The sequence below is a fragment of the Carassius gibelio genome, chromosome A6 (assembly GCF_023724105.1).
Source record: "Carassius gibelio isolate Cgi1373 ecotype wild population from Czech Republic chromosome A6, carGib1.2-hapl.c, whole genome shotgun sequence".
Lineage (NCBI taxonomy): Eukaryota > Metazoa > Chordata > Actinopteri > Cypriniformes > Cyprinidae > Carassius > Carassius gibelio.
Window position 1 is genome coordinate 17,383,469 of NC_068376.1, and position 144,179 is coordinate 17,527,647.

Consider the following 144,179-nt stretch of genomic DNA (forward strand, 5'->3'; position numbering starts at 1 on the left):
AGTTCATGAGTTAAAATGTAAATGAAGTGTTGCATACCAACGTGATCTCATGAGAATTTGTATGTTTTTTACGTAAGTGGTACTACAAAACACACTTACTTACATTTGCAGAGACCCTGAAATTTACAATACTGACATATTTACAGCATCTAAACGTATATATAATTATAAAAATTAATTGATACAAATATCTTAATGAGACAAAAGTTTTAGTTTTTTAGTCGTAATTTGCAGTTTTTAATTTTAATGTTCTTGTTAATACCAAATTAACTTTGTACAAATTATATACAATGTTAACAAATAATAACTAATCAAGTCAAGTCACCTTTATTTGTATAGCGCTTTATACAATACTGGTTGTGTCAAAGCAGCTTCACAGTGTCAAACAGGAAAATAGTTTGCCAATGATGTAAGAACACAACAACAAAGAGTCATTTTTCCAGCTAAAAGCAGTTCATTGATGATTTAGTGATGTCATCAACCAGTTCGGCTCTCGTCCAATGGTATCTGTGCAATCAGTCAAGTGTCCACAACTAATGAAGCCAAAGGCGACAGTGGCAAGGAAACAAAACTCCATCAGTGACATTAATGGAGAAAAACCCTTGGGAGAAATCAGGCTCAGTCGGGGGCCAGTTCTCATCTAATAACTTGGTCATTTTAAAAGTTGCAAGAACAATTGTCCAAATTGTACATTTCAGCATCATTTAAAAAGTACAGAAATGTACATTTTGTGCTTGTAACCAATACGTACTAATATCTATAAACATTGAAACCAGGCTGTACTTACAGATGGGGCTGTGGATAATATTAGCCACGGTTCGAATGGTTGTTTAGAAAAAAATGCATAGATGGACTGTGGTGTTTTCAAGCTGCTTTGTGTCACAATACTAATGTTAAATTATCCATTAAAACAGATACGCTCAAGTAAGAACCCCCACGCTTAACTTTGATGCCATTGCGCAGAATTAATGATGTAGACAAATGTGGCTGGGGTCTGTAAATGTCAATTGTTTCATTAAATGTAAATGTCTTTCTGTCATTGTCTGCCAATGTTAATGTGCAAAATGTTGCTGTGTTCCTGAATTTCAGGTATATGTTTAATATTCTAAAACAAAAATTAATAAATAAAAAAGAACCTAGGACAGTTATGTAATCTCTACTACTTGTTCAAAGTCTAAAACCAACACACACTCATATTAACAGACATACTGAGCTACCATTGTCTAGCGTACACGCAAGAGCTCATGCATGTAGACGTGTTGTTTTTAAAGAAAAGGCGAATTAAGAAGAAAACCCCTCCTCAAACCTCTTTTCCCACCCATAATGGCCGCCACACTGGCCCCAGTGCACATGCTAATGTGTGGAATGCAGCCATTTCCTCCTTCTCTAGAACGACAAAGAGAATCAATGGCGAAACAATCTTCCCCCCTCTCCTTAACCTTCAGACTTGTTCTTTCTAATGAAAAATGCCTCTCTAGATATTACTCATTCACCTTTATGGTGGAAAAGAAATTCTAATGTTTAAAGCCGAATTACATAATTAGAGAAGAAATTGGTAGTTCATATTAAAAGCCCACAATAGCTTTTCAATGGTGATTTGTTTCTGACTAAAAATATATGAATATAAGTATAAAAATATAAGTAAAAATGGCAAAACATTTTCATTTTATTGCTGCACCAACAGGAACTAAATAATAAAAAATAATAATATAGGATGTTGATATCTAAATGAAATGGGTGGATTTGCATATGTGAAGAATAGCATTACCTGCTTGTAACTGCCATGCAAATGAACTATTTTTACCATTATAAATAAAAAGTGTGTTTATGTATTTGCATACTGCCATAAAAAGAAACAGATCGGTGGATGTGATATGAATGGAGTCCAACTGTCTACTCAACAAGTGGAGGCTTGATTTTTACACACAGCTGCCGCTCACAAAATGCAGGGACTTTCTAACTTTCCAGTGTGTCTTCTCCAGAGCAGGTGCTGGTGTATTCAGCATACATCTCAAAAATATAGTTAGGATTGATTGTATATTAAATAATAATATACAATGTTCATTTGTGTTACACAGTTTTAATACAAACTTAATTTTGAAACAAAATAAATAAATGACAATAAACAAGTTAGAATGGGATTGAAATAGTACTAATAAACCAAATGTGTTTGAAATGTGTGTGTATATATATATATATATATCACGAAAAAAATCACATTATGTATACCAATCTCATACATTTTGATTAATTGAATCTTGCTGGTTTCACAGAAAAAAATTAACTTTTTAACTGATTAAATGTAATTGTTTTCACAATTAAACAACTGCAGGATTCATGGGCACAGTTTTAATCTATTTTATTAATAGAAAAAAATGTAGATGATAGTAAATTATGAATTTTATAAAAACAGTACAAAATAAACTATTTTGTAATAATAGTCTCTAGTCAAAACAATAGTCAAAACTAAATCTCTAAGAGCACACACACACACACACACACCCACTAATGTCTCTTGTCTTACTTTAATTCCTATAAGCTATATCTGTATTCAAACTGAACGCACCCAAATGCAATGTTCATAATTCAGGAAAACTTAGAATGAAATTTGCTAATTCACAACAGTAAACTAACTTAGTAGTTGTTAGTATTTTGCCACTCGCAGGGTGTGCGTTGTGGGAGACGGGGTCAGGCATGTGTGTTTGTGAATAGAGTGTTTGTGAAAAGTGTGTAAGGGAGGTGTATGGTATATGAGCAGATGGTAGACCTCTCCCCTGTAATGTCTGCTTCAGACAGAACAATACATCTCTCTTTACTGAGGCATGGTTAAGGGGTGAAAGAGGATTGCTCTCCATGGACAGCTGGTTGGCAGCATGCCTCAAATGCACATACACACACCTCCTCCCCATCACCCGCACACACACACACACACACACACACACTCAGCAATTAACTGGCACGGGCCACGGCTTAAATATTCACCAGCCCAAAGCAAACAAAAGACCTTCAGATCAGGTCTCTTATGGCTCATGATCTATATTTCTCTTATACATTTTCTGATTCGTTCTCCTGCTTGTCATATATTTTTAGCACATATACTTTAGCATAAAAATTCTCAAATAAAGCATTGGTGTCTCTCAGAAGAATAAATCACCCAAAAATGAAAAACTCACCCTCATGTTGCTCCAGACCTCTATTACTGTCTTCTTCAAAAGGAGAATCACAGCCTCAGTCACCATTCGCTTTCTTTACATATTTGTTTTTCATACATTGCAAGGGAATGGTGACTGAGGCTGCAGTCTGCCTAACATCTGTTGTGTTCCAAAGAAGAAAGTCATGCTTAAATCATTATGAGACTAAATAAATGACGAGTAAAAACTTCCTATATTGTTTATGCCTGATTTGCAAGTCTTTTTAAAAAAGAGAACTATACTTTTAAGACTTGCAAATAACTACAGAAAGTATCACATTAATAAAAGTACAAATTATCCATGATATTCTTAGTAGCCTATGTAAATCATGCATCATAAGTAGGCTTAATGAGCGCACTGGAACTTCAAAAGAAAGTGTAGTTAAAAAAACAACAAAGGTTACAGATCTCTGCGACTTTTACTGCATTCCTCTCATCGTTACAAACAAAAACGCCTTCAAGAAGCAGGACAAATGCGCGCGGGGCTGAGAGTGAATGCAGTTCCGCTTGTCTCCCCCTTCAGCAGCGCGCGCCGCTCGGAGGCGAGCGGTTCTTCCTTCGCTCCCCGAGAGGAGGCGGGGCGAGCGACAAGCGGAACTGTTTTTGATCCCCGAGGGACGCAGCCTTCACATTCCACGCATTCCAGAGGCCGTGAACAATCGGAGCTCGGTCATTTATTAGCAGAGCCCCTCCCGTCCTGAGCTCAGTCTGCTGGAGGAGCTCTCCAGACGCGCACGCAGCTCAAACACACGCATGGAAATAAAAGCCGTACTCAACGAATTTCCTTAAGGATTATATTGTTTACGAGATAATACAAGTACAGAAAGACGTCTACTACTTTAATTCGTTATGCGATTGTGACTTGGTGAGTTTTTAAAGCGTTTTAAAATAGCTGGTTGTTGTAAACTGCTCATTTTATGGCACATTGCAAAGTTTCTGCCAGTGGACGATGCTTGTATACAATATGCTTTAACGTTAATTTAATAGACTGTACGTGTAAGTTAAGATTTTATGCATTTCTTTGTGGGCTATATTCTGTAAATCCAACGTGTTTGACTTGTAGAAGACATGAATGGGTATGTTTTTGTGAAATCTATAACATCTGTGGTGCTACATTTAGGTTACACTACAATTTAAGAATAGAAACTAGCCAATTTATATAATACCCCCTTGTTTATAATGCTCCTTTTAGCATATTTAAATGTATTGCAGTCGTGGTAGTAAATCAAAGATGAGAAACTAGATAGGAATTTGTCTTTGTAGCAGGAAATCATTTTCGCAATTTTGGAAAATTATTGGATCCTTCCCAATTTTCGTTCCCTTTTAATTCTAATCAAGATTTATAAACTTAAGAGGAAGCCCTGTGCATGATGGGGGTTGTAGGCTGGTGCCAGTGGTATTTTGGGTAAACGTGGTGTTGCTATGGGTAAAGGCAGTCAGCCTAGAAGCATGTGGTGTGAGGCACCACTCACTGGTGTTTGCTGCTGTAGAGTTTTGCAATATGCAAAACAGATGAGCGATAGCAAAGATTAGCATTTTGAAATTGAGTTAATTATTATTATTATAATAATAATTATTTATTATTTTTTTTACATCAGGTTCACAGTCTAGTCCAAAAATCTCTCCTAACACGCTATTATTGATTGCTGCCTGCAAAACAAAGACTGAAATGAGAACGGCAGAGGATTCATCAGGCACGGTGCTACACCGACTGATTCAAGAGCAGCTTCGTTATGGGAACCCTACTGATCCTACTCTGTTGGCTATCCAGCAGCAGGCTCTGCGTGGAAGCAGCAGTGGTGGAGGTGCAGGAAGCACTCGTTCATCCCTGGAAAGCCTTACACAAGAGGAATCACTTTCTCCCCAGTTGACCACCCGGCAGGAGCCCCAGGGCCAAGAGCACCAGGGGGACTACCAGCATTCAGAGAGTGATGTCTGCCAAATGTATCAGCTCCACACAGAGGAGTTGCCTACTTATGAGGAAGCAAAGGCTCATTCACAGTACCTGGCCTACCAGAGAGGTCAAGTAGGGCTTCTGCACGGCAGCCTGGAGACCCCTGGAGTGGTTGGAGGAACCGAGCAGGAAGAGAGAATGTGGGGTGTGAAGCGGGAGCATGCTCGCTCGCTCAGCGAACACCTCATGCAGCTCTCGCTGGAGAGGAACTGTGCCCATGACAATATTCCCATGAGCTCATCGCATAGCTACCCCCAGCTCTCCAATAACCACTCTGGTCCCGTTGTGAACGAGAGGTCAATTCATGAGCAAGACCAACGCGGTCCACCTCCGGAGTACCCCTTCATGGTCAGATCCTCTGGATATATGCTTAGTCATTCACAGGAACATGGGCACTATTACAAAGAGCCTCCCCCTGCTTTCCACTCACAGCATCACTGGTACATTCAACTGGTATTTTACTAATTTATATTACATATAGGTACATTGAGGGTGCTTTGGCATACTAATGGTTTATATTTATCTCTATCAGGTTATTTCCAACCCAGCCGCAAGCGCCTTGCCATAGCGGCCTGCCCTCGTTGACCCCTGCTGGCCAGGATGTCATTGTTGGAGGATACAGCATCCCGGTGAACAACTGCCAAATGGAGCAGCTCATTAAAGAGAATGAGAGACTGAAAGGAGAAGTAGAGAGCTACAGCGAGAAGGCAGCAAGGCTTCAGAAGGTAAGAGAGGACACTTTGTTCCTTTTTAGAAACCTCCCAGAACTGTTATATTCTTGGTATGACCCCACATTTTGCCATGGATGCCAAAGAAGCAGGCGTGGCCTTTTGATTTTGATCTTAGAAATGACCTACAAGGGGTTTGGGTAAAAGAAATCATTGTGTACTGGTGTCTTCTAGCCACCACATTCTAAGGAGTTTAGCCCTCTCGCCGTGTAGGAATGCATGCAAGGGAAAGGATCACATGGATTTGTCTAATTTGTAAAGCACTCATTCCTAGTGACTGTGTTAAATTTCCCAGTAACTTAATAAGCATGTGAAACAACATTGAAATTACCCATACCTGCAATGCCAAGCATTTTTTGTAACGTGATAATGTCATCACTTAAATACCAGACTGTCATGCCAGGAGAGGGGGGGGGGGGGGGGTATTTTGTTTGTGCATTTGCTTTGCAAAGGTTTATTGGGCTTTGCATATGTTGTTCAGTCATTTCAGTTTAGATTCCACATAGTTATTGCAACTGTATTAAAAGAATACCATACCAGAACAGATCATGAAGATGAAGTCGCCTTCATACATAGTGATGAATTGAAAATCTGAAAACTCCAAAGGGGGAGGCCTCCCTGGGTTGTTCTGTGGCCCTCTTTGTTAAGATTCCAATGGGATGCCAATAGGAGCAGATGTCTTCGCTCATCTCAGTGTCCGCAAATGAAGAAGGAGCTTTGCATTGCCCACAGCTGACAGACTGGGCTCCAAAGAGCAACAACCAGACCACACAGCTGTGGATTACCTGGCTGAATGGCCCCTTTAACTTTTACTTTCACTCTTAAATAGAATCCCACATAGGACCCAGGGTACTGTTTAAGAATTTAACAACACATTAATCTCATATAAGTAGCTTTTAAGTAAAAATTTGAACTGTGATCTAAAGAAATCAGTGATATTTCTCATCTTAGTGTTCTAGAATGAGCTTAAACCTTTGATTCGTTAGTTTTGGAAAAATGTTTTCTTTCATGAGTCATTTTCTGCATCACAAATGGCATATAGGTGCATATATATATAGTACTGTTCTTACCTTCAACAAACATTTTTCCTGTGTTCCTCACGTTTGCTGCTGGCATCCTGCACTGTGGGGAGATGAATGTGCAGACACCTGGGACTCATAAGTGTTTTTTTCTGGAATATTGATGCGATTCCCAATCCCTGAAGAGCACTGTGAGGGTGATTCACTTGTGAGCAAGCACAATGAAGAGCTCAGCCAAGTGCATTCTTCCCTCTTTCCCTTTCTTTCCCGAAATGATTTTGTCTATATGTCATTCTTGTGCTCTGATCCTTGTCTCATTAAGTTTAGGTGTAAGAAACGCAGTGTAGTTGGCCCAAAAATGGAAATTATACTAACCCTTGTGTTTCAACTCTTTGTGACATTCATCCTTCCACAGAACGCAGAAGGAGATACTTCGCATAACACCCAAATTGTACTTTTCCCTACAGTGAAAGTGAATGGGAACCAGGAACTAATGAGTTCCTATGGGTTAAAGAGTAACAGTGGATATTAAAATGTCTTTCTCCTCTCGTTCAGCTCGAACAGGAGATTCAGAGGATATCGGAGGCTTATGAGACTCTTATGAAGGGATCTGCAAAGAGAGAAGCCCTTGAGAAAACCATGAGGAACAAGCTTGAGAGTGAGATCAAGCGACTTCATGACTTCAACAGAGATCTCAGGGGTAAGATGGTTCACATAGCGGAGTAATTGTCTTAAATATGAGCTACATGTTTAGGTATGAGGCTATAAATACTAATTGTTGACTCCCACATCAGACCGCCTGGAAACAGCCAACAAACAGAGAGCAGTCATGGAAGTTGAAGACAAGAGTCGGCATGCCTTCGCTAAACTGGTTGAGCAAAGTAAGAATTCCCCTTTGCATCTCTATAAATTATCTCTCTCCCAATGTGCGGTCAACCATGCAAGCAGCCCCAGCTGTTCCCACTGAGTTTTGTTTATGTTGTAGGCATAACTGTTCATTCCTCTAACAATAATGCAACCAAATTGGGCCATTAGGTTTCAACGAATAGCTGGTTGGGTACACACGGTATTCTTCATCTCAGATAGTTGCTTTTGGAATTCGACCACCAACCATCATTAACGCTCTGAGTAAATGAGACCTGGATTCCTGAAATATTTTCAGGTATTTTGGGATAAATGCATCCTCCTGGAATGCTCTCCAACAACCCCCACCATTATTTCAGCTTCTGAGGCCCTAAGCAACCCCTTGTGATGCCCCTATGCACTGGCTCTCCATTTTTGGTCATATTAGTGCTAAAGAATTCAAGGTGTGGTAGGATAAATTTGAATGAATGAATTTGTTTTGCTAATCCTAATAGGAATTGTTGTTGTTGTTCAGCATTTGATTTAACCCTTTTGGAATGTTTTTTTTTATTTCTGTTCCCTAAGGATAGAAGTGATCCTTCATATTTGTGCAATAAAATTAGTTTACCCCCAAGTCCAAAACAGAAGAGTTTTGTGCAAACAAAATTCTGGATATTTAAATGTTTAAAATCTCATTGTGAGCCAACACACAGTTCCACAGAAGCTCCAAGCCACGATTCAGCACCTCTGAAGACTTGTAACAATGTATAGGTTAACATTACGTTTTATGACCTTGGGGAACTATTTGGTTTACATGTTTACTGCCTGGCTCAGATGCATTCCAGAGATCCAGTTCGTTCAAAGGCGTGCCTGTGTGCGTAAGTGGATAAGAGGAAGTCTGCATTCCATCCAAAGGCATTTGTTTTGGGTTGTATAATCAGAGTAGGAGTGAAATGGAAGACTGATTGTGGTCTAATTTCTTTTCTAGCTCTTATGGGATTCAAAGTGTCCCAGAAATTAGTGAACTGGACTTTAGTATGTCCCTTTTCAGTGTGCCAAGTCATCTTCGAGCTTTTGAGGAATTCAGCATCCCAAATGGGAATTCAGTGAATTGCTTTTGTGATCTGGGAATTCTAAAGCATTCTGCGGTGTGGGTCAAAGGACACTCCAAAACTAGGCCACTCCCCTGCAAACCCAGACAGACATGTGTAAATCAAGCATGCCTCTTTTGTTCCAGACTCTTGTGGGAAGCTTATCCCCTGAGAATTTTTTAGAATGAGACTGCAGCCCAGAGAAAGCTCTGGACACACCCCAGCACGGTCATTCATTTTGTGGCTTGTGTAACAACTAAGCATGATGACAGAACAGAAAGCATTGCTTGTACCCTATGCAGTAAGTTGCAATGGTACATAGTTCTCACAATGTTTTTTCTCTTTCCCTCCATAGATGAAGATCAACTTCATGAGCGGGAACTTATGGAAAAAGAGTTGCAGCATCTGCGGGTCTCAGGAGAAGAATGGAAGAGGTGGCGAGAAGCCTTGGAGAAAGCCCTGATGTCCGCTCAGACCCGAAATAGGCAGCTGGAAGAAGAGTTACGCAGGAAAAGAGCTTATGTGGAGAAGGTGGAGAGAATGCAGAGCGCCCTTGCACAGTTGCAGGCGGCATGTGAGAAGAGGGAGGCACTGGAGTTACGACTACGGACCAGACTGGAGCAGGAACTCAAGAGCCTGAGAAGACAGCAGGTAAAAAACAGACGACATCGGTGCGCCCAACTGGTGAGAAAATGTTTTGGGCTTGACAAGTAAACCTTTTCTTTCTCTTTTAGTGGCAGTCTCAAGCCCAGCAAACGAGTCCTGGGTCCTACTCGGACCTTAACGTGTCATCGCTGCATCAGCAGCTGAGGGAGAGAGAGGAGCAGGTTCTGGCCCTGGAGGCTGACATAACCCGCTGGGAGCAAAAGTATCTTGAGGAGAGCACGATGCGTCAATTTGCCATGGATGCTGCTGCCACTGCTGCAGCTCAGAGGTGAGTGGAAACAGAAGTGATAGAAGTCTTTTCTAAAAGGACAGGAAATGGGAATTTGACATAGCGCTTGGATTCCCTTGTATAACTGTAATGCTCTTTTCAGGGATACAACAATCATCAACCATTCACCTCGCCATTCACCCAATAGCAGCTTCAATGAGGACCTGCTGTCCCCCAACCACAGGCATCAGGAGATGGAAAACCGGTATGTTCATGTTGAAAGTAATTCAAATTTTGTTTCCCATTGTGTCCATGTGCTGTATCTCAAAGTAGTTTGTTTTATCAGGATTCGGGTGCTTTATGCTCAACTTTTGGAGAAAGATGCCATTATAAAGGTCATGCAGCAGCGGTCACGGCGAGAGCAAGGCCGACCTGAGTCTAAAGGCCTACGACCCGCTCAATCTGTTCCCTCCATCAACACCGTTTCCACAGCTAGCACCACCAAAACCAAAGGTAGGCATAGTAGCCATAGCCAGTGGTTTCCAATCCTACCTCTGAAAAGACACCTTCCTGCAGAGTTTCTGCCTGGAAGTTTCTAGTAATCCTGAAATCCTTGCTTAGATGGTTCAAGTGTCATTAATAAGGGTTGTAGCTAAAATCTGCAGGACATTGATCCTCCATGTCTGTAAAATATCTGAACCAAAAATGACGTATTCTTTCAACTGAACAACTGGCAGCTTCTTTACTTAGCGTATGTGTAATGTCGCCAAGAAAGAATGTGCCAACTGAGTGCGGCGACTAGCCAGCATTCCCAAAATAGTCTACATCTTGTGAAACCGAATGAATAAAAATAGATCCTCCAGAAAAGTAAAACGAGTTCACAGGATGGCAAATGTTTGCGTGGTGGTTTGCCAATGTGGGAACGGTAATTAAACCGCTTCCTTTTCTGTCTGCATTTTTTAGGGAAGAGCCTCTCAGATGACCAGACGGCAGCCGCGTCGTTGCCCCATCCTCTCACCAAAACCCAGTGTCAAGACAGTAGCACCCAGTGTGAAGAACCTTCAGACGAGTCCAATCCTAAGACAGAACCTGCTCCAGAACCTTCCATTGCTCCCAGTTCTGGTGTGTAAACTTGTACATAAACCCATCTTCACTTGTGTGACTTACTATGTTTAGTTGGTATTTCTGGAGCAGTTTGACAAATTTTGTTGATTGAGATATGATATGGCAAATCTAATATGTAGTATCTGGTGACAAAGACGATGCTTAAATGGTTAGAACTTCTGTAATAGTGGTGCATACTTGCCCTTTTGAACCAGAGTGGTTAAAGAGTAACCCGAGCACCATGTCAAAGCAGTGATTGGGGAGTGAACATGGATAAAACAGTCTAAGTTTTGCAAAACCTTCTGCATTATTTGCTCTCCAGGCATTAGCCAACAAAGCTGAAGATCTTGTATTTCGTTACAGATTCCACTCCTCTCAACAAAACTCAGATCAGCAGCGCTGTTGAAAATGACATGGTGGAGATTCTCATATGAGATGAACAATGTTCAGCTTGATGCTGCCTGCTGGTCTTATGCAGAAAAGATTGTCTCCGTGGGGCTCCATCTGAGGACCAACCATATCAAGAGATGTGTTTGCTTTGAGAAGGAGCACACTATTGCAGCCGGTCAGTTTTGTAACAGACCGAGAGAAGAACTGATTTTGGGAGTAACCATAAACCGATCCTTGGTGAAGGAGAGCTGAGCTCTCTTGACAGTTCCTCTACTCTCATCCTGGACTGTGAGAACTATGGAACATGGACAGTTCTCTACACAGCTCCAAAAGGCTTAAGTGCTTATATACACATTGTATATGTTGATGTTCTTTTGTATTTATAAGTATTGCTGCTGACTGTGTGACAGAATGGAGAGATAGGAAGAAATATCCCACTGTTGTGAAACTTTTGTTTTTGCATTTGTTTTCCTTTAAGGAACAACCTAGTGCAGTGGTTTTTTTTTTTTTTTTTTTTTTTTTAAACCAACTAAGTATACCAACCCATGTATGACTATATCCCACATTCCATTGATAAATGCACAGACAAATATATCTCTAACTTTAAGTGCTCCATGTATAGTACATGTACCATCGCAACTGTTTCATTCTTAAATATCAAGAAAAAATAGTTTGGATTGTAGTTTGAAACAACACCGTTTGAACCTGGAGGCCTGGGATTAGACTATTTACCAGAATAGTTGGGTAAATACCTTCACTAGCACTCCCTTTGACTAAATTATCATTACAGTTGGCGTTCTTACTATAACTGACTGACAGCGGGCGATTCTGGCTCCCTGATTTAAGCAGAGGAATGGGAAGCTTCTTTTAGTGACACTTAGGGCAAATGTTACCCTTAGTGGGGACGGGGCTGATGTTTCAGATGCCATATTATTATTATTTTGCACCCAGAACAGCAACCATCATGCTTGCCACTCCTATGCAGACAAGCCGGAGCTAATCTTCCCACATTCCTCCGTGGCGGAATGTCCCTGCACAGAGGAAAAAGGCTATTTGCAGTCTGGACCTTTGGCCTTATTCAGAATGGCTAGCATTTAGACTACCATCCCTTTTTGGATCCATTTATTTCCATAGTGCTGCAGCAGCTGGTTCTATTGTAAGCATTCTATGCTAGTTTGATTATGTGACTCCGAGGTTCTCCAATGTGACTAGCCTTGATTTCTGAGACAGAGACTTTTCTGCCTGTTCTCAATCAAGACTACACTTGCGTTATGATGGGATAATGGTATAACTGTTACCGTGAAAACAAAGTCTTATCTATGTGGGTAATAAGTATCATACCATGTTAATTTAACCTTTCTCACTATCATTAAATGCTACTTTGATTTCCCTATTGGCTCTGATACAAAGCACTTGCTGGTCAGTGCCTTGTAGTGGAGTCATGCTTGTTTTGTTCATTACTTTGACTGTTTACAGAAAGGGCTGTTTAGAAACGAGATAATTTAATATATTTTGTATATTATTTTACTTTTTGGTATTTAGTAATGTGAACATGCCAAAGATTTGCATTACAACTAAATTATATAATAAAAGTATGAGTATTAGTAACGTGAAATGTAGATACGCAGTTGACCCATATTTGGATGTTGCTGTGAACTTCAAGAATGGGCAGTTGTTTTGTATGTCATTAACATTTCAGTAATTTGAATAAAACTTTTAATATATAAGTTTATAAAGACTGTGTGTCGGCTGGTTTGTGTCTTAACTGAAACTATAAATGCTTTTAGAGGGTGGTATGAGCGGTGTGTCCCCCTGAGATGTTTCACACTGCAAGTCTGTGCAAACTGCTCTTGCTCTGTTTCCCTTTGGCATGAATGACATCTTTCTTTCAGAGCACAAGGAAGCCTTATTCACAACAGCAAAACAATTCTGCCACCTGCTTCAGTGTTGGCAAGCAGTCTTCATGAAGAGAGGGAACTCTGCTCTCAAAGCCACAAAAAGAACATTCCTCCCATCAACTGTGCAAATGTTAAAATGGAAGGTGTGCAAAAATGTATAGTACAGACCAATAAATACATATAGTGTATAGTACACGCCAATAAATACTTAAAAGCACAGTGATTTGCCAAAAGCTGAGAATACAATTATTAAAGTAACCGGTACCGTTTTGTGGCTTTGCAAGACACTTCGCAACCAGTGGCCATATTGTCATTTTCAGCGGTTGCGTTGATTCTCTGCCATTCACAACTCCACTAAAATGGCATCAGATGTGCTCTTCAGAATTTCGGTGGAAGTAGTAGGTCATCTTTTACCTACTGTTTTGAATACTTTAAATTCGGTACTCTTTTCACCTACTGTTTTTCACCTACTTTAGGCCTATAGAAGGAGAAAAAAGGCATATTCTAATGCAGGGTAGGACATTTAACAACCTTAGGCAAATTAGAGCTAACCAGACAAGAGTCTCAACAGTTTGGAACCCTTTGCAAGCCAAATTGATTCAAAGCTACATAGATCAACATCAAAAGGAATTTGCCCCCTGGTAGAGTAAAACATGTTAATGCATTCCATTCCAAAGGTGGAAGAAGAGAGATGTCTGACATGTCAGATAAGAAGCAGAGATAAAATGCTGCTTTTCTTTTTAGCACCCAGAGGAAAATTCTATACAGATGTTGATATTTCACCAGCCAGCTTATTTAAAATGTACAGGTATGTGATTTTGATCAGGGTTTAAACTACAGTATCATATTTAAGGAACCCTGCTCTAGGGAGATTACTTGGGTCTTTTAAGGAACTTCTTAAGAGACAGGAGCTTCATGCAGAAGTCTTACTTTTCATATTTAATCTCATTGATGTCTAGGAGTAACAACCAGAGTGGGTTTGTGCAATGTGATAAAATGTGCCTGGTGGAGTTTCACTTTTCCTCCCTGCTTTGTTAGCAGCATTAATCCCTTAAGAACTTTGACTTCCAAACTCTTTTCAATTAGCTGCATTTTTTAAATGGTTTTCTGAAGAATGCAGACAATTGATCCATTGTATAGTAGCAGCCTTTTTGCTGTTGGTTCCAGCCTGCCAACTCATTCATGTTTCAGGATAAACTTCCTTGTAGTATTCATTAGTATGATGATCCTCACACACACACACCCTGAGCAAAATTATTACTCATGCATTAAAAGCTGTGGGACATAACAGTGTTAAATAAGTCCACCGAGAAAGGGACTGTGTGTGCTCTTCATTGGGTTTCTGTTTTCAGGATAAATATTTAGCCTCACATGCCTCCCTCAGTAGGTGTGAGTTGGCATTCCGTAAATGCTTCGCGAGATACCTGGCTGATGGGCTTACATGTGACGGATCAGTGTGACTTTTTTTTTTTTTTCAGCTGAAATAGTACAGACGCATAAAATGCTCCCGTTGGAATGTTTCCCTCCTCAGGGGGCTCCAGTACACTTCAGGGTCAACCAATAGCCTGGTGTGTTATCAGTCACCTCCTTCCACTAACAGAAACATCGCTGTTCATTGCTGGGCTTATAAATTGTTTTGATACCACTGTGCCATTACGTAACTTAAAGCAGTTCTTTTCTCAGTCTTGTTCATTTCTGGAATTCTGTCTAGGTGAGAGGTCAGATTGGTGGACTAAGAGTTTTAACATCTGTTAGTGTCCCACGCTGTTCTATGGGGAATGTCATTCTTGGCACTCGGCTTGTTTTAGCAGGCTTCCCAGGCTCCCCAAATGTGAGGTAAACCATCAGGAACGGTCCATTAAAGAAACCTCTGCAATTTGTAAATGTGAATGCCTTATTGAGGACATCTGCTGTTTCTTCTGTAATGCAATCCTACTGCTGTAGATGGTCTTCAGAGGTTGTCATAGCGAATTACGTAGTTTATGGCATCAGTCGATACCTAAAGAGATAGTTTGCCCAAAAATGAACATTCTGTGATTTTCTTACCCTCATGTCATTCCAAAACTGTATGACTTCCTTCAGTGGAACATAGATTTTAAGAGATGTCCCAACGTTCTTTAAAATATCTTTTGTGTCTCACAGAAGAATGAAATGCATAAAGGTTTTCTTATTGCATGATTAAGTATGATAAATGGTTCCCATCAATGTTTAGAATAGTTTTTCCAGTGATGCCTTCAATGATTCAGCAAATGAAAAGTACATTGTTAATATTGGCCTTTACAGATGTTCCAAAGATCTTACAACACATACCTAGGAAAACTATTCAATAAGTCAAATGTAGTGTTTTCCATCAGTTTCCATAGAGACTCCAAAACCTCAAGGAGTGTGGATGGAATAAATTTCTCTCACCGACTTTTCCCCCTTTCCTTTCCAAAGAAGGTTACAGACGTCTATTATGTGTCTTTTACAAGACGTAATATAAGTCTCTGGTGACCCCAGAACATGTCTGTGAAGTTTCAGCTTATAATACCCTACAGATAATTTATTATGGCATGCTGGAGCAGTTTTAAATATTTAGTTTTTTGGTTAGAATCTCTCTGATTGGTGAAATTCCTCTACAGCATCATGGGTAATGTAGTTTTTCACAGCACATTCTGCTCTTAAAGACTATTATATATATATATATATATATATATATATATATATATATAAACAGAGTTAAATTAATTTGAACAGACAGAGTCCAACAAAAGCATTTAGAATCAATGAACAATCTCAGAGCTCACAACACAAAATAGTTTTTATCTGCCTCGAAACCAATTAGTCACGTTTGACTAACCTGACAGCACAAAAGGGTGGGGTGTTACGGAGTTGGGTTAGTCTTTTCAGACAGATGCATCTAAACTGAGTGCTGAAGGTGGAGCAACAGGAAGTGGCAAAAATATCATCTTCGTTGTAGGGATCTTAATCTGACGCCCAGCTGTTTTGTTTTTTGTGTTTTATGCAATGTTCAGCTCATATGGCATAATCATATGAGTCTCAATAAGATGTAATAGGATGAGGTAAGTTTCCGTGCAATTAGTTGTGCTTATAGTTCTTTATATATAAGGTTTAACAGATGTAAGGGAAATTAATCATTATTCAAATTATGAAAATGTAAACCCAAAAACAATGAAATTGAAAATACATAAATACAAAATGCACTATCCACAGACAATTAAATCTAATTTTGTTTTCATTTAAAATGTGAGGTGTGGTGGACAGTCATGTCCACCACACCTCAAATTCTGCATTGTTTGTTAAAAGCAATGTGATGATAAATGACGTCGATGGCAACATTTTTGTAATAATTTCACTGTTAATCTTTTATGTACCATAAATGCACACCTTAAAAATATTTTCATATTGCATAATTTGATTAAAATTTAATGCTACACAATATACGTATTACTCAAGTGATGTTTATTAGTCTTTTTCACGCATTTTATCTTTTTCTTTTTTATCTAAAGCATGCTCTTTAATGACAAATAATATAAGGCGATTTTTATTGTAAAAAATCGTATTTTCTTGATCCCTGGCCTTATGTAAGATGGAATCAAGACCAGATGAGGCTAATTCTAATCTCTGTCACTGTGACTCTACTCTAAAGATAGTATAATTATGATCTGTTATTGTGCCTACAGTCTAGAGAACATCCAACGCCTTACATCAAGAGCTCCACAGGAAGGTCAGACATGCCTGATGGATGCCAGACTGATGAAGTGTTCAAATTACCTGGCAAAAGTCTCAAAGCTTCTATGTTGCAGCATTGCAAATATGAATTAGTCACTGCAAAGTATCCATCACCTGTATTTACGTACATGTCTGTGTGTTATGGAGTGGCTGGTGAAATAGTCATCGGTTTTCAAATGTTTTCATGTTTTTCAGAAACCTCTTTGGAATTCCATGCTTTCAATAAAACATGATTATTCACAGATATGCACTGATTTGCCCAGCATGTGATGATTTTTCCCAGTAACATCATACCGTGTTAACCCAGATAAGGTCCTTGCACTGCTATGTAATGCATGCCATAGACAGGAATGTTCACTATGCTGTTTCACAAGAGCTCAATCCCAGGCACACACTGACAGGTGAGGATGGATAGGGTGTCACTTATTTGGTAACACACATGCTCTCGCCTCATGTTTGAGGACGGCATAGAGAGAAAATGTGAAGAAATAGCTGTTTCTAAGTGTCCTCTCAGCTTAACATTTGATACATGCACATTAGAGGGCACATGCACATGTTGGCAGGAGATGGACAGATATTTATGTCTTGTTGAAAATTTCCCTCATATAAGCCCCGACAGAAGAATCTAGAATGCTCTGCTGGTGGAAAAGTTTCTTGAGTTTACACTGTTGTTTATGAGTTTTGGCTTTTCTTTTACATAACAATTACATTTTGGGGGTCTGAAAATGCAAACTTTTTAAGTTTGGCACTTTTTAAAAACATGTAATAAAAACACAAATTTAAGAAGAATGTATTCTATATGCACATATTTATATTATGTGTTCAGTCTATAGGTATGTGATTGTGAGCAGGCACGCATTTCTAAAATAAATAACTAACTTATACAAGTCCTATTTATTTGTATTTTTTTAATACTTGGTCACACATTCTTATGAAGCATGTTTTGCTTCTTACTGAAATAATGAGAGCAATGTGCAATCTTGATTTTTTGTTGCAGCTTCCAGAGTTATCTAGATCTCTGAACCAAAGAACATAGACTGAGATGGATGTGATATCCATTTTCTGATGTTGATTTTGAATACATTTTCAGAGTAAACAGATGAGGATGACAGATATAACAAATATAATTTTCCTTGACAGGGCATTTAAGGAGCCCTACTTAAGCTGCTTACTAAGATCAGACATACTCGGTTTTTGTCTCAGGGTTATGTATGTTTTAAACCTGTCACAAAAGAAATCATTTGACTCTTGCTTGTAGCATGTGTAATGCATAAACTAACTTCACCTTTGATAATAAAGCAAATGAAGTCATGAATGTTTCAGTAGTGACACAAGAATTTGTAACATTTAATTGTTCAGGATCTTAGTGGATTTTTATACACAGTCAAGTATTGCGCAAAAGACAGGCATTAAGCAAGTATCAACAATAGTAAAAGTAGGGCAAAAGAAAACATCTGGCATCCACCACCTCCCTTTTCAAGTAAAATCGCCTTTATTTCTATAGCTCTTTATACAATACTGGTTGTTGGAAACAGGAAAATAAATTGTCAATAATGCAAGAAGACAATAACATTCATCTTTTTCCAGCTAAAGTATTTTACTTGTCATGCTATTTTGCCTTTATTTATGTAAAGGTAACTTTATTCATGGGGGGATGTCCTTTCCCTGCAATACAGTTAGTTGTATGATAACTAAATGACAAGATAAAATTTTTTCTTTATTTATTTTAGATTAAGAGGAGATTCCATTGATACAAATATAGTGCCAACACACGCCTGAGCTTTTGCAAGAAGCACCTCACTTGACTGACAAAAATAGCATCGTTCTCATGCAGGAAAATAGTTTTGACTCATGAGAACACAGCAGTGTTGCCAAACATCCCGGGTATCCTGTGATGTAATTCCCCATATGTGAGCTAGTAACATGAAGCTAAAGCCATGGGATTGTTATCCATGCACTGAGACTTTCAGGTCTAAAGCAGTCTGTTATAACTCCTAAACCCTGTCCTGGGCAATTGCTTATGCATACTGTATTGCCTTTTTCTAAGGAGGATAAAATAACATGTCAGTACCATGAGGCATTGCTTCAGCCCCACACAAAGACAAACCCGATTCCAAAAAAGTTGGTACACTGTACAAATTGTGAATAAAAACAGAATGCAATGATGTGAAAGTTTCAAATCTTAATAATTTTATTCACAATACAACACGGATGACATATCAAATGTTTAAAATCAGAAAATGTATCATTTTAAGTTTAAGTTTTAAGTTGATTTTAAATTTCATGGCATCAACACATCTCAAAAAAGTTGGGACAAGGCCATGTTTACCACTGTGTGGCATCTTCTCTTCTTTTTATAAAAGTCTGCAAACGTCTGGGGACTGAGGAGATAAGTTGCTCAAGTTTAGCAATAGGAATGTTGTCCCATTCTTGTCTACAGGCTTCTAGTTTCTCAACTGTCTTAGGTCTTCTTTGTCACATCTTCCTCTTTATGATGCATCAAATGTTTTCTAAGGGTGAAAGATCTGGATTGCAGGCTGGCCATTTCAGTACCCGGATCCTTCTTCTACACAGCCATGATGTTGTAATTGACGCAGTATGTGGTCTGGCATTCTAATGTTGGAAAATGCAAGGTCTTCCCTGAAAGAGACGATGTCTGGATGGGAGCAGATGTTGTTCCAGAACTTGGATATACCTTTCAGCATTGATGGTGCCTTTTTCAGATGTGTAAGCTGCCCATGCCACACGCACTCATGCAACCCCATACCATCAGAGATGCAGACTTCTGAACTGAGCGCTGATAACAACTTGGGTTGTCTTTGTCCTCTTTAGTCCGCATGACATCCCAGTTTTCCAAAAGGAACTTCAAATTTTGGATCATCTGACCACAGAACAGTTTTCCACTTTGCCACAGTTCATTTTAAATGAGTCTTGGCCCAGAGAAAACGCCTGTGCTTCTGGATCATGTTCATGATCATGTTTTTTTACCTATAGAGTTTTAGCCAGCAACGGCGAATGGCACGGTGGATTGTGTTCACCGACAATGTTTTCTGGAGTATTCCTGAGGCCATGTTGTGATTTCCATTACAGTAGCATTCCTGTATGTGATGCAGTGCCGTCTTAGGACCCGAAGATCACTGGCATCTAGTATGGTTTTCCGGCCTTGACCCTCACTCACAGAGATTGTTCCAGATTCTCTGAATATTTGGATAATATTATGCACTAGATGATGATAACTTCAAACTCTTTGCAATTTTTCTCTGAGAAACTCCTTTCTGATATTGCTCCACTTTTTTTCGCCACAGCATTGGGGGAATTGGTGATCCTCTGCCCATCTTGACTTCTGAGAGACACTGCCACTCTGAGATGCTCTTTTTAAACCCAATGATGTTGCCAATTTACCTAATAAGTTGCAAATTGGTCCTCCAGCTGTTCCATATATGTACATTTAACTTTTCCGGCATCTTATTGCTACCTGTACCAACTTTTTTGGAATGTGTAGCTCTCATGAAATCCAAAATGAGCCAATATTTGGCATGACATTTCAAAATGTCTCACTTTCAACATTTGATATGTTATCTATATTATATTGTGAATAAAATATAAGTTTATGAGATTTATAAATTATTCCATTCCTTTTTTTACTCACAATTTGTAAAGTGTCCCAACTTTTTTGGAATCAGGTTTGTATATCAGCAAATTACAGCATGAGACGAGCATTGCTGCACAAAAGAAAGTAACTGTTAACAGTGACACATCTAAGCCTTCTGATTCAAATGTTTCAGATTTATTTTTACCTATGAATTTTCATTAGCAAAGGTATGTGTTGTTTCTAAGAAAAAAATAGAAAGACAATTTATTGATTTTAAAAGTCTGTTGTTGTGTTTCAGGCCCATGAACTTATCAGATAATAATATCCTGGCAGAAAAATTAAATTTCTCCATATCTGCTCCGTTGCAGTTTGAATACCGTATCCTGAAGTCTACTGAATGAAGACTATTCATATTAAGCAATTATATTTAAGCCATTCAGAAAATAGTATTTTTTAAAGAGTTCAACAGAACCCTCTTGATAGTTTAGACACACCATAACACCTTTTGTTGGAATACTTTAAGCCAAAATCAGATTTCATTAGAAACTAAATATCTGCTAGTCTTGTAAAATGCTTGGAAAATCAGTCCAATGTTGTTTAATCTATTTGTTTTGTGATATCCTTATGAGAGACATTGAATAATTTGAAGCAAAGCAAACAAAAGAGTAGCAGGTGCAGTGTGTGATGCTGTTTGTCAGTATTAACAAACAGCTTTGTTGCACCTTTCTTTTCAGGAATGAAATGAATTTAGAATGACTAACGTGGCTTTATTCAAAAAAATTGTTAGAATTTTTCTGGACTAGGGCCAGACAGGAAACCTGAAACATTTGTTTGTCTGCTCCAAAATTCCATCACAAATCAAAGTGAAATATTTTTGGAATTGCATTCCTGCTGTAGTGATGACACGCAAAACAATTAATTATATGGAGTAAGTCTAAAAAGTCTTTCAGTGAGTGTTTAGCATTTGTGTAATATATAAATATAGTATATAGATCTATGTAAAGTGCTGAGTAATATTTCATTATTCAGTTTAGATGTGCCATCTGGTGGACAGCATTATCCCTTAAGACGTGAGAGTAAAAATATGGGCCTAAAATAGTGCCTAAATTTAGTTACTCTGCTATATAATAGCATTATACCTCTGCAGTTAAAGTTATATGTGCCACTTGCATTTGATTTATAATACTTTGTGATGCCATTTATTTTAGAATGTTATGATACTTTGAAATGTTTGAGGCCCTATTGAATGTAATTCAGCAAGATTACTGTCTCTACCTGCTGGAGAACAGTGGTTCACAGTCTTTTATTTCCAGGGGCCCCCTGTTTTAACATTCTAGTTTTCAAACGACCCCTATTATTAATTTTATTTTATTTTTATTCGAAAATAAAATAATATTTTACGCTCTTTATAATTGTAGATATCATATTATCCAAATTATTTAGATTTTTTTTTGACTGCACAATAGCTTAGTGTAGTATAGTTGTTGCTGCCACCATCATGTTGTGTAAATGTGTTTTTATTGTGAAAGAAAAACTACTTTATTTGGCCTTCCAAAAGAGGATGAAATTCACTTCATCATGCCTAGAGCTGATCCATGCTGGTGGCTGAGGAGATACATCCACTTTGCACTGTGGATCGCCAGATCGGCCTTCACTGTGGACGAAGACGAAGACAAGACTAGAAATCAGTGGTTAAGATGTGTGCAATGCATTTAATGGAGAACTTTTTTTTATACGGCATGATGCAACATGTAAAAAGACAGTATAAGTCATTATAATTAGTAATTATATCCCCATTGGATGCAACAAATGCTCAGTTTGTAATGGGTTTTATTGGTTGGCATCATACTATGGTGAGGGGCATAACATTTCCGTCACAAGACTGAAGTATTCGGCCAGTCACAACCCACAGTACAGTATGTGGAAAATAATGTGTTTTTGAAAACTTAAACTGCATGAAAACATTTCATTACATTAAATACTCAAAATAATGTTATTTTTAGCAACATCATATGACCCCTTTCAAAAAGTTCCCAATTTTTCTTTAAGACAAACAGACAAAGTCAGACATAGACCTACTCATTTTATAAACTCGTGAAATTGTCTTTTAAGTTCACAATAACACTAGGCTAACAGATCACAGACTGATTCATTCAACATTATTGTTTTACTTCATTTATTAGTGTGCGGTGTTTTTGTGTGAACAGATAGGACCTACAAAAACATTCTGAGAGTCAGTCCAACCCAACTCTGGGCTGTTAGTTGGCAGGCACATGCAGAGGGAGGTGTTTTGGGGGTTCAAGCCCGTGCCTTTTTCCAAAATTTACTAAAAGTGCCCTTCTCTCAACACTTATCAACAATACTGTGTTCAAAAACAATAACGAATGTCTCAAAACTCAGAATATACCAGTTTACTTTTACTTATATATGTCAGTCTGAGAACTCAAAGCCATTGCATTGCTATAGATTATGTGTGTTTTAAGCTTATTGGACAATGTAAAGTAAATCGGTTGAAAACTAAAGAAAACTACGTAGCCAGTGTATGTTTTCTTTTAATTATTCATTTATTTATTTTTAAACAAACCCTGAAATTGTATACTAATGCATGCCGTTTAACGTTTGATGAAACTATCGTTGTTAGTTAAATGAAGCTCAAGTGCCACCAACAGGTCTATTATGTGAAGTGTAAGCAGTTCAAAACCGCTAAAGGCTAAAGGCAATGACTGCTATACAGCTCCAGCATTCATCTCTCCTATATATCTCAAAGGGACACATCTTCATATATGCTGACCATGCAGTTTCACTGGATTGGAGTTTTGTTTTACTCCTTCTTTTTTCATGTTATTTGAGATCCTAAAGTGAGCCCCATCTAACATGTACAAGAATGTGCTGTAAAAGGTGACAGGCACTTTAATTCTATTGCAAATACAGTTTACCATTATACAATAAATGTCAAGCATAAAAAATAGAGTTCAAAAGAATAAATAAATAAAAATAAAAGTGATTGGGACAGTTTTTGAATTTCAGATTTATTGCCATAAATAAAAAACATCAGCCCAACACAGGATAGATTTCTGTAATACTGAAGATGTTAACTACTCATTTGAGGAGGAATCAATGTTTTTAATGAAAGGATGTGTGACGTACAGTATTCTGTAAAATGAGCCCCCCAGAAAAGTTTGTCAAAATGTTTGTGGTTGATTAGGACTTGCAGAAATAAAAAGCTTGGTAATCACTGATTTAAAGCATACATAGCATATAAAAAGCTTCTCTTTTACAAGGTGAATCATTTTTTTTATTAGAAATTTCACGTCAACTTGTTTGATGCTTGACCCGCCCACCTATATGATGTCACACCAATGAGGGCATCCCATTTTAATTATGTGGTCTTACAGCTAGGGATTTATTTTCACTCATTATGAGAAAATAAATTCTGTTTAGTTAAACTGTCCCATTTGACCTTATATCCCAGTCACCCATAATTCACCCTATGTTTACATGAATAGCTATAATAGACATTTCCCAGGTAGTTATCAGAGTTGTTTTTTTGGGATTGATAGAAGTTTACAATACACATGCTACAGTGTTTGTTCTTGTCATGTTTTAAGACTTCTGTTTCTACCTGCCATATAATAATAATGTGTCAGGTGTTACCATAGAAATGAAAAGATAAAAAAAGATACAAACAGCGCTCAGATTTCCTCATAGGTTTACTTCTATACTGAACAGCCTCATTCTCTTTCAGCATTGTTAAAAGCCCAACACCACACTCAAGTATACACAAACACATTCACTTAATCTAATGTTGAATAATTTATTTATTTATTGTTGTACAAATGTAATGAATTGCATTATATTTTATTTAGTCGGTAGAATTAAAGGTGCATTCTGCATTGACTAATCTGCCATTATATGGTAAGCAGAAAGCTGTGATCATCAGCTTGTCAATTTGTGCAAGAGCACTACTTTGCTACCATTGCTCTTAATAAAAACATCATTGTACTTATACAAAGTCACTGTAGGACTGAGCTTGCTGTTTTCTAACATTAAATTGTTCACTTTCAAATCTGTGACATTTGAGATGATGTGCTGCAGCTCTCCTGCTGCATCTGTCTCTGTGCATGCATGCATAAAAAAGGCATGAACAGCACATTGATTTTACATTAATTTACACTAACTTATCTCAGACATATGTATGTATTGTATTATTGTCATCGGTAGTGCATGATGATCTGTTATTTTCAGTGTCTCAGAGCGTCTCATGTCATAGTTCCACACAAACTCCATCTCTGCAACTGCTGTGATTGTGGGTTACGTGCATTTAAAAATGCAACGCGCACCAAGTTCACAATTTTGTAATGAGAATTGTTGAACAATGTTGTTATAATATGAAAATATTTAAGGTATTTCTGTTTGATAATGTTTATTGTTTGATAATATTAATTATGTCATTGTACTGTTTAATCAATAGATCAATAAATAGTATAATTTTATAATTATTATCGCAGAAAAAAAAAAAAAATATATATATATATATATATATATATCATAAAAAAAGGACATAAAAAAATACAGAGAAATAAATAATATGGGGGTTTTATTTTGAAATCCTTTGCGCCGGTCCGCCATTTCGTGCTTTTTGGTTGATGCCGTTTTCACACTATGGAGTAGGAATAGCTTCTGAGAGACAGAGAGAGACGCGGTAGTATTAATGTTTCTTTTCTTTTTTCCCTTATAGTTCTTATTTGTGTTTGCAGTACATTTCTATATTGTTGTCATGCAAGAACCCTCATACTTCCTGTATTTAACCTGCACTTTATAGACAAATTCATAATAGCGTTTGTCAACCAGCAATAATGCCTCTGTTTTGATCTAACGTTTACGTTATAACATTTAACGTTACTCTGTTGTCATGGCTTGTTGGCTGTTTGTAAGATTTACTCGTGCAACCGGTTTCGTTTCATGAAGTAAACATTAATTTACCAAAAGTGACAGGTATTGCTATCAGCTAACGTGCTTATCGCGCCTAAGAATATTTGAAGTATTTGTGGCTGTTACTTGGTAAAAGAGCGAATCGAGTCGTGCGAATCGTGTTTTTTGTAATGCGTCGATCGTAGTTTGTTTGTTGTTGGTTTTATTCGATCATGTACTTTGTTTGCAAATAAGTCCCCTGGTCGGTGTCTCCTAACTATCATAACATGTGCCTGACTGAACTCTAGAGCTGGGGTCCCAAACCCTGCTCGTGAATGGGGCCACCATTGTGCATTTCACATCAAGCCCTAGTTATACGCAACATAATCATGTGTTTTAAATCTCTGGAGTTGCTTTAAAAGTACAGATAAGAGAATAGTTAAAACTTTAATGAACTCTGCAGAAAGCAGGATTTCACACCTCTAAAGCACAGTCTGGTCTCCAGTTCTTTTGGAATTGTGATATTTGTCCTTGCTCTTTAAGTAAAGATATTAAAACTGTTCAACTAGAATTGGTCTTTTCTTACAGATAATAGACCCAAGATGAGTTCTCAGCAGTTTCCCAGGGCTGCACTGCCTCCTCCTGGAGCTGGACCCGGCCAGACGTCTACTGACAGCAGCGTTCTAGGCACACAATCAGGTAACGTCAGGAGTGTGATCGCACCAGTCCAGACCATTTCGCTTCAGATGGGCTCCAGTAGTTGATAACATGGAAAAATGAACTACATTTAACTAATGCTGTTGATTTAACCCCCTTATTGCATGAATTTTGTTGCATCATCTGTTACCATGAAATTTATTTGTTTATTTTTTTCTGCAAATAATTGCAGTTACTTTAGAAAATTCTGGTTTGCACCATTTGTTTGCAAGGAGGCACAATTCAGCCAAAACTTTGATTAGCTTATTTATCAATATGGCTATAAAATAAATAATAATATTAATAGTAATTAAGCTCTTAAAGCATCTCTTTTGTTGATAAGTGCTTTATCGTTGTATTGTATGAGCATGAGAAGATGGTTGGTGCATATTGCATCACAATAAAGAAGAAAAGATGATTGACTTTATATAGTAACAAGTAAAAAAAAAAAAGATTTCTCAATTGATTTTTGCTATTGCCTTTTTTTTTTGTTCCAGTGATGCAATATTTTTTTCATCCTGTCTGTTTGCACTCACAAAACTACTGTGTATACACATAAAACATTTTTTTGAGCATTGCACATAATTTAATGTTCAAATTAAATCAAAATGGACCCTCTTTACTTTTTAACAATAATTTTGTGCAAGTTAATCCACGGTTTCTTTATCTTTATTCAAAATCTGAAAATGTGCTCCCTGTAACAAGCATTTTTTTTCTCTGATGTCACTTTACATATGTTTTTTTTAAATTAAATTTTAAAAAATAAATATTTATATTTATAAGTATTTTAAATTTGATGCAATGTCACAGTGTTGATATTAATTTTAATATCAACTAGGTACTAAAGTACAAGTAGGTATGTGCATCACATATTGAAGGCTGATAAAATGTGGCAAATATTGTTTTGCAGTGGGCAGTGAGGACAGCAGCCGTGAAGTGGATCACTCTCGGGATCCTCCACCTGGCAGCAGCAGTGGCAGTGGAGCTGGAATTGCATCGTTCCGTGATGATAAGCAGGAGACAGTGATGGTCAGGCCCTACCCACAGGTCCAAGCTCTCGTCCAGCCACCTGCTTTACCCCAGCATGTGCCTATTCAGCCCAGCCCTCCTGTAACTGTGGCCACCCCATCATTACAGCTACTACAGGGCCAGCAGTCCGGCGTCAGCGAGGGCTCTGTGAAAGTAATTTCATTTCACTTTCTTCGCTCCTGTGAATTTATGGAATTTAAATGTATACAGTTTTCAGAAAATATATATATTATTTTTAATTTGGGATACTTTAAATGCTAGTTTAGTTTTAAAAAAAAAGTAACTTTCAGTTTTACAATTCATTTTAGTTTTTACATTAATAAAAAAAAATGTACTAAACAAATATAAGTGAATGTTTTTATGTACAAATTTTTAGTTTTTTTTATATATTATTTTAAGACACGAGCAGTCCTGTACTCATGTAATTAACGTTACACATTTAACGAACACTTACAAGTGCCCACTTTGGCAGAATTCAGTTCAAATAGTCATCAGCAGCCATTAGTCCAGTAAAAGTGTGCAGCAGAATGGACATTTTTGTTATTAAGGGAGAAAAATAAATGTGGAAAATGCCATTGAAGGAACACATACAAACAAGAGTAGTCGCAGCAGTGAAAGAAGGAGAGTGCTGGAAAATTTTCAGCCTGCTTTTTCTCCCGTTCTCCCAAAACAGCTTTACTACTGTTTCAGCAATATTACAATTATTACAATTTGTATGTAATGGCAAAGTGATTATATTTTGTTTCTTTTTTTCTTTTTTTTCTGGTCATTAAATATACGTTTTTGTTTTTTAAAGTAACGACAAAGCGGCCAGTGGCAGACGGTGAGCTGATCATAGCCTATGTTTAATCAATTTAGCCTTCTCAAATCAGCATGACATATCTAAAATGAAATCTAAACATATAAAACAGTTCAAGCATATAACAATGTTTTTACGTTAAACTTAGATAAATGTGCGCTATATCCAATATTTTGTGTGGAGAGTGCACTAAAGCGCACTTTGCAGGACATAAAGGCATCAGCATGATCAATTGCATTTTTTTCAGTGTTTACGCCATAATATTTACTCATAAAGGTAAGAGTAATACATCATTTGTAGCTGTAAAGGGTCTATTTTTATGTGTGTGCACTCACAATATCAACAAAAAGTTGTGCTTCTATAAAATAAAGAAAAAAAACGATGTGCTTTCAGCCATCCCGTCTTGAACAGGAGCGCTTACAAAAAATAAACCGAAACTCTGCGAATACATGCCTCAAAGACATGATAAATATATCTATAGAAAGCTTTAAATTATTACTTAATGGAAAAAAAAAATCAAAAATGAGACTTGCACTTGGACAATAGTGCGGCCCAGTGGAAAAAAGGTTGAGAACCACTGCATTAGGGTCACCTGAACTTTTAGGATACCTGAACCCTCAAATTATTATTATTATTAAATTTCTTTCTCCATTCTCCAGGCTACCCTGAAGTCACCTATGCCCAGTCGTCTTATAGCACCTGCTCCGGCCATTAGCCAAGGTCATATTCCTGTTCCAGCCAAAGTGTCTGGACATATCACCGTTCCCCTTGAGAGCAGCATTGCTCCAGCTTCCATACCAGTGGCAACCATCAGCGGTCAGCAGGTATTGGCGCAATTAACTGTGAACTCCTCCTAGACAGGGAAATTTAGATTGCACACAGTCTGCTAATTGCGACAAACTTTTTGTGACAAATAATGTTTCTCCAGGGACAGAGTAATCTCCATCAACTAATGGCCACTAATGTGCAGATCTTCAGGGGCAATGCATCTGCGCTACAGATCGGATCTGCTCCTCCTCCCCATACTTTCACCTCCCATCTGCCCAGAGGTCAGTGATTTCATTCAAACTGAACCTTATTGAATGAAAGGTTAGTTCACCCAAAATGAAAACTTCCATCATTTACATTTTCACTTCCCTCTCATGTTTTTCCAAACCTGTACTTTCTTTTTATGTAGAGCATAAAAGAAGACTCTTAAAGCTGCATTCTGTAACTTTTTTTTATTAAAATGATTCTAAATCAATTACTGAGAAAGTACATAACCATTCAGTGTTCAAAATTTACCATACCCCGATTCACAACGGTAAGCTTGTGATGTTTTCTGATTTGAGTGGTTCAGGTCAGTTTCCAAGTTTGCTGCCATTCGATGCTGAAGGTAGCGGATCATTTGTAGCCTCTTCTTACAGCAGCTGGAATAATTAAACGTGTTGTTTTATTTGAGGTTAAAAGAACAATTTATTTTGGTGACATTCGAAAGGTATGACAAATGGAGATTAGACTGTACAGAAATTTTAATCTACAGTAGGGCTGTCACTTACAGTTATTTTGGTAATAGAGTAATCAATTGTTTATTCTGATGAATAGGAGTAATAATTGGTTTAAATAAAATATCAAAAGCAAGTAATCATATGGTTTTATTGAAACAAAACAGATTTATTTATAATAATCATAATCATAACAGCCCACGAATATTCGACTGTTGGATTGGTAGTCGAATCAGGCTCCCCGAATCGAAGCATCGAATCGCCGACTATTTGGGGTCACCCCTAGAAATTAGTCAATTTAAGCTAAATGCAAATATAGTTTTCAAATGTTTTCTGGATGTTTTGTATGTCTGTTTGATGCGAGAAATGACCTATGTCACCATTACATGATGAAAGTGACTTTTCTGGTGTGTTTGTTTGTTTGAGACAAATTTTAGCCTACTGTAATAGTAATATCTGTGCCTGTTTGGTGTTTCAGGCGCAGCTGCTGCAGCTGTCATGTCTAGCACTAAAGGCCCTACTGTTCTCAGACCAGCCGGAGGAGGAAATTCAGGCCCCAGCCAACCTGCAGCTGTGCAGCACATTATACATCAGCCTATTCAGGTGCAGAGGCTTCACAACTTACTGATCACATACAGTTAGACACAACAGTCTGCTCCGATCTAAACAGCACTTAATGTAAATGTCATGTTTAGAGCAGTGACCTTTTTTTACTCCAAGGCCCCCCATTGTCCACAGTGATATTGATAGCCCACTATGACTTTTCTAGTTGTTCATTATTTACTGTATAATGATAATTAAAAGAAAAAATATAACTTCACATAATCCCAGTTTCTGCCCCATAAAATATTTTAAGCTTGGTATAACACATTTTTTTACATACAGTGCAAAGCATTACTGATTTGTTGATCATTAAATTTTAACTAATAGGGCTGCACTATAAATCAAAATGGAATCGCGAGTCTATTGAAGCTTCGATTGTCATGCGTATCTTTCAGTGAAGCAATGTTCTGTGCTCAGCAGTAAATCTCCATCCAAAGGCCAGAGGGCGCTCTCGAGCTGAAACTCCAAATACGTCTCAACGAAGAAACCCAGGAAATACCTATAGTCAGTCCCTCCAGAAAAATGCAGATTTTTGTTGTGATTGTTGCGGGAAAAGATCCTTGATTTTTCTTAAAAAATGCGATGGAATAAGCAGGATATTTTTGCAATTTTATGCGATGAAATTGTGGGAATTAGCAAAAACTGCACTTAGATGAAAAAGAGAAAAAAAGGTGACCCCCCCCCCCCCCAACACCCTGTTCTCACTAGGCTACTAATTACTGTAAAGAGTCATTTCTTATGACTTCCTATAAGCAAGCATACTAAATCACATAATATTTAAGTTCTCATTCTGTTTTATTTCAGACCTTAATTAACATATGGCTCAAATTTACAAAACATTGAGTCAAAAAAGTTATCTAGCTTTACAAAAGGAATATTCAACTACTTCTGTAAAAATGAATAAATAAAATATTAAAAAAATGCTGTTTTACAGGAAATGCAAAGTGCAATCTATTACTGCAACGTAAATAATTTTACATACTACTAATATACTTACAACTGTAAGGTTTTGGTACTATTCTGTAACAAAAAAGTGCAATCTTACAACTGTAGAGGTGCATCAACTTCTGAATGAAACTACAACAGTCCACTGTGAAAATGAAAACTAACTTTGTAGCCTCTAACACTGGCCTATCATTCGCCATCCTCATCCCTCTCTCAAAATAATTTGCCCCCACTGTCATGTAACACACCGGGTAACTGCTTCGCGCGGTCTTTTGCGCTTATTTTTGTTGGCAAATGAGAATGATTTGCGTGCTTCACCCTGGTTTCACCGCGGAGTTCGCAGATGATGTTCACGTCTTGTAATTACGTCACTTCATAAGGTTCCCATTTGGGAAATAATGGCGATTTACTTGTGTGAAGTAAACACAACATTTTCAACTTTCTGCTAAGATATATGTGCAATGTAAATACAGGGATTATGAAATCATGCTACCCCTGCATATTTTGCTTCCTGAAATCGGAAATTTATGCGGCGAAAGTGCGGCATATTTGAAAAAATGTGACCCACGCATAAATATGCGGCCTTTGGCTGATTTTGCATTAAATCAGGAGATCGCATAATCACGTTTTTTTTTTTTGGACGGACTGAACTGCTTTTATGGATTCAGCGTGACTAATAAATACATAATTATGACCGTATATGGTTTATCTGAGTTGTTATTATTAAAATTTTCCTTGAAATAAAGTATATTTATAATGCGATGCCTTTATCACTGCTTAGAATGCTATGAAATATGTTGCGAGCCTTATTCTGTGTAAGAAGCCACATCATCTCACAGAAGGATTTATTTCAAACCCTCGACTTGATGTTATGAAGAGATTTTGGAGTAAAAATGTTAGTAAATGTAGTATTTTCACATGCTTTCAGATGGAGCAGCATTTACTACACAGAGCCGTAGTTCACTGAGAAGCTAAGCAAACAGCTTTCATAATGGCGAATGATTTCTTCGATTTCATAATTGCACAATAAAATCGTCTGCTTTGGGGGTTTTTTGGTCGTAATTTGTGTGCTGTTTAACGGCACTTGCAAGTGAATATTAAATTATGTTATGGGATAATTAAATATATTCTAAGTAAACTACAAACATAAAATTTGTAAGGGAACTTCGGCTCTGTGTATTAAATGATGCTCCATCTGAAAGCATGTGATGATGATTTACTACTGATTACAGAACCGGCTTTACTGACAAAATACACGACATTCGCATTCGATTAATCATGCAGGCCTACTAACTAATTAATTAATAACAACAAATTCAGAGACAAACACCATTAAGAACCTAATATCTGTTAGCCAGCTGGTTTTGGCACCTTCTTTTCGCAAGTAAATCGGAAGAATTTGCTACAACAATGTTCAGAACATTAGAGAAAACCATATGTATGTATTTGCAAGTCATAAAAACACATGTACATGGAGGTCCTGTTGCGTTGTGGGAACATTTTGTTTCCTGTCGCTGCCATTTTGCAGAGTTGTGAAAAGGTTTTTCAAAAGATGACATTCAGTTCATAGATCTCCAACATCTTTCTTGAGTTCTTGAAAGTTCTTGATATTTATGCATGGTGTCTTTTTCACAGTCTCGACCTTTGGTGACCACCTCAACCGCTGTTCTGCCTACCATGGTGGCTCCCATCCCAGCTGCTAGAACCCAGTCTCCAGTCATTAACACCCCTGTCACACATTCTGCCGAGATGGTTCATGGGTAAATGATTGTATTCATCTCTTCGCTTTTTTAACTCATATTATCATAAGATTGTTTGGTGTTATTTCAATGATCTTGAATTTGTGGTTTTAGGCGACCAGTAACTATTCATCCTCCACCAACCACCATCAACATCCAGCGTCCCCCCACTCCGCGGGACACTGCCACCCGCATCACCCTCCCCTCACACCCAGCTATTGGAACCCAGAAAGCCCAGCCTGCTCACACCGTCACACAAGTCAGTCCTACTATGAGCCTACTGATCTAAAGTTATTTAAATAAAGCAGGGACCCCACAGTACACCCGAAAATATAAAGCAAGCTATATAGTGTGGGTCATGTATGTAGATGCTTTTGTACTGTATTAGAAAAAATCTAAAGTATGAGATTGATGCTTTTAATATGATGTTTGTTTGAAAAATAAATAAGATCAATGAATTAATGGTTTGCTATTTTCAGTGTACTAAAGCCCAATCTAATTAAAATATGATCTGAAAATAACTTTTTAAGTTGATAGTGTGTCATGTTTCAACCCACTGTTAGAGTAATGTTTGTATAAATCTTTATAATATAGCAGATTTTATTCAATCTTATAATGTGGGGGGGGGGGGGGGACTATGGCTTTCAGTAGAAAGTTGATTACTTTAAACATTTTTAATTAATCTCTTAACATGTTGACTTTTTTTTCTCTGAAATGTTTCTCTTGTGCCCACTTGGATGTCCCTGGACCTTAGTTTGAAAGTTTAAAGTATTTACAGTTTGAAATATATATAGAATCCGTTAGTTCTGCATATCTAGATTGTATTTTAGCAGAATATTCTATGTTTATGCATCGGTAGGTTATAGGGTGTTCTTGATGGAACATAATGCCACAAACTTTCTTTAACTAATTTTTTTTTTTTTGTCTGCAGAAGCCGATCTTTAACACTGTGACCCCTGTTGCCGCTGCCACTGTAGCTCCGATCTTAGCTACCAACACTGCTACTTCAGCTGCTTCTACAGGTAACTTTGTCCCCCAACATTTCATTTACAGTGACACATTTCCATGTGATTCATAACTTCATGTAAACTCTGTGTACCCCAAAACAGGCTCTGCACCACACACCCAAATGACCAGTAGCACTATTGTCACCATGACAATGGCCTCTCACTCCTCCCATGCTACAGCGGTGACCACCTCTGCCATCCCTGTCGGTAAGCACAACCCACGTGTTTATGATGTTCAGTATTTTTTATAAATGCATAGTGAGGCTTTCTGAGTCAAATCAGGGAAAAGTTAGATTTTCAGGGCTGAGAAGAAATGTTAGGTAACTCTTTTAATTAGGGAACACATAACTAAGAGCTTTCCCTCAATAAACTCCTAATTTGCTGCTTGATAGTTTAATTGATAGTTATTGATAGTAAGGTAGTTGTTTGTAGTATTTATGTTTAGATATTGGGCAGGGTTAAGGGATCTAGACTTTGATCATGCAGAATAAAGCATTATTATGTCCTTTATAATGCGAATGCAATGCTATAGATAGTGATGCAACATGACAACAGTCTCATTCGGTGTAGACGGTGTAATATTTTTGACATTGTCTGTGTTACAGATAGATGGTAAACCATAATAATAAGCCTTTAAAATATAAATTAAGTACCCTTGTGCACACACATCATGAGCCAAAGTGACACTGGCAAAAGTAATGATTGTTAATGTATTGGAAAAATAGCAAGGAGAAATATTAGTGTGAAAACTAATCCGGTTTACAGACAAGTAGCTTCAACGTTGCATGGAAACATGCATTTTTTTATCAGAGTTCAGAATGCAAGCAATATAAATAGCCTATAAATGAAAACAGTCTTTTCTTATAAAATATTTAGTTTTTTTTTTTTTTTTTATTGTTGGACATTATAGGAATTATAAACAAGAAAAATGAAACATTGGAGAAATTAGTGCAAAAATAAGCAGGTGATGACTTGTGTTGGGTGATACGGTCATTTTTCAAATTGTCATATCGTCAGCCCGTGAGATCGACGATTCACAATCTTATTGTGCATGGAGCAAGAGAGAGACTCTTTGTTCTGGTGTTTTAAACCTCGCAGGTGCGCAAGAGAGAGTCTATGGAATCACCAGTAATAACATTTTTTTTTTTTAAACATACTGATAAACTAACGTTAAATATAAAAATACTGTATTTAAAACAGCTAGTTTATATATAGTCGGACGCAACTGTCACAGAAACAAGAATGAGATGCATACTAACATAACTGTGACATTAAACTCAGTTAGTGAGGGCTCGTTTAAAATATTGCACATATATAGGCCGTTCAGATTACTTGTTAAAGTGCAATGAAATACCTTCTATCTGCAGACGATGTACGTCTGTTTGTGGATGGAGACTTAGTAATGGCCGAAACTATGTATTTTGCATGCATTACATTATAGAGTGCATGAAAATAATAACAAGGCGGCAGAGCGAACTTATCATCCATAGTGGTTCTCACGTAGTCCTTCTACATCTACGTGAGAACCACTATGGATGATAAGTTTGCTCTGCCGCCTTGTTATTGTTTTGTCTTTATTTTATTTGTAACGCTAAGAAAGAGTTAATCTCTCATGTTTGAGAAGAGCGTGATGCCGTGTAGCAGCCATTAAATGTGTGGGACATCAACTTCTCGTTTTCTATATCTTTCATTTCATGGATTTAACGAGTTATCCGAGTCAAAGTGGACAACTTCAGCGACTACAGACTTTAATCCTCCTGTGCTCGCTCGCGTGTGTGTGTGCGTGTGTGTGTATGTGAGAGAAATGCAGTGATGAAGTGAAATAGCTGGGCAGTTTGATAGCCGAATTATAATAAGCAGCCTAATAAAAATAATAGTTATTATTATTATAATCTAATACATTAATAGGAAAATCTGTTTATGTCGATATCTCTGACTATCGTCGATAGTATCGTCTATCGGCACAACCCTAGTGAGGACAAGTAGCCTCAACATCGTAACTTTTTGAACAGAAATAACAGCCTTTTTTTAACTAAATTGTGAAAATATTTTTAAATGTAGGACAAATATAATAAAATTAATAAAAATTATAATAATAGTGTTTTTATTTTGTGTATTACAATTAATAGTAATTTATTTTGGTTAATGCTAACATCAGAGCAAGCAGCCACAGAAAGTGCCGAATGTACATGGCTAAAGTGCATGTTTCACATAATAAGCCATGATAGAGGGTGATAAATCAAAGGCATATTTTTCCTGCAGAGTTTGGGTGTCATGTTTTTGGGGTCATCTTTTACCTCCTTGATATAAATCCACACTTTGGATTTCTTGTTCAACGTAATTACCACATGGAGCAGCCGTGTTAATGATCTTTCCTTCCTGGACCGCAGACTTTGACACTTCCTTTGAAGTAATTTTTTCTGCGACCAACCGGTCAATAAAAAAAAAATTGTCAAACGAGCTTCTTCTCAGTGTCTAATGTTCAGCCAGCCCTAGTCGATTGTTGTAGTGAGAATTAGGCAGTCCTGAAATTTATAAATTCATGTTTTCTTTAAACCCTTGTTTAAAAATTTTAATATATTTGAACATCTTTTATTGGAATATCCCGTTTGTAATGCAAGTACAAAACATTTTTTATGACCTACGTTTACTCAGGGGCTTGTTCGGTAAGATATTACCAGAAAAGATTTTAGATTTTTTTTTTTTATTGTATGTTCATTTAAAAAAATCTCATATAATTTTTGCTGCTGTATTTTTGTGTTTGTTTTGTTTTAATTTGTGTTAATGTAGCTCTTGTATTATCCAAACTCAGTTTTTGTTAAAGCCTTAGATGCTGATATGGCAATAAAAATAAATACCAATTAATGATAATGAGCTGCTTGTCCACTCCAGCCCTCTCTTCCATGAGGCGTTGACATAAGAAGTGTGAATTGCTGCCTTGTTGGACTGCATTTATGGCTCAGAGGTGGTCTAATTCAAATAGCTGTCTATGTAGAAACCGGCTGAAAATTGTAACGGCTTGCTGGATGGCACTGTTTCAAACTCAGACAGTGCATAACAAACTGGCTGTGTGTTTTTCCTCTACAGCTTTTCTCAGTTGGCAGGCATGCCAGAAACCTAACTACATGCAAAGAAAAAAAAAGGCTAAAAAAGTGAAAATTGAATCCGTTTCCCCCTTTAAATGGATTGATAGCTTGTTTGATGGATGGATTGATAGTTTGTTAGAACTAGGGATGCACTGATACAACTCTCTCTATAATGAAACCAATAATTTTATTTATGTACTTGCTGATACCGAGTACCAATACCTTTATTTACATAGCACTTGTAATTTTTAAACGTATTGGGTACAGAAACCAAAAAAAAAGAGAAAGAATCATGTTTGCTGGCTTTATTTAGCAAACAGATATTTCCTGCAGTTACTTTTACACTGAATTATACCTGTTCAAATGTATTTGTACAAGCTTTTGTTGTATGTTTCTGGCCTCATCAGCTAAAGTGGTTCCTCAACCGATTGCCCACACTTCCTCACGCATCCAGCCAGAGTACTCAGGAGAAAGGACCAACCTGATTCCCATTTCAGGCCATCGCTCTTCTCCAAACCCTGTCACCATGGAGGCTCGCAGCGATAACAGGTGAAACTACTCCAACAGCTCTTCTTGTGATGGTTAAGTTCTGGCAGTTAATTGTGAATGAAGTCTGTGGTGTCCAAACCTGCACCTGGAGAACCACTTCTCAAGTAATCAAGGTCTTCAGGAAAATTATGTGGGATGTTGGACTTCCAGGAGTAGGTTTTCGACACCCCTGAATTAATCCAAGTAAGCCAAAGCAATCAGTGAATTGAAGCTTGTGTTGTGTTAACCGTTGTGTTCTTCGGCAGGCCGCCAGTGCCAGTGCAGTTTCAGTACTTTCTACCCACATACCCTTCATCCCCGTATCCTCTGACCCACACCTACACCCCCATCACCAGCTCGGTCTCCAGCATCCGCCCCTACCCAGGTAAACTCAAGACAACAGAACCTCTGTGCTAATATTGCGATGTTTCTTAGACCATTAACACAGACTCTGTGCTTTATTCCCTAGTAACGGCTTCAGCTCAGAGCTCAACTCTTCCTGCTCAGGCTGGTGTTGGTGTGGCCACCACTGTGCACTTGAACCCCATGCTGATGGCAGTGGATCGCATTGGCTTGCCATCTGCCCAGATCAGCACTCAGAACATCCAGCCAGCCTCTATGACTGCTCAGGGCATTCAGCCTGCACCAATAGGAGTGCAGGGGCTTCATGCCACTGCACCAATCAGCACCCAGAGCGTACAACAGGCTCCGGTCACCACGCAACAGCCACAATCTGAAGCAAAACCACCAGGTACGTTTAGCACCCCTTTTAGAAATTGTAAGTGTGTGTTAGGGGGTGGGGTTGGGGAATAGTAATATTAAAATTAAATAATTTGTAGGCTGTCAGTATGGATGACCAGCTGAAGGAATTTTTACTTCCTTGCTTACTGTACCCACTACTTTTACATTTTGTTTATTTTTTGCCTTTTCTTTAAATGTTACCACGGTAGTCTTATGTAGCTAGTTTTGTCAAAAAAAAGAGAAAAAAAAAACATTTGTGATAGTTTTGGAAACATCATTTAAAATCTTAAACTGATCACTGTATGTCATCATTTTTCAGCAAAAGTTTGTTTTCCTTTTATTATGACAGACATCATAAATTATAAGCTTTATTTATGTTACTTTATAATTCAACCCATTTAATATTTGTATTTTTAAGAGGAACCCATTTAATGACTAATATACACTACTGTTCCAATGTTTGGGGTCCAAAACCAAAACTATTTGCGGAAAAGTAATAATGCTTTAATTCGGCAAGCATTAATTAATTAGATTCAATTGATCAAAATTTATCTTTTATTAAAGATTCTTTTTTTATACAGGTGTTGTTTTGGCTGAAAGTCCTGCTTTTGTCACTAATCCAATCGGGAGCACTTTTAGTGGCACGCAGCCTGTCACTACGATGGTGCAGACACACCCCCAGGGGGCGGCTACAGGTGCACCCACACTCGTCTCCTCCCCTCGACCTAGCATCCTTCGCAAAAAACCTGTGAATGAGGGGTGAGTCAGCCTTCACTCTACAGCTTTTTCTATAGTTTCATAACATATGTATTTATAGTATGTTAACTACTGAGGAGCCAAACTATCCATCATATGCCGCGTTTCCACTGAAATTACCCGGAACATTTGTATTGGTCAAACGAGCCTCTTCTCAGTGACTAATGTTCGGCCAGCCCTAGTCGATTGTTGTAGTGAGAATTAGGCAGTCCTGAAATTTATAAATTCATATTTTCTATAAAAAAGAAAACCCCCGACCTGTTGATTTCTGCATTTCCACCGCCGTCTGAAGTACTTGGAAGATTAAGCAAATAGACTGGGGACGTAGGTCTGCGCGCGTTTTTCAATACAAAGTACGCTGATCTTGGAAATCCTCATTAGTTCGGTTTTTGCGCATTTGATTTGGGAGAAATGTACTTAGTTCAGGGAAATGTGTGTATTTACAGTCATTACAATGAAATGGAATATTATATAAATTTGCCTTTTTTTATTTTCATTTTAACATATAGATAAATTGAATACAGAAAACAAAGATTACCTGTTAGATTAACCCAAAACGAATTATATTTTATGTTTAACCACTAAAGAGGCTTCAGAGCTAGCCGCACACATCAGAAGTTCTAGCCGAGGTGAGGCCGCTCTCGGCGGATACATGAGGACTGAGCTCCCACTGATCGCCTGGAGCTGACCATGTCCGAAATCGGTTCTATAAACATTTTTAAATTGGTGCTGTCTCTATAAATAAACCACAGATTTTAGTTTTAAACAACTACATTCTCGCATGAAATACTTCTAAAATTACATTTCATAACACAATAGAAGTAATATTTTGAAAATGATCCAAATAAATGGTGGTTGAAATCACAATGCTGCGTGAACTCAACCAATCAGGATGTTTAGCGCCCAAGTCCCGCCCCGGAAAGTTCTGGAACTTTGAAAAAGTACTACCTCGCCAACAGGGACTTTCTGAGGGGCATTTTTTTACCCGTAACTTTATTTAGTTCCTGGTCCCTATCGAGGAAACACACTGAGTACCAGCCCAAAGTCCATAGTTCCTGGGTAAAGTTCCTGCGGTGGAAACGTGGCTATATTTGAACATTTTAAGTTTCATTCGTTTGGTCTCTCATTACTGATGTCCTGAGAAGTAACCCAGCCTAGTGTGCGCGTATCTTGCTAAAATACTAGTGAAAGACCATTTTTGGGGTGTATTTCTAGGGCAGTGCGTAAAAGTCTGATCCCAGCACAGCCAAGTGAGCATAATGCTGGCCGAATGGATAGTGGGATGAGGCTCTCGGGATCCCCTCGCCCAGCGGGGTAAGCCCTGCCTGAAGTCCTTTCTTTTCCTATTCAAAATAGGACAAAAGACAATGTTCCTAGAACAGGGTTCCCACAGTCCTGGATAACTTGGAGCTATCGGAGTTAAAGTCTGATTTCCAGGCACAAAAAACTTCAATATGTCAATATGTATGCAAGTGAATCGATGAAAATAAAAATATAAATAACTGTACTATATACCGTATTTTCCGGACTATAAGTCACACTTTTTTTCATAGTTTCAATACGTTATACTTGGATGTATGTCACAATAACTTTCACTATTTCTACTTCATTGCGTCCAAGTATATGAAAAAGCCATGGAAATTTCTCCTTGGTTATGTTCAGTTCTGCAGTATTTAATGTGCATGAAATTACATTAAATTAAGTGTGATCACTGGAAAATGATTTTTAAAATTCCTGCTGGAAAAATCAAATGTGGGAACCCTGTTAACAGTGTTTGCATGCATGTGATCTGATTGTCTCGAACCGCTTTTATGCATGCAGATCTGGAGGTATAATGTGGTTCTGCTTTTTCTTTATTTAGAGTGAAGCCCAAATCTGATGTTCATGTTGCGATGGCGTCCCCAGTCATGGCAACTGTGGAGGCTCTTCCGAGTCACGGAGGTGAGCAGCAGCCGCTGTCCACTCCTACTCAGCATCATTCACAGGCCATTCCCACCCTTCTGGCTCCACCAGCTCCGACACCTCCCTCTCAGCCCACTGCCGTTCTTTCAGCCCTGCCGGCAGCCATGGCTGTCACTCCCCCTGTGCCTGCCTCCATGGCCAATGCAGTGGCTTCTCCCACTCAGCCAGCAGCCACCAGCACTGCTGCCCTGAGCTCCAGCCTTCCAGAGGTTAAGGTGAAACAGGAAACTGAGCCAATGGATACTTCACAAGCAGGTAGGTGTGCTTGTGAAAACGGGAGTCCACATATTATTATACATATCATAACCGCTATAAACACTTGACGTTATGATACTAGTTATTTAACCATCCCAACTGCTTTTCAAGGGTAGGTACTCTGTTAACTGTATATCCATCAAACAAAATGATGTACTGGATAATCTTGGAATAAATTACTTTAAATGCAGTTTTACATAGTTTATCATCATGTTAAAAATCAGAAAACAGATCATGTTATGTTGAAACACTAAATGTAAAAGTAGAATATGAGAAAATAGTTAAAAAAAAGAATTATATATATATATATATATATATATATATATATATATATATATAATATATATATTAAAAAAAAAAAAAATTCACACTGGAGTTTTTTTTTATTTTTTCAAATAAAACCCAAGATTCCACACATAAGAGAAGTAAATGAAAGCAAAATTATATTGGATGGAGCCCATTTGCATTTAGCAAACAGATGTATACTCCAGATTAGTATTTACTGGAGGAAATAAACCTGAAAGCAAATTGCATATAAAATTCTATGTAATCACCTAAATTGGACCTGGTGTTTGTTATGGAACAAGTCTTATCCAATGCTTGCATTGATATCACTGACTTATTTTGAGAAAGATACTACCGTATTTTTCGGACTATAAGTCGCACCTGAGTATAAGTCGAATCAGTCCAAAAATACGTCATGATGAGGAAAAAGCAATGTATTATCGCGTCAGCTTTGATAAGTTAAGATCTTAAGGCTGGAGTTTGGGTACTCCATATATTTATGAGTTCTCTTTTTTTCAGTGCCCTTGGCTCCTTCTTCGACAGGTCCAGCTCCATCCCTCTCCTCTCAGGCCTCCACCTTGGCCATATCTTCTCAACCCGGAGACCTCCTACCTGGGGCCTCTCCAAGAAAGAAACCCCGCAAACAGCAGCATGTGATCTCCACTGAGGAGACGGAGATGATGGAGACCAACAGCACAGATGAAGAGAGAGCTAGCAGCCGAGCTCCCGGAAACAGACCTGAAAGACACGAGTCTCCACCTAGGGAATATGTTGGTGAGATTATCCGTGGATATATACACCTTTTGGAAATCATGAAAAAAGATTTGATAGATGCAGTCTGCCCCAAATAACAAGTCACAAAACTGATTGTCATTAATGTCAGAAACATTAAAATGGCTGATTATGTAAATTCCACTAAACAGTTAATCCTTTCTGATAAAACTTTTGATCGTTTAAAAAAATATACATATCTATATTGATCACACCAGTGTAAGTAATCATGATTAATTGCACCTGACAGTAAAATGATTTGGAAAATAGCTATGAAATGTGTGATCATAATTGTATTTTCACATCGAGTCTCCAAATTCATGTGAAATAAATATATAGACTAGTATTAAAAATGTTTAATTGCTTTTTTCAAGCACTATGAATGAATTATCACTAATACTGATGCCTCCATTAAAAGGATTTTTCTTTTTTACCGAACATTTAAAACATAATAGCAAATTTTTATTTAAGTGAGCGTGTAAACACTATTCACGTAAATTCATGAAAATAAATTTAAATAAATATTAATACAAGAAAGTAAGCAGCAACCACAGAGAAGCATAAGATACCGAAAGAAAAGAGCTGGCAGTATCCATCAGTAAGAATTAATTTTTATTACTTAGAATCATGATTAAGACAGAAAATATTTAGTTATTTTTATTTTATTTTTTATTAAACAAAGCGGTCAACATGTGATATTTACTTTTGATCTACCTACTTTAGAGTTAGAAATCACTTGTAAATATGCCACAATTTGGACTACTGTCTAAAATCATAAATAGAATCATAAATAGTTTCCTTCCAAAAGTTTACTTTCACCAAACATTAGCTGTATATTGTATGTTATTTTTATTCTTTTTTCCAATGCATCATATCATTTCCCGATGATAAAAGTTAGTAGTGTGAATTTGTAATACCCCCCAAAATGGCTGTTCAGTTGTAACATTGATTGTATTAATGTAGATGAGGATGGTGTTCGTTACGTACCAGTCCGCCCCAGACCGCCCCTCACTCTTTTGCGCCAATACCGTAACCCATGGAAGGCCGCCTATCACCACTTCCAGAGGTACAGTGACATCAGAGTCAAAGGTGAGTACTTTCTGAACATTGTCTGCTTTCTCAGTTGTTTTCTTGTTCTTTCTTATTATGATTATGGTTATTGAATATTGTCATTGGAGTCAAAATCCTTTAATTACTGTCTCCTCAGAGGAGAAGAAAGGCAGCCTTCAGGACATGGCCAATCAGAGAGGAGTAGCATGTCGAGCTCAGGGCTGGAAAGTGCACCTGTGTGCCGCACAGCTGCTGCAGCTGGTGGGTTCTGTTATTTCCACCAGAAGACTCTACAGTGGTTTAATTAGAGTTCCACTATGTTTTATATATATATATATTATGATACCAGCCAGTTATTGAGGTGGTTAATGCTGCATATATAGGTAACATTTTAAATAATTCCTCTCTTGTTTGATCGACAGACTAACTTGGAGCATGACGTGTACAGCCGGCTGACCACCCTGCAGGAAGGCCTCATCCCAAAGAAGAGGGCTGGAGCTGACGATGATCTGCACCGCATCAATGAGCTCATACAAGTTAGTATCTCAAGATTACCTAGCCACCATGGAGCTGATGCCCAAAACCACCTTGAAAGAGAAATACTGAATAGATACAGCACCTAAAATGTACACTTCCCACCTATATATTCATTTTTTTTTTTCTAAATCTGTTCATTTTTGGGTTTTTTTTTTTTTCATCAAAAGAAATTTAATCATCATTAAAAAAAAGTCTGAGGAACTATCATCATTAAAAAGTCATCATTTAATCACCTGGTATTTTTCTTAACTCTGCATATACTTTTTATAACCTTTGGACCAAAAAGGGGAAATTTTTGACAAATATAATGCTCTAGCTCATTAATATAATGAGTGAATGGTGACCAGCAGCAGTCTTTTTTTTTTTAAGATACAAAAGTATCAAAGAATTGTCCCATGCAACATGTGTTGTATATATTTCAATTGCTCTGGGGGTTTGAGTAAAGGTGGGGTGAAAAAGTAAACTGAGGCACCAATTAGTGTTTTGTGAATGATGTAGTTGTGTACAAGAAAGCAACAGCCAAGGTCAGGAGTTTTATTAAATAATAATAATAATAATAATAATAATTATTATTATTTGCAAATCCCTATCATGTATGTCCAGAACACTTGGAATATATGGCAAGTGTTGCACAAGACCATTCTGTGATCATACTTTATATATTTTTTTTGACTTCATTGTCAATATATGGAGGAGTGCTAAAATCACTTTATTACAAAAAAGCATTGAAACAACACCAGAGTGAGGAAATAATGATATAAATATTCTTTCCCTTTAATGACTATCATGAATTTGATGCCAATTAGATCTATGCATGTAACAACTGGCCCAAAAACCAAAGCACAACTTAACTGGAAATACATTCATGACCTTTTGACCTACTCTGTTCAGGGCAATATGCAGCGCTGCAAGCTTGTGATGGATCAGGTGACTGAAGCTCGCGACACCATGATGAAAGTACTGGACCATAAGGACAGAGTCTTGAAGCTGCTCAACAAGAATGGGACTCCCAAAAAGAGCTCCAAGTTAAAGCGCAAGGATCGGGCATAGATGCCACTCCACCGGGTTTATCTTTGTCTTTCAGCGGAGTCGAACACAGAAATACTCTTCAAAAGCTGGACCTGTCATGGTTTATCAGGTTGCTGTGCACAATCATCTACTTTCTTTTACAGTCTCGAAAAGAGAGAGAGAGAGAGAGACGGTTGTAAACCATTGAACTGTTTTTACAGGAACTGCTGCTTACTGTGGACTGTCAAACTGTCCATTAGGTATGAGGCAGCCTGGTTAACCAATGGTTGTTGTTTCCCCGCTAAAGAAATTCTTTAAGTATTTCGATTTAAAAGAAACATGTTGTCTTATTTTTATTTTAGTTTTTAGTTTTAGAGGCGATGCTTTTGCTGTAATGGACTTTAAAGATCAGAAATGTTTGCTACATGTAACTCCTGTATCTAGTTTGATTCACACCAAGTACACGATGCACACATGCACATGCTCGCAAGAGTGTGTTAGCTTTCCATGTTTTGGTGCCTTGTAACATGGGTGAAACTGTGGGGTTTTCTTTTTTCTTTTACTACAAAAATTGAAGGTAATCTGTCCGAGATTAGTCAGAAATTCCACTTTGAAAATGTGTGTTAATAGTCTTGTACTAACCAGATATAATGCCCTCTAACCCTTCTAGGTTTTTTTTTCTTTTCATCACTGTAAACATTCAAGCGTTATAGTGACTGATGGTCGTACAAAGCAGTCAAATGTGTTTTTGACAGAGTCGGTATAATTATGTGGATTTATATTATAAGATTGTGTCTAACGTTTTATGTTTCATTGTAAGAAAATTGTTCTTAATGGAAGTGATGTGGTTTTCACCGAGTCTTTTTTTGTGCTGTTTTGCAGATATAATGTTCTGGGCTTGAAAAATAATTTGACTTTTGTAAGGTGTTTTTTTTTTTTTTTTCATTCTTAGATTCTTTTATTTTTCTGTGTGTAACTGTTATGTGCTATTGCAGTAAAACTGGATACATTTACAAAGAGCCTTGTTTAGTAAGTACACACACCTCTCAAGACTTGGCTAGTGAAAGAACGGTTGCACTTTATTTAACAGTACATGTACTTACATGTACTCATAGTGTTCTTCTTACAGTGTATTTATCTAAGAAAGTTCTGGTAATACAAGGTAACTACAATGGGGTAGGGTTAGGTTTAGGGGTAGGTTCAGGGTTAGTACCTAGTTATTACATAGTTATTCTAATTACTATAATAAGTACATAGTATGTACATGGGGAACAGGACTGTAAAATAAAGTGCTACCGAAAGAACTTAGGAAAGTAGATTTTAGATTTTGAATATAATGATCGCTGTAGTCAGTACATTGTTTCCATTTGCATATGCTTTTATCCAGAGAGCTGTGTTGCTTTCAAAGTATATTTTACCAGTTCTTCCTCTCTCTGAGAATCAACCCATCACCTTGGCATTGTTAGCGCCATGCTCTACTTTTTGAGCTACGGAAAGTTGTTGGGGATCTTTTTTTTTTTTCTTCTTTAACAAAACCATTGAAAAATCAGATATGCAGCAGGAAATCTGGCCTGCTCTTTCACTAGTAATCTGTAAACCCCTTTCATTATCATTAGAACAGTTTCCACATTGTTCAAAACCATGTTTCTAATATTGTGAAGATGTTTACCATTTTCATCATTCAGAAATGTTTAAAGTAGTCTTTGATTTACTCTAAATCAATCTAGTAAAGGGTGATTGCAGACAGATTTAATGTTTCAAACCATCTTAAAAATAGCTTAGTTGAATTTTAATTTATGTTAGGTAAAGTTAGTATTTTTTTTAGTTTTTTTTTTTACAATGTGTAATAAATTATTGACCTTCATGATGTGAAGAAGAAAAAAAATGACCGTAAGCATTCCTGCACTGATTGTGTCCCGATATTTTATCTAACCTTGTTTCTTCCTGTAGGTTAAGGTCAAAAATGTTGTTTGCTAAGGATATATATATATATATTTTTTTTTTCTGTTCATTCTTGACTCTGTTGAGAGAACCTGTTCTATAAACTCCATGTGACCAAAAAACACCACACCACATAAACTCTTAATTATTGTGCGAGTTCTTGCAGTGTAGTTTATCATTGGCCGATGGAAATACGGCTTTCCAGAATGGCTCCACCCTGAGTTACTATGACACTATGCTATTTACAGCTTGATTGCCCCGTTATGATCAGAGCTCAGAGGATATGTTGTCACGCGGGTCCAAAGGTTCATCACTTTACTGTTAAAAAGAAACAAACATGTAATACTGAAAATGGTCAGATAAATGATTTTTTATTGTTTTGTTATTTTATCTTAATTTTGTTCTGTAGATTGCTATTTACATCAATGTGCAGGTCCACACTGCTTTTCTGTTGCAATTTTACTAGCGTTCATTTTAAAAGATGGTTTATCTTCTTAATATTCTTTACTCTGCTATTCTGTGGTATTTATAATTTACTAATAACAGCGTTTTGATCTGATTTGGAGCACATAGCTTCCTTGTATTTATCATTATGGATGTGTTAGTCAGGGTTCAAAGTCAAAGTATCATAAACACTTGTTGTTTCCAAGCAGTCATTTCTTTTGACTGAACACTCAACCTGTGGGGATCTGTTCTGGCTTCAAAGAAGAGCGACAAAAAAATCCTTCTAGATCAGGAGACTTCACAGAATATCCACAGGTATAGGTAGCTCACATTGGGTTTGTTATGGTTGAGGTTTAAACAATTTCAGTGGTTTTGTTGGACTTCAGGTAATGTGTATGTTACACGCCATTTTGCCTTTGTTCATAAGCTCCACTAATGAATTTTCCTTTGCAATATTTGCTTGTAACATTTGTCTTCTTGTTGTAATGTCCAGGCTGGGGGACGGGAGGACTCAGTCATGGTGGTTTTAAGCAAGGTAAATTGTTTTGACATGGCGTTACCGTGATGCTTTGGTGCTTCTTGTCCTATATTAATTTGATGTTAATTCATAGCTAAATACAAATTAATAATCAATTTTATTATGTAAACGTACATATAGCTGTACAGCTTAAATACTGTAATCATGGTTCTACTTCAAAGGATAATATGGTAATACCATGGTTCATGTCCAGGAAGTCAGCATATTATAAACATTCTGTCTTAACATGTTACCTGTCACCCCGTCCAGTCTATGGGACACCTATGTTTACTTCACTTTGTTACAATTAAATACTAATGTAATCATGACAAACTATATATCATTGGAAAGGTCTAAGACTCTTAAATAGATATTTTATCAATCTTTTTTTTATATATATATAGGAAGAGTAATAGATTAATTTAAGGCAAGAGTGCACCTCAAAAGCCTACATCATAACTGACCTTTTGTCAAAAAAAGTCTTTATTTCCTTTTTCTCTATCACGCTTCAGAAATGATATATCACTTGAAAACTTAAAATCTCAAAATCCATTCTTTGAATCCCATTTTAAAATAAACCATTGCATTACCATGAAAACAGAACATCAAATTCATGTTACAAAATGTTTTCAGTCATGAATTATAAAAATGGTTGAAGATTTCAAGTATATTATCATGTCGTCTTCTAACATATACATTAAGTAGGGGTAATGGTTTAATGCATAGCCTAAAATATGAATTATCCCCTTTAGGGAGACTATGTGTGGGTGGACTGCAGTGATGGGGTCCAAATCGGAGCTGAAGTCCGACTTTCAGACACGGGCCAACTTCAGCTCATCGACGATGAGGGAAAGGTAATATGCAGCCAGTCTCGGTTCATTTCTGCTCTTGGCTTTAGAAGTGGAGCTGACATCTTCTATGGCATGATTTCCAGGAGCACAAGATTAAGAAGGACAACTCTCTCAAGCCCATGCATCCCACCTCAGTGAAGGGTGTGGATGATATGATACGTCTGGGTGACCTAAATGAGGCTGGACTGTTACGAAACCTTCTAGTGCGCTACAAAGAAGGAGCAATCTATGTGAGTTTTTAGCCACTGCATTCGATAAATCATGTATGAATTTAAACCTATACAGACATGAATAGTAGCTTTCAAGATTTGTGAAGTTAATAAGAATAGGGATTGATCTGTCCACTTAATTCCCCAAATTCAGTTCATTCACCAGCTGTTCTTTGCCCTTCCTGTTTAATAACAAGATTGTTTCTATAGAAACAGCCAGCTCTGAGTTCGACGAACGCTTCATGTTGTTATACAACATTGACATGCCTATTATATAGTAAATTCAACCTTCTAACTTGAAGTCCAGCTGTATTAAAGGACAGTTCACACACTGAACAATACTCATTATAAATGTATTACCCTTCCAACTGCAAAGGTTTTGTAGATTTTTTCCCAAAGGGACCTTGAAACAACTTTTTGGTTGGTTTGTTTTGACAGACATACACCGGGTCGATTCTGGTTGCGGTGAACCCTTACCAGCTGCTGCCAATCTACACTCCAGAGCAGGTGGAGCAGTACACAGACCGACGGTTGGGTGATCTCCCCCCGCACGTCTTCGCCATCGCAGACAGCTGTTTCTTCAACATGCGACGGAACCGCAAAGACCAGTGCTGCATCATTAGGTCTTTCAGTCCTTCATACTTGGGTTAAAAAACTGACATTTTGTAGTTAGGGTTTTTAAAGTATATTCAAGTATATGTGTGTGTGTACTGTGTATATTTATTATGTAAAGTCAAATACATACAAATGCATGTGTACATATATATATAAATTATGTGAATATATACACCTAAATACATGTGAATATTTCCAGTCCTCAGTTTCATTATATTGAAAAAAACTTTTAAAGGGTTTGTAACTAACATAATATTAATTGTAGAGTGAACGGTTTCCGTTTATAGCAATGTTGTACTGTAATTTGCAAATTTGTATCTGTTATAGGCAGCTATTCAAACACCCCAAACAAACATGGACTGTATTTTCGTGACTCCAACATCTGTCATACATTCTGTTAGCGTCATCTGTTTGTTGCGATCTGAGAGTGTCTGTATGTGTTGTGTTCGTCAGTGGGGAGTCTGGAGCAGGAAAAACAGAGAGTACCAAACTCATGCTTCAGTTTTTCGCTGCAGTGAGTAGGCAGCGTTCGTGGATTGAGCAGCAGATTCTAGAAGCCAACCCTATCTTAGAAGGTATGGGAAACATAAAGGATGCATCACTCATCTTTATAGTTCCTCAGATAAGCATTTCAGTATTTACATCAAGTCTTATCTTGCAGCTTTTGGTAATGCAAAGACCATCCGCAACGACAACTCCAGCCGCTTTGGAAAATACATTGACATCCACTTCAATAAAAATGGAGCAATCGAGGGGGCCCGCATTGAACAGTACCTGCTTGAGAAATCACGTGTTTGCCGACAGGTAAACCGTCCTGATATGAGATTAGAATCAGACAGAAATCTTTCAAGTCAAGATACAGCAAATTAAATGTGGAACCAAATAAATAATAGTTTATTTTTTGGCACAGGCCTCACAAGAGAGAAATTACCACATCTTTTACTGCATGCTTATGGGAATGGCTTCTGACCAAAAGAAGATCCTGTCTTTAGGAAATGCTGCAGAATACAACTATCTCACCATGGTAATGATCATCATATGCTATGTCTTTACTCTTTACTCCCACTTTTAATGTGTATTTACATTTGTTACAACACAGTCATTTTGGAACGAGAATGGACAGGTAGATTAAAGTGACATTAATGTGATTGATTTTTTTGTCATAAGAATTTCTTCTGATCAACACAATAGAACATAAAGCTCTTTTGTGTTCCTTACAAGAAAGTCATACTGTACATGTAGAGATTTGAAACAACATGAGGATGAATAAATGAAACATGACATTTTGGGGGGTAAACTATCCTACTAATAATCATTGCATTAAACATAAATATGTTGTATTTTAGGGTCAGTGCACTACATGCGAAGGACGGGATGACATGAAAGAGTACGCCAGCTTCCGTTCAGCAATGAAGATCCTGACATTCTCAGAAAATGACACATGGGAAATTAACAAACTTCTGGCTGCCATCCTTCACATGGGGAATGTAGACTTTGAAGGCGAGTAGTAGAAGAGACATCAACTTGATGTTTTATTTATTTATTTTTTTAGAGGAAATGCTTATATAAGCTTTTATTTCCATTTTTAATATTTAAGAAACCATCAAGAACAACCTTGAAGGCTCCACTGTTCTCTCCTCAATGCATTTCAAAATGGCCGCACAGTTATTAGAGGTAATTGGGAAAAAAAACAGCCCTTATTTTAGAAACCAATTTTGTCTGTGAGCATAGATCTGATTTGATTTCATGTATTTTTAGGTGGCCCCAAATGCCCTGGAAGTGAGCTTGACACAGCGCTCTTTGATGACCAACAGGGAGAGTGTGTCTAAACCTCTGACCTCAGCGCAAGCAGTGGATGGCAGAGACGCCTTTGTAAAGGTTGTGCATTTGAATCTAGTTTCAATCAGTGTTTTATTTCAGATCTAATATACTCCAATATAGAGTTCTCATCTTCTTTCTGTGTGCAGGCCATCTATGGAAGGCTGTTTGTGTGGATTGTGGAGAAAATCAACAGTGCCGTTTACAAACCTCCTCCTGATGACCCCAAACATGTCCGACTTTCGATTGGTTTGTTGGACATTTTCGGCTTTGAAAACTTCAACAGCAACAGGTTTGTAATATAAATATATGCATGTCGTCTTTCATGTCATTAGAAACCCGTATGGCTTTTTCTGTCTTCTCTGGAACACAAATTGGATTTGTGAAGAATATCTAACCTGCTCTTTTCCTTTTGAATGAATCAAAAAAGAAAAGTGGTTTACAGACCTTATGTGCAAAAGTCTCCGGTTGTCATATGATAGTGGTGTGAAGAAGTGGTCTTCTCTGAAAATCTTACTCCCCCACTTGCTGTAGATCTCATGATAAATATTACCCATTACATGTGTCACAGGAAGTTTGAAATGTTAGTCAGAGTTGGTCACAAAACGCATAAGAATCAATGACATTTGATGCTATTGATGACCAACCAATTGATTTTAGGGCTGTAAAATCAACAAATTTGAGTTTCAATGAATAAAATATATGAATGTAGCGCATGACTCCACTTGTATATTCACTTTCATTATATGGAAATAGCAACAAGGATATTCTTCGAAAGTTCACAGGGTTTGGAACTACATGTAAATGATCCCAGAATTATCTGATCTATCTTAATCTTATCTGTGATTCCTGTAGCTTTGAACAGCTCTGCATCAACTTTGCCAATGAGCAGCTTCAGCAGTTCTTTGTGAAGCACGTCTTCAAGCTTGAACAACAGGAATATGTCCGTGAAGACATCATCTGGAAGATCATTGAATTTAACGACAACCAGCATACGCTTGACGTGCTGGCTGTAAAGCCTCTCAACATTCTCTCTCTTATTGATGAAGAGAGTCTCTTCCCTAAGGTTATAAACTATATTTGCTTGTATTTACAATATTGGCTTTCTTTTGATAACTGATAATCATTCCGCGTGTCCGCATATCTATTATTACAATCTAGAAGTAAAGTAGTCATACTGAATTTCAATATTAATATACAGTTATGAACAACTGTAATTTTTTCCAGGGCACAGATGCTACCATGCTTAACAAAATGAATCAGCTTCATGGGAAGGGGGGCATCTACATGCCCCCCAAAAATAATCACGAGGCACAGTTTGGAATCAAACATTTTGCTGGAGTTGTCTACTATGACACCAAAGGTAATACAGGCTCACCACAGTGTACGTTCACATTCGTTTTTGGCTGAACATCCAGAATGTGTCATGAAATTTACTGTGCATAAAGGTTTCCTTGAGAAGAACAGAGATGCTCTGAGCAGTGATGTCATCCAGCTGATACAAACATCATCCAATAAGCTGCTGAAACAGATATTCCGCAATGAGCTCGGCACCGCAGAGACGAAAACTAGTTCCAACCACACTGTCTTCACCCCAAGGAACTCACTGCGGGTATGTTAACACCAGCTAAACACTGGCATTTAGGTTATAAATACTATAACAGCTTCCACTCTTCTGTTGATTTAACATAATAAAATCATTTTACATTTGCCTTACCTTTAATGTGCAACTCCTTTAGCAAACAACAGAGTCAAAGAAGCGTGTGCCTACATTATCTGGCCAGTTTCGGCAGTCCCTGGACTCTTTAATGAAGACTCTAACTGCCTGTCAGCCTTTCTTCATTCGCTGTATTAAACCCAATGACTTCAAGAAGCCTATGGTAGGTTCAGCTCATTTTCTCCGTCCACGACCTCACTTTTCTTTAAGTGACCCACTTTTCCATCGTTGTTTCAGCTCTTTGACAGGGAACTGTGTATCCGTCAACTTCGCTACTCTGGAATGATGGAGACTATCCGCATCAGGAAGGCCGGCTATCCCATACGTCACACGTTTGACGAGTTTCAAGAGCGCTACCGTGTGCTGCTCAAGTCCAGTGTTTGTGACCCCAAAACTGTGAGACATGCTTTCAGTGATGAAAATATGCAAATGTGGCGTTGTTGGGCATGAATTAAGTGTTGCTGTTGTTTCTGTAGTTTACATTGGAACAGGTTTTGAAAGTTCTTTAAACGATATTAGCCATTTCGCTTTAGGAGACAAAATACATTCCTATTAATGAATATTAAATGTACGTTCTTTAAAAATAATCTTACCGTATTTTCCGGACTATAAGTCGCACTTTTTCTCATAGTTTGGCTGGTCCTGCGATTTATAGTCACGTGTGACTTATTTATCAAAATCAATTTGACATGAACCAAGAGAAAACATTACCGTCTCCAGCCGCGAGAGGGTGCTCCATGCTGCTTAGTGCTCCTGTAGTCTACACTGAAATCATAGAGCGCCCTCTCGCGGCTGGAGGGTAATGTTTTCTCTTGGTTCTTGATTCTAAATAAATGCGACTTATAGTCCGGTGTGACTTATATATGTCTTTTTTCCTCGTCATGATGTATTTTTGGACTCATGCGACTTATACTCAGGTGCGACTTATAGTCCAAAAAATACGGTAAATATCTTGAAGCATTGCTTAAGTAAATTGATCTTGTTTCACAGATTTTGGAGGATGGATAATTAGTAAAAAAGGAGTAATTTGTTTGCATTATTGCACCCTTAATATTAATATTAAATATTATTTTAAAGGAGAGTGCCAAGAAATGCTGCGAAAGTATCTGTGAGAACGTTCTGATTGAAGAGGACTGGAAGATCGGCAAGACTAAAGTGTTCCTGAAGGTACTGGAGTGAATTTTACAGGTACCATTACAACTTTTTTCAAATAGATCTGTTCTAATGGGATCCTTATTTGGATCAGGATTTCCATGACACTTTTTTGGAACTGGCACGAGACAAGGCTCTCAACGAGAAGGCACTTCTTATTCAGAGAGTCCTGAGAGGTTATAAACACAGGTAAAAAAAAAACTGAGGATAATCTCCTAGGATTGTAGAGAAAATGTTCAAACACTGGTATGCAAGTAGCCATTTTGCTTACTTGCAGGAAAGCGTTCCTGAGAAAGAGAAGAGCAGCTGTGACCATACAGAAAACGTGGCGTGGACACAAAGACAGAAAACTTTACAGAGTGGTAAGTTGTCCTCTAACTCCAGACTGGCACATTCTAAAAGATGCAAGTCATTGCTTGTACATATGTCACTTTTCTTTCTGCAGGTCCAGTTGGGTTTTGCCCGTCTGCGTGCTCAAGTTCGCTCTCGTCAGATGGCCTGGCACTTTAAACAGAAGCGACAAGCGACCGTTCTGCTTCAGGCTCAGACTCGCGGCTGCCTGGCGAGGAAGGAGTGGAAACGAAAGAGAGCGGCAGTGGTCCTCCTGCAGGCTTACACCAGAGGAACTCTAGCCAGAAAAGCTGTCAAAAAGATGAAGAGAGATGTAGGACCTTTTCACCATGTTTAGATGACCGTTTGCTAGATGTCGTCTTCATCTGTTGCTGTCTCCATGGTTTGCAGGCTTTCCTCTCACTTAAGGATCGTAGAGCAGAAGAACTTGCTGCTCTAGAGAGACAGAGGAGGCTTGACGAAATTCTGCGGCAGAAAAAACAAAGAGAGGCGGCTGATCAGTTGGAATCCATCACAGACCAGGAAATGGTGGATGATATTTTTGGCTTTTTGCCTAGCATGGTTGGCGGACAGGAGGGCCAGGCACCTGTGGGCTTTGAGGTGAGACATCAAACTTCTCAAAAAAAATAATGTTAACGTTTAGAAAACCAGAACAATAAAAACAACACATTTTGTGTGTTTAGGACTTGGAGGGAAAGCGAGCAGTGCTTGAAGAGGTGGATCTGGATGATGCTCCAATGATGGCGATTCCGGAGGAAGACTATGATGATTTGGATGAGTACTCGTTCTCCAAGTTTGCTTCCATGTACTTCCAGGGTGCTGCCACACCCACACACATACGCCAGAGACTACATCAGCCTCTGCTCTACCATGAGGACGAGAATGACGTCCAGGTAAATCCGCCATTGACTTTGACCTGCTTTTGGTTGATCTATGATCTTCTTTTCTCCACAGCACAATTTCTGTTATGCTGATGTGTCACATTGAGTATAAGAGCTTACTACCGCTCCTCTCTTCTTCTCCATAGGCTTCACTAACAGTTTGGTGGATGATTTTAAGATTTATGGGTGATCTTCCTGAACCAAAGGCTCAGGGGGTCTTGAGAAGTGGACCTGCCTTTGCTGAACGCTCTCTTCAGAAGGATGTGGCCTCCAGACAGGATAGACGCCTCAGCCATATGGTGGGCCTGGACCAGGTGAGGAAACTCCTTTTTTAATATATGTTTTAATGCTGAACAAAAAACAGCGGGTCAGATAGCTGGCTGGCAAGCTAAAAACTAGCTTGGACACACTGTGAGACCAGTTAAGACCAGCAATAAAGGTTTTTTAATAAGGTCATTAATCAAAAAAAAAGAAAAAATCATTTTAGAATACACTTCTGAAAGTTTTAATGTCTCATTATTTCCAGAGGATGAGAAATGTTAGAAACTCTCCAAACAGAAAACTCAGTTCAGTTCCGGAAGAGGCTTCCCGCAACAGAAAATCTTCAACCTTTACAGACATACTGGCCCGGAACAGAAGATCGGTCCAAGATGATGGTGTTCCAGGCCGCAAACTATCTGCCATACCAGAGCAGGGTCCCAGAAACAGAAAGACTTCAACTTTCACTGATATAATGTCCCGAAACAGAAGGACATCCACAGCTCCTGAGGGGCCTCCATCAAACAGAAGAACCAGTAGAAAACCATCTGCCATAGCAGAAGAGGTGAGACACACAAATGTTGCAAATTGGTCACTTATGTGACACACTATAGATTTTTTGTAAATTCTGATTTATAAAATGAGTAGATATGACAAGTAATATATATAAAAGTAATATGTGTATATATATATAGACAAGTAGTGTGTATATATATATATATATATATATATATATATATATATATATATATATATATATATATATATATATATATACTCACACACATACACATACACACACACACACACACACACACATAGTCAATTTAATTTAATGTATACTCTAAAATAAATGAATAATTTAGACTTTTTGATAAGGTTAAGTCTTATAAAATATCACATAATTTTACCTTTTTAAGACTAAACTAGTTTAGGTTGTAAAATGTCATCAAGTCAGGAATTTATATAAGTTTTTAATATAATAAAATATACTTATATATATTGAAATAGTCATTAAAATATTAAAGTTTTAGCAAAATTATGATTAAGATGTGTACCCTCACATGTATTTAGGTGTAATAAAAAAAACTATTTTTACTTTTATTTTGTCACCACATTTGAGAGAATATTGAAGCTATTCTTGAAAATGGTATAACGTTTTTTTTTTTAGAACCATTTGAAACCAACATGAATACAAATCATTCATTTCTTAAGAAACTTTCACATGTATTAAGATTTTCAAGAGTCTTTATTCCTTATTTACACTCTTATGTTCAAGCAAAAGCAACTTTAAAACAACTATTTAAAGGTAGTGCATTATTACAGCACACAGTAATTCTTAAATGCAACAAACAGATGAATGAGTTTTTAATCTTCACCCATTAACTCTTCATGTAAAGGCAGAGGATGGGTCTGACGTTCTCAAACAACCCACTGTGCAAACCATTAGTGAAGAAGATGAAATGAACACAGACGGACTCACCCTAGACCGGCCAATGACATCTCTTGAAAAGTTGCATATCATTGTTGGCTATGCCATTGTCAGACGTGACCTCAGGTTGTTATTTAAAACCTTAAGTAATCCATTGCTTACTGGTCAGATGTTTCTGCTGTGAAGTCCTTAATATCTTTCATTGTTAGGGATGAAATCTACTGCCAGATCTGTAAGCAGCTCCAGGAGAACTCAAACCGCGGTAGCTTCTACCGTGGCTGGATCCTCCTGTCCATCTGTTTGGGCATCTTTCCTCCAACTGAGCGCTTCATCAAGGTGAATAACGGACAGTCTCTCTTATTAAACTCTTTGATGCATGATTTCACTTTTTTTATGGAGTAATGCATTTGAAGTGGTCTCTGTATTGTGTAGTCCTGAGCGTGTTGTCTCATCCGTTCTTCTCCTCACAGTACCTGCAAAGTTTTCTTCGTTTTGGACCTGTGGGATACGCGCCTTACTGCGCCGACCGACTGAGACGCACTGTTGCCAATGGAGTGCGTGGAGAGCCTCCCAGCTGGCTGGAGCTCCAGGTGAAGACAATTATCCCACATTCACAAATATAGTGTTTTTGACTGAACAGACTGCCATAGCTTTCAAAATTTGCTCGCAGATGAAACGCATTGCTGGTAAAAATTAGATATCAGTTTGAACAAGGAATGTTTAAAATGAAAGGGGAAATCATTAGTAAATAAATTGCAGCAGTATATGGTCATATAATTTCCGGTATGTTAAAAACAAGATGAATGATTACAATCAGAGACAGAATTGCTGCTGCTAATTTAGATCAAATTAAACACGAATATTGTCATGATGGATGGCTCATTGAAAGTAATTTCAATTAATTAATGTAATTTCAAGTTGCATTGTTGCTGTAAATCACTGTATGTATGAAACCCCATAGGTCTTTGTTCTCCTATGGTCCAGTACAGATATGCAAAATGTAACAAAAGCCTACCACAGATTTGCAACTATAATCCATGCTCTCATTGTTTAATTACAGGCCACCAAGTCCAAAAAACCCATGGTCATCTCAGTGACTATGATGGATGGCAGGAATATAAGTGTGCCTGTAGATTCTGCCTCCACATCTAAAGAGGTCTGCCAAATGCTCTCACAGAAAGTCAAACTTCAGGACACATTCGGCTTCTCACTTTACATAGCTTTATATGAAAAGGTATGAAGCCCTCGCACTGGATAAAGAATCCAAGTCAGATTTCTAGGATTATTACTAATTTAAGCCATGGTGTTGTTCTCCCTCTTTTTAGGTGTGGTCCCTGGGTAGTGGCCGTGAACATGTGATGGATTCCATCTCTCAGTGCGAGCAGGAAGTGAAGAAGAAGGGTGGGCAGGAGCAACATGCCCCTTGGCGTCTCTACTTCCGTAAAGAGATCTTCGCACCTTGGCATGACTGCGGCCAGGATAATGTCAGCACAGACCTCATCTACAGACAGGTCATCAGAGGCCTGAAATCTGGGGAGTACCAGTGTGAGAAGGTGCGCTTGAGACCATCTTACTCTCAGCTTTATCTCTGTCAGTTATTTAGTTTCATAAATGAGCATTTTAATTCGTTAAATAACAAATCGGTGTTGCAGTGACTTATTTTCACCTAAAAGTTGACCCAAAATGGAAATTCTGCCATCATTTACACTCCCCCTTATGTCAACTTACTTTCTTCCGCGGAACACAAAAGAAGATATTTTGAAGCATGTTGGTTACCAAACTTGGTTTCAGGTCCCATTGACTTCTAAAGATTGATTGACACAAGAGAAAAATACTATGGAAGTCAAGAAGACCTGAAACCATTTGGTTACCAACATTCTTCAAAATATCATCTTTGTTGTTCGGAATGACATGAGGGATAGTAAATGATGACATCATTTTTAATGATTTTCATTTTGCTTCTATTTGTTTATTTTTACTTTTTTGGCAGTATCTTTTCTTTTTTTTCCTGTTTCTTTTTTTAATTTTTTTTTAATTTTATGTTGTGCTGAATAAAATGGTAGTTATCATAGACTTGGACTTTCTAGAAGTGTGGATTGAGAATCAAGCTAATTCAATAGTTTCCTGGTACCAATGCCATTGTAGAATTGTTTTATTCATAATCATAATGGCTTTATCCAGTGGACGAGAGTTTCCGATAAAATGGGTTAAAATAAAATGAGTAATTTTTTCATCTCATCCCAGTATGGGACCACATCATGTCATTCAATCAATGGCATATCACCTTTGTGTTTGTATCAGGAGGAAGACTATGTTGCACTTGTAGCAAAGCACTTCTATGTGCAGTTTGGGTCAGACATGAGTATGGAGAATACTATGACTGTAGTTAAGGAGTGCATTTACTCCAAACTACTAGAGGCGAAGTCAGAAGAAAAGTGGATCCAGATGGTCAACACAGCACATGCACAGGTACAGATGTTTCTGTTATTGCTTATGTTAAAATAAGCGTAATAAAGCTTTCCACCTGGTTGAAAGTCACAAAATTTAACAAGCATTTGTCTCTTTTTTTTTTTTTTTTTTTTTTTTAGGGCCCACTAATAAATTCTCGGACCAAGTCTGATAAAGTGAAAGCTGAGGTGGTTGACTATGCTCGTCAAAAGTGGTCCATGTTATTCTCTAAGTTTTTTGAAGTTGCCAAGATATCTGGTATGCATTGTGTACTAAGAGAAGTATTACGTTCACTACCGTTCAAAAGACTGGGGGAAGTAGTTATTTTTTTATACTTTTAACTATCAAAAGTGACAGAAAATATATTTATAATATTACAAACTTTTCCTATCTCAAATAAATGCTTCCGTTGGTGTTTTATTTACTTTCTATTTATCAAAGAATCCTGAAAAAAAGTACTTTTTAAGCATTTTAATAATAAAGTTTTTTTTGAGCAGCAAATCAGCATATTCGATTTCTGAAGTATTCTGTGACGCTGAAGACTGGAGAAATATAGAACAGATATTGTAAATTATAATAATATTTCACACTACTTCTGTTTTTACTGTATTTTTGATCAAATATCAAATGCAGCCTTGAATAAGGAACTTCTTACCAACCCCATTTTTTGAATGGTACTGGACATCGCAAATTCTATAATTTCCACAACTTTTGCACAAGAATATGAGCAAAAACGTTTGTATAATTTGATAAATTAGATTAAATGTGTCATTTCAATATTCAGGTCCTCCTCTACCAAAGAGCAAGTTTATCTGTGCCATAAATTCGACAGGAATAACATTCCTAGATGAACGAGAAAAGAATCTCCTGGTGCTGTCTTACCCAGAGCTCACCGGGGTCAACACTATCAGGTGGGTGTTTTACAGCCTTGTATCATGTTGTCTTCTCATTCACAATTTTAAAATATTATATTTTTTAATTAAATATGAGTGATACCTTCCCAAAATTAAGTAAATTCCCTGAACTCTCCCCGTGTCGTCGTCTCCAGAGATAGGAAGTGTGTGTGTTTGCTGTCTCTGAAAGGAGACTTCACACTGAACGCAGTCATGGCCGCTGAAATCTCAGATCTGGTAGCCATGTTCCTGGCAGGCCTGATACAACGTTCACAGTTTGCCGTGGCCCTGCAGGAGGTTAACAGACAAGGTCAGACGAGGAAATAAGCTGCATTCATCATTTTTTTTGTTGATCTATGATTTGACTCGTTTTTGTCTAATGAAAAATGGTGTGGATGTTTTTCAAGATGACCGGACGTTTCTCAGCTTTAAGAGGGCAGAGCTCATCTTCCTCATTAAAGATGACGAGTTTTTGGTTTCCCACGGCTGGTTGAAGGGTAAGAATGAGCGGACAGGAGAAATCGGCGCAGTCCCTGCAGATGCTGTCTTGATTCTTCCGACTCTTACGAAGCCAACAAATGAAGTCCTGGTGAGAACTTGAATATGTTTTTTTTTTCCTGTGGAGTTTCAACGTTCTTTAGGTTCTGTGAAGGTCTGGATACTTGTTATGGAATATTTGTCATAAGTGTGTTGGCTTTGAAAAGGATGATAAGCTAATGCATTCTGGCTCGGTTTGCTCTGTTTTTATTAGAGCCTGATCAGCTTGTCCCCAGATCAAAGAAAGACCATCATAGACAACACTGTAAAAGGAACCATCACTGAAAGAATAGCTCCTTCAACTCTAAAAGATTTCTCCGTTGAATATTTCAGGTACTCGCAGCAACCACATTATCATGCCTTTTATTTAAAGCATACTATATTCTGAAGTGTTTCAGAAGCAAGCATAAACAACCTGTTGTTTTTGTCATCGTCACAGGCAGCCCATCAAAGATGTGAACAGACAGGTGATCTCTAAAAACGCAGCGCCTGAGAAGCTGTGGGCCAACTCCAGAGAACCAATCAGACAGCCCCTGCTGAAGAGACTGGTGGGCAATCCAGATTTAAGCCCACTAGCCTGCAACGCCTTCACTGATATCCTTTACCACACACATTTAAGAAGTCATTATCATTTATTGCAGTCATATCTTTGAGTATTCATTCTCTGAACTCTTATATTTACCTAATACATATCTGAAAGTAGTAATGCATAAAGCTGTAGAACATGGCAGATTATGTTGTTTGATTTAGGGTTGTATAAGCACTGATCCACAAGTGAAACGTAGCAGCTAACCTGGTTATCCAGGTAGTATACGACCAAAAAAAAAGCACTGATTCCTTGACTAAATGTTGTGCACCTATTCTGAAGTATATGGGTGACTACCCCACTAGACAGGTCCAGAGCCCCCTGGAACTCACAGACCAGATCTTTGGCCCACCTGCTGAAAATGAAGAGCTCAGAGATGAGATCTACTGCCAGATCATGAAACAAATGACCAGCAATAACAACCGGTAAACAGAACTACATGCTCAAATTCAAAGCTTTCGAATGCCTGCACACTACCACAAAAGTTCAAATGTTTTTGAAAAACTTATGCTCACCAAGACTGCATTTATTTAATAAATAAAAAAAATCCAGTAAAAACAGCAATATTGTACAATATTACTATTTAAAATAATAGTTTTGTAATTTAATAATAATAATTGTAAAAATCTAATCTATTCCTGTGAAGGCAAACTGAATTTTCTGCACTCATAACTGTCACATGATTCATCAGAAATCGCAAGAAACAAGATTTGAATTAATATAAATGTCTTTACTGTCACGTTTTGTAAATTTATTGCATTCTTGTTGAATAGAAGTATTAATAAAAAAATCTTACTGACCCCAAACTTTCGAATAGTAAAATACATGCAATCAATAAATGAAAAAGAGGTATGTCTGTTGAAATCGTAATCACTTGTGAACTTTGTACAAAGATGTGACACAGTTTCACAAGAGTTCTGTACAGTTTTCCTTTTGGGATTGTAGTTGCACCAAAGTCCAACTGCCCTTTATAACGGTGAGGGGAAACTATGCAACCTTTAACTTCTTTACCCATAAGTGTTCTTTTTCTTTCATAGGCTTCTTTTTAAGCTCAATCATTTAGTGTTTAGGTATTCAATTTGAAGTATATATTAGAGTGGTGTTTGATCACCTAATATGTGTTTTACTTTTGTTTTTCATACCTCACCACTACTTTCCTAGTAATGCTGTACTGTTGCCAGTATTTTCAGTTTCGATAGCTACAGATCTAGAAGCTTTAGAACACTGGTATATAAAGTTTCAAGAGATCTAGTCTCTAAAGTCTATACATTTTCTGGTAGCACTTTATTTTACAGTCCTGTTCCTCATGTACATACTATGTACTTATTATAGTAATTACAATAACTATGTAATAACTATGTACTAACCCTGAACCTACCCCTAAACCTAACCCTACCCCATGTAGTTACCTTGTGTTACCAGAACTTTCTTGGATAAATACACTGAAAGTACACTATAAGTACACATAAGTACACATACTGTAAAATAAAGTGCAACCCATTTTCTTTCCAGCACAAGACCAAACATTCATAGTATACATTTTCAGGTGCCAATATGTTTTATCACTATGAAATGAAATAAGCAATGGGCATTTTAGAAAAAAAAAATACATTGTGAACTCTTATGTTAGACACCATAATACCTTGTAAAAACTAGGAGACTGCTGATTGGTCCTGCATATAAATAATAAGGCAAATAATTGATTCAATTCAGCTATTCCTGCTGTGCATGAGAATCAACTAGTAGCAGGTTCATTGAACTGATTCAATGTTTTCCTCATTCTTGTTTAAATACTATTAAACCACTTTTAGACATTAGATAATGGTGTATATGCCATTTTAGATGCTATGTTTATAATTGCATTAATGTATAATAAATAAATAACTGGTAAGTTAACATTTATAAATGTCCTTTCTCAATCAGGTACAGTGTGGAACAGGGCTGGCAGCTGTTGTGGCTGTGTTGTGGACTCTTCCCTCCTAGTAACTCTTTGGTGAAACATGCTCAGCGTTTCATTGAGACGCGCAAACGAGAGCCATTGGCCACAGACTGCCTCCAGAGACTGCAAGCGGCTCGGAGGTATGACCAGCATTCCTAGACATATGTTTAGTATAAATGTACATTTTATTTCAACCAAAATTTTGTATCATTACAAGTGAGATCCCATTGCTTTATGGATGTAAGAACAGGAAGAAATGCAATGAATGAACGAACAGACTTTAAAGTTTAAATGAATCGATCATACATTCCTAAGCTTTCCTATCATGTGAGTTAAGTTATAGAAGCACTAAAAGCTAATGTTTAAGTCACTGTTAAACTCTGATTAAAAAGCTTGTATTGTTTCTTACTCTTTGAACTTTGGCAGGCTAACCTGAGAGCCATAACCTATTGGAGCTTATCTCAAACAGCATGTCACATTACTGGACTGATATGCTGTAAAGCATGACCAGATAAGCACCCTATTAGCAAATGCTAACAGTTTAGCATGTTGAAATCAAGTTTGGCTTATTAACACATTTTAAAACAACTTGGCACAACTTAACACAGGTGCTTTCTTATTTAATATCAGTTACTCAAAAACAATTTAGTACTGTAATTCAGGTTTTTGAAATTACACACTGATGCATACTATAAGCAACACCTCTCCTTTTAGCACACTAACCTTTGCCAGACTGGAGCAAATGCCAGGAAAGTGTCAGCACTGAGTGATAGGATTGTACAGAATTTATTTAGGCTTCATCTGCTACTGAAACTGTTCAAAGGCTTCCATGTTTGGGAAACACTTCTGTAGCCCAATAGTTGAGCTGAGTCCACATGCTGGGTAACAGATCATGAGAACTACACCGGTGATTTAGTGTGATAGTATAACAGCCATATGGTTACTGTGTATAATAAGATGACATTTATCATTGTTTCTGTGTTAGAATGGAGCCCAGAAAGCTTCCACCTCACCAAGTAGAGGTTGATGCAATTCAGCAGAACAGCACCCAGATCTTCCACAAAATTTTCTTCCCCAATGACACTCATGAGGTAATGCAACACACCTGCTACCCAGTCAATCGCTATTTTTTTTTTAACCAGAAATTTGGCCCCAACGGCAATGCATTTTTATATTATTATATTACTAGCCTGAAATTATGACATTTTTAAAACGGTGGCATAGGTAGGTCCTTGAGCATTTCAGTCCTTGGTAGTGCAACTGAAGCAAACAATCAACTACTGTATGGTTGGCAAGGCACTGTCAAAGGTGCATGGATAAAATAAAAAAAAATACATAAATTCAAAGGTGTTATCGTAGCCTAGAACAAGGGTGCTTGTTCAGATGTGTTTAATTAGGGTTGGAGCTGAACTCTGCAGGACTGCAGCTCTCCAGGACCAAACTTGCCTACCCCTGGCCTAGAAGCACAGTGAAGTCTATTATTAAGAAGTGGAAGGTATTTGGATTGCGCAAAATACCTTCAAATTCTTGAGGAAAATCTGCTGCCCTATGACAGAATGTTTTTAATGGGAAGAAGGTTTACCTTCCAACATTATAATGATCCAAAGCACACAGCAAAACTGAAGTGTCCTTGCATGGCATAGTCAGAGCCCAGACTTTAACCCACTGAAAAACACTAGTTCTGCAAAGAAGAGTGGGCAAATATTGCAAAGTCTAGATGTGCAAATTTAGTAGAGATACATCCCAACAGATTAAAGGTTGTAATTAAAGAAGAAGGTGGTTCAACAAAATACTGACCACAAGGAGGTGATCTTCCTTCCAACTCAGTGATTCGGTTTTATTTTTTTATTTTTTTTCTTCTGACATGGTGCTATAACTTTCACTTTGTATTTTCAATTTTTTTGAGTAAATACAGCTGGATAAAACAAAAACTGTGTGTCTTCATTTCAGGCTGCAAAGCAACAAAATGTGATTTATACAGGTGCATCTAAATAAATTAGAATGTTGTGGAGAAGTTCATTTCAGGAATTTAACTCAAATTGTGAAACTCCTTTACTATATGAATTCAGTGCACACAGACTGAAGTAGTTTAATTATTTTGGTCAAAATGCAACTAAATGAACATTAAATCAACAGTCAGTTTGCTGCCAATGGAAATCATGCATTTTAGTCGTGGAATATCAATCCAGTGTTCTTTTTTTCACACAGATTTTTGAGGTTGCAACCAACACCAAGATAAAAGATCTGGTGCAGACCATTGCTAATAAACTCATGTTGTCCTCAGCTGATGGTTTCAGCATCTTCGTGAAAACTCCTGATAAGGTTTGTACCCAGGCTACCATGCTCTGTTCAGGATCTTAAACCAAAAGTTTAAGAAGTGACTGTTTAAAAATCATATATCGCTATATTTCTTTATTGCCTCCATGGTGTCTACAGTTGTTACAGCTCCGCCAATGATCCCTTGTCATGTCCTTTCATTAATTTACAGCTGCATTTTTTACAAAGCCTTTGTTTGTATGTTAATCTAAGATTTTCTTTCTGTCAGGTTCTGAGTCTGAATGAAACTGACTACATCTTTGACAGCCTGAGACAGATTACTGACTGGTCCAGGAGAGCAAAGAGAGTGAATCAGGGTAAGTCTGTTTCAAGTTTGGTGAAAACTTTATTAGGTTTGAGGGGGTGTTTACATGACAAAAAATGGCTTTTTGAGGGCCTGAAACTCAAACTTGTGAAAACTTTTGTTTTCGAAAACTACACCGTTTTGACAACATTGTCGCCTGTACTGGACATTTTTCAATAATGCAAAGGAAAAGTTCGAGTCAGTCACCATCTTAAAGTCAAATTCAAAACAACTGCTAATGCTTATACTGTTTTAAACAGCAGGCAATCCAGTGAATGTATCGTACACCGTTTACTTTATGAGAAAACTATGGTTCAGCATTGTCCCTGGTAGAGATGTGGAGGCGGATCTCATCTTCCATTACCCACAGGTACTGGCAATCTGTGACACGTTCTTAAAAAATAGCTTCCCTGTCACCATTGAAGAACTTCATATTATAAGGTATTTTCCCATATTTTTTCACTTTATCTAGGAGTTGCCCAAGTACTTGAGAGGTTATCATCGGTGTACCAAAGAAGAAATGGTGATGCTCGGCGCTCTATTATTCAGAGTGAAAGTGGACAATGATAAAAGTCAGTTTCCCATGATTCCTAGGATGCTGAAAGACCTGGTGCCTAATGACCAGCTTAAAGCCATGTCGGCCGATGAATGGAAAAAGGTCAGTTTCAGTACACTGCAATTCTGTGCATTGTGCAGTGTATAAGAAACATTGTGCTTCTAAAGTGTGTCTTGTACATAACCATTTTTCAACAGCACATTATTGCGGAGTACAACAAGCAAACCGGCATGACAGTGGAGCAGGCAGTGATTGGCTTTTTAAAGATCATCTATAAATGGCCCACATTTGGCTGTGCCTTTTTTGATGTGAAAGTAAGCGATTTGAGTCTGTAACACAATAAGAATGTTGCAAACATCACTTAAAAAAATGGTGAATAAGACTAATCTTGATTTTACAGCAAACATCAGAGCCCAATTTCCCTGACATTGTAAGGATTGCCATCAGTAGACAGGGCATCACTATCATTCACCCCAAAACTAAGGTATCATCAATCAATAAAATTTTTTGCCTCATTTTAACTGCTTTGCATGTTATTTCCCTAAACAGCATTTGTTTAACACCTCAGATGAGTATAAGCTTGAATCTACTTAAAATAGGAATCCTTTATCATAACTCTGTTTCTACTTTTAATCTTGTTGAACTAAATGAATTCACCTTCTGTTTAAGGATATACTGGCAGTGCATCCATATAATAAGATTGCAAACTGGTGCAGTGGAAGCACATACTTCCACATGACTGTAGGAAACCTTGTCAGAGGAAACAAAATCCTGTGTGAAACTTCCCTGGTAAGTGACACAGAATTTGCTATTTAGCAGCCATTATTCTAATATATGAAAATGTGGTGCTCAAGAAACATTTTATATTATTATCAATAGAGAAAGAGAGAGAGAGAGAAAAAAAAGATATAACTTTTATTTAATTAGGATGCATTAAACTGATGACTTAAAATAATAGAATTTTATCCTGTGTTCATAAGGGCTATAAAATGGATGACCTGCTGACTTCCTATGTCAACATGTATCTCAATGAAAAGAGAGGACAAAGACGAAATCAACACTTTGATGAATAATAACAGACGAGCAATCAGTTTACTGTTCTTTTCTTTTAAAGGCATACATTCACATATACGATGAAAACAACCAATGAGATGTTTTTAAAAAACATGATTTGTCAAACGAATTAATTGTCTGGTTTTATTTCGTCAGTTGTGATATGCTATATATTGCAAAATGTGTAATGCCAACTGTTGTGTTCGTGATCAGTTGTTTTTCCTAATATGCAGCCAGAATGTGAAGACTGTAATTTCAATCAGATTACTGGTTGACTAATATTCAATGATATAAATGAATCATTGCAGTCATTGGATCATGTTATGTTATTGATGCATTTATTTTATTAATTAAATTGTCAAATAAACGACTATGATGTGTAACTCGGAGCAATTGTACATTTTGATTATTTGCCATAGTTCCAAATGTTTTCTGCATGTTTTTATAAGCCTTATGTTGTTTTGTCATGTTTTAAAGCAAACCGTTTCAGCTCATGAATCTGACAGAAGATGAGTTCTTCTCTGTTTCACTGTGTTTTGCCCCAGGGCAACAAAGTCTCGAGGGGGCAGCATATAATGAGGCTTGGAGATGTCCCAATTAAGACTTGGCACTGTATTATTTCGCCTATTCTGGTAGAAAAGAGGCAACTATATAGTGTGCTCATTCAGTACAGCGAACGATATTTGCATATTGTTGAGAACGGGCCCAGACAGAAGAAAAAGAGATGATGTGTGTCCTACACAGCTGTGATCTTCCAGAATGAAAGACAGATTATTGCTCTTGCTGTTCGCTTGGGGCTCCACATCTGTCTGAGGATCACGTGGCTTTATTTTTACTCTGCTGCTAGAATGTATGATGCCCCAACAGTCCACAGCAGGGAGCCGAGAAACAAGGACCCCAGTCTGTTATTCTCCTACTTGCCCTTGTGATTCCAACTCTTGATTTCTTCTCACTCATTCCCTGCGTTCCAAGGGGCCTCGTCTGTCTGGCTCTCAACAGTCTACAATGGATAATCTTTGGTCTTTATTCATAAACTTCCCCATTAAATGCTCTGTTCATCTTCTGTTTATTGATATGGTTGAAGGGGGGGGGGGGGGTTCAGAGTGGGGGGTGGTTGTAACCTAAAGGCACGCTAGTCCCTGTTGCCATGGTACCCCACTGGCTCCACATTGCTAGCAAGGCATGCCATTATTCTCCCCCTGTCGAAATGTGCCGCTTCTTCTGACTCGAGTAATTGTGGCACACACAAGTGGCCCTCAGAAGAAAAGAAAGGCTGAGGTCAAAGGTCACATTAGAGCCTTCCCATTGCAAACCGCGTTTTTGTGATCAAATTTGTTGGCGACACAAAAAGAGCCACAGTATCGTATCTCAAACACAGCTCAGCCTGAGAGAGTAGAGTCTCGGCTCCATTAAACTCTGCTGCTCAACAGAAGCTGCTGGTTCACTCTCGCTTTTCAGGCACAGCTCTCTCTCTCTCTCTCTCTCTCTCGTTCTCTCTCCTCTGCTCAGCTCAAGACCGTCACTGCTGCGCAGGCTGTTGAAAGATCAACACTCTGGTGAGTCTTTCATGGACTTAATTTACTCTCTCAGTGTCTGCTGTCTGACTCCGTTGACACTTGTTTGCATATATTCTTTCAAATTAAATCTACACACCTTTTTATTATTTAAATTTGTATATAAGATTTTTTTTGGCTGAGCATATGGTGTTTTCCTAGTTCATATTGTATGTACTTTTGGTTGCATCTAAGGTAAGTTTATCAGTTGCAGGTCATTTTAGCACTGCAATGTAAAGTAAAAGGTTTCGAATTAGTTTGCTTTGCTCAAAAGAGCAAAGTAAGTCAATCACATCAGGGAATTAGTTCTAAAAAATGCAATATAGGAAAAGTTGTGCTGCATTTGCTTTCTTGACCTATTTTATGTATATGTGCATTACCTAAAAATAAATAAATAAAAAAAAAGTTTTAGCTTGAGTTGTGGAAGCGTGTGGGTCCACACTGAGCTGCAGTTCAGCTTCTGTTAATCTGCAGTGAGCCTTATGCCAGTGATTACTTCTGCTGCTTTTGTTTGATGTGGTATAGGAGCATTCGTGTCAAATTGCAACCCCAGTTTGACCCCCACTTATTTCTTTAACACAAAAGTGATTTTGTACTGTTGCCAGCCTATGGAGATGCCTCGTCCTTCAAGATTTTCCGGTTTGGAGCGTGTTTCGACTTGTGCTGCTGGATTGTAGCCTACTTTATCATTGGAAAATCTGTTGTTTTTTTTGGTCCGAGTAATGTGTTTTTCCATAGTTTCATGCCACACGTCAGAAAACCACTGGAGCCATTTGTTAACATCTGGATTTCTCAATCACAGATCACTCCTCTAAGCACAGTTAATGAAAGCTTATTGTTTTGCAGTTCTCTACTTTTATCTGTTTATATAACTGAAGGGTTTGCCATGTTCTGGGAGTTCTGAGCTCACAGATTCCGCAGCAGTGTCCTATCACATGGCTGGATCTTGAGACACTCCTTTGTACACACACACTTTGTGTTTGTCTATAGTGTTCTGAAAATATTGATAAAGTGTCCCCCGCCCCCATTATCCCAATTCCAGTGAAATGTTTTGGTATTATATTTTAGTCATGAAGAAATGGATCTTTTAAAGCAGTATTCCAAAGCATGTGGAAATGAAATTCAGTATTCAGTTTGTTTTGCTTTCTGTGAACCCTGTCAAATTCAAACCACTTATTTTGCATTTGGACTATCTTACCAATAAGAATGCCAATACTTCCTCATACTTATTCCTAAATTACAATTATTAATTTAAAAATAGTGTCATGCACCACATGACATAAGCACCTGAACTAGCCTGCGCTCTCTCTCTCTCTCTCTCTCTCTCTCTCTCTCTCTCTCTCTCTCTCTCTCTCTCTCTTTTGATTTTTATATTGTTTATTTATTTCATGTTTCTTAATATTTCTGCATGCTTTCTGCATCTCATGAAAATTATTTGGCAGACACGGGTGTTATTTTTTTAATTATTATTTTATTTCATATTTCAATTTCAGTAATTTCATATGTTCGTATATTATTCATAGATATGAATTGAATGACCCCAATGAATTTTAATTATGAAATAAAAAAAAACATGCTCATCATAGGTTGCTATTTATTTACATTTTAATGTATATAAAATAGATCCTGTCAAAACATCATGTCACTGACCCTTGCAACTTGAAGAAATCACTGAAATCAATTAGAAATGTATTTTAAAAAGACAACCTAATATGATGCAATATTCATAATATACTGTATTAAAAAAAAAAGACAAAGATTAAAAATAAACAATCCAAACGGTCAGCTCTAGTTCCAAAAGGAGTATGTGAACTTTTCCCCTACTTTTGAACCTTTCTTTAAAAAAAAAGGTCTTTAGCTCAACCCTGCAGATGCTTCATTAAAGCCTGATTATTAATAGAGCAACTGTTATTGGATGGCGAGCTAGAATGAACCCGTGCTCATTGCTCATTGAATCTAAGGCAGGCTGCCCTTTGCCCACGCCAAAGGTTTGACAAACAGAATGCCATGAGGACAGCTGTGTCAGACTGTAATCAGATAGCCGAGAGTGGCTCTGGTTCAGTCAGAGGATGCACCAGCACTTTCATGCATCATAGCGTGTGTGGAGATGCAATGAGGGTGAAGTCATCTACTCCACAGGGACATCTGCTCAGACTCCTAAAACACACAAAAAAAAAATCTACATTTCTGCCAAACACCCAGATAGCTGTAACACTCCCTCCCTCACTATTCAAAGTGCGCAGGGAGGATTCATTTTTACTGCTGCTGGAAAAAAGATATTACTGCTCTGTTCTTTGCTTCATATTTGTTGACATGTTTTGACATCAGGCAACTTTGGAAACGCATTCCCAAAAGCAGATGTAATCTTGTTCTCTTCTGCCCCTTGTCAAAAAATCCTATTGGAATTTTACTTTGTCCTATTGGATCCTACTGATTTCTTAAAATCCTATTGGACATTCTGATTGATTTTAATGGAATTGCACTTTGTCCTATTGGATCCTACTGGATTCTTAAAATCCTATTGGATCCTATTTGTAACCCATAAAAATGCAGCCTACATATACACAAATATATATATATATATATATATATATATATATATATATATATATATATATATATATATATATATATATATATATATCAAAATACAGTAAGGAAAATATTTTAATTGATATAATATCCGAATAAGATAAAATGTATTACATGTGACTAAGAATTCATAAAAAACACAAACATCTATAATGGTTTTGTCGTGACGCTTCCCCTTTAAGAAATCAGAACGTAGTAGTGCGCGTGACACTGTAGCGTGCATAATTTGAACGGTATCGGTCAGGTGAGGAAGCTGAGAAATCGAGTGATTAACGTTGTTAAACTTGTTAAAAATGTATTGAAAGAAGGAATAAATAATGATACTTATCTGAGCTGCATCCCAAACTAACGAACTAACTGAAGTAATTAACGTTATATCTGTTGCTGAGTTGTTGATCTAGTTACTGTATCTGCTGTTTGCCATTAACTTAAGATAGCAAAAGCTAATTTAACAACTGATATTAATGAAATAATAATGTATGCCATTTATAATAAAATGTAATTGTATAAAACACTGAAGTAGCGAGTACAAAAAGCCTGTTCTACCAACATTTTGAGCGTTTTGAATTGTGCTTTACGGTTTTGTGTACCGCTTTATTTGTATTGATGGATTAATATGTTCTGTAGTGCAGGTTAGGTTTTATGTTCCAGTTAAAAAGTTTAACATGATACAGTTCACCCGTGATATTTGTGTGTAAAGACACGCATGACAAGAGAATAGATGGCGTCTTCCGTTATTACTGTCAATCGAAGCAATGAGTCCAGAAAAATTTAGCAGATTTACCGGCGTAATATTTAACACTCGCGTTTGTCATTTCTGAAATGGTAAATGTGGACGTTTTGGTCCTCTTAGATTAACAAAGATTTTCTTCAAATTGTGAATAGATTTTGTAGAGAAGCTGAGAAAAGTGCTATCCCCTTAAAGCACAGTACGACTCGAAATGACTGAGCTGGCTTATCTAAAACCAGGAAGTAATCATGCATATGTTAATTTGACAGAGCATTAGTGATTGCTTTGGAATATATTTGATACAATATTTTTCAGTTTTTTCTCTGTTTTTACATTACACACAAATAGTCCTGTATTAAATGAAATGAACAGTTTAAGTTCCCTTTGAGGTGTATTATACTGAGTTACAATATCATATTCTACATATTGTTTGATGTTTTATTGTTCTGTGTTGTGATGTGATTGTATTTGCTATTATTATTATTATTATTATTGTTACAGTAAAGTGTTATTTTTATATTCAACTTCTGGTCTCCTGTATACACTTTATATGTTCCTCCTCACTCTAGATATGTTCCTCCCTTTGGGTCTAGAACTGGTTTAGTGTGAATAATTTACATTGGAAGTACAAGTGCTACATATTGTGTGTGCGTGTGATCAATTCATTACCAGTTCCTTAGAAATTTTGGAACTAATGCTGTATTGCTGCACAAATCACCTCTTATGTTTTTTACAATGTTACTGAAGGTCGTGGAACGTACAATGAACAATGTCTACATCAGGGTGAGTTTAGGTAAACTGCAAGTACTATTTGTTCATAAAACAAATACAATGGAAAAGTGTACCTTTAGAATAAAAAAAAAAAAATCCCATATAAACAGTCACCCAACTGGATCCCATTAAAATCCAATAGGAATGATCCTACAGGATATTTATGTCTTGTCCTACAAGACTATTCCTATCAGAATCCTGTAGGAACGGTTCCAAAATGTTCTGCTTTCAAGTTTCATTTTGATTTTATCATCAAAACTTTTAGCGATCCATGAAATTAACTTGGATGAGGCATAGGTTGGTTTAGATATCTGATGGGATTGTGTGCCAAACGTGGGCTTTATTGTTGATCTATCTTTTTTTAATGCTAATTTATCGCTAGCATGGTTGCTGCTCTTTACATGGAAATGATGCAATCTGTCTAGGGGATCAGCTCTCTAGGGGGCACCATCTCATAACTACATACATTCTTAATGTTTCTGTGGAACCAGTCAAACGTTTTTTTTTTTTTTCAGTATTTTTTCAATATTTATTTTGAGAGAACCCCATATGTTTGTTTATATATATATATATATATATATATGAATATATATGTGTGTGTATGTGTGTGTGTATATATGTGTGTATATATATATATATATATATATATATATATATATATATATATATATATATATATATATATATATATATATATATATATATATATATATATTAGTATGTATATGTATATATGTATGTGTGTGTGTATATATATATATGTGTGTGTGTAAATTTTTGTGTGTGTGTGTATATATATATATATATATATGTGTATTTGTGTATATATATATGTGTATATATATATATATATATTGTATGTATATGTATATATGTATATATATATATGTGTGTGTGTGTGTATATATATATATATATGTATGTGTGTGTGTGTGTGTGTGTGTGTGTAAATTTTTGTGTGTGTATGTGTATATATATATATATATATATATATATATAAATCAATTTAAACTATTAATAAACATGTTTTTCTTTTCCTTTGTTTGCAGTTACCAAAATGGAGTCCCCCCTGACAGAATTTGCCACATTGCTGCCCAATCGATCCACGGAGAGCTGCCCACCTGTGGACAGTACAGTGGAGAACACGATTTTTGGATTGTACTACATTATAATTTTCCTTCTGGCACTGAACGGCAATAGCCTTGCCCTGTGGATCTTCGCCCGCCAGAGAAGCAACTCTTCTCCAGCCAATGTCTTCCTGCTTCATCTTGCTGTGGCTGACCTGTTTTACATCTTCGTTTTACCCCTCAGAGCCACTTATCATTTAACTGGGGGACATTGGCCGTTTGGTGAAATTCCCTGCCGTCTTGCAGGCTTCTTCTTTTACGTCAACATGTATGCCAGTTTGTACTTCCTAGCCTGTGTTGCAGGTGATAGATACCTTGCTGTGGTACATGCTGTACGTTCCCTCAAGGTCAGGCGCCCTCGTTACGCTCACATTGCCAGTTTTGCCCTATGGGCTTTGGTGATAGTGTCTATGGCGCCCCTACTGGTCACCAAGCAGACTGCAGAATTCAACGGCTCTACCATATGCTTGCAACTGTACAGAGAAAAGGCCTCACGGCATGCTCTCGTCTCTCTCGCTGTAGCCTTCATGCCACCTTTCATTGCCACGCTTTCTTGCTACCTGTTGATAGTGAACAGTCTGCGGAAAGGTTCAAGGCTGGAGCCAGCACTCAAACTCCGAGCTCTCCGCACCATTGGTCTGGTCATGCTCATCTACATAGTGTGCTTTCTGCCCTATCATTTAAGCCGTGCAACCTTCATCCTAGGTTACGGACACCCAGACTTATCCTGTCAAATTAAACGAGGACTAGCCCTGGCTAACCGACTTACATCCTCTCTAACCTGCCTGAATGGGGCTTTGGATCCCCTGGTCTACCTGTTTGCTGCGGAGAAGTTCAGGGAAAGCGTTCGCAGGCTTTTTTGCAGAGATCAGTCAGGGGGGTCCGGCGCAACAAGCGGGGACCTGAAAGGTACACATGAGAGTTCTCTGACCGCAAAGTCTGAGTTCTTATGAAAATCTTAAAAATGGCATGGACATTTTTCATTGGATTTAGTGATTTGGCCTATCCACTTCTTCAGTGTACGGTCAATTAAAGATAGGGAACTCTAAACAGCCTTATGTCAAAAAACCAAGTCTGTGTTTTGGGGATGTTAAAGCAATTGTATGTAAATTTAAAGATCAGTTACAACATCACTCTGTTACACTGACTTCTAATAAGGCTAATGGCTTTTGCTTTCACCCAATTACTAATTACTAATTGTAATTACTACAGCGATATGTTTGTGATGAATGATTTTGAGGATAAGAATTTTCATGTATTAATCGCTTTTCATAATCGCTCTTTGATGTCCCCCTGGTGGCTGGCTGCAGTACAGGTCATAAACCCCGCCCTCTCCATGTAGACGAATGGAACTTGGGTCAAATTAAAAAATAAAAATGTACACTTCCAATACAAAAAGATGGTTTTAGTAATTTAAGGTAGTTATCGCGCTGAAACGTTCAATTGTAAATTTTTGTGATAAGTTTGATTTTAGCTAGTAATTTGATGCTATAAAAATGGGGCATTGTTATGGTAGATTGGGTCTGCAGGAGTTTGGGCAGGAGTTTGATACCGAGACTCGACGACACTACTGCGCAGACTCTGGCTCCAAATTACAACATTTACTCAAGATGGCCGTACTTGGATGCTTTGGCTCCACTTTTCTATAATGGAAGGAAGTAGAAACACGTCGTTCCATCTTTTTTAACAGTCTATGGCCGTGAGTATGTAAGCAAGGGTTGCCAGGTTTTCATATCAAAATCCAACCAATTGCTACCCAAAACTAGCCCAATCGCGTTCCAGAGGGGAAATAAACCCAAGTTTTCGCATTCCATATTTAGTGGTTATCATTCCATAGTTATCAGACTATCAATAATATCATGTTATTGGGGTCACTTCAACCAGCTCTTGTACATTACGTATGCACGAGTGCGAGCATTAGCAAATAAGTTTGCTGGCTGCAGTTCACTTAACAGCCACCGATTCTCTCTCATCGATAATAAAACAAAGGTTTCTGAATTGTACATATTGCTTATTTAATTGCAAATGGCTCAAAATACACAAAACTACATACAGTTGCTTTAAAGCTAAAGACTGTAGGCTATAAGTGACTGTTAAATATCAGTCAGTTGCCAGAACACATTGGACAGGGACTAAATACTCCATTAAGGCTCAAGAAGACATAAATTGTGCCTAAGACTGTGTCCTGCCTTTTAAAATGTATATTGTGTTTTTTTTATTAGCATATTACCTGTTTGCTAATGACGTGCTTTGACTGTACATTTTGTAAGAACTTCGTTTCCTAATGAAATCAGTGTAAAACTAAAGATTTTCATACTCTGTGTAAAAACTACGTATATAATCATGTTTAATGGTGGGATTTTCTGGTTATTGCACTCTCAAGCTGTGGTAAGAATGTGTGAAGGTTAACAAACCATTGAGGAGTCAATATGAATACTACTTTAATTTTTTTTAATTCCTTGATGGCTTTTTGATAATATTTGTTATTAAGACTATTTAGATACATGTGCACTTAACACTATATAGTCACTTAATATTATTAATTATACCTTTTATTGTACAAGTACAGATTTTTTGGTGACATAGCACTGGTTTAGTTTTCGCTTCTTGTAATCAAGCTGTATCATTACTAATATTATTTTAACTGGTATACATGTATTTTATTAAGTGTTTATATGTATATACATATATATATATATTTTTTCTGTATTTCTCAAGTAAAATCCATCAATGATTCAGCTGAGAATAAATGTTTTTAACCCTAAAAGGTTTTTATTTATTTATTTTCAAATAAAGTTTGGAAATGCTAGTCATCAGATGCATTTTGGTGTTTGCAATTACAATATACCCCCTATTCTCACTACTACCAACGTGACAAAGCACTTTATCACATCTCATACAGCTTCCATTAATCTTCATATAACACTTGACATTTGAGTATCATCTCATGTGACATCTGTGAAGAAAATCTTGTGAAAAAGTACGTTATCTTCAGAATGCATCACACACGTTCTGTCCCACCACACTGTGGCCATCAACACCGAGCTCTTATAGACCATAACCGCTTTCTTTATGGCTGTGCGCATGAGAGAAAGACGTAAGATGGAAACCACCAGGCTGAAGCGACTGTGGCACTATTCAGGTTCTCTATCACATCATGTGACTCGAACTGTGAGGTGTCAGCAGATTATTCTCTCTCTCTGTCTCTCTCTCTCTCTCTCTCTCTCTCTCTGTCTGTCTGACTCTCTCTGTCTTTGCTTCTCTTTCCTCATATTTGTGCAAGGCTTCCTGTCCATTAATGTAACCGGGCATCTTCATCGGGGGGAGGGGGAGAGACTGTAATGTGTGCATAGTGCATATTACTCTGGATTACTCAAGAGTACTTGACATTACAATCACAAAAGTAAACAAAACATTAACAGATGAAACATCTGATTTGAGTTCGGTATGATTACAAAACATTTCATTTGAACTACTTCTTTTTTTTTTTCTTCTTTCAAAACAAGCGTAACAAAGTTTAATACCTTGCAGTATAATCTCAAAATGAAACAAGACAAACTTTAAGCACTTACTTTCAGTGTTTTCTTTCAAAACAAGATTAGCAGAAAGTGTACACTGCTCTTTTCCATACAATGTGAAAGCGGATGATAACCAGGGGTTGTCAATCTCCAAAAATGACCAAATGCACCAGAAAAGTGGGCTGTATGAAACCGGGTCTCCTGAGGCTATGATATGCAATAGCTTTGCAAGAGCAAAAACCCAAAATTTACGATTCTTTTCACTGATAATATTTTCCCTTATGCAGTTCTCAAACCTCATTCATGTTTACTGTATATTGAAACATGGCACATCGATCACAGGTTTAAGTCTATGCCATGGATATTTTCTTTATGTGTCTCACATTTTGCGTGAAAAAGAGCTGCGTGAACGTCTTGCTTATTTCTTTATTTGTATTTTTTGACTATAAATGATGATAGAATTTTCATTTTGGAGGCAATTGTTCCTTTAAATATCTGTACAAGGTCAGAAAAAGGGGGGGGGGGGGGCAAGCTTGATTCTGGGGACAGCTAAGGTACAAACAATAGCTTTATTCCTTATCCACCCTTAAAAGGTGCAAATTAGTACTTTAGAGTAGTAATACAGTATGTTCCCTTAATGGACCACTATTAATTAAGGCCTGTTCACACCAAGCATGATAATTATAAAGATAATGATATAGTTCTAAAAAGTGTTCTTAATATTAAATAATAGCAGAGTCCACACCACAGCTATAAAGGCACAGAGAAACAATATTGTTGGGATCACTTTCAGAACAATTATATTTTTTCCAGCCGATGAATGAGAAAAACACTGACACCCAATCAGAATCATTCCCACTATCATGACCTTGAGAATTTTAAGTTGTTGGCAAGTGCATGCTTGGAATAAACAGACAATATTTTCCGCTGGTGTGGACGATGTTCTAGTTATCTTTATAGTTATCATTCTTGGTTTGAAATGAGCCTTTTGAAAGGTTCAGGGTATACTGCCAAAATGACAAGCTGTTTTCTGAGAGAGTATTACTGTTTTCAGTGTACAGCTGCAATAAAAGGGAACTTGCTCCATCACGTCATGTTTAAAGAACTTTCATATTCTTGTACCTTCAATGTACATCTAATATACACCCAAATGCTGACGCATAGCTGAAGAAGAAGTGTGCTACACAAGTCACTTTCCTTTCAGGATCAGCGGTTTGGACAAAAAGATAAATTCATAATCTAGCTCTCAACAGAGCCTTTCACACTGTACATCTACATTTCTCTGCATATAGTTGACATTTGCATTGGTTGTCCTCTTCATACTTTTGGTTAGCTGGGTTAATTATTGATGTTGTATGAAAAAATGCACTGAACACTCCTACAATACCACATATACACCTTTTTCATCTCTTTTGTGGTAAAAAATAAGAGGTTTTGGGGCCGTGTGAAAAAGCCTGCTGTTCGGCCTCCTCTCTAGCTCACTCTCTCTGAGTTTTTAATGTGCACAGAATGAGGAAGTTCTCTCTCTTGTGTTTGTGGCAGCTTCCTTTTTGCAGCTTTCGCCCTTCTAACAGGAAGAGCGAGAAGCAGCGAGCCTAGAGCCAGACAGAGCAGGAGCGGCTATCAGTTCTAACAACGCCATGAAACAAAACATGAGACTCTAAAGGTGGCCTCATGTGGATCTGCTCTTGAAAACTTGCCGGGGCCAAAATAACCTGGGTTACTTCAGACCGAGGAAGGGAGAAGTCTTTGGAAAGGATGTTTTCTCAACAGCCATGGTACCATGGCAATATCACTCGGTCTACAGCAGAGGACCTCCTCTCCAAAGCAGGCAAGGATGGGAGCTTCCTCCTGCGGGACAGCGAATCCATACAGGGAGCTTATGCCCTCTGTGTTCTGTGAGTATTGTTGCTGTTCATCTCAGGTGGAGGGGCACATATGCTGTCGCTAATATTATAGATTCAAGTTTTACATCTTTAAATGTGTTCTAGTAGGTATGCCGTTTAAATTTGCAGTGTGTTTTGGACGATTTGCATGAGATGACAATTGAGACAGTCATAAATGCATCGTATAAACATGCTCGGTTTTGCACCATTGGCCATGCAACCTTATTTGGATCATATATATAAAAAGCTTTTGAAATCACATATTTTACAAAAGGCTTCCTCCTTCCTACTTTGTGTGCATATCGTCAAGTTAATTACCAGGTAAAATGTTCTTTCATATAAACTCTTTCCAGAAAACTTTAAACGTGCAAGCCTTGCATTTCAGGTTCGGGTGAAGTGTGATTTGCAAATGTTTTTTTAAATCATGCAGTGAAAAAAGTTGGCGTTTAAGTCCAATGTGATTCCTTGTATATTGAAATATTAACAAACAGTGTTGACTGAGACTGAAGGAAGTTGTCAAGGGGTTTCCCATAATTGTTGCTTCTTTGCAAAATGGCTCTTTTCAATGTTTATGTTCAATTTGTGATTATGTATATAAGTGTGTGTATATATATATATATATATATATATATATATATATATATATATATACAGACACAAATTAATGTTCATTAATCATTCTTTTGCAGATACCAAAACTGTGTGTATACATACAGAATATTACCAAATGAGGACAAAAAACTATCAGTCCAGGTAAGAAATTCTCCATTTAGTACCTGGTCGAAGTAATTGACCTCTGGAATTTCCTGCAGTTGCTCTGCTTTCATACTCGCACAGACAGGTGTTTCATGTGCGCCGGAGGACTATTCTGAGTTGTGCACTGAGGCACTTCTGCTTGTGACGTCAAGTATTCGAAAGTTGCCCGAATGGTGCGTTTAGTTGTTTTAGTGAATATAAAGCTTTCATAGTCTGCCTGAAAACGTATTTGGACACTTTTGGAAGCATAACAAAACAGTTTAAATTGTGTAATTTCATTTATTAGCTACAAAATATCATATCATAAGATCTCATAAGAGATTTTATCAAATCTAACTTCACTTTTAATCCATTGTTCCACTCAATTTCACAAGTAAACCACCGGTGTGATTCATTACGTCTATGTTCTAATGAATTCTGACAACTCAAAAATGAACGACTGTGAATATATTGTTTATTAAATTATAAGGATATTGATTAGTTATTTGGAAGCTTCCTAAGTGAAATGTGCTGCTTTTTTGTTTTTGAAATCGCTATTTATCTTTATCTACAATTTACATTTATACTTTTTTTTCTTATTTGACTTAAGTGTTCAGTATTTATTTATTTCTTTGGTCAACCTATTTATTATTAGTGTATTTTAATTATTTGAATTTATCTACAACACCATTCATTTCCTGGTTGCACTAAAATAGTGAAAAAATAATAATGAAATAAAACCACGAGACAAATATAATCAACCCTCTGCTAATTATGTGCTGTTGTCATAGTCTGCTGGTCACCTGACAAAACACTGTCCATATTTGTGCCTAGTTGCATAGAACATCTGGCATCCTACAAGCCATTTACTATCTTGTGCTTGGTAATGAATGTGTGACCTTGTGACAGTTAGCTCTTCAGCTGCTGAAGACTCCCCGAGACCGTTGTGTAGGCGTCTTGTCTGTCAGGCTAGTATCTATTATGTCCACTGCATTAAAGCAAGCATTGGTGACAGTGCAGCTGCAAAACCAATGGTGGTTTTATTCGAACTGTTAAACATGTGACAAATGAAATAATGAAAGCAAAATGGGTGACCTTTGGGTGACTATAATTTGCATTGTTCTCTCTCAGCGTTACATTTCGAAGTAACCTGCACTCAAGGGACAGGGCTAAACCAAATCTGTAGGGTTGTACAATGCCCTTCAATGTCTTTCTACCACGGTTCTTCCTCTTTCTAGCCTGCGTTGCAGCAAGCCTCAGTTTTAAATTATCCATCAGCGTGGGTGTTAAGCAAGCCACAGGGTTCCTCTTACACTCTGCCTTGAATGGAAAGCTTTATATTGTGTCATATTATCGAATTAAATTTGATCAATTCGATTTAAATACACCATTTGTGCTGACCTTTAAACCATAGTACGAGAATGTGGGAGGTTTTTATGCTAAGTCTGCGCTTGTCGCCTGTTGTCAGTCGGACATCTTGTGATTGGCCATGCTAAGATGGATGACATGTTTAAATTATTTTGTGTGCAATGCTAAAAACGCTGCCATTTTCCCTAACATTTCTTCCCAGCCAAATGTATGAAGAGGGACTATAAGTTTTATTTTATGTCAGGGACATTTTGTTTTTTTAATAAGAAAGCTTTCTATTGATGTATGGTTTGTTAGGATATGAAAATATTTGGCCAAGATGCTAATATTTGAAAATCGGGAATCTGAGGGTGCAAAAAAATTAATAAAAAATAAAATAAAATATTGAAGGTATATATTTGCAGTAGGAAATTTACAAAATATCTTCAAGGAACATGATCTTTACTTAATGTCCTAATGTTTTTTGTCATGAAATAAAAAACTAAAATTTTGACCCATACTATTTATTGTTGGATATTGCTACAAATATAAATAAGAGATTTAAGACTGGTTGTGTGGCCCAGGGTCATAAATATGTCCTGAATTTTGATACTGTGTGATTTTCCACATCAAATACCAATTATTAGATCACTGTTTTTGGTAGTTGTTGTTACTTTGCATTAGTTTGTATATACTGTAATTGGGTCAAAACATTTGCTGAGCATTAAGACGTACTATAAGTCAAATTAGGTGTTTAAGAGATTATATTCCAAAGTCCTTTGAAAACAGTGGCTTATGAAACCTACTCAGCTCCAACCGAGCACCTTTTGTAAGAGAAACCATGCAAAATGCAGAAATGCAATGTACTGCTATTTGTTTTTGACAATGGAGGAGAGGTAGAAAGTCACTGGAAGTATTACTGGGGTTGTTGTGCATGTTTAAGCGATTGAGGATTTTGTAAAAGGCCATGAATCTCGTACATCTTGTACAGTCTTCAGAATAGCAGATCTTTCTTGTTCATCTTGTTGCAGGCTTCAGAGGGAGTGCCAATTCGGTTCTTCTCTCTGCTGCCAGACCTAGTGGAGGCATATTATAAGGAGAACATGGGTCTGGTCACACACCTTCAGTATGCTGTGCAGAAAGAGGAGGAGCCAGAGGAAGAGCCAGGTAAGTCAATCACAATAAGCTTTCACCATAGGTTCATGTCCGTGTTTTGAATTTTCCATTATTTTTTTTATTATAAATGATTTAATTTTATTTTTCTTAGAAATTATTATTACAGACAATATTATTAGCATAACAATTTGAGTGAAAAGTTTGATGAAAGAATTAAATCATTTTTTTAATTTTTTTTATTTATCAGAATTAGTTTTTGACCCCATTCTACATTTGGTTACTATTTCCCAGTAAATGTAAGCTTTGAATTGAAATGGTCATTCAAGGACAATATTTGGTCAAATCTCCATTTCCACAGAGCCATTTAGTTTGCCGCCTCAGTTGCCACCCAGGAATATCACATGTAATGAATGTAAAGACGGCCATAGTGACTCGTCCAGAGGAACCGATAGGGGAACAGAGCTTGCCCGCCCTTCCATCTCAGACACCTATGTCCAGCGTTTGCAGCAAATCGACATATCAAAGTAAAATGAGATTGATCTTTATTCAGTACAATCCCTTGTTAAACACACTATGATTGAATGACTGTCAATTTAGAGTCACTGTAGTGAGTACCGTACTTTTGTTGTGGCGTGCTAATGATTTTGATGTCTATATCCAGTTTACCAGAGGACCATCAGAAGTCCATCCAGGAATATTTCCGCTCATCTCTTTGTCTAGATGCAGAGCAGGTGCATAATGGCAACCCGACTCTTCCCCACTTTAAAAAGCTCACACAAAGTATCTGCAAAAACCTAAACAGGTACAAAAAACCCTGAAAAATATACAGTGCGAATCCTGGATAGCTTCATGAATTTTATCCAATGTGCATTTAATTGATTTTCCTACTTTTCTGTAGTGAAATTGCCCGCACACTTCCGAGTCTTGAGGTACTGCAGAAAGTTTTGGATCAACCGTTGTCTCCTGGAGTGGGGAGGTTAAGGAGTCAGGTCAGTAAGAATGAATCAAACCAGGACATTTCATTCCGGATTTCAAATGTCCAACCTCCCGAGGTGACAGTAGATGCTTGTAAGTCTCTGTGTAAAAATATTAAGAATTTACGGAACAAAAAAAATAAAATAACTGGATGTAAGAAAATACAATTTATTTGATATAAAACAAGTACATCTGTGATTTAATGAACAACTTTGTGTATGTGTGTGTGTGTGTGTGTGTGCGTGTGTGTGTGTGCGTGTGAGTGAGTGAGTGAGTGAGTGAGTGAAAACTCTCCTTGGTAGTGGGATAGCTTGTAACGACAATTTGCAATTGACCTTTTACAGATTTATACAGTTTAGGGGTAAATGGTAGATTTCAAAATATGTTCTGTGCGTAGCTGATAAATATTTGAATATTACATCCAGGTTTGAGTAATAAACCCCTAACACACTGCCATTTCCCCTGCATACAATAAGTAAAGAAATAATGCAATGAGAAAAAAAAAAAAACAATCATATTTAGTTTGTTATATTGAGTATTATTATTTTTCCCCTCCTAAAATATGTTTGTTTTACTTCTTTTTCAGCTTTCTGGAGATTCAACTCAGTCTGTGGCTTTCAAACTGGAACAACTGACTAAGCTTATATATTCAATAGAAGACAAGGTGTCGTTGTTCTTTGTTTATGGATCACAACATGACAATCTAATATATAGAAATGAAATTCCTATTGAAAACTTTATTGTAGACTAACATCAACTCTTATTTACAGACCAAGAGTGCTGTGTTTGATTCTGTGGGATATGATGGAGGACACAGAAAGTCACTTATTCCTCCTGTGACATTCGAAGTAGGAAAATCCATTCAGCAATACATAAAATATATAAAGGATTTATTTGCTTAGTAGATTAATATAAGCATATGCAAGAATGTATATATAGAGAGAGAGAGAGCACTTTGATCACTGTACATATTCAAAGTGAAAGTCATAAACTGTTACTCCTTCCTGCTCCTCGTAATGATGTCATCATAACGAAAGCATTGACGTTTTCACTGCTACTGCTGTGCTCTCCAAAACCACATGCAAATTAGAAAAAGTCTAGTTTGCCTATGTACTAGATAAACGATGACGTTTGTGTTGGTTGCCTCTGCACACAGTCATCTCAGAGAACCTTTGTAACACTTTTTTTGGGTACAGCACAACAAAAATGCTGCACTCCGTTTTACTGATGTGTTTTGTTGTCCTTTTCTGTGCTAACAGGTAAAATGCGACTCCCTTGGTATTTCAAACAAAATGTACCTCAAAGTAGATGTGGAAGGAGGGAAGGTTTACTTCAAGAAGTCCAAAGATGGACCTGAGGATAAATATTATGTGCACAATAAAAGTACGCTGAACCATTCCATCACTAATATAACCACACACACAAATGAAATTAGTGACAGTGTTTTAATATTAATAAGTCAGCAGGCCTTTAAGGAAAAATTAAGGGAAACTATGGCTTCAAGTCAAATATAAAGTTTAGTAATGGTCGTTACACGTATTATTTAAAGGGGTCATATGACGTTGCTAAAAAGATTATAATTGTTGTAATGCAATGTGTTTGTGGTTTAAAGTTCAAAAAACACATTATTTTTCAACGTACTGTACATAACCGTACGTGTCCCGCCTTTCTGTGTAAATTTTGACAAAGCTCATCATTCTGAAAAGCGAGGTGTGCTCTAACTGGCCAGCCTCATGATTGGCCGAAAGTCTCAGGTGTTTGATGGAAATGTTACGCCCCTTAACACTGTGATGGCATCTCCCAGCACGATGAGACAAAACCAATAAAACCCATTACAACGAGGAATTTGTTGCATCCAGTGGGGATATTATTACTGATTATAATGACTTATACTGTGTTTTTAGGCATTGCATTTCATATCGCGCTGCGTAAACATAAAACCATTTCTGCATTTGTGATCAGAGAAACAACAAGCGCTACTCTACACTGCTCAAAACTTGCGTTTGAATCATCAGTGGCAAATACTTTACATATAAAAACTTACTTCTGGAACAGTGCTGTAAATACAGCTTAACCACTGATTTCTATTTGTGTCCTCTTTTGGAAGGCCAAACAAAGCTTTGCTTTCACCACGAAACACGCAGAGTCTCCACAACATGGCATTAGCAGCAACAGCCAGAATAAAAGTTACGCCTTCTTTCTCTGCGTGAATATTTGGGCGGTGTTATGCAAATCTTCCCACACAGTGATGTAGACATGTGGGGGCGTGTAAGAACGAGACGTTTTAGGAGGGCGTGGTTGACTTTGAACTTTTAGAAAAAATATCTCTTTGGATTTGAAACTTTAGTCTTTGCAATTTTACAGATCTTCTTTATGCACCAAGAGCTTGTAACACACCAAAGAGAAAGGAAATCTTGAAATCACATCATATGACCCCTTTAAACACAGAATTCTTTGATGGACCAATCAATTCCAAGTAATTCCTTGGAGCTGTGTAGCCAAAATTTGTGAAAGCACACATTAAGCAATAAATAATGGGAACATGCCGAATTCTTAATTTTCAGTCTTGCAGTTGGTGAAGTCACAGAAGATGCATAACAGACTAGCATTGGTGGTAGAGACAGAGAAGGAAAAAACTCAGCGCAAAGACTTTGTCTTTGATGACACAAAGGTAAAAATCCCACTGCTAATATGACAATTGTTACAATAGGGATGACAGGTTTTCACGTGGAAGTTTTTTAGAGAGCCATGATATATCCGTTCCATGTTTTGCATATGTTTTTAATGTGTCCTTGTGTGTAACTGTGTATCTCCAAATACATTTTTAGAAAAGAGAAGGCTTCTGCCAGCTTCTACAGCAGATGAAGAACAAGCACTCAGGGAAACCTGAGCCGGATATGATCACCATCTTTGTTGGCACCTGGAACATGGGTAAGATGCATTCAGCCTTACCTTTTAAATTTAGTCATTCCAACAAAGCTTCTCAAATATTCCTTTTTTTCCGTTTTTGGAGCTGAAGCACAATTATTTTTTTTTTTTTTTTTTTTTGAAAAAGTGTTGTTACACTTTTTTTTTTTTTTTATCTCACTAGCCTATCCTTGTGAAAAAGAACAACACTTCAGCAGGTTTTTAAAAAGAGTGTTACTTAAATAATACACTAAAATGATATATTCAAATGTAAACTAAATGTAATATTTTTAGACACTTAATTGCATTTTATTTACAAATAAACAAAATGTATTATAGTTGAAATGTATTAAATGCAATGAGCTTAATGCATTTTTGACCCCCTTAAGCATATAGAATTACTACTGAATGTACTAAAAAGCATTTATGGTAAACAAAAATACAGTTTAATTGTGTTCATTTCTATGTTATATCATGCATTTAAATATTTGTAGCTATATAGCTGCAAGTTAGAACATTTAAAATATTATCACCTATAAGGTAATATCAAAAAACTATAAATAATAAATTTATAATAGAATACTTTACACATGCTTAAGTGTGTGTCAACACTTCAAATAAGTCTACTTCTTTAAAGCATGACAAAAGAATTTCATCATGATGATGATGCTGATGACTTTTAATTTGATGCTATAAATATAGACTATTTAAAAATGTAAATAAGGGTGTTACATAACTAACTCTCTAAAGTACACTTAGGTCGGCTTTTATTTCATTAATATTGTATTATCTGCAAATACGGTTATGTATATACTTTTAAGATTTCAAGCACACTACTAATAAAGTACAGGCCTTGTTTCTTCCTCTTATGTTCGAGTACCGACATTTGTATGGTATAAAATTTGAAGTTTACAGTAACTAGAGATGAAGTGAAATGTGAACTGAAGTGAAGTTAACTGTCCAATCAGGAAATGCGAATCCACCACCAAACATCACTTCCTGGTTCCAGTCAAAGGGTCAGGGAAAAACCCGCGATGACACAGCCAGTCAAATCCCACACGATATCTATGTGATTGGGACACAGGAGGACCCATTGGGAGAGAAGGAGTGGATTGAAACAGTTAGGGGAGCCCTTAGGGATATAACCAACATTAGCTTCAAACAAGTAAGTGGCACAAAACCCCACAGGAAGGCTTCAGGTGCCTTATGTTGTTTGCGTACTACTGCACCGCAGACCATTCTTTGTCCTCTGTGGAGAAATGACATGTATGTTATGACACTTGACAAAATGTTTGAATGTGTCGAATGACCTAGCATATAAGCTGTGTGTGGTTTTTGACAGATAGCCACTCAGACACTGTGGAGCATAAGGATTGTGGTTCTAGCCAAGCCGGAACATGAGAACCGCTTCTCTCATGTCTTCTGTGACAGTGTTAAGACTGGCATAGCTAATGCTTTGGGTTTGTTTAAACCTCTTTTTCCTTTTTCAAAATCATTAGCAATTGTAAAGCTAGCCATTTACCACTCTTCCTTGTACATTGAAAGCTGATTGTGTGTGTGTGTGTGTTTAAAGGGAATAAAGGAGCAGTGGGGGTGTCTTTTATGTTTAATAGAACCTCCTTTGGGTTTGTCAACAGTCACCTGACCTCAGGAAGCGAAAAGAAACTGAGGTAAGCCACAACCCAAAATCCTGTTATTTTGACAAATGAGACATTGGCAATATAGGTTAATACACAAGAATGATAAATTATTAAGAACTTATTACTGTACCCTTTCTAGACGGAACCAGAACTATGTTAGTATTCTGCGTTTTCTGAATTTGGGAGATAAGAAACTTAATCCTTTTGACATCACACATCGCTTCACACACCTCTTCTGGTTGGGGGATCTGAATTATAGGGTTGACTTACCATCACAGGTAGGTTTAAATGAGTGTGCATAAGCATGTACTCAAACATGCCCCCCCCCCCCCCCAAATATACTCAAACATTGCATGTTTTAAAAATGTTGCATGTTTTTTATTTTTGTATAAGTCAAATAGATTGCAAAGAACTCTTTTTAACTAATTATTTAATGCATGTCAAATGCAAACACAAGAAAAATAATCTGGTCATAAAAAAATATATAAAGCTGACATGTCTTGTAGTGTTTACCAGTTCTTTTATAGTTATCATGTTTCCTTATGTATGAATTGACAGAATACTTGTGCTTTTACTAATTCTTTTTTCACACTTCAGGACCATTTATAATGGTCTAGTGGAAATACTTTTATATATTACAACTTAGAAATAAAATTCCACTGCAATTCATTCTAAACCATATGAACAAGTTCCTTAGCATAGTGCTTTAGAATAAAGAAAAGAAAGTAGTCCCACAAAAATAGACGAATCTCTGCCATAAGCTTGCAAATCATATTTTAATACAATGTTTCTAAACGTTATGCATCAGTTACCCACATTGATACTTTGAGGCTTAAACTGCCTTTGTGGTTTGGAAAGCGAACTTCTATTCAGAGCAGGCAGTTCCTCTATTAAGACCAGAGCTGGCACGTACAGCAGCTCCTGACGTCAACTGACAGGAAGAGACAGAACTTTTGCATAGTTGTTTGCTTCTTGCAGGAAGCTGAGAACATTGTAATGAAGATCAAACTGCAGCAGTATCAGGACCTCCTGGCCAGAGATCAGCTGAACATAGAGAAGGAGGACGAGAAGGTCTTCTTAGACTACGGTGAGAGCATATGTGCATAATGGACCTGTTCATTTTCATTGCCAGAGATCCACAGTGTTTACACTTCCACCTATGAATGGCTCACTTATAGTTTCTCTACAAAGATGGGATGGAATAGGAGAGTATTTTAAGTATTTCAGTACCCAAAAAATATCACAAACGTTAACAGAACCATATTTTGAAGTTTAGGACCTTATGCTGTTAGCTGGAGGTTTAATAACTTTAATCCAAACCAGGCTTTGAGGATTTCTTATGTTAGTTTGTATTATCATTAACCACACTACCTAAGATCAAACTACAATATAGGTTTTTATCAACAAAATTCAGAAGGAACATACATTAGTTTGAGGTTGGTATTTTTTATTTTTTTTTAAAGGGTACAAAACATACACAGTTTCACCTAATCTCATGTTAATCTTGAGTACCTATAGAGTAGCACTGCATCCTTCATATATCCGAAAAAGTCTTTAGTTTTATCACGTTTATAAAAGAAAAATACAGTTTTACATACAAATACGGAGCTCCTGGAGGCGTGCGTTGGGTGGAGCTATAATACTAGTTGTTTCCATTAACATATATTCACTTATGTGCTGATTTCCAACAAAAGACAGAAATCTGATGCAATTGTACTTACATGAATGGAGTCTCCATGTTTTAATAGCAAACGATGTGCAAATCCAGCGTCGACCTGGGCCTTGTTTATGAAACTTTTGTCACTGAAATGACCAGAACACACAAAGCACTTGATACACTCCGTTGCTGTCCCGGAAAAACAACCTGCATCAACTGTTCATGTAAAGCTTGGTTCTTGGTGAAGCTGAACATGGAAAACTTTCCCTCACATCCAAAAACGCAGTTATTTGGAGACATTCTTGAACAAATCCTATGCAGTGCTGCCGATGATCTCCCGAGGAAGAGCGCTGATGTGTCTCGCTCTACTCTGGTGAACGTGTGCACGGCTGCGCTTTTCCGGGAGAAATGCTCATATTAGGAGTTCCGCTCTCGTCTATGTCATTAGATCCACGATCTAAAAAAACCCAGCTGAAACTGGTACCAACCCGAAAGTAAGATTTTCAGCACAGAAATTCTCTGTCATTCTTCTAAATTATTTTTTAAAACTTTGGCCATGTTTAGCATGAGAATCCATCTCTTTAACAAGTCAAGTCACCTTTATTTATATAGCGCTTAAAACAAAATACATTGCGTCAAAGCAACTGAACAACATTCATTAGGCAAACAGTGTGTCAATAATGCAAAATGACAATTAAAGGCAGTTCATCATTGAATTCAGTGATGTCATCTCTGTTCAGTTTAAATAGTGTCTGTGCATTCATTTGCAATCAAGTCAACGATGTCGCTGTAGATGAAGTGACCCCAACTAAGCAAGCCAGAGGTGACAGCAGCAAGGAACCAAAACTCCATCGGTGACAGAATGGAGAAAAAACCTTGGGAGAAACCAGGATCAGTTGGGGGGCCATTTCTCCTCTGACCAGACGAAACCAGCAATTCAATTCCAGGCTGCAGCAAAGTCAGATTGTGCAGAAGAATCATCTGTTTCCTGTGGTCTTGTCGTGGTGGTCTTCTGAGACCAGGTCTTTACAGGGGATCTGTATCTGGGGCTCTAGTTGTCATGGTCTCCGCTGTCTTTCAGGGCTGTAGAGGTCCTTTCTAGGTGTTTTGGATTTGGATATTAAAAGCATATTAGTACGTTAAATCTAAGCCACGTTAAAGAGATGGGTCTTTAATCTAGATTTAAACTGCAAGAGTGTGTCTGCCTCCCGAACAATGTTAGGTAGGTTATTCCAGAGTTTCGGCGCCAAATATGAAAAGGATCTGCCGCCCGCAGTTGATTTTGTTATTCTAGGTATTATCAAATTGCATGAGTTTTGAGAAAGTAGCGGACGTGGAGGATTATAATGTAACAGAAGCTCATTCAAATACTGAGGTGCTAAACCATTCAGGGCTTTATAAGTAATAAGCAATATTTTAAAATCTATATGATGTTTGATAGGGAGCCAGTGCAGTGTTGACAGGACCGGGCTAATATGGTCATACTTCCTGGTTCTAGTAAGAACTCTTGCTGCTGTTTTTTGGACTAGCTGTAGTTTATTTACTAAGCGTGAAGAACAACCACCCAATAAAGCATTACATTAATCTAACCTTGAGGTCATAAATGCATGGATTAAAATTTCTGCATTTGACATTGAGAGCATAGGCCATAATTTAGATATATTTTTTAGATGGAAAAATGCAGTTTTAGAAAAGCTATAAATGTGGCTTTCGAAGGAAAGATTGCTATCAAATAGCACACATAGGTTCCTTACTGATACCGACTATGCATTCCATTATTTTTTCAAATTGGTATGTTTCGCCAGGGCCGCGAAGAAATATAGAGCTGAGTATCATCAGCATAACAGTGAAAGCTAACACCATGTTTCCTGATGATATCTCCCAAGGGTAACATATAAAGCCTGAAGAGTAGCGGCCCTAGTACTGAGCCTTGAGGTACTCCATACTGTACTTGTGATCGATATGATAACTATACCTCTTTATTCACTGCTACGAATTGATGGCGATCATATAAATATGATTTAAACCATGCTAATTCATTTCCATTAATGCCAACAAAGTGTTCAAGTCTATGCAAAAGAATGTTGTGATCAATAGTGTCAAACACAGCACTAAGATCCAGTAACACTAATAGAGATAAAACCACGATCAGATGATAAGAGCAGGTCATTTGTAACTCTAAGGAGAGCAGTCTCAGTACTATGATACGGTCTAAATCCTGACTGGAAATCCTCACAGATACCAAGGAATATAATTGTGAGGATACTAACTTTTCTAGTATCTTGGACAGAAAAGGGAGATTCAAAATCGGCCAATAATTAACTAGTTTCTATGGGGTCAAGTCGTGTGGTTTTTTTTTTTTAATAACTGCCAGTTTTAAGGATTTGGGGATCCAAATGCATATACATATCCTAATGACAATAAGGAATTAATAATAGTCAGAAGAGGATCTATGGCTTCTGGAGGCAACTCTGAATACATGAAATACCTTTGTACCCCCCCTGTAATGTTTATGAAAGAAGTCCCTTATGCACATAAAGACTGCATTTATTTAATCAAAAATACTGTAAAAACAGTAATATTGAGGAATACTATTACCATATAAAATATATTTTTTTTGTATTATAAAATGCTATTTATTTATATAATCGCAAAACTGAATTTTCTGCAGCCATTACTCCAATCTTCAGTTTTACATGATCCTTCAGGGTTCATTCTAATATGCTGATTTGGTGCAAGAAATATTCATTGTTATTTTTATTATACATTTAGAAAACAGTTGTGCAGCTTTATATTTTTTGTGGAAACAATACATTTTTTCAGGATTATTTTTTTGAATAAAAAAGTGCAAAAGATCTTTTGTAACATTAAAATTGTCAGAATAAAAGTATTAATTTATTTGCCAAAAAAATAATTGCACCCATTTTTCTATTCCTCATGTTTTTACACTCAAGATCACTTACCATCATTTTTAATCCATTTTTTATTTTACAGTGGAGGAGGAGATAACATTTGCCCCTACTTATCGTTTCGAGAGAGACACACGGGAGAGATATGCCTACACTAAAGCCAAAGCCACAGGGGTACAGTGTGAAAGCCATGATACAATTATAAAATAGAAATTTGTATTTGTCTCATTTAATGATGAAAATTCTGTTTACATAAATATTTGATCAGACAAAGTACAACTTGCCTTCATGGTGTGATCGTGTGCTTCGCAAGTCATACCCTATAGCGCATGTGGTTTGCAACTCATATGGTTAGTTCATTTAATATAAAATCCAAGTTCCAGTAAACTATCAATGCAGATAAAAACGTCATTACATTAACCAACAATACTCTTTCAAATTTCAGGATGCACCAATGACATCATGACCAGTGACCATTCCCCTGTATTTGCCACATTTGACGTTGGTGTGACTTCTCAGTTTGTCTCCAAAAATGGTATGATCTTGTAAACATGACAGGAATCCTCCCTTAATACATGTAACTGTTACATCCTCCCAGCTTATGCATTTTTTTTGCTCTTTACAGATCTCTCAAAGGATGCACAGGGTGCTATAAAAATCATGAATTGCGTGGCTGTTCTTCTGACTAAATCAAAGACCAAGTTCTTCATTGAGTATCACTCAAGCTGCTTGGAGAGTGAGGAGCTATATTTGTTATTCTTTCAATCATTATATCATAAATGATCACAAATCATTTAAACCCTCCACCTTGTTCTTTGTAAGATCACATGAGCTACTGTAAAAAGATAACAGTGAAGTTAATACTTCCAATTCATTTTCTAGAATTTGTGAAAAGTCCTGAAGGAGAAAACCAAGAGAACACGGAGGGCTCGATAAAAGTACGATTTAGCGGACAAGTTGAGGTAATATTTTATTTATTAAAACATTATACATGTTAAAGCTCAGCCACCATGTTTACATTGTGTTTTGTGAAATCGCTTTGCAGCTCACGCCCATCATTGCAGACCCAGAATACCTCCTTGAACAGCACATTCTCATCTGCATTAAATCTACGGATTGTGATGAGTCATATGGTATGTTGACCTAAAACGTGTGAACTCACAGTTGAGCTGGCGTGGTAGCTCTCATTATTGCTCATTGACCACTTTGCAAGCGCATCATTTTCTGAATATGGTTCATATTCTGTTAAATAGTGATGAGTAGTCGAGGTTAATGCAGAAAAGAACCATTGTTTTTGACTGCATCTAAAATCATTTACTTGATTACTCATTCTCCAATGGTGCATGGCAATTGATTGCACTAGGCTGTATCACTAGCAATGAACAAAATGAATGATGTATGTAATATCTTAAACAATCCCGTCCGAGCAGTTTTTTGCACCTAAATCAAGAGAAATAATGAAATATGAATACTATTCAACCAAGGTTATTACTTGTGACTTTTACCTCTGTAAAATGATTAGGTATTAGCAACATCTATTTAGCGATGTTGCAGGTAGGTAGCATTTAGTGTAAAATAATGATTGCAATTTTGTATTATATTTCTGATGCTGTTTTGATGCAAAATAAATGGAGTTGAGAAGCCGATTGAATCGACTCCTATGATGGGAATAAGGAATTGGAGTCGACTCTGAAAACCTGGAATCGAACACCCTTAGTTTAGAAATGTTTTAGGGAAACTGTATTTATATGCACCACAACTACAGGAATATTCCTGTAAACATGGCATCCTAATATTCCAAATAAAGTGAATTAATGTTGAATGTTCAGTCAAGGCAAATATTGATCAGTTACCATGAGTATTCCGAATAATCTGTAAACTTGACTCAAAATTCTGATTAATGCTTCAGTATTACGCCATTTGTCATATTCGGATTCCAAGAAACTGGAATATTGACTTAATCTTAATAGCATGTGTGTTCATGATGCTTACATAATTTGCAATAAGACAATGTTCTGATTAGTATTGGAATATTCCTATGCATGTACACAACTACGCTGTGCTCTGCCTGTAGGTGAGGGTTGTGTGGCTCTGCGTTCTGCTGAAAGCTCTTACACTGAGTTCTGTATCAAACTCACACATCATGGTGAGCGCACAGGTCTGCTAACAGGTGGCATACAGCTTCCCAAATCAGATGGAAAACAGACAGAGAAGCTGTATGGTGAGTTCACAATTTGTTTCTGGACAGCAGTGCCAGTTCAGAAATGTGCTGTAAAGCTTTCAGTGTCGAGGCCATGTTCTTTTCCTCAAAGTTGTTTCTTTATTCCAGATTTCATTAAAGTTGGAGATGACCCAGGAGCTGGTAAAGGCAAATCAGGAGATAATTCCAAAATGTAAAATATTTAATCTTCCCTCTTTGCTGTTCACATTTCTTCATTTATCAGATGCTTCTATCCAAAATGTTCTTTTGTTATTTTATTACTTTTTAAATCAGTTAAATGTTATATTTACTTATTTACTTTGACATTCTTCACAAAAATTAGATTTTCTTATGTTTATACAAAAAAAAAATATTAATAATAAATTCACACATTCTTTAATAACAGATCTTCAGTCCTCCCCACTGACATTAGTAACCCCAGTTATATGGGAGTAGGCTACAAGAGCAATAACCAGGCAGACAGGGGCCCCAGCAACATTATATCCCCAAGAACAGGGCCATCATCTGGGCATTCAACAAAGGACATGACGCATGGGAATATCTCCCCAAAAAAGACTAGTTACGACCATGCTACACCCAGCCCAACTACAAAGACATCAAACCCTGTGTAAGTATCCACATTATGTTTGATGTAAGAGCAGGTACAGACCTTTGCAACTTGAATGTGCCAGGGGCCTCCGGTGTTCTTCACTTCCAGTTATTTTTTGTGATACAAAACAGCTTGTTATGCTGCTTATTAGTGCGAACTAGTATTTCATATTATATTATTTGACTGTATCATCTTAAATGTAAACACTAGTTTGTAGAAGAAATTATTTTAGAGTTTATTGCACTGTTATACTCGTTGTCATTAACCTACTGAAGTTAATGGAAATCTGACATTAGAAAAAAATTGCTTAATTTACAAAATAAGGTGGAAATATAGACATATTGTTATCTCCTTTACTTCATCAATAAACGTTTTTTAATTAAGTCAAATATAATGAAGGTTATCTGCCCATATTAGAGATTTTTTTATTTATCAGTATCAGTTGATATTAGATATTTCATGCTCATTTGCTTTTTTTTTTTTTGTTTGTTTGTTTTTGTTTTGTTTTTTGCATTTAGACTATCTTTGCCACTATGTAACATGAACTTGGTCAATAATAACACTATAAAATTGAATCTTTGGCATAACTCAAAATTAATTATTTTTCATGTTGTATATTATAATGTTGTGATGCCTAAATTCGCTTGTAGCATTTAAAACAATTTACTTTAGTTTTAAGTGTTTACACTTTTAATTTCTTTATACAAAGTAGTATAGAACTTTAAGATCTACCTTTGAATAGTTGTCAGAAAAAAAAAACTAATGGTATAAGCCACAATAATAATAATGCATCCCTAATATATTTGATGCATTTAAACTAATGTTTATACAATTTTCTGTTTGTTTGAATTTTGCTTTGTTATTGATAACAATTAAAATATTATTTCTTATGACAAAAAAAAAAAAAAAGTGTAGGCCTACAAATCAACACTGCTTGTTATAAGAACAACTGACAGTTTGCATTTCTTAAAGCGTTTCTATACTAATCTACTAGATTCAATTTTGCGTGGTTATTTTTGCTTTAGATGTGAGGATGGGCAGACTCCAGAGATGTTTGACAATCCACTTTATGGCTCAATGAGTGCATCACGAGGAAGTAAAGACCATCTCCCTCCTCCAGATGCTCACTTCGCCTTTTCCAAAACAGACCTTGATGCTGACCGTCACCCCCCTGTTCCGACCCCTCGCATCCGCTCTTTCACCTGTTCAGAAACCAAACCCCAGCCATCATCAGCCACAAACACCACAAACAGTGGTTTACAACCCCAGAACATCACCAAGAAGCCAGTGGTGCCTTCTCGCTCTGAAGGGGGCATGATTGGGCCTAATAGACCTCCAGTGCCTATGAAGTCCCGTCCCGGTCAGCCACAAGAGCTTCAGCCAAAGCCCAGAGACTACAGGGACAGTTCTGAGCTCCCAGCCAAGTTTCGGCTACAAACCAGACCAGGCCAACCAAAAGATGGTATGATAACTATTGTTTGTTCTCCGCATTCCTTCTTTGTCGAAAACACTAGATCGGGCATGAAGATATTATAAGCTTAAGATCATGATTTTCAATGTGTGATATGAATAGCGCTATGTAAAGTTGTCTGAATATTTAACATTTATTGAAATATCGCAATGTCTGTCCTCAGGGCATAATGAGACGCCACAACTGAAGATGGGTCGGCCTTTAAAATGATTTCCTATCAGCTATCAACGTTGGTGTGAGCTTCATATCTGATACTTGAGACTCTGTAGTACTGGGCATAAGAATAAGTGTATAAAAAAATAGCAATAAAAAAACATGGATATTGATTTTTAAATGATGAATGTTTCACAGTTTGAATGTCACTGCATATAGTAACACAGAGAGCAATCATTTCTATTAGTCTCTGTTTAAACAATTTATTTTGCTTGAAATATTTTTATTAAAGGTAGAAGAGTGAAAAGTTGTAATCTTATAATAAAATCAAGTGTTGTACAGTCATTGAATTGTTCTTCTTCTTCTTCGTAAAATGCTTTTTATCAGTCAGTTTTACTGATATGTGTAATATATATATATATATATATATATATAATATATGTATATATAATATATATATATGTATGTATGTGTGTGTGTGTGTGTGTGTGTGTGTGTTTGGCCTATGGTATACATATATATATACCAGCGGAACACTATATATTTTCAGCACATTTTTCAGTTGCTAATACACTGCTTTCAAAACTGATAAAAGCACGTTCAAATCAGACAATGACAAACTCTGGCCATTTCTGTAGATATTCTATGGAAACAAAAAATCTTTGCAGAATCATTTACTCACTGATTCTTGAGAAGTGGGACAAACAGGAAGCAAAATTGAAAAAAATAAAACCTTGTACACAGTCACATGAAACTACATTTATGCATCTTGTATGTGCTAAGCTACAGAGCTATGCTTTATTCAAACTCCCTTTTCTCTTTTTTTTTTATCAAAATGTGCTTTTTTACCTTGGACTGTGCAATGTAACTTCAGCTTTTTCTTTAACAGCAGTCAATATGTTTTTAACATTTCGAAACACATTCTCATGTTAGCAGACAGATTACACTTTCACATGTGACTAACAATTCAATACAAATATAAAATATCATTATTAAATATTAAAATATTCAACTGACAGAGGTGACAGAACTGACGGTGGTGAAGAAAACCTGAACTGGTAGTCATTTTAACTGTTCAATTCAATTCGATTGATTGAATCAGTCAATTACTACATTAAAACAAACACAAAAAACTGTATGTTATATTGTTTTTAAAGCTTTTATTCAAGAGTCACATTTAAGTATTTCGATATATCATTGGAACACAAAATCTTATGGTTTTGACATCTGACTGTGTTGACAACTATGGCATTTCCTTCATAAAACAAATGTAGTTCATCTAGTCACCATTTAGTTTTTTTTCTGTTGATGCTAGATGCTAACAGAACCTGATTCAGGAGAATAAAATTATCTAAATATTTCTAATTATTTGTTGTTTGTGACACTGGAAATATTAACATTAGGATTTAAAATGTTCTAAAACTATAAAACTGACCAGAGCCTGTCTGACACTGATGTACTCTGACTGAGGTGAACTGTGGAAAGGTGGTCCTTTGGAGTGACAGCTGCCCCTGATATTCCCTGAGCTTATTACATCTTAATAAATGTCTGACGGTGTTATCAAAAAGTGGGGACACAACTTTGACACCTAATGAAACACGAATGTGTCGCTGAAAAAAACAACCTTTTATTGATAAGAGATATTTATTAAGTGTTTCTTTTGATAAAACAAGCTCTTTTTCCTCATCATCATCAAACAATTTTTTTTTTTTAATAATTTTTATAACATATGAATAACTGAACCCTTCTCTGTGGACACAATGTTTTAGATGAAGTGAAAAGACAATAAGTATCATAGATTTCACATAATAATGATAAATTGAATTAAAGGGAATGGTTGTGTTAAACACATTCTATTATTTATCCCCCATAACATTTGCAAAAAAAAACTAAATGAAGAGCACAAATTTCTGCGTATGCGTCACCATACTTGGCTACGCGTCACTTTCACTTTCACTTTCACATATGAGACTGGCTGCCACCCGTGCTTTTTTATTATTTGCCCCCATCTGCTGGTGAAAGATGTGTATTACCAGAGATTCTCCTATTCAATGATGGCCTATGGGAAAACGGGATGTAAGTTTGCTACCATCTGAACACAGTGAAAGTGCATTCTCTGGCATTAATTTCACACACACACACACACACACACACACACACACACACACACACACACATACACACACACACACACATATATATATATATATATATATATATATATATATATATATATATATATATGTGTGTGATTTTTAAAATAACATGTTAAAGATATTAATTTAAATAAATATATTTTTTCTTAAATAGACCATTTCCTACAGTATTTATTACGCATTTGCGAGATGCATACAAATGACGCAAACATTCCTCCGCCAATGGGAGCGTTACGTCTTCATTCGTCTAGCCAATAGAAGCAGGAAGTGAGGAACCCGGCAGCTCTTTGATGACGTATGTGATCTGAAGCACAAAACCGCGTGAAAATGGTAAGCGTTGTTATTTAGCAATAACAAACAGTGCTTTCCGTAAAAAAAAAAAAAAACTTTGCAGAGACCTAATTAATCGGTTTGCAATATTTACAATGTATTATTGATTACTGCTCACTACTGTTGGTGATGCATTAATAATAGCCGCATCCTGCTAACGGCTAGCTAACCAGTCCAATCTCAGACTAATTTGTATTGTTATTTTTTTTATTTAATTCCAAACAGAAACAATTCCTTTTGACACCGGATATTTTTTATTGCTTTGGTATTTTTCTCATCGAATAGAGTAATTTATAGCCAATGTAAACTGCTTTTGGTGTATACAGTTAGATGGCTTCTCTCATTGTGAATGACGTTGTAGTGTATTTCACTACTTAAGTCACATCTTCATTCATTTGATGAACTTTTGTACTTACATCAGGCCTTAATTTGAATATAACATGCAGACCTTAAATTCCTCAGCTCTTCTACTCGTTCTTCAAGTCCTTGGTCGGCAAAGATGTTGTGGTGGAGCTCAAGAATGACTTGAGGTAAGCGCTTTGCTTTTAATCTGTCATGTACTTTTAAAACAGTAACGTTAAGTTACTGTGTGCACAGTATCATTTATGTGGTATCTCATTACATTTTGAATGTCAACTTTGCAGTATTTGTGGAACATTACACTCAGTCGATCAGGTATGGCTGCACATTCCACTTTATTCAAATGTAAGCAAATATTGAGTGAATTTCATTTAAAAATTAAATAACTTCTCCCTTCACAGTATCTGAACATCAAAATGACTGATATCAGTGTGACCGATCCAGAGAAATATCCGCACATGGTGAGAACAAGTCAAGAGTGTTCCTTTATTAAAGATTAGAGACCGTTTAAACCTCAATCACTCAATAGATTGATAAAGAGAAGTAATACTTCAATAGCAGTGAAGGACACTTGTTGTTTGCCTGTGCCTAGTACCTCAGCCACTTGAGTCTGACATGTGTGAACGGTCATATTGAGTTTGAGCAGGTGTTTAGCAGATGAACACCTTCATGAGATGTGTGTCTTTATGACTTTTAATTGTTTTGTTTTAGTTGTCGGTGAAAAACTGCTTTATCCGTGGATCAGTAGTGCGGTACGTTCAGCTTCCTGCGGATGAGGTGGACACACAGCTATTACAGGATGCTGCACGCAAAGAAGCTATGCAACAGAAGCAATAATGTTTACATCTGAGCATAGCTTTTTGTTGGACTGTTCAGAAGCATCATCTGTGGAGCTTTGTAGATTCAATGTTTTTCCCCCTACCTGAAGCTTTTATGTAAAGTGGTGATTTTTTTTTCTTCTTAATTTCCATTTTTACCTCTGTTGCAATGAGGCCCATTACGGAAAGGGATTTACTTTTTTTTTAGTAAATTGTGGTTGTGTGCTTTTAATAATGGTTATAAGGTTCTGTATTGCATCCAGATGACTTTTGTTAGAAGTTCTTCAGACCTACTAATACAGGAATAAAGTATTTTCTTCCACTCTCTGCTTTTTGTTATTTTAGTTCAACCATTGACAAAATAACATGCTGGCTGTTTTCGAAATCGCGTTCTGTCTGAGTAAATATGTCCTTTGAATAAGTAATTACTTTATGACTTAAAAGATATTTTTCATGTCTTGGGTCTCCATCCCTGCTCCTGTGCTCCAGAGTTCAGCTTCAACCCCAGTCAAACACACCTGAACCAGCTACGCAAGGTGTTCAGGGTTATTTGATCATTGCGGGTGTAGTACCCTAACCGCCTGATTAGGGGAGAAAAAGAGTCAATAAAAGACACAGGACACGGAGCTGCTGCAATATCTTCTGAGTCTCTGTATTGTCTCACATTAATGCAAATATTTCTGCATTCTCATATCAGTGAAGAGTATAACAACATATCTCTTTTAGATAAAACAATATACAGAAAGAAAATATAGAATTAATCACAGATATAGCTTCTCAACAGATACTGTTTCCATAAGTTAAACAAATAATTTCAATAGAAACTTGAATCTCAATGCATGTTAATAATACGTACTGCATATTACATACAATATTCTCATGTGATACTCAACATTTAGACATATGTGCCGTCTACCATATCTTCAACTCTTTTAAACTTCTTAAATTACCTCAGAAATCATAGCATGTCAGCAAAACTAATTATCTCTTTACACACCATTAGCATAAACATATATTACACTTTCTCTTATGAACCAACAGATTCCTTTCCTTTAAGCATTGCCACCTGTAACTTAACTTGTTAAATTAGTTCTCAAAAACACCAATATGTTATTAATTCACTCTGCTTTCACATTTCTATGACCGCATAGTCTCTGCCATCAGTTTAGCATTCACTAGTTGTACATGTGATACAGACGCGGGAAACTTGAACCGAACTTTTAGACATAGATATATACACAATGAATACACTTCAAACAATGACACTTGCCATTTTTCACAGCCTTGACTTATATAAAGTGTATTTTCCCTACGATTTACTCATATCATACCTGATTAGGGGAGAAAAAGAGTCAATAAAAGACACAGGACACGGAGCTGCTGCAATATCTTCTGAGTCTCTGTATTGTCTCAGCAGCGCGCCCCTCCCCCAGCAGGTGAAAGTTCCAAGGCAAAAATAATCAAATGATCAATCATCCATACTAGGCCAGGAATACCAATCGCCATCATCCAAAATCATACACTATGCATTAATGACATTCAGTTTATTTATTTTTTTTTGATGACATATTGATGACACTAATTATTATTAGTTTTATCTATTTTTATAACCACCACACTCTCCCCTTCGAAAATACATGTCGTCCCGACATTACTTTGTTTTTACTTTCTTTCTTTAGGTGGTGCTGTGTTGTATGCAACTGTTCTAACTTATGTATGCACTGCCGGTTAACTGTATGTTCAGTTCATCAATAAAGATATGTGTAGGCCACTGCATAGTCTCGTCGCCCTAATACTTTTTCATTTCCTAATCCATTCTTTTTAGTGTGCATATAAGTCTCTGTATGTGTAAAAGTATACTGGCTGATACTGTGGTGCTGGGTAAGTCCACTGAGTCATGTTCTGCATCTCATATTGTGTGGGCTGACACGCCATTGTGTTCGTATGCTCTACACTATAGCATGCAGGGGTACCCAGGTAATCATAAGTGAATGTCTTTGGTGGTCTCCTCTCTCTCTTAGGCAATCTACACTCCAGTTCGTCTTCACTGTTATTTTCCCACAGGACTCGATGTTCATCTGCTGTATCGTCAGCTTTTTCTCCAAGTTGTTCCTCCTCCATCACATCAGCTTCCTGTTGAGGTATCTCCGTGTTTTCCATTTGAACTTCTGTTTCATGCTCCTTCATGACCTCTTGACCAATTTCTTCCCCTTCCTTTTCAGGTTCACTGGGCCAGATAACTGGTAAGTTTCCACTTGCTAACTCACTGTTTCCTTCCACAGGTTGCTGAGATGAGACCGCAGGTAAGTACCACTGGCTACATCCTTCATCGTCTTCCTCTGAACTAGAATCATCCCTTTCTACAGAGGTAGGTTTATCCACTTTTCTCTTTGTCTTTGGTAGTGTGCTGAGCTCCATTTCCACTGGCAGGTAATCACATGGTAGCAAGAGGTTTCGGTGTAGAACCCTTGATCTTCCCTTCCCTCGTTCCGGTTTGACTTCATAAACAGGGCCTTCTTCTCCCACTCGACGGATAACTGTATGTATCTCGTCTTCCCAGTGATTGCGAAGCTTTCCTGTACCTCCTCTGGGTGTGAGATTTCGTACCAGAACACGATCTCCTGGGTGCAGCACTGAGCTCTTTACTTTACCCTCATGGTTCCTTTTGTTCCTTTCTGCGGTCTTCTTGCTGTTCTCTTTGGCAATCTCAAAAGCTTCCTGCATTCCTTGCCTCCATCTCTTTACGTATTCCTTATGGTTGTTAGTCCCTTCTGCTGCCGTTAATCCAAAGAGCAAGTCAACAGGTAGTCTCGGCGATCTCCCAAACAAGAGATAGAACGGTGAAAATCCAGTAACCTCACATCGCGTACTGTTGTAGGCAAAAGTTAGTTTGTTCAATGACTCCTTCCAGTTGGACTTCTGCGTTTCTGTCAAGGTTTTTAACATCTGGAGCAACGTCCGGTTAAAACGTTCAACCTGTCCGTTCCCTTGCGGGTGATATGGAGTTGTTCGCGATCCTGCAATTCCACAATTCTTTTTTAACTGGTAGAGCAACTGATTCTCGAATTCTGCTCCCTGGTCATGATGGATCCTTTGGGGAAATCCGAATTTTAGTGCATAGTCATTGAATATTCGATCAGCGACAGTTTTTGCAGATTTTGATGTGGTGGCGTACACTTGTGCAAACCTTGTGAAGTGATCAATTATCACCAGGATATATTCATACCCTCCTTTACTTCTGTCCAGGTGCAGAAAGTCAATGGAAATGAGTTCAAATGGGTGAGTGGTGACAATATTCATGAGTGGTGCTCTGGTTTCTCTACTTGGTTTCTTTTGTTTCAGACAGTTACAACTCTTGGTCACAAAATGTTCAATTTCACCCTGCATTTTTGGCCAGAAGAATCTGTCTCCAATCAATGACGTTGTCCTCTCCACTCCTTGATGCCCCATTTTACTATGTAACTCCTGAAGGACCCGTTGTTTATATATTTCAGGCAGCACAAGCTGAGATCGGGTAGCTGTCTTCCGGCGGAGTATTCCATCTTCTCCAATGCACAATTTGTCCCATTGACGCAGCAAACTTCTACCCTGTGCACTGAATGTCCTTAATAAGTGTCTGGAGGGTTTTTCGCCAGCCATCTTACATTGTACTACAGGTCCAATGTGGGTGTCACTTCTCTGCGCTTGACGTATATCATCGGTGGAAAAAGACTGGCCAGACTCAGCACACTCCGTTGGGTCATATGGCGAACTCATGGCTGTCCATGACATGGCAAGATCTTGAACTTCTACAGCCTGTATGGTTGCTTCGACGCAATCGGATGAGAGTTCCTCCGTACATTGCTCCATCATTGTTCCAACCTCCAGTGGCATCCTGGATAAGCTGTCTGCATCAATGTTTTCTTTGCCAGGGCGGTATTTTATGGTGAAATGGAAATCCGCGAGCTCCGCAACCCACCTGGACCCAGTCGCATTGAGCTTGGCACTGGTCAATACATAAGTCAGCGGATTGTTGTCGCTGTACACAGTGAAGGTAGGTGCGTAGTACAGATAATCACGGAACTTCTCTGTGATGGACCACTTCAAAGCTAAAAACTCCAATTTCCCCGAGTGAAGATGATAGTTTCTTTCAGCGGCTGTCAATGTACGGGATCCATAAGCAATTACTCGAAGTTTCCCATCTTGCTTTTGGTACAGAACAGCACCAAGTCCCTGGTTTGAGGCATCCGTATGGAGTATAAACGGCTGCGAGAAGTCAGGAAACCCAAGGACCGGAGGTTCCGCCAAGCAGTCTATTAATGTCTCCAATCTCTGCTGATGTTTTTCTGTCCATAAAATGGGCTTCTGGGAAGGCACTCCTTTCTTTTTGTTTTTTGTACACTTGGTGGTGGTTTCATTGTGTCCGTCGTCCTTTGTCTCCACTTCTCCTTTCAGCAAGTCATAGAGCGGCCCAGCGATCTTGGAGAAATCTTTGATGTACTGCCTATAGTAACTTAACAGGCCAAGTACGGCTCTCAACTGTCCCACCGTGCTGGGTCTTTTCTCTCCCAGAGCTCTCACAGCCTCGGTGTCAGCAGGGTCAATTTTACTTCCTTCCGCGGACACTATCCTCCCCAGGTAACGAACTTCCCGCTTGAACACCTCACATTTACTAGGCTTGAGCTTGATCCCATATTGCCTTAAATGCTGCAGGACTCTCCTCACATCATTGACATGGTCTTCAAAGGATTTGCTGAACACTAGCGTGTCATCAAGGTAGGGGACACAGCAATCGTCTCGGAGATCTTTCAGACACTCTTCCATGCAGCGTTGGAAAGCCGCGGGAGCGTTCATCAGACCAAAAGGGATACGAATCCATTCATACAATCCCCATGGCGTAACAAAAGCTGTCATTGGTCTACTCTCTTTGGCCATGAAACCCTGATGGTATGCTTTTCCTTGGTCAAGTAGTGAGAACCAGCTGTTCCCTCCAAGACTGTCCATGATATCTTGAACACGTGGAATGGGCTGTCGGTCGGGGGTTGTTTTTCGATTTAATTCTCTGTAGTCAATACACAACCGCAAGCTACCATCCTTTTTCCGGACGCAGACCACTGGTGAGGAATACGATGAGTTTGATTGTTTAACCCATCCTTGGGCAATGAGATCGTGTAGGTAATCCTTCATCTCTTTGTACAGGGGACGCGGTACTGACTGGTAAGTGCGTGCAACTGGGATCGTGTCTGTTAGTTTGATAGTCAACTGCAGCCCATCTATGCAGCCAATGTCATCATCGGATTTTGAAAAGGAAGCTGCTTCCTCTCTCAGCATCTGTCTTACAATTTGTCTTCTAGACTCACTGAGATGGCTTAAGTCCAGCGGTGGTTCCCATGCGATGTCAGAGTTATGTCTGGTTTCATTTGTTATTTGATTGACCCTCACAGAAGTTAAGTCAGGTCCCTCACAAGTAGCAGTTGGATACACCGCCTGTACAGGTTGCACGGTGCCTATGACCATCTTGCCTGCTAACAGTAGGTCATGATCTGTAGGGTTCTGTACACTGACAATTATGTGGGGAGATGCATGTTGTCGCAGGGTTACAATCGTCTCACAGAACTCCAACCCCTCCACCCACTGTGGGTTAACGTCAGGCTCAAAAATTAACACTGTATTTTCTTTTGGTCGGTGTGACTGTACTCTGCATTCAATTTGTACTGATGTGTGTTTGGGCACATTAACATTTTCTTTTTTGGTTTTGACTAAATATCCGCATGACATTTCTGCATGAACTTGCTCAATGAAAGCTTGAACTTTTTCTCTTTCCACTGATTCATTGGTGATTGGCTGAGTTAATTCCTTGTTGTTCATCATTTGCTCAATCACGTTGTATCCGATGATAGGATGACGAAGCTCTCTGCCCTTCATTACCAACACAGGTATGACCAGTTCTTTTGTTTTCACTTCATTTGATGCTAACCCAAAAGTCACTTCCACCCACCCTGCATAAGGTATGTCCTGTCCGTTTGCTGCCACAAGGCAGAGTCCTTCAGGCGCATCAATTACCTCTGCAACATTTCTCAGTCTGATATTTGGTAAGTGCTCATTTTTCCACCGTTCATCCACTATACACACTTGAGATCCTGTATCCCATAATACATCAACAAGCTGGTCTTGGATGTAACACTGTACAAGACACTGCTTCCCTACTAAAGCAGTACACATAGACTCTTTTTCTTTTGGTTTCCCTTTTGACATGGCCGAATTTATAATAACATTGGAGGACTGATTGCATTGCTTCTTATTTTCTGTCCAGTGATTAGATTGACATGCTTTTGAGCGATACAGTGTTTGTTTACCAGTATCACAGTGTCTCCATATGCTTTGACGGGACCCTTCCATCGCACTGGTCACTGCCTGTCCCGCGGTCGTGACCCGTCCTCGTTTAAAGAACCATCCCTGTGTGTCATGGGCATCCGTGCTCGACAGCCAGCTGAGAAATGGTCGCTACCACCACACTTGTAACAGTGACTACAGTAGACATCCAATCCACTTTGTTGACATGCAAAACATTTCCTTACTCGAGTCGCAGGAGGGTGATAGCGTTGTGCTGGGAGCCACTGTGGTCGTGGAACTGTCTCTCTCCTCTGGTCGTAAGGCTGCCAGTAGTATTGAGGTGGGTATTGAGTCGGTGCAGGGTATTGAGTCTGTGGCGGGGATGCGCTATTTAGAGGGGGACACTGAGTGGACATGACCTGAGGTTGCTTGATTGACTCTTTAATTTGAGATACCTCCGCACTGAGGTCTTTCAACAGCGCCATGCCTGAACGCATTTCTCTCAACTCACTCAAGATCTGAAGTTCGTGATTATCTGGATTGTGCTGAGGTGGTGTTTTTCCCTTTTTCTCCATAGGGGTATCGCTGGATTGAACTATGTGTACTTTAGTGGTGCATGGCTGGATGAGTTTCTTTTTACTTTGGCGCTCAGCTTCGTGGGCGCAAGCCAGATTGACTTTATCAAAGAGTAGTTCGTCACTTACATCAGTTTGTGTCAAATAAGGTCGCAGATCACCTCTAACGCTGTCATTCTGTAGGCCCGTCAGGATGGTGTGGAGAAACATGCTCTGGACTAGCTTTGGGTCATACTTCAAACTGGATTCGGCCTCCTGTGATGCAAACAGAATCTTTTGTCTTAAATCAAGACAGCGAACAAGAAAGCTTTGCGGGGTCTCTTTGCTGCTCTGTACCTCTGAGGTGAGTTGTTTATACAGCTCAGTAGCACCCCTCTCTTGGAAATGAGCTCTGAGAATCCGTCTTAATGTGGGCAGTGTAAGATTTGTCTTACCCTCTAGGTAGCTACGAAGCTGCATGCCTGGCGCAATTGCTCGGATTACAGCATCAACAATTTCAAGCTCAGAGAAACCTCTGCTCCGTCCATGTTCAATTTGGTGAGCTAGACTTGAGAAGGAGAGTTTGTCTTTTTGCCCAGGTTCACCTATCTGGCCAGATATTTTAAACTCTCTGCTCCATGTTGACATAACTGGTCGTGTCGATGCTGAGGGCCAATTTAGGTTGGTAGTTTGTGGTTTTGAGCTTTGCTGTGTGTCATAGCTTAGCTGCGTGTTTGTGTGGTGTGAGACACTAACATCCTGCTGTGAGCTTGTAACAGTGTTATGTTTTTGTTCAATAAGTTTTTGCAAGGCTAACTGCAATGTATCAATTTCTTTTTGTAGCCTTTCTTGCTCTGTGACCTGCACTACTAAAGTCGCGTTCTGAACCACCTGTGCTGTCTGTTGCTCAGAGATATTTTCACCCCCCAGTTGAAGTTCACAAATTTTGTCTTTAACACACAAAAGTTCTGACATGCCCCCATCTTCCAGTTCTTCTAACCCCTCCCTTTCAAAATGTCTCACAAGTGTAGAAATGACATACGAGCGGCTTGTGTCGATATCATGTTCAATATGCAGAGAAACACACAATTTTACAAGGTTTTCTCTTGATAGTGAATACAATGCTCCTACAACTTGAAGTCTTAAATTCTCTAATTGATCCATGGTTCACTTGGGCTGTGGGTGTGTGCAGTGTGTGATGCAGAAAAGCAGTCTTAGCTGGTCGGAAAATGGCAATGTTCCGGGTATCAACGATCAACCTCAGATAGCACGCACGGTTCTTCCGGACTCAACGTGGACGCCAGACGTTCTCACTCTGTTCTCCTCAGCCGCAAGTCAGAATGAATGACACTGGAGGTAGACCATCATCTATGGACGCCGACCTTCACTGCATTTCATCCCAGCGGTGCCTCCAAAATGTAGTACCCTAACCGCCTGATTAGGGGAGAAAAAGAGTCAATAAAAGACACAGGACACGGAGCTGCTGCAATATCTTCTGAGTCTCTGTATTGTCTCACATTAATGCAAATATTTCTGCATTCTCATATCAGTGAAGAGTATAACAACATATCTCTTTTAGATAAAACAATATACAGAAAGAAAATATAGAATTAATCACAGATATAGCTTCTCAACAGATACTGTTTCCATAAGTTAAACAAATAATTTCAATAGAAACTTGAATCTCAATGCATGTTAATAATACGTACTGCATATTACATACAATATTCTCATGTGATACTCAACATTTAGACATATGTGCCGTCTACCATATCTTCAACTCTTTTAAACTTCTTAAATTACCTCAGGAATCATAGCATGTCAGCAAAACTAATTATCTCTTTACACACCATTAGCATAAACATATATTACACTTTCTCTTATGAACCAACAGATTCCTTTCCTTTAAGCATTGCCACCTGTAACTTAACTTGTTAAATTAGTTCTCAAAAACACCAATATGTTATTAATTCACTCTGCTTTCACATTTCTATGACCGCATAGTCTCTGCCATCAGTTTAGCATTCACTAGTTGTACATGTGATACAGACGCGGGAAACTTGAACCGAACTTTTAGACATAGATATATACACAATGAATACACTTCAAACAATGACACTTGCCATTTTTCACAGCCTTGACTTATATAAAGTGTATTTTCCCTACGATTTACTCATATCATACCTGATTAGGGGAGAAAAAGAGTCAATAAAAGACACAGGACACGGAGCTGCTGCAATATCTTCTGAGTCTCTGTATTGTCTCAGCAGCGCGCCCCTCCCCCAGCAGGTGAAAGTTCCAAGGCAAAAATAATCAAATGATCAATCATCCATACTAGGCCAGGAATACCAATCGCCATCATCCAAAATCATACACTATGCATTAATGACATTCAGTTTATTTATTTTTTTTTGATGACATATTGATGACACTAATTATTATTAGTTTTATCTATTTTTATAACCACCACACAGGCAGGGTTGGAACTGAAGTCTGCAGGAAGGTAGTTCTCCAGGCCCAGGTGGCAGACCCTTAATATAAAACTTTTTTTTTTTAACTGGTAAATCATATGAATGTATTCCAGATGTACAACGTCTGTTGTGTTTTCATTGTCTTGTGACCAAGCCGCGTCAGTTGGGTGTCCTCAGTGTCATTCACCAATCAAATCCTTTCCCTTGGCCTCATGGGATAGTTAAGTGTCACCTCAAAATCTCACAGTAGATTGCTTTTTGACTACTGCTTTATAAATACTCTGAATTTGGACATTTCATTTGTCTCACATACTGTTTTTCACATAATATATAGAAGGGAACTCTGATTTCAGATGTGACCAGAGTGTATGTTGCACAGCTTAAAAATGTTTATATACCGGTTAAGGTGTAGGAACTGTGTATGACAAGTTAAACATGGGTGTGACACTAAAGTTTTTGTATTTAATGTTTATTTATTTTTTTTGCTATGTGTAGTGTAGTGGAGTTCTGTAGCTATTTTAAATGGTGAGGAGCCAAGTCATTTGTGCTTTAAAAAAAATTAAAGTCATATGAGATCTTGTTTTTAAGTAATTTATTCATATAATGTGTTCATTCGTCTTTATCAATTTGCACTGCTTATCACAATGTTTTAAAACGAGCCACTAAAATTACTCCAGCGTGTCAATGGATAAGATAATTTTCAAATATTTTATGAATTCTCTTGCTACTAACTAGTTTCTACGTAATACGGTGAAGCATTTTGAACTGTATCTGACAAATTAAAACTAATATATAACAACATTTGGCTGAAATTAAGACAAATTGCTATCATGCTTGTTCCGTTTTCATTCCAGGTTTTACTGAAGCTCTCGCTGGCTATGCTTAAATTAAACAGATAACGGGTTTAATGAGAATGGTAGGTGTTATTTCTCCTTCTCATAACAGAGTTGGTTCTTTCAAAACTCGAAGACAGCCCGCTTTAACCCTCACGAGCGTTTCAAGTCATTTCGACCTCAGAACGCGCCCACGATGTCCTCAAAACTATATTTTGTATTTAATTAATTTTTTTGTAGTATTATTATTATTATTTTATTTATATTTTAATATGATATTATATTTTGTCTGCTCGTGTTTATCAGAAAAGTTTATTTAAATTACCCTGTGTCATCTGAAAAGCATATGGGGGACTTATATAAGTCATGAATTGGGGAGTGTATTGAATCATAAACACTGAAACAGGGCTGTTCTTAGCTGATGCGGGTCCGGTGTGAGGTAGGGAGCGGGGCCCTCTCAGTCTGTTTGCCACAGGAGCCCCTCAAGTGCGGGGCCCTGTGCAGCTGCACTATTTTGCACCCCCTAAGGACGGCCATGGAAGAGCACCAGACGGGATCCAGTGCTAGTCTGTGTTTTCAGGAGAAATGCATGAATAAGAGCTTTGAAATGGAGGAGTGTTGCTCTAGATGAAAAGGTAATGTTTTCTAAATAGTGGCTTTGTTACTTTTTTTTTCTTTTCTTCTGAGATCCATGATTTTCTCTTGCTTAGATTTCTACTCCAAGGAAGAATCTTTAGATACTTGGCCCTGAGGACCTCAAATTATAATCTTTGTTTATTATTTTGAGATTGACAAAGCAGCCTGAGCTTTTGTGTTAATGCCTACATGGTTGTGCTTTCATCTGTGAATAAATATTGCAGGTGAAATTGTGTTTTTTAAATACTTTGTCACCTAATAGTAAGTTGTTAAAAAAAAAAAGTGTGTATGCGCACGCATTCCAAAGTATCCTAACTGAAAAAGTGAAACCTGTTGAACACTAGTGAGTCAGAGTTTCTTATTTTAAAAGCTCAGACTAACATACAGCATATTTTGGGGACAAAGTTATACCTAGATTTGATAAAATGAAGAAGAAAAAAAAAACAAATTAGGTGTGTCCACATTTGTAAAAATGGGATAAAACTGAAACAATGCAAGGGTTTCAGTTAGGATTACATTATAGCCACAGTATCCATGAAAACAATAGAAGTTTATTGAATAGACCATTATATGTCGCTAAGTAAATGTATAGGTCTGTGAATCCGGTTTTGCCTGTATTGTCCGGAGCACACTACTGTCCCCACATAGAAAACTCACCAAACAATTTGAAAATGGGGAGAGGTTTGGTTGAGCAGATAGACAATGCTGGCTCAGTATAAAACCAACAGAAGTCAATGGAAATTCCCCACCACAGTAGGAAAAAAAAAATGTATGTTTGTATTGCATTCTGAGATATATTGTTGCATTTTTGTGTTATATTGGTTTTGAAGAAGGAAGCAAAAGAATATCAGGCCTGTTCCAAAGTAACACAACAGGATCTGATACTTTTATGGTTTGTAACTGCATTACAAAAGTTTGTAATTGCAAAAGCCCAAGAATGGCTTTTATGTTTCAGGCTTGCACTATATGGCCTTGTTGAACTGATTTAAAACTTTTAGATGGATGATATCTGTATAATACTAGAGAGTATGTACAGAATAGTACTATAATGTGCGCACCATAGGTCTGAGCATTAGTTAAAATCATTTTGGCCATTACATTATATATGAGCATGTTGATGTCGTATAATTCTGGTGGTTGTTTTAGACGGTCTTGTTAGTCACAAATTAATTTGTAAATTAGTAGTACCTGTGTAAAATAAAGTAAATCTCAATGAAAACACAATATCTGAATTGTTCTGCAGTTGTAAACTCCTACTGTGGTTCATTCATTCTTTATGTTACTCTAATCCTGTTTAAGGAATTGATACAACAAAAGTATGGAGCTTCCAGCATCGCTTTTCACTACCCCAAGCTTGTGGTGATTTGGTTCCCTGATTTTCAGCTTGACTCTCTAACAATTCTGCTATTGTTGTAACATCCAAATCTTCCCATAATGCTAAGCTTATGTGTTCACCTGTGTAAACATGCCAAAGCCCTGCTGCAGGGAGGCATGAGGACTGCAGATGTGGCCAGAACAAGGTCCATAATAGAAGATGCTTAACAGAGAGCTGCAGGGAGACAAGAAAGGACAGTCGATCGTCCTTGCAGTGCCAAACCAGGTCTAACCATGTGTCTCCCCACACACGTCCCAGAACTTGCAAGTGTGTTGATGGAAGAGTGAGGAAACGCCTCACAGCGAGAACTGGCAGATCTGGTTTGGTCCATGAGGATGAGATGCACCGTAGTACTGAAAGTGACCACAAGGTACTTACTGCGACCTTTGTCCAGGAATGCATTATTCAATTTCTGTTCATCAAATGCCTGTGAAATATGTTCTGATTGTGTTAGTTGTTTAAAAACATTTGCACAATAAATTTGCTGGAAATAAAAGCAGTTCAGAGCGTGAGGATGTTTCTTTTTTTTTTTTTTTGCTTAGTTCAGAACAAAGAGGCTTTGCACAAATGTTAGACATAGAAATCCAATACTTTTATTATACATTCATACATCTATATTTTACAGTAAGCTTAATGCATTTCTTTTATTTATTAATTGTATTTTTTTAAAGCCCAATCCCAAAACAAGTCCTGAAGATGTATAGCTCACGCAACGAGTTGCATTTTTTTTTTTCTTGATGTGTGTGAAAAGCATTTATAAAGCTCACATGCGCGCACACACTCTTCTGTCACAAAAACATTCTCACAAGTTTTCTCGCTCAAAAGGGGAAAAAGGGACACATGTTGCCCTTCATTTGTACCTTAGTAGAGCTGGACTGAATGAAAAGAAATTCAGACACCATTGAGAAAGGCACCTTGAGTACACAGTGTATACACAGACAAAAAGAAAAGAAAAGAAAGACAATAGTATAACCTTTTTACGTAGCTTCTAGAACAACGACAAAACTGTAAACCTTCACTTGCAAAAAGAGAGAAAGAGAAAAAAAAAACTTTTCTATACAAATACATCTGAAGCAAAACATCTCCTTGGTAATAGCAGTACCTTTTCTTTTATTATTATTATTGTTATCATTATTACTTTTGAATGCATATGTTACCATGTAATTCCAGATCGGCTCTGCCAGCAGAGAGCAATCTTGATGTAAAGTAATTACATTGACACAATATTTATGCAGTTGCCTAGATGGTGAAAGTTTATCAGTTGCGACCCACCTCATGCATGTTTTCCATTTGAGAGAGCAGCCATTTTTCTCAAAAGTACACGTCAAAAACCAAGAAAGATGTTCAATGCTATAGTCACAGTCAGGAGTTCCTCGTACAAGAGGTCATTCCAACATAGTGTAACCTTTACATTTACATATAAAAATCTATAGAGACACAATTCTTTGCTTTGCGAGAAATGTGATTTGATTTAAAATATTCCAACCGCAATCAAAAATCAACCTTCAGAAAAGTTTTTTTTGTTTGTTTGTTTGTTTGTTTTTGTTAGAAAATACTGTATTTTTCAAAAACTGGATTTAAATGTTTTACATTCCATCCTTCTTCCAACAAAATAAAGCTTTCATATATATATATATATATGTATATATACACACATGTATATATAATTCAAAACGTAAAAACACTTCCAACATTAATATATATATATATATATATGTAAATATAAACAATAAAGTGACTACAAGAGACCATATTGTGGTTCTATATTCAAATGTAGAGGAAACCCGTTTAGACTGGCAGTCCTTGCCAGTTTTTTTTTTTTTTTTTTTTGTCCGAATAACACAGTGTGGCACACAAATTTTGAATGATTGTACAAGTCAGGTTGTATAATGCCATGGTCAGGTCTGCCACTAAGTGCCTGCTCAGCATGCCTTCATTAAGTCGGTTGGCAGGTCTGTCGAGGACATGCGATACTGGATCTTGGTGTTGGTGACTGCGCCGTGCTTTTGCCGCAGGTGTAACCGCAGCTGACTCTTGTGGCGAAAATGCAAGTTGCATTTCTCACACTGAAAAGCAAATGGGAGAACAGTATTAAGTTAGGGTGAGAATGAACGCTTTTGCACTTTATTGATATAGTTGGCGTCGCACTATATATGCTTACATGATAGGGCTTTTCTCCCGTGTGTATTCGCAGGTGACTTTTCAGTGTCTGCAAATGGCGGAAACGAGTGCCACAGATCTCGCATGGATATGGCTTCTCTCCGGTATGAATCAGAACGTGAGCTCGAAGGTGAGCAACCTGTGCAAAGAGATCATGTTGGTCTTGCAAATATCTTTTATATATATATATATATATATATATATATATATATATATATATATATATATATATATATATATATATTTTTTTTTTTTTTTTTGTCCAATTGACTGGAACCCAAAGCACTAACCTGCACAAATCTAGCGCCGCAGGTCTCACACTTGTATGGCTTTTCTCCTGAGTGAATTCGTGTGTGGGTTTTGAGGTTAGCTGGTCTGTTGAACTGAGCCCCGCAGATATTGCATCTATACGGTTTCTCTCCTGCAGCACGAATGAAAGGAGGTTAAGCAAAACATTGCAAGTTGCAGCCAAAGCGACATTTGTAGCAGCGGCGGTTTATTTTTTACCGGTGTGAACTGTTTTGTGACTGGCAAGGTTTCCCTTGTAGCGGAATGCTGCTTGGCAACGGTCACATTTGTATGGCTTGTCGCTGTGGACCTGAAGCATGTGGCGTTTCAAGGCTTCCTCCTCTGCAAACTTGGAGTCGCATTCATTACAAAAGTATGTTCCATTTTCTGTGAGGCAAAGGAGAAATGGTTTTAGGTTGGTTTTGGAAGACGCGAACAGGTTTTTAGGAATCTATTTAGAAGTGTCTCTCACCACAGCTGGAATCAGAGTACTCGGAGTGCATCTCAGACATTTCCTCGGCCAGACGTGAGGTGCATGTGTTGGGACAGACGTCAGAGTGCTGTGGAGACTGGGAGCCACAGGACGAGCATTTCAAATGGCTCATACAGAGCGAAGAGTGGCTGCCACTTTTCCTCTGCGATCCCTCTAGAGTTCTGCTGAGGAAAACAGCACATTTTAGGTCTGCATGGGAATTCACTCCAATTTTTATAGGATATTGAATGTATTTCACACATTTCTGCTAAGAGGTAAATCCTCTGTGTGCTCTAAGAGGATTGGAATGGATGAAGAAAAATTCAATCTGGGTTTGTGGAGGTGGAGGGTGAAAAACCGTTCCACAAAATACTCACAAACCCGCAGTTCTGAACTTAATTGCATTGGGAAACACGATCTTCTAATCGGTTACTGTACACAGAGGATGACACCTTTTTGGTTGTTTAAGAGAGTCAGATTTCCTTTGGAAAAACTCACCTGTTGATGATGTTGTTGAGGCGACTGGCCTGAGGCACTGTGAAGTCCTCGCCTTGCTCGCTGACCTTCGTCGTCGCCTTCGAGTCGGGATGTTCAGAATCAACATGGTGAAGAAAAGCAGACAAGCCCGGCCTCTGCGGGGAGTGCATTCCAGGGTCATGAGGACTGGTCTCCTCCTCCTTGGAACTCTGATTGAGAACAATGAATTTGTATTTCTTCCAGTTACGAGCTTTAGGGTCTGGAGTACCTTGAGAGGTTGGGGGTTGCGAGACATGCGCAAGGGCAGCGTTTTTGCTGCTGCTCGATTCCGTTGGGGAATTGGGCTGGCAGTCTGATTTAAGGGGGCTCTGAGGGCTGCTCATCAAGGTCTTGCGTCCATTAGAGGACATGCCCATGGAGTAGTGTTGGTGGCTCAAATGTTCCTCTGCCAGGGAACTTTGCTCTTTCCCGGTCTCCCTCTGCTGCTCCTGGGCCACACTGATGAAGCCGTGCTTTCTGGAGCTCATCCCAATCGAATGGACCCCTCCCTCCAAGGTCTCCCGCTTCATTTCCTCATCTCTTCCCAGCTCTCTCGAAGAGTGTGAGCTGGCATGGCAAGCGGTTGAGATCCCACCGGTGGTGCTGCGGGTGAAGTCGGCCAGGATGGGGTTGTTGCCATCAGCCGGCGAGCAGTGTTTGTGATGGATGATGGCTCCCTTTGAGAAGTCTGAGAAAGTGTTTTTGGGGTCTGTCAGCTTGCAAAGGGGAAAGGGAAAACCTTGCATGGGAAACTGACTGTAAAGGTACGAGCTGTTAGGAGCGCTGACCCCGTTAAACATGCAGACACCATAGGGTCTCCCATCTCTGAAAGTAGCTGACCGTCCAGGAACGTTTTCCATCACCTCATGGGGTCTGTAGCTGTGAACGTCTTGAGGTAAAAGCAGGGGGCTGACAAGAAAGTCCTCTCTGGAAAGTTTCATGGAGGAATCACTGAATGGAGATACGGAGCAAATTAAAGAACATCTGCTTTCTATCATTCAAGTCTGGCATAATATCTAATTAATGTTGTATAATTGAGACCTAATGTGCCATTTATGAACAAAGGAAAACAATACCTGGACTTTATGAATCTGTGGCAGGTGTCAACAACGTGGTCCATCTGTAAATAGATGGCTGTGTTCATGATGGCCATGATGAGGCTCTCCTTCAGTGCGAGACGTGAAGTGTACATGAACTCCAGGAGGATTGCAAAACCCTCTGGGTCGACCTTAGGGTCCAGACTGATGGCGTTCAGGTTACATTTGTGTGAATCAGTAAAGATTGAGTAGAAGAGCCCACTGTGGAGAAATTATGATTTAAGTAAACTTCAGGGTTCTCAAATTAACATATTTCCACTACAAGAAAGCATGTAACAAATCCAAATAGTCTTAAATTGCACCTGCATGCCATAAGGACCGTTTTGTGTGCTCGAAACTGTTGCCTGTTGACCAGAATCGTGACATCTGTAAGGATATCTCTGCTACGCATTCGGTTCAGGTTGAGCAGAACATCACTTGCATGACGCGTGAATTGGATGCAGCTGTCGGCTGCACAAGTCATTTTTTCGAGATCTGTTAGGAAACAAAGTGAACCGTGAGTTATGTAATCGGTGCTCACTTATCAATATGCGCTAAAATGAGAAAAGTTGGGTGTTATTCTTACATCACAAAAATCTTTGAAACTCATATTAGCTGTTTAAAAACTTCAGAAACAGGGAATGCTGTTATTCTTTGCTTTTTTAGGGAGGCATGTCAAAACATCTGTTAAGAATATACTTTTTAACCCTGTTATGCATCAAAAATTTGTCAATGTGTACCTCCTCTGCCTTTCCTTTGACAAAGGAACACAAAAGGAGACGTTATGGAGAATGACAGCCTCAGTCGCCATTCACTTTCATTGCAACTTTATTATTATTATTATTATTTTGCATGCAATATAAGTGAATGGTGACTGAGGCTGTCATTCTGCCTGACATCTCCTTTTATGTTCCACTGAAGAAAGAAAATCATTAGGGTTTGGAACAACACGAGGGTGAGTAAATGATGACAGACTTATCATTTATGGGTGAACTATCCCTTTAATCTGAAAATCAATTACACGTTTAGTTCTCTAAACTGCCGCCAAATTTCCCGCTCTCTCCGGTAGGTGGCGACAAACGATGCAAATATTTAGTCAGAGAACTGACGTCCGTCCACGTGTAGTTCTGTCAGGTATGAGAATCATTTTGCTTCCTACCTAAAATAATCTTTTATCTGACAGCATTATCCTTCAAGTTCACAGTTATAAAGAACTTTAGGCACTTGGCGAGGTTAGTCACAGAAAAAGGTATATTTATCTTAATATGTACCAAGTTCACTGAAATGTGTGTGCGTGTGTACACACACAGTTCTTGCCTTCTGAAGAAAATTGCTTCTTTCTCTGAGATTTTAAAGACTTTATGTGGGGAGAATGAACTAGAATGAGTCATGGGAAAATGTAGTTAGGCTGTTTATTGCAGTGCTGTGGACCGATACACTTCACTATTGAGGAATGAGTGTAATAACAGACAAAGTGGAATAGTCAACAAACACAACCCAAGAATTGTTAATACGGTAGAAGCGTCTGTTTATTTATTTATTTTTATAGATTCATTTTGTGAAAACACATTCTCTGCTTTCCTAAGTTCAGATAGCCTACTGAATGATTCACCTCAGACGGTTTTCCCAGTCACATCTGGCGCCTTGACACATAAAGTTTCACTGGACGCCTTTAAATAGTTAGGCGAACATTTCTCACATGTTGAACATTCAGTATTCGCGATTCTGTTTCCATTTGAGCCTACATAACATTAATATCCCCGACCGCGAGCTGTCATGCTGCCAAAGCAGCTTAATCAGCCCCTCAGCCTTTTGTAACGCACTTGTGTGAGGACGCAAACACGCAAATGACCAGGAAAGGGATCGGGATTTTAATCACTGGACTAACAAATAAAAATCACTCTCTCTCTCTCTTTCTCACACACACACACACACACACACACACACATAGTGTGAGAGAAACCACCATAACACCTGAATAAACCAGCTCTTCTGAAAATGTTTTCAACTGACCCAAATAACTTTTGTAGCCACTCTGGTTTCATGTTCTGAACAGTTTTATTTCGGCAATTCTTTAGGAAATCTCAAGTTTTGCGTCCACGAGATGTCACCCAGAGACCGTTTTGACCTTCAGCAACCCATAACGAGACCGACAACACCTGCAACTCGCGTATTAAGTCACATTTGGCAATTTCCCCGGCGTTTAGCATCTTAAATCACTATGACTGTATAAACAACGTCAACTTCTCACGAACACAGAAAAGTGTCATATGGGACTGCACACGCGCTTTCTGTTGAGCTCTTATTTGTCTCGCATTCTTGCTCTCGGTTTCCATCTTATTATTAAGCGTTCAATTGTATTTAATACTTTAATCCCATGTGACTGAACGCCATTAAATGTGTTCACTCCAGGACTAGAGCCCGATCCACAACACGCAAACAGCGGACGGAGAATTATGAGCCACTCGCTCAATGCCAAGCAGCACTATATTCTCTTCTTTTCTTTTTTATGTCTGTTTAACCATACGCATATACACTTCTTTCTAATATGACGCACTCCTGACGGGAGCATTACAACTTATTTTAAAACGAAACGATAAACCAAATACAAACAACCAAACATACATTTAAAATAAAACACCTAGACTACAGAGAAACGTGTGCAGGTCTGCTGCGCTCGTGCCGTTACAACTGACAACAACCGTATAACGATACAAACTTTTCTGTTGCATCTCTACTGCCAACACTGCCAGATTTAGCTGAAGCACTATGAAATGTAACACTTCACGCACTGATCAAATAAATAATAATAATAATGACAACATCAGCGATGACATTAATGGGTTTCTGATGCGTGACTGAAAAAAATAAAAAAACAACATATGGCAAACACACGCTCAACAACTGTACAACCAAATCAGAAACAATCTCTAAGCATAGGATGTGATTAATACCTGCATATACCCTGAAAACACAATGTACATAGCTTCTGGCACAGGACAACACAACCAAAACGTGAAGAGAAACAACGAGCGCGAGTGAAAACACCGATTTCTGAGCGAACTCCGGAGTTTAACACATGCACTGAGAGAAAAAGAGTGAAATCGCCAACTGCCTCAGTTAACGCTTCTGTCTTTGTATCTGATCATACACTGCACAACCCCTGGTTCATAATCCTATTCCCCATGTGCCATTTAGTCAACTTTGAAAGCTGTCTTGTTCGGGGGGAAACTATTTTTTCTATCCCTCTGCTACATGCGCATTCTATTTACAAGCCAACGATCCCGCAGCGAGGACTGACAGAGCAGTGTGGATCATGCAGGACGACCCAAACTCTCACAAGTATTTTCTCTAGAAGAAGAAAAAAAAAACTATTCTCAATAGACAGCCCCACTACATAAACAGTCTACTGTAAAAACACTCCGCAAAAACACCTAAAAATGAGCCGAGATAAACATTTAACCATAAAATCCAGTAAACAGCCTTAATGAACGTGTGAGTTATGGCAACAGCTCGCCAGAGTAAAATAATGTAAAAAAAATCACCTGGTAGTGCTTTCCTAGAAACTTCTTGCATCACCACTTCTAAGAACCCCAGTTCTAAGAATCAGAAGAGCTCAATTCTCGGAATTTGAGCTGGCGACCATACCATTTATAAAGGACAGGGGAGTGAGATATTTTGCCCTAACTTTGTATTTCTTCGCTTATTGAATTTTTTTTTATTTCACACTATTGTAATTTAATAATTAAGTACTGTGTTATTGAATTCGATTTTTAAGATGTAAATTAAAGTATCCAATTAGCGTTATGATCGAGAAAAATAGTTGCATTCAGTGTTTAGTTCCTCCTTTCACATGGACGCGTCCAGACCGAGACGGTCACGTGGCCAGAGAAAGTGGCTTACGTACGTTGTCTCTTTAGCCCAGCCTCAAAATACTCAGAACTAATTTGCTATTCCATGACATAAGCAAAGTGTCCATTCGTTGCCTTTCCCTGTTTTAAACCCACGGCCATAACTTAGTCTATACAGAACATATCTGGAGCGCTTATTCACACGGACACAGTTGGTCTATTTATTGTTTTAGGTTTTTTTTCTCCTTTCTTTTTTCCAGTGAATTTTTTCTCCTAATGTTATCTCTTCAGTGCCGTGGACCTGCTGGCCAGTGTGCTTATGGGTTTGTTTGACCGGGATTATATATACATATACACGAATAGATTGTGGTTGAACCCTGGCATTATTTCACATCTGGAATGTGTTAATTTATTCGATTATTTTTACTTTGATTCTAACTGCTTTGTTCTCGTCGTGGTTTGTCTGTCACATGTTGTGTATAACCGGTAGTAGGCAACTGACGAACTGCCATTTGTAACGGTTTTCTGGCAAATAACATGTCGACAAATGTGTTTAGAAATCGATTTATTTAATTTTGCTTGAGAGAGGAGTATTGATGAATATCAATTGACCTGTTAAGGCGCTGTTAAAAGACTTCGTCTCGGAATTGTGCAGTATTAATGGTTTAATTGTCAGAAGGCAGCTGAGTTGTAAGTAGAACCTCTCAGCGTCTGTGCGCTTAGTCTTGTTAAAGATGCAGTGACAGGCAGTTACTGACTGACGAATTAATCTCATTCTTACGCACATGTCCGCATTACTGAGCCATATTTATAGAGCCGCACGTTCTGTACGTATTTACTGATGTCACATTCTCTGCTGCTGAAGTATCCGTTAAAGACATCAGCACACAAAAACTGCAGTTCGTACAAAACACTTGTTGTTTAGGCCCACGAATATAGTGTTATTATTGCTTAATGAGACGTGGTGCGTCTAATTTATTTTTCACGTGTTAAACTGTTATTACGTTGCTTTCGGAGCAAAGGCTACATATTTAATAAGTTGTTCTTTAAAAGTGTCGAAACTTCTATAAACTGTCACTTGGGCGGCAACTGTAATTAATCTGCAAAATGTCAGCATTCACCCTCAGGCCTCCGTTTAGTAGCCTGTAGGTCACACATATTAATTTATGAATTTATTTTAATAGATATTTTATACCTTCTTGTTCAGACAATGCTGCGCAAAATAAATAAATAAATAAAAATTAAAAGTAACATAAATTCTGCATATTCTGGCATTGTCTCCAAAGTTTCACTCGTCTTTTTTAAGTTATTTATTTTTAAAAGTAACATAAATGCTGCATATTCTGGCATAGTCTCCAAAGTTTCACTCGTCTTTTTTTAAGTTATTTATTTTTTTATTGATGGCTAAATGGACATCTATTGTCGTTTATTCTGCCATCTGGTGAGGCTGTGTTTTTGAGAAGCATCTGTAAGAAAGCTAAAGGAGGAGACGACGTGTCTGCATACTCTCTTCCTCTTCCAAGCGTACATGCCTCTCACTTTTCCCCGCATCTCTTAAAGTAGGCCTACTGAACGCGTACATTCTGGTCCAAACTCATGTAAAGCGTCCTGTAAAATCTCGCAAAATCAGCGACTCGTAAAATCTCTGTATAGCCTGTTTAAAAGTTTAGGAGGGTGTCTTGAGTTTTCACATTCAGGGACAGCAGTAGTTCCTGCAGCGTCCCTTGAGACACAATATCACCTCATTAGACTTCCTGATAAAAAGGTAGGCTAGTTAATCTGACCCATCGGATGTAATGGATATACAGCGGTCAACGTGAATTATGTAATATACGGCAGTTTTTTTAAAGTTGTGTTAACACTGTATATAACAACACGTTTTTGTTTTTTGCTCACATTTTACCATTAGCTTTTATTTTAGCAGATATGTCGTCTCTGATGTTTAATCACACGTTCTTGCTTTCTGGTTATTTATTTTTTATGGTAAAGTGCTGAGTAATTCTGTTGAACAACATTAACTCAATATGTGAATATTCCCTGGGGCAGTTAAAATCTGAAATTGTTATTGCTACAGCAATTCATTACATTAGTACATACAGTATATATGTAAAATGGACTCTGGAATGCTAGGAACTTCTCCGCTGGGTTGTTAATTTAGGCTGGCTTGTAGTTTTGGAATTTGTTTTGCTCGGGACATTTTTACGTCTCAGCCCTGTTTGCAGCAGCACAGGGAGTAGATTTTGAGATAATGTTCTTTCATGGTGTGTCAGCATGAGTTTACATTAGAGTCATGATGAAGAGTGCTTGTAAAATTAGGACTGTGGGAAAAACTATTAAAACTTTGTAGAAGTTGTTGTTGTTGTTGTTGTTTTTAAAGCTTTTTCCTGCAACACGCTGATTTTGCTTTTGTATAAAAGATGTTTATAATAGCCATATGGTATTGTTATTTGCTCTTTGTATTGTATCCTACATCTTTTTGTTGTTGTTTGTTTGTTTTTTAACTGTGCTCCATGGAATTCCTGTAGATCCATATTGACAACAAGAATAAAATAGTTTTTACTGAATATTGATGTCAAGTCTTTGATTTGTTTACTCTGAAGCTAAGCTCCTATGTGCTGTATACAGACATAGGCGTACATGTGGGCATCTTATCTATTAAGACGTGAATACATAATCAGAAAATATCAGCTGAATATTCATAGTAGAGGGAGTAAGATCTCACTTTTTTTTTTTTTTTTCAAATTTTGAATGTGTCATAATCACTTTTACTTCTGTTCTGTAAAGCTAACTGTTTTAAGTTTGAGCAGTCAACAGATTTTCAGGATATTTGTATGTTTTTATTTATTTATTTATTTATTTCTACCTAATAGTAGTTTCTTTTTAGTTCTTCAAGGAAAACATTAGGAGGAAATCCAACAAGTAAATATTAATATTTGTGGGAAATGCAACAAGTAGCAGTTTTGTAGTGCATGATAAAATATGTGTAAAGGTGGATTGGTAGTTAAAATCAAGCCACTTGGCAAAATCACTAACTGGAACTTTTTAATCTTCATGACTTTATTGACTTCAGATTTATTCAGCCGGGTCTGAAGCGTGGACTGCTGAGTGACTCGCTTTCTGACTTGCTCACCTGGGTAGCTTGGTTTGTGGCTCCAGCTGGGGGGAGCTGGTCCGTCCTCCCTTGAGCCGTTTATACCCTGACAAAGAAGGAGCATCTGTTGGGCTGGAAAAAAAAGAAGAATTTTAGTGCACGTTTCCCTCCCCCTAACAGATCTAGTGCTTTTGCCTGGATTTAGTCTTGATATCCTTCTGATTAATTTGTTGTCATAAATGACAGATTTAGGCTTAAAATGAAGCATGAAGACCAAAAGACACATTATTCATGAAGTACCGGACCTTAATTTGTTATTAGTTTTACTGATACACTGACTTTGTCTGTTTATGACCTAATTTCTGTTATTGTTATTTAGATGTTTTTTAGACCCTGCACATCCACGTGTGCCATTTACCTGTCAACAAAAAATGACACTATACTTAAAAATGCATACATCAGTGCATCAGGGCAGAAAATATGTGCGTATATTTAATAAACATTTCTTGACAGAAAAGTAATATTTGACAACTCTACTCTTAAAGGGGATTTCTTTTTCTGCTTGTGTGAAAAGGCTTTGCTATTTTTATGAATAAATCAGAATGTAAATAACCTGAAGTGAAGAAGATCAGGTTTGCATTGCCATTTTTCCTACTGTGCGTCTCTGACTCAGTCTTTATGGGTTTCATTAGAGTCTTGCGTTCTGCTTTTGCATAGTGCTAATGCAAACATTTGATGTAATTATATGTGTGGGGATTTTTTGTAAATGGGTCGGATAGCATCAGTGTCAACATTACACTGTTTGGGGACATGAAATGGTGGAACATCAAGAGAAAAAAATATCAAAAACTGATGAACTCTTGTGACACCATAGCGTGACTCAAAATAAAAAAAAAAATCTCACAGTAGTGAGACGGAGATCAAATCAAGAAAGTGAAAAGGTGTCAGAAACTGAAATTATAATTGGAATTAATTTTTGACATTTTTTTCTTGCCATCATGGCTCCAATTGGTACCCAACTGATTCAATTTTTTTCTGTTATTCTTCATCACCTGTTTTTATTCTCATAAAACCTAAATGTTGCCACTCCCCCCTGCATACCCCTCAAAATAAAGTTGAAGTTTGTTCACATAATTAATGGTTTTACACTTGCATCATGTAAATGTTGTCTTTAATATATCCAGTAATATTTAAGGCATCTTGCAAGATTTTCTAATCTTTAATAAAACAATTCTTTACCCCATAATTACCCTGAAAGAAATCTGCCGCTGTTGTTGAAGTGTATAAAACAGGAAAACGTGTTCCAAAAATAGTTTGCCTCTGTGGTACCTTGGCTAGTAGATTGTGTGGGCTGATATTTTAGATCAGAGGTGCAACATACCTACAAGATGGAACGCCTCTATACTTTCTCGTGAAGATCGGCCTAGGTAGTCATAATAGAAGCATAGAGCGACAACAAGATTATTTTTGACCTTCTCATGACAGCCCACAACGTACAATTTAATTTCAACAACAACCCACATAAAATGCATTTAGTGTTGTGAAGACAGAAGTCATTTACTTTCCTCAGTTTAACACTGATTGACCTACTTTGTTATTTTGGCCTGAGGAGAATATTGAATCAACGTAATGAATTGATTTTTCTGACCCACTAATATATTTTTGCCAGCTTTGATTGAAGTGTATTAGTTTAGAGAACATCTACTTTTTGTAGATGGAACAGGACATCTTAAGACAAACTTGTCTTGAAGGATTTCTGAAGCTGTTCTCACAATAGGTCAGATTTGGCAGAGATTTTCTAACGTGTTCAAAATATTAAACGCAGGGGCGGACCTCGGGCTGGCAAGCCCACTTACAACTGCTGCTTGTTTTTTTTGTTTTTTTTCTTGACAAGAATTTCCTTTATTTAGATGCAGAATGTCTTTATGACCACATTAGACTTACAGACGCGCACTCGAACTTCACCTAAGAAAAACGGAAATGGTATGGTGACCACGTGGTGAAGAGGGAGTTTCAGTAGGCCTATAACAAAAGTTAACTTCGGTCAGACAAGATGTTGTCATGACATATGTCAGTAAATATGAATTTTCCTGTCCTGTCAGCCTTTATACTGTACTTGTAGGAAGCGCGTGCATTTCAGTTGAACACAAAAATGCAGTTGCACGCTGCCTGGATTGTTTCATATTAAAGCGCAAAAGAAACGACGAGCTTACAATGTCGTAGTTACGTCATCTGTGAAGTCATGAATATATATATATATATGAGTCACAATTAAGAACACTGAAATGCAGTGGTTTTCAAGGTCTCCCTCATCTAACAACTTGTCTGCCCTTTAGAGACTTTAATACCTGAAGTGGGTCAGAAAAGGTAAAGATATGTGAGAAAATACCATGCATGTCAGATCCACGTCATGTTCAGCAGGGTAGCTCTTAAAGAAGCCCAAATAACCTAATAACTCTGCTGCTGTGATGTCTGTTAAACATAGAACAAAAGAAAAAAAGAGGAAATCAATAACATGTGCAGCTCTATGGATTCATATATATATATATATATATATATATATATATATATATATATATATATATATATATATATATATATATATATATATATTTCTGTTTCTATATAATTCCTGTATATTTCCTACTTGCTGAAAGGTATAATATGAAATTTATTATATAATATATATTATATAAGTCTATTATAATGGGTTTATGTAAAGATTGTTTTAAAGATTGTTATTTTTCAAATCTAATAAATGTTAAAATTGATAGCTTTAGTTATAATGTATTGTTGAATGTCTATGTTCAATGGTTAAATATTAGGGGGGAAAAACAAAAAACTATTTCATAGTGACATTAGTATTGTTATCAGTTATACTCACCAGTCATAAAAAAGAAGGCATTAAACAAATATTAAAAATAGACTGTCTTTATGTTGTTTCTACATTAATTTGAAGATTGAATGTGGAATTTTTGCAACACAAAAGTATTTTTAAAAACTTTTAATTATTATTTATTAATAATTAATCAATTAATCGATAATTAATCACAATTTAAAAAGTGATTTAATAGATTTTGTTGAATGATTAACAGCGCTATTAAAACATATTTAAAATTCATATAATATACTCTGAATTCATGCTGATTTAATAGTTTACTCACCACTTATATACAGTTTTTACATGATATATTTTAAAGTTTTAGTTTTCATATATTAGCATTGAAGCAGTTTTGTAAAAAAAATTTTTTTTTTTTAATTATGCATCTTCAATACTTTGAAGTTTTTGTTTTCAAGAATGTATTTATTTATGAGCCTTTTTTCTTCATAGTTGTATTACACCAGCTTTATGCACCCCAAAAGGTACATATACAAATGAATTTTAATACTTAAATATTTTAATATTGTATGTATAAAATGAATTTTTTATGTATTCATGAATAAATTAAAATATGACATAACATGCCATTGGCCCCTTACTTCATTATATATAGTTATGGAAGGTGATTTGAGGTTTTCTGCCAAATTATGTTGGTAATTATTTACAGCATCTCTTGGATACCTTTTTTCCAGCCTTCTCATAACTGCTGCCTTCATGATGAAAAAAAAACCCTCCCTTTTCTTAATGGAATCATACAGACATCCACCCATCTGGATCCGCCACCCCACTAAAGACACCCCAGGTGTGTACTAACCTACAGGGGAAATTCTTTTAAATAGTTAAGGCCCTTCTTCACAACAAGCACCGATTCAGCACTGCCAAACAAAGAACATGTTGAGCTTCAAAACAAAGAGCAGCGTCAACTTTATTTCAATCCACCGGAGGGTTGTTTAAGGCCCTCCGATGTGGTTTTGCATAATACAGGCCGTAAAAGCATCCAGGAGTTTGGAGAGAAATGTGTAATTTACCATGGCCCCCTGCAGTGCCCAGCCACATGTGCATGAGATAATTACTGCAAAACCTTGGCAAACTTTAACCAACAAATTCCACACAAAAATAAACAACCCACTTAGAAAAGCTGGGTGAAGAAGGGGAGCTTTGATCAATACTATGTGTGTTATATGAACTACTGAGTAACAGCCACGAATGACACAATGACATGGTAGGATGACATCACTGGGGTGTTCCTGGGCCACTTTGAAGGATTTCTGTTTGTGTTAGAAAGGGAAACGAGCTAGTGGTGACAAGAGTTTACAAATACTTAATCATCAGTATGAGTCTGAGACTTACTACTATTCCAGTCTGTATGAACGGTAATAGCAAGCGGCATTGGCAGTGACCCTCTTTTCTTTTTCAACTTTTACTTACAAGTTGTAAAACAACTGTCTGATGATGCTGAGCGGGCACAATGTGCTGCCTATTAACATTAGCCTGAGTGCCGGAAACCACCCCACATTCTTGTCTACATGAGCAGCACATTTTTTACCCCATCTGATAGCAACTTTTTCTCTTTTTTTTTTTTTTTTTGCCAGCTTTAGCCTATATTGTCAGCGAAGTCTTGAGCCAAGCGTGTTCATCAGAGGAATGATGCAACGAAGCTGTAACATGGTGCGGATCTGCTGTTAGCAAGTGCACCGAGGTCCTTTTAGTTCTTTAATATAAAAAGACTACTTTTGGCTTGCGAAAAAAAATTCTAAAGGAAGCCTTTTCTTTTCTAAATTTCCACAGAGAATAGAAGACGTCACATGGATAACCAGTTTTTAAGATCAGCAACTTAATGCTTAGTTTATACTGGTATCACACTTTACTGTAACACTTTACTTTTTTGTATATATATATATATATATATATATATATATATATATATATATATATATATATACAAACGATTGCGTGTAGGGCACAGAAATTGAAATATCTTTTCTGCAATACCACATCAAAATAGTTTTACTTGCATATGAAATGTGGCCTCACAATGTCAGAGACATTTACATATCATGTAACACTGAATATTATAAATGAGCAATATTATAAATGTAGTATCGTGGCACTGATGGAAAGTGTGATTAGAATATAGTTTCTCTGTATATGAATATGCTGTTGTGCAAACATTGAATTCCCTCTGTGCTATGCTCAACGATGCAGGAGATGATTTAGGTATTTTTTCACTATTATTTAAATTATGCTATTAGTACACTCATCATCTGCCCTTATTTTAATATAGATTTTATAATAATCCGCATTGTAGGAAATTATATCATCTGTTTACTGAACTCTTAGTCGACTCTGTGTACTGAAAGAAGTCTGGTGGATTCCTGTCAGTACTGTTATCACTCACTTTTGTATCCGTTTGACTTCATGTATTGCTCACAAAGCTATGAGAACCACATCGGTCTCCATAAACTGTAAATATGGCCTATTTTGCTAACATTTCTCCACATAACTTCAACAAAAGACAATATAGTGCAATGCACCATTTTCAAAAGTTCATAAACATCTTCTATAAACATGAATTGGCAAATGTTTATAAAGGAATACACCATAAAATGTGTATTTTTAAAAAATATCTGCCTATTCTTTAAGTGCACTTTCAGTCTGTGTAGACTCCATCTCTGTTAGCTGCACTTGAGAATGCTGTATACCAGTTATTAAAATCCTAGCATCTTCACATGACGAATATCTGGATGTTGCAGACTGTCAACACAGGAGTCGTCTGCTGTTCTTTACCATTTAACAGACACAACCAGAAGAGACAAAGCTGGTATGTATTTAACACCTACAGTGCTTCATACTCAACTCCTCAACTGTGGTGAGAAAACCAACCTCTCTGTGGTCTGATCTGATGTTTCGACTTTCTTACATCCCACGTCAAATTTACCATTCACGTTCTCATAGTTTATGAGAAGCTGGTATGATGATATTTTTGTTAAATCCAAAGACATTTATAGACATATTTAGTAGGTTAGTTTCAGGCAGCAGATGCATAATGCTGACATATATGAGGTAGATCAGATTTAGACTGAAGCGTGGGCCATGCCGTCTCGAGGTTTTGCATGTGAGCAGTTCAGCACAGGATGTCACAGCCCAGCAGAAGTGGGCGGGGTGGGGTGGGGTGTGGTGGGGGGTTTTGATGTAGAGTGGTGGAAGTACTGCTGCCTTGCCTACCTCAGTAACGTGTGTGTGTGTGTGTGTGTGTGTGTGTGTGCTGTCTGTAAGCAGGGCCTGGCATAGGGGGTTGGGTGAAGGCACACAGCTGCCACATTGACACCACAAGCGTCCTCATACAACCTGCTGAAGATGCATATGTCATGCTATAAAGTTTTTGGTTACTGATTCTTCATTATAACAGCCATTTATGTTTACTCTGTAAAAGGGGTCAATTGCAGTGGTCACATATTTAATTTATTCATTTGTATTTTGGTGTAATCTAATATATTTAGGTTGAATCAATGATGTTAAATTATTATTTGACTTGAATAAAATGCATTGATCTAGATGTTACCACAATAAGCAAATTTTTGGGAAAAAAAAAATTTTCAACACTTTTCGGACCAACTTAAAAATAAGTGTCTTTAATAAATATATATAATTTTTTGTGTAATATGCATAGAGTAAAAAAAAAGAGCATCAGAATAAGTGGTCTAACAATAAGGCTTTTTAATATTACACAGTGTTTTGAAAGAGTTAAATTCTTCCTGATATGTAAGAGTGTGATGGTGGGATTTGATTAGTTGAATCGCACCTGACATCTTTTTCAGCAGATTTGAAAATGGACTTTTTAAAAGGAACAAATTCATATGCAAGAGCAGCTGAAAGCAGCAGCAGTCCTCAAGGAAATTAGCACAGTCACTTGAGGAAAGATCTTTAGTGACTCAGAGACAGTGGCAGGAAACTGGTTGCATCACACCTTGGTGGGCTAATAGTTTTCAAGTTTGACTTTATGAGGTGAGTCCGCCAAAACTCGGGTGGAAATTTTTCACATTAGTTTAGAGTAGGTTTTAGCTCATGCGATCGGTCGGTGATGAATATAACATGTTACAGTACAGAACGTTAGTGTGTGTTGCTGCAAGTATAAAAATTGTTTTACACTTATTTTTCTTCAGGAAAAGGGTTTAGTCACCTGCAATACCCTACACCTTGAGATAATGTTGCCATGATGACATCAGATTTATTGTCTCTGAATACTCTCTTGCTCGTTCACACTTGAGCACTTAATAGTTATTCTTAACTCGCCTTCACTGGCTCTATTAGTTTCTTTGGGAAAACCACATGCAAAAACAAAAACAACAACAACAAAAATTAAAGAGGCCAGTGCACAAATGTTTTGGGCAATTAAGAGATCTAGTATGGCAGGCTAAAAGCTAGATGTGCTTATAGAAAGATGAGCTGTTGAGGAGATAAACAAAAAAAAAAAAAAAAAAAGAAAGGGGAAAGCACAAGAATGAGAGAGAGAATTCTGTGTTTTGGAATTTTTCTGTTTTTCCCCCTCAAGTAATTTTTTTCCCTGAGTCCTACGCCACCTGGTGGATTGCAAAAAAAAAAAAAAAAAAAAACATGTCAGGCATATCAGGTGGTGTATTTGTACAATGTTCACTATGTAGGTTAAGACTGAGCCGTGCTTCAGAGCGCCTGCTTCGTCCTCCAATTACAAATATCACATAGATCACGTGTAACCCTTGAAGCCTCCGTTTGAACAAACAATAATGACTCAATTTCTCATTTTTTTGTGCTGCTTCAGAGAAAACAGAGCGGACTGGAAGGCGGGACACCAAAATGTGAAAATATGACTCCTTTATTTTATAATGCCAGCCCTTTAGCACCCTCTAAACCTATCATGAACTAGTTTTAGAAACAGCCCATTTGTTGTTGTTGTTGTCTTTAAGTGTCAAAGGAGCTGGTTGATCATTATTGAGCGTTCAGATCCACAAACCGAATCCCACAGACGCACATGCTTGAAGATGCGCTTATGGATTTGTTGCCCTTACCTTTTGCCTTTTTGTCTAAAAATATATTATTTCTGAAGGCTTAGCCTTGTGCTGTATGGTATTTTGGTTATGTACTCTCACTCCTCCAGAAGTAATTAGGCGTTAATCTCAAGGAGAAGATGTCTCTTAAACATTCATTTAAGCACCTGCTATTTCCTGCTATTTCTCCACACCTTGCCTTAAATTGTGGCGCAAGACTAATTTCTCGAACGGCCTAATCCCTTTAAGAATCGCTCTTGCGATATCATGCTCTCTTGTGGAATTGGGATTTGGGGAAATATGTTGGACTAAATTTTAGTTCCAAAAAGAGTCTTTTTTATCATTTGGTGTAAATGGGACTTGCTACAACTGGGAATAAAACTGCTACATGAATCTTTGAGCTCATCTGGAGGAGTTATTTGAGATCTCAATCATGCGCCATTTAAGTATTAACTTTGTCTGAGATGTTTCTCCTAAAATACACAAGAAAGAGATACAAGACATACGGTGCTAATTACATTTTTATGGATAGATCATTATGTCTTTGTAAAATCTGATAAGAAATTGTTGCTTTCATTCTGAAATCTGACTTTCGATTTGAACTGAGATATCAAAGGGCTCTTATTCGTGTTTTTTTTCCCCAAGGTAGCCTACATGATCAAATTATTGCTGATTTTTTACAAGTACGTTTCTAACCATTTAGATGTTCATGATACATAGGCTACATAAATTATAAAATGCATATCCTAATCCTATTTTATTCATTGGTTTATCAATAAGCGTTTGCATTTTTCAAAGTGAGAAACATCCACCAGTACATGGTAAGATAGAGAAGGCCTAATTCTAAAGCAAGTTGGATACCTTATTAAAACTGCATGTGTGAGCATGCGCAGTGCAAACGTTTTTTTTTCTTTTTTTTTCTCAAAGCTTTTTAACATGCTTTCATCCATCATCCAGTTGAAATCTCCTGCCAGTGCATGCCAAATCTCTTTATTTTTCATTACTGTTTAAGGCAGCCTTTTCATAGCTTACTGTTGGTTAAAGTGAAGAGTTTGGTTTGCCCAAACATTTCTTAAATCACAGAAGTCAGGATATCAGAAAATCCAATCTGGACTAAATGGCTCAGTGGAATATCCATTAGAGCTGTGGAGGGGTGTGGTTCTATGTTGCCTATTTTTGGCTCTCTCCCTCCATCCATCAGAGGGAGCAAATGGAGTGTAATCCATGATAACATGGATGCAGGGGCTTTTGGCCTGGATGAAAGCAATTCCACCCAGTCCCAGATATCAGCCCCTCTAAAACCTGATTTTACTTGGATGGTCTCCAACTTTGACTAATTCTACAAACCCAAGAGGTAGATAAACATGTATTTCCAAGACATTTTTAATAACGTATCAGTTTACATGGGATTTTGGGCGAGGATTTTCAGCAGTATATTTTGTTGGGTTGGTTACAAGAATTCCCTGCGAAAATGCTTATTTTTAAATGTATTTCTTAAACCGACGGCAGATCATTTTCTGTGCTTCCGTGTTTTATGCAAGGTTTAAGACACTTTGAATTCCAAAAACGATCAGTCCAATGTTGACGCAGATTATTGTTGTTATTGTATAAAGGTATCACTTTCATAAGACACAAATCTAAAACATAGGGCACGCATTCTCTGTTGCCAGGTAACTCACAACATATCTCTGTTGGAACTTGTTGTAATACCAGCTCTCTAGTAATACAGTACTGTAGCTTATTTCATTTCCAACCATATGAAGAACTTTTATCAGACATGTTGACTTAGAAGTGTCAAAGCATTTATCTTGTTTATTACTATGTTATAGAAGATCATGAAAAGTTTTGTTTTTGGTCCAGTGGATTAGAAATGAGTGCACTACCCTGAAAGAGTATAAATAAATGATATCTATAAATATGAGGCAATTTGTTCAACTTAAGTGAATAGTGATGCTAGTGATCTGAACTTTGTGAGTTGGGTTAAAATGGTCCGAATGGAATCAATATGGATTTTGCTCTGCCAGCATTCAGATTCTGTATGAAACAAACTCAATTCAATTCAAGTTTATTCGTATAGCTTTTTACGATACAAATCATTACAAAGCAACTTTACAGAAAATTACATTTCTAAAATATTTAGTAGTAGCCTATAAATGGTGGCTGTCAGTTTATGTGCATATGACTGGATTTTTCAGAAAAATGAATACAAGATGTAGTCAACCAGACGATGATCATTATTAACAGCAATTATTATATGATGCAACCAGACAGCCATCAACACTTACTTGTTCTGGATTTGACTCTTACTCACTTAAACTGCTCTGCTAATGTGTAAGCATTACAGCAAATAGATCAGACAGAGTTAGTGTCACTTCTGTGAAGCTGCTCTCTTTTGGCATGTTTGTTGTATGTTTGATTATTATTGGAAGAGTGGTGTTGATTATCAACTACTTACAGTTACACCAGTAGAAGGCGACAGGTGACTTTCATTGATTGAGTCATTTGAATCATTTACTCAACCAATTCATTAAGCAACTCTGATTTAGTCAGGAACAAAAACAGTAAGTAATTGAATGATTGATTCAACTGATTTGTTTAAAATAAATAAACAAAATAAAAAAACTACTAAAACTACTGTGTGTTGCAATGAGCTGTGAATTTCTTTAGAACTATTCTTTAGGTCAAAAAATAAAGAAGTACAGTAACTGGCAATATTGTGTCTAAAATGTACGTTTCTGAATATGTTGTTGAATAACTTGTTGTTTATTTAAATATTTAAAAGCAATATAACAATAGCACACTGTGGCTACATTTACCATTGCTCCGAGAAAATTTCGGGGGAAAAATCCAGTCATTTCAATAGGAATTAGCGTGATTGGGAGTTTCACATGAAGGTGCATGTCCACTGGCACGGAGGGAACTGGTCAGAGTGAGCATTTTCAGTCCGTTCTCCCATGGGAATTCAGTTTTTTTTTTGTCTACTGGTGTGGAGATTGAGTGTTTTCAATTCATTCCAATGTCAATTGAGCTGTATGCTTATGCAATGAATTGTGGGATGAATTGAATACACTCAATATGTAGTTCTGTAACACATTTGAATATCTTTAGAGTATGATTTTTGCATGAAAAGTGCATAGCTAAAATCAAATATGTCTCTGGCCTGCCTCTGATCTCAAAAGATGTGGATAGTTTATCTGCATGCAGAAACAGAAATAAATTAATGTACATAAACCAAAGCTTAAGTGAGTCAGAAAAAGTAACCTTGTCTTGATATTACCAGCAAATCGTGGTCAAGCCAAGGAGAGACCATCCAAAAGTGATCATCCAAAATAGCAAACTCAAATCAATGTCAGATCTATGCTATGTTTGATAAGCAGCTGCTTGTACATTTGTTCAGCTGATGATATGCCACCTTGGCTGCTTAAGCATTCAGTTATTTTATTAGTCCCTGCAGAGAAATTTGCCTGGGCAAAACAAAGGTTCTGTTACAAATACTTTATTCAATAACTAAAAGAAAAAGAAAAAGAAAAACTTTAAAATGTATACATATTATTACTTTCTATACTTGTACTTTCCCAGTGGCATCAGCTTTTTACAAGAGATGTGATCAGGACCAGGCACAGTTTCCATAACCTGTCAGGAAACCTTGCTCAGAATTTGTCAACAGTATATAAAGTAAAATAAGCCTTGTTGACCACATACACTTATTATATGATGTTTGTAAAACAGAACTTTGACTAGTCATAAATGTAAAAATTCAGAGGGGTCATATCCACCATCTAAACTCAGCAGACCTTAATGCATCAGAGTGCACAGGGGTAGTCTTGCGCATGAAAGGTCCTTCAGGAAGTCTTTGTGAATGTTGTGCATGTTGGAGCAGCATTTCCGATGTGAGCACATGAGTGGAAAATGAGCTTTAACTAAGCTTGTAAACATGACCATCTCCTCCATGGCTTTTAATCAGCTTCACAACTGTCCCACTCCAGAGAATTAGATAAGAGATCTTAGTAGCTTAAATAGTGCTTTGCAAACAGATGTACATCAATAAGTGCATCTGGAGTGCTGTTTTGCATTCGTATCTGTCTACAACATAAACTGTTTTACACACAACATAGAGTGAGAGCTGATTATTTTATGGCTATTATATCATTATATATTTTACAAATGTGTAAATGATAAAGAAACATCCCATGCATACTTACCAAATAGTCTTAAATTTGTGATTCAAAGTACTTGCATAATAACTAATGCACACAGATTCCCGGTGCAAATTATGCTTATGGAACACTATGGTTATGTTGTTATGCCACTGTGGAAATGCATGCACATGCCTGCTATCCCTCTGATTTATTTGATTAGTTCTGCTAGAACATTCAGTTTTCACATCATTAACAAATTAACTAAGCTTGTGCATGTACAGAATATCTGTATTCAGAGCTTAAATATTTGTTCGACAGCTAAAATAGAAACTTTTTTCCCCTCCCACACTTACCTTCGACATTCACTGTCATGTTGCTGGAACTTGAGATATTTCCGCTCATTATTCATAAGCTGTTATCATTGCACAAACTAATCATGTTGATTTCATTTTTTCCAACAGTTATTCCATTATCTTTTCTCTATGTGAGTTCATGGACCCCGGTCTAATGGTTTTTGATTCGTTAATTTATCACGGTAAGCAATGTTTTGAAATTTCCCTAAGCCTACTTGTAATAAAGTATATTTGGCAGAAAATATATGAAAGGGGAGGGAGCCTCTTTTGAAAATGATGTCAAATACTTGTGAATTACATCAGAATGAATAAATAAGAGGGTCAAGCATTTTCTCTTAAGACTGTGTGAGCGAATGCCAAGGAGAGAAAACATTCAATCTAAGATTAAGAGAGTGCAGAGTCCAAACAGCTTCAGGCACTTTCTTTCTATTCTCCGCTTCTCTCTCCTCACTGGTGCCTACTTATTTTGCTCACACGCTTTACATTCTCATCATATTAAAAATTCATTTTATCTTGAGTAATGGGGCAAGCTCTGGCTTTTTCTTGTGAATTTTCCCGAGCGCTCATTTCAGGTAGTTTCTCTTGTAAGGGATAGTTCACCCAAAAATTTAAATGAAAACTCTTATGTTGTTCCAAAGCTGCGTGATTCAGTTTCTTTTGTGGAACACAAAAGAAGATGTTATGAAAAGAGACTTTTTATTTTATTTTATTTTTATATATATATACAGTGAAATTCAGTGGGGTTCACTGTTGATTTGGACCCCATTGACTTTCATTGTATAGGCAAAAACAGTCCTTCAGAATGTCATCTTTTGTGTTCCACAGAAGAATTGAATTAATCAATACAAGTGCACAACTAATAATGTAAACACAGTTATGAAACAACATTCTAAGACCAAACTGAAAAAAAGAAAAAAAAGCAAGCTTTGACCTGTAAAAAAATTAAGATTTGGAACCCTGAGCTCTCCCAGTGTTTGAGTATTTGTTTACTGAGAGCGTTAAATAAGGAAATTGCTCTGCTTGCATGCCTTACGTTTTCTTCCCAATTAATGCGTTTGTTTTTTATTAATCTCCTTTGGACTATTAAACTGCAACCCCAGCAAAAAAAAAAAAAGAAACACTGTGCTGCTGGGAGTGTGAGGTCACAGAAGAGAGTAAGAAAGTTAAAGAAAATTTTCTCACCGTGTTTCTGCTGCATGGAATGGTGCATGCTGGGAGCTGAGGGATCCTCTGCGGTTGTGAGGAACCCCCTGCTTCACCACGTCTCAAACTCTGGAGCAGGAAGTGGGACACCCCTGGACAGTCCAAAAGTTGACAATGCGAGGCAGAATTCTCTTTTTTTAACAGTCACAGAACTGTTATTATGGTGATGCCTTGGGGGAAGCGGAGGACATCCGGAGTTCAACGAGAAGGAAGAAAGCGGAGCAGATTGTGACAGCTCTACAGCGGAACACGAGGATCTGTGTTAGTGGAGCTCAGATTGGCAGGAAAGCTGGTACGCGGCAGAGGGGCTCAGAGCTGAGCGTAGATGCCGGCAGATGTTGAAGATGCCTTGCTGGACTGGGGAAGGCTAAGTATGTGCACTGTAAAAAATTATTTAGCAGTTTAGTTGTTTCAATGAATTTTTTTATGTTGACACAACTTGCAGTTACTGAATTTGTTCATTCAACTAAAAATTTTAAGTTTTCAGTGTCTCAACTAGTTTGAAAGTTGACTGAACTAGGTTATTTGTCCTTATAACTTAAAAAAATTTGTTGACTCAATTCAATAGCAATATCACATTCACAACATCACTTATCGCGAGATCTCGTCATTCTCCTGAATGCTGTTGAAGACAGAAGGTCGTCAGCCATTCTAGTCAGTTTCTCCTCAAAGTTTGGACATTTGACTAAAATACAACTTTGGTAAGTAAACTATTCGTATTTATTGGCTTAATGTGTAAAATTACATTTGTTGTCTCAGAAGAGTAAGTATGGTTATAGAGTGGTATATTCTGTATGTAAATTACTGTATGTAAATGTTCGTTTCGCGGCACTCTGAAGCCTCAAAATACAGGCAGTTCCACAGTATTTTCCTTATAAATATTAAAACATATATTCTCCCATGCGGGACAGTGGAGCTGAACTTATGTGGAGAACGATAAAAATACAATTTAAATGTATTATTTGAGCCCAGGGCTGCGTTAGAGACCGTTCAAACAGAGCGCGAGAGCTCAACGGATCACTGTATGGATTAAGAACGGCGGGAATTTAAAAAAAAGGAGCTGCTCTAAACCTGACAGCGTAAGACATCTGTCAGAATATACATCGATGAAAAATTAGGGGAAAAAGAGATTCCTACTCGAACTGTGTCTTTTCTGCATGTTATAAAGGAAACGAATGAGCAGCACAGATGAGCACCTCCCTCAGAGTGCTTCTGGAGCGCGTAACTTAACTTAACGTTACATTTGATATCGCTGACATAAGCTTAGTTCTGATGATTTTTTTTACAGTCTACGGTTCAGATGAAGTTCTGAAGGTAGCGTTACAAACTCTTCTTTCAGTTTTCTGAAGTACGTTAGTCATTCAAGTGCCTCACTAGAACCTAGAACCCAGTGTAATGCTGCGTGAATATCTGTTTTTATACAGTCTATGGTGAATATACGGTCATAAGTAAATTGCATACGTTCAAATCTATATATTTTAGAATAAAAGCATATATCTTGTATAAATAGAGATACAATAACGATCGACACAAATGTGTTAAATTTCCTTTTATTGTGTTATAATTCTGTGTTGTGTCATTTAAAAGCATTGTCTGGATGGTATAGTTTGTCTTTGGCATTTAATACAAACTTGTCAATACATTTGACTCTCTGTAAAGATTTATTTATATGTATGTTTATTATTTTACAGTGTTTTAACATGTTTTTGTATTTTTCATGTTTATGATATTTTGGGATGACTGAAGATTCAGAGCAGAATTCAATAATCCTGTGAATGGACCACAGCGAGTCCTTTTGCAGTTATCCATCAAAATGATATGCAGACATAATGGAAATGGCATTTACACAGTAGAGCTTGGACGAAGTTGTAAGTAAATTTATTTATTTATAAATGCACATTAATCGGAGTCTATATGCTTTACGTTTGTAAGGCCCTGTTTAATGCATCCATTTGTTTTTATTAAAGCACACAGGCTCTGCGCAGGAATTCATCAAGGACATAACTGCTGGGATTACGCTTGTGGATGACCAATCTGAGCACCATCAGTCTGCAGTGATGTAGTCCAGGTAATAGAAGAAGAAGAAACTGGGACTGGGACTAACAGAAATAAACTAATTCAGGTTCAAAACAACTTGAGGTTTAGTAAATGACAACTTCCTTTCTTTTTCTTTTTTGGGTGAACCCTTTACGAAAATGTAGATATTTGCATTGGAAAACAGCTTCAAAATTTAGAAAACATAATTTGACATTATTTTCCCTTCAGTTTTATTCCGTGAATTTTCTATAATTGGTATTTAAAGTGTTGAATTTATCTTCATAAAACCACCAGAAACCCTGTTTATGGACATAGCCATTCTTTATTATTTTGCTGAGTACTGTTTTGAATCCTGAAAAATGTTCAGTGCTAGCATATTGGCCATTAGCAACTTTGCTTAAAGGATTATTTCACCAAAAAATTTAAATTAGGCCATGTTTTACTCATTCAAAGGCATCCTATGTGTATATGATTTTCTTCTTTCAGACAAATCTGATCTGAGTTGAATTAAACATTGTCCTGGCTCTTCCAAGTTATTTAATGGCAGCAGACAGGTGTGTTTTTTTCTCAGCAGTCCAAAAATAGTCAAATAAAATGCACCCATCCATCAATAAAACGTGTCTCACATGGCTCTGGGGGGTGAATAAAGGCTTCCTGTAGCAAATCGATGCGCTTTTTGTAAGAAAAATATCCATATTTAAAAAGTTGTAAACACTTTTTTTCTCTTCCACTGACTATCATACGTGCAAGCCTAATTTTGTGATTTTACTTCGTGATTGGCGTATTTTTGTCTCTCCTCCGCTCTTCCGTGTTCGTCACTAATTATCGGTGCATGCATGACCCCTATGTCCTATTTTCATCCACCCGGAATGGCTCTCACGAAAGTGAGAGAAAAGTGTTTAAATATGTTTTGAATAACATTTTAAATATGTATATTTTTTTTACAAAAACACATGGATTCGCTACAGGAGGCCCTTATTCACCTCTCAGAGCCATGTGAGGTACTTTTTATTATGAATTGATGCACATTATTTGACTACTTTTGGACTGTTGAAAAAAACACCCACCTATTGCCATAAATATTTTTTTATATAATCCGACTGGATTTGTCTGAAAGAAGAAAGAAATACACACTAACGATGCCATGAGGGTGAGTAAAACATACATGGGTTAACCAACCCTTTAAGAGTCATGCTTTACTCTGAACATGCAGTGCAACAGACTATTATTTAAAAGGAATACCTATTTACACCAATATATTTTCTGATCATTGTATAAACGGTGTGACCGATTAGACACTTAGAATTGGATTAAGAAAAAAACCTGAATGTTGTATTGGTTTGTCACATTTTATGTCATTCAGAAATCATGTAGAATACCAGTGAAGAAAATAATTTCCCCCCATTTTTAGTATAGTTGTTTCTGGGGGTGTATTTTACACTTATCTTCCCATGGGATTTTAAACTCTTTGTGTTCAGCAGAACAAAGAAATTTGTACAGGATTATAACAGTTTAATACAGGAAGTTATTTTGAATGTTTCTAAACGAAACCGTTGAGGAGCACCATTTAATTTTGACTTTCATTTTTGGTTAAATGTTTCAAAATATCTTCCACTTGAAGGTGAATTACACTTTGCATTAATTGGTAGCTGTGTTTTAACACACAACTTTAATAGTGTATGTACATATGTGTATTCATTTGTTTATAAATCTATTAAGTAATGTAATATTTTTTTATTTTCCCAGCCATCCAGTGACATTAAGGATGTTGAGAAAGAAATTGAAGAGGGCATTCTGATTGTAACTGAGGAACAGCAATGTGATGTGCTTCCCAAGGAATAACCAACATTGGTCTCATTTGGACATCCTTTCATCACTGACATCTCCCATGTCCCCAAGGCATTTAGACTCCTAATGGGTCTGTATGCAGTGAACATCCACCACCTCCAGCACATTAAATACACCATTGAGGCTCTGCAAAAACTTGTGAAGATCAGCTGCTCCCACCGTGTGCTCGCTACAGCGGCAGGAACTGTAGGTGTGGGGGAGTGAATGTCCAGCGCTCTCTCCACCCTCAACACCACAAATAAGGTGTCCTTGAGCAAGGCACAACTTCTCCCCGGGTACTGCAGCATAAATGGCTGCCCACTGCTCTGGGTGTGTGTTCACGGTGTGTGTTCACTGCTGTGTGTGCACTTTGGATGGGTTAAATGAAGAGCACAAATGTATGTCATGTCACTTTCACTTTTCAGTGTTCATGATGTGTCCATCGGCTCCACCGCACTCTTTCTTAAAAAGTAGTGTTTTTTTTGTTTTTTGTTTTTTAATAAGGAAAGGTTCTTTTGTGCCTTTCACTACATTTTAGAATGTACATTAAAGTTTATCATGTCATAACTTGGAATATGCATGTTCTCATGTAAACAAATGTTGTTTCCCCTCTCATTTTCTTAAACAGTATGTACACATTTTCAGTATGTAGCATTATGATGGGGGACGAGTTTGGAAACTTTCAAGATCCTTCTGATGTTAACACCTCTGTCTGGTCATGTTGTGCTGTGAAATTTAGAATCTGACTTTAGATCTTTGTGCTTCCATGTGCATTCATTCCATTTATATCTTATTATACAGAAGTACGGTACACTAATTTTTTGTAACTAATTGTGATGTTATATACATATATCTTGGTTTCTCATTTTGACCATGACTTGCATTATGGTGGGGGGAGTGCATGTGAACTTGTGCAGGGTTAATATGCAGAGTTCAACCTTCTGATTTTCATATTGAGTTATGAAATTAAAAACAATCCCTGTGGTTTTGATCTGATGAATTGAAACGCAACTATTTGTTTCTCAATCCCATGCCAATGTTATTTATTATACATCACACTTTCAAGTGTCAGTTCAGATCTTTAGACGTGTGTTTTTATATTTTGCTTTTTTTTGTTTTGTTTATCAATTATCAGTTGATGTGTTGACGGCAAATTGCTTGTTCAATTTAAATGTGAATGAAAGTGTTGTCTCTATCATTAAATAAATGACATTAAAAAAGTGTTTTGTCATCTTTATTTAAACATTTAAGGCAGTGGGGTAAAATTTGTTTATGATTATTGATCGAAGTAAAAAAAAAAAAAATCCCTGTTGACACAACATGATTTAGTTGACTGGACTAGAAAATATTAGTCAAGTCAACTTAAAGAAATTTGTTACCTGGACTAACTCCACTCTAATTTGAAGTTGTTTCAACAAGTTTTTTTTTGTCAAGATAACAAAAAAATTTTAGGCAGCGGGGGTAACAAAATATTTTTAGTTGACTCAACAAATTCTTTTTTACAGTGTGCTGATTCCTACCGTCTCTTCCTCCTTCCGTCTTACAGGCAGTCAGCGGCCCCCAGAATATCCCGGCGAGCCGGAGCTGTCCCTGGTTGGATGCGTTTGCGAGTGAGAGTGTGGAGGAGGATCGGCATAGCAGAGATCTGAAGCAAGTTGACTGAGCGTGCTCAGCGCTACAGAACAGGTCCACAGGGCATCAGTGGCACTCTAAGCTGATAGGCCAACACTGATCTAGCGTATACTGTTTGGTGTGCGATGGCTTGGTACACTTTCCTTGAATGCTAAAATTAAGGGGCGTGCTTTATTTATTTTTTGGTGTGGAAGGGGGGAAGCCTACAGATTAAGTTATCCTAGTAATCCCAGTCTCTCCTTTGCTCTCTCTCTCTCTCTCTCTCTCTCTCTTTCTGAGTTGAAGTCTGAAATCTCATTGAGTCGCTTGAACTCTAGACCTTGCGATATTCCCATTAATATGGAGCAGCTCTTTGGCTCTGGGCCATCTGCTAGATTACAGTCTTTCATATACAGCTGTAACGCATTGTTGTATAAACTGAGCTTTTATACAACAAACATTTCAGTGTCCTCTAGCATTAAT

At 37.4% G+C, this 144,179-nt stretch overlaps 7 protein-coding genes and 1 long non-coding RNA gene across 13 annotated transcripts; 7 read left to right on the plus strand and 1 right to left on the minus strand.

Moving 5' to 3' along the window:
* The first annotated feature begins 3,778 nt into the window (after nt 1-3,778).
* On the plus strand, nt 3,779-12,931 carry LOC128015560 (angiomotin-like 2a). The gene is made up of 11 exons (XM_052599472.1): nt 3,779-4,055; nt 4,789-5,584; nt 5,677-5,869; nt 7,447-7,591; nt 7,686-7,772; nt 9,181-9,476; nt 9,560-9,759; nt 9,863-9,964; nt 10,046-10,212; nt 10,663-10,821; nt 11,167-12,931. The coding sequence occupies exons 2-11, from the start codon at nt 4,860-4,862 to the stop codon at nt 11,235-11,237; spliced, it is 2,145 nt and encodes a 714-aa protein (XP_052455432.1). The 5' UTR covers nt 3,779-4,055; nt 4,789-4,859; the 3' UTR covers nt 11,238-12,931.
* A 12,087-nt stretch (nt 12,932-25,018) lies between these two features.
* sap130a (Sin3A-associated protein a) lies at nt 25,019-46,701 on the plus strand. 3 transcript variants are annotated; one of them, XM_052599475.1, is made up of 21 exons: nt 25,019-25,117; nt 25,915-26,025; nt 26,933-27,204; nt 28,510-28,674; nt 28,779-28,899; nt 29,813-29,937; nt 32,518-32,642; nt 32,736-32,880; nt 33,553-33,643; nt 33,731-33,835; nt 37,122-37,263; nt 37,509-37,627; nt 37,712-37,993; nt 38,565-38,742; nt 39,955-40,053; nt 40,601-40,956; nt 41,761-42,015; nt 42,976-43,101; nt 43,220-43,323; nt 43,485-43,598; nt 44,491-46,701. In XM_052599475.1, exons 2-21 carry the CDS (start codon nt 25,929-25,931, stop codon nt 44,647-44,649), a joined length of 3,180 nt encoding a protein of 1,059 aa, XP_052455435.1. In that variant the 5' UTR covers nt 25,019-25,117; nt 25,915-25,928; the 3' UTR covers nt 44,650-46,701. The 3 variants fall into 3 exon arrangements, with proteins under 3 accessions (XP_052455435.1, XP_052455436.1, XP_052455437.1); XM_052599477.1 differs by having other exon boundaries at nt 25,062-25,117; nt 25,922-26,025; XM_052599476.1 differs by lacking the exon at nt 39,955-40,053.
* Nucleotides 46,702-47,184: 483 nt separating this feature from the next.
* Nucleotides 47,185-67,808, plus strand: LOC128015561 (unconventional myosin-VIIa). Of its 2 annotated transcripts, none has more exons than XM_052599473.1 (48): nt 47,185-47,307; nt 47,486-47,527; nt 48,262-48,363; nt 48,444-48,590; nt 49,008-49,192; nt 49,638-49,759; nt 49,846-49,988; nt 50,095-50,208; nt 50,531-50,684; nt 50,782-50,858; nt 50,943-51,062; nt 51,152-51,294; nt 51,858-52,068; nt 52,230-52,365; nt 52,451-52,614; nt 52,742-52,882; nt 52,957-53,115; nt 53,797-53,886; nt 53,966-54,060; nt 54,149-54,233; nt 54,317-54,535; nt 54,613-54,822; nt 54,906-55,115; nt 55,250-55,417; nt 55,630-55,926; nt 56,762-56,919; nt 57,003-57,129; nt 57,264-57,383; nt 57,854-58,027; nt 58,119-58,346; nt 59,095-59,262; nt 59,382-59,499; nt 60,026-60,152; nt 60,290-60,444; nt 60,542-60,723; nt 60,886-61,004; nt 61,111-61,265; nt 61,529-61,682; nt 63,181-63,336; nt 64,182-64,287; nt 65,405-65,518; nt 65,742-65,829; nt 66,077-66,186; nt 66,289-66,474; nt 66,570-66,686; nt 66,773-66,856; nt 67,042-67,161; nt 67,353-67,808. In XM_052599473.1, exons 2-48 carry the CDS (start codon nt 47,510-47,512, stop codon nt 67,443-67,445), a joined length of 6,669 nt encoding a protein of 2,222 aa, XP_052455433.1. In that variant the 5' UTR covers nt 47,185-47,307; nt 47,486-47,509; the 3' UTR covers nt 67,446-67,808. The 2 variants fall into 2 exon arrangements, with proteins under 2 accessions (XP_052455433.1, XP_052455434.1); XM_052599474.1 differs by having other exon boundaries at nt 66,080-66,186.
* Nucleotides 67,809-68,758: 950 nt separating this feature from the next.
* On the plus strand, nt 68,759-76,965 carry LOC128015563 (uracil nucleotide/cysteinyl leukotriene receptor-like). Its single transcript, XM_052599479.1, has 2 exons — nt 68,759-68,981; nt 74,121-76,965. Exon 2 carries the CDS (start codon nt 74,129-74,131, stop codon nt 75,149-75,151), a length of 1,023 nt encoding a protein of 340 aa, XP_052455439.1. The 5' UTR covers nt 68,759-68,981; nt 74,121-74,128; the 3' UTR covers nt 75,152-76,965.
* Nucleotides 76,966-79,256: 2,291 nt separating this feature from the next.
* LOC128015564 (phosphatidylinositol 3,4,5-trisphosphate 5-phosphatase 1) lies at nt 79,257-97,667 on the plus strand. Its single transcript, XM_052599480.1, has 27 exons — nt 79,257-79,614; nt 80,292-80,355; nt 82,716-82,851; nt 83,159-83,324; nt 83,462-83,602; nt 83,699-83,789; nt 84,362-84,439; nt 84,546-84,623; nt 85,035-85,158; nt 86,340-86,446; nt 86,604-86,706; nt 87,651-87,847; nt 88,025-88,142; nt 88,256-88,352; nt 88,462-88,600; nt 89,301-89,409; nt 92,974-93,062; nt 93,157-93,238; nt 93,334-93,423; nt 93,514-93,624; nt 93,771-93,850; nt 93,934-94,021; nt 94,963-95,109; nt 95,218-95,281; nt 95,495-95,716; nt 96,724-97,160; nt 97,333-97,667. Exons 1-27 carry the CDS (start codon nt 79,475-79,477, stop codon nt 97,377-97,379), a joined length of 3,345 nt encoding a protein of 1,114 aa, XP_052455440.1. The 5' UTR covers nt 79,257-79,474; the 3' UTR covers nt 97,380-97,667.
* A 2,046-nt stretch (nt 97,668-99,713) lies between these two features.
* On the plus strand, nt 99,714-101,308 carry LOC128015566 (U6 snRNA-associated Sm-like protein LSm2). Its single transcript, XM_052599484.1, has 5 exons — nt 99,714-99,808; nt 100,271-100,338; nt 100,453-100,483; nt 100,570-100,629; nt 100,880-101,308. Exons 1-5 carry the CDS (start codon nt 99,806-99,808, stop codon nt 101,003-101,005), a joined length of 288 nt encoding a protein of 95 aa, XP_052455444.1. The 5' UTR covers nt 99,714-99,805; the 3' UTR covers nt 101,006-101,308.
* A 12,429-nt stretch (nt 101,309-113,737) lies between these two features.
* LOC128015565 (B-cell lymphoma 6 protein homolog) lies at nt 113,738-121,274 on the minus strand. 3 transcript variants are annotated; one of them, XM_052599482.1, is made up of 9 exons: nt 121,225-121,274; nt 118,003-118,174; nt 117,680-117,901; nt 116,586-117,554; nt 116,088-116,269; nt 115,835-116,002; nt 115,618-115,748; nt 115,329-115,466; nt 113,738-115,233 (listed from the first exon to the last, which is right to left on the minus strand). In XM_052599482.1, exons 1-9 carry the CDS (start codon nt 121,253-121,255, stop codon nt 115,090-115,092), a joined length of 2,157 nt encoding a protein of 718 aa, XP_052455442.1. In that variant the 5' UTR covers nt 121,256-121,274; the 3' UTR covers nt 113,738-115,089. The 3 variants fall into 3 exon arrangements, with proteins under 3 accessions (XP_052455442.1, XP_052455441.1, XP_052455443.1); XM_052599481.1 differs by having other exon boundaries at nt 116,088-116,272; XM_052599483.1 differs by lacking the exon at nt 121,225-121,274 and adding an exon at nt 119,292-121,196 and having other exon boundaries at nt 116,088-116,272.
* Nucleotides 121,275-136,219: 14,945 nt separating this feature from the next.
* Nucleotides 136,220-143,308, plus strand: LOC128015567 (uncharacterized). Its single transcript, XR_008183947.1, has 3 exons — nt 136,220-140,089; nt 140,189-140,289; nt 142,005-143,308. It is a non-coding gene; the product is annotated as an uncharacterized LOC128015567 (long non-coding RNA).
* Nucleotides 143,309-144,179: the final 871 nt, after the last annotated feature.

Bases quoted from the DNA above. Each gene is read 5' to 3' on its own strand.
- LOC128015565 (XM_052599481.1), bottom strand. From the start codon at position 121,255: ATGCAAGAAGTTTCTAGGAAAGCACTACCAG. The intron at 116,273-116,585 runs GTGAGTTTTTCC...TGTTTTCCTCAG, and splicing joins CTCAACAACATCATCAACAG to CAGAACTCTAGAGGGATCGC. The intron at 116,003-116,087 runs GTGAGAGACACT...TTTGCCTCACAG, and splicing joins GTACTCTGATTCCAGCTGTG to AAAATGGAACATACTTTTGT.
- LOC128015561 (XM_052599473.1), top strand. The intron at 55,116-55,249 runs GTAAATCCGCCA...TCTTCTCCATAG, and splicing joins AGGACGAGAATGACGTCCAG to GCTTCACTAACAGTTTGGTG. The intron at 66,475-66,569 runs GTCAGTTTCAGT...ATTTTTCAACAG, and splicing joins CGGCCGATGAATGGAAAAAG to CACATTATTGCGGAGTACAA.
- LOC128015560 (XM_052599472.1), top strand. From the start codon at position 4,860: ATGAGAACGGCAGAGGATTCATCAGGCACGGTGCTACACCGACTGATT. The intron at 5,870-7,446 runs GTAAGAGAGGAC...CCTCTCGTTCAG, and splicing joins AGGCAGCAAGGCTTCAGAAG to CTCGAACAGGAGATTCAGAG. The intron at 7,773-9,180 runs GTAAGAATTCCC...TTCCCTCCATAG, and splicing joins CGCTAAACTGGTTGAGCAAA to ATGAAGATCAACTTCATGAG.
- sap130a (XM_052599477.1), top strand. From the start codon at position 25,062: ATGCCGTTTTCACACTATGGAGTAGGAATAGCTTCTGAGAGACAGAGA. The intron at 27,205-28,509 runs GTAATTTCATTT...TCCATTCTCCAG, and splicing joins TCAGCGAGGGCTCTGTGAAA to GCTACCCTGAAGTCACCTAT. The intron at 33,644-33,730 runs GTAACTTTGTCC...ACCCCAAAACAG, and splicing joins TACTTCAGCTGCTTCTACAG to GCTCTGCACCACACACCCAA.
- LOC128015563 (XM_052599479.1), top strand. From the start codon at position 74,129: ATGGAGTCCCCCCTGACAGAATTTGCCACATTGCTGCCCAATCGATCC.
- LOC128015564 (XM_052599480.1), top strand. From the start codon at position 79,475: ATGTTTTCTCAACAGCCATGGTACCATGGCAATATCACTCGGTCTACA. The intron at 83,325-83,461 runs GTAAAATGAGAT...GTCTATATCCAG, and splicing joins CAGCAAATCGACATATCAAA to TTTACCAGAGGACCATCAGA. The intron at 86,707-87,650 runs GTAAGATGCATT...CTGTCCAATCAG, and splicing joins TGTTGGCACCTGGAACATGG to GAAATGCGAATCCACCACCA.
- LOC128015566 (XM_052599484.1), top strand. The intron at 100,339-100,452 runs GTAAGCGCTTTG...TCAACTTTGCAG, and splicing joins GAGCTCAAGAATGACTTGAG to TATTTGTGGAACATTACACT. The intron at 100,630-100,879 runs GTGAGAACAAGT...GTTTTGTTTTAG, and splicing joins CAGAGAAATATCCGCACATG to TTGTCGGTGAAAAACTGCTT.